The sequence below is a fragment of the Callospermophilus lateralis genome, chromosome 20 (genome assembly GCF_048772815.1).
Source record: "Callospermophilus lateralis isolate mCalLat2 chromosome 20, mCalLat2.hap1, whole genome shotgun sequence".
Taxonomy (NCBI): domain Eukaryota; kingdom Metazoa; phylum Chordata; class Mammalia; order Rodentia; family Sciuridae; genus Callospermophilus; species Callospermophilus lateralis.
This window is the reverse complement of record NC_135324.1, coordinates 14,805,456-14,949,634: the sequence shown is the minus strand read 5'-3', so window position 1 is coordinate 14,949,634 and position 144,179 is coordinate 14,805,456. Positions and strand designations below refer to the sequence as shown.

The 144,179-nt window shown below is 41.8% G+C and overlaps 1 non-coding gene across 1 annotated transcript; it reads right to left on the bottom strand.

The window, feature by feature from the left end:
* Positions 1–137,329: 137,329 nt before the first annotated feature.
* On the bottom strand, positions 137,330–137,402 carry Trnat-ugu (transfer RNA threonine (anticodon UGU)). Its single transcript has one exon. It is a non-coding gene; the product is annotated as a tRNA-Thr (tRNA).
* Between the last annotated feature and the right edge of the window lie 6,777 nt (positions 137,403–144,179).

Below are 144,179 nucleotides of genomic sequence, written 5' to 3'. Positions count from 1 at the left end.
CCCAGGTACACACACACACACACACACACACACACACACAAAGACATACACTGTTTCTACCATAAAGATCCCCATGAAAAAGCAAGTAGCACCATTGACCCAGAGAGAAACAGGGACTCCCAAAGCTTTGAGGGGTTTGAGGTGGAAGCTACGCCCCCTTGACTTCATGTATGGAACTCTCAGGTGCTGGGAGGAGTGTAGATTTGCTTGGTCACAGACTTCATTATACCCAGGCGTGAAACTCCACATTCCACTGCTTAAATGCTGTTCTTTCTTCCCATCTAAAGACAACCCCATCATTGCACAGCTTGGGTTTAAGTCTTCATTTGCTAGAAAATGCATTGGGTTTGCATGATCTTTGTTCAGGAAAATAACTGATGGAGCTGCAAAGAAAAAGAACCCCCTTATCCTGAGCCATCATTGAACCCTTCAGGGTAGGGAATAGTGAGAATTTTGATGTTAAATTTTGTCTTTTCTATTAAATGATCCCGATATCTAAACTTATCTGATCCATTTAAAGATTCGATCTTTTAAGTGCAGCATGTTCGATGCAAATGTACAGAATCTAGTCCTATCACCTGGGTTCAAATATTGGTTCAAGCTATGTCAGCATGGGCCAATTGAGCAGCTTTTTAAAAGCCTGAATTTTCTTTTGTGGGAGATAAAGTAGATCATTAAACCCAACTCATAAGATTGCCTTAAACATAAAATGAGATAATGCCTACAGGTAGTTGGGCTCAATTTCTATTACATAAAATCATTCTAAATACATGTTTGGTTGCTGCTGTTGCTGTTTTTATTAGTAGCATTAATAATAAATTGAATGAAAATCAGAAAAGCTAATTATGCATGCAGAGATGTAAGCACTCTTCTTTGTAAATCACCCAACAATAAGACAAAGTCAGAAATAAGAATCTATGAGTTGGCTGGGCGTGGTGGCATATGCCTGTCTTCCCAGTGGCTCAGGAGGCTGAGCCAGGAGAATTGCAAGTTCAAAGCCAGCCTCAACAAAAGCGAGGCATTAAGCAACTCAGTGAGACCCTGTCTCTAAATAAAATCCAAAATAGGGCTGAGGATGTTGCTCAGTGGTCAGTGCCCCTGAGTTCAAACCCCAGTTACCTGTCCCCCACCACCAAAAAAGAATCTATAAGTTAATGGGGAGAATTCTTAGTATGGCTAGGAAGAAGAAAGGGATTGTAGCAATAATCATGAAAGTGTATGGCAAGGGAAAGACCTTAAGATACAAGTCATGTGCAAAATTGTTACAGTTTAAAATATACATCATTAAAGAAGATGGTTTGGATTTGATGTGAAATAGAACAAGGTCACGCAAGTCTGTATAAATGTGGGAAACATGATTTTCTACATTTTTAGAATTTCCACTCATTGAATAGCGCCTACAGCCTGGGCAATGCCCTTCTCATGGCTTCACCAAGTAGGCTGGTAATGTGACTCAAACATAATGCAAATGGCTTGGTATCTTTGCCTTCACCCATTCAAACCGCTTCACTCCCTTGAGACTCTGAACCATTCATGAAATATAATAAAGGGTTCTAACATGTAGTTAGGAAAGAGATGAAAAATGCTACGCCTTTTCTGTAAATGCTTTGAAATGAAAAAAAAAATTAAATGATAGGTGGGAGATGGTCCCTGAAATAACTTCAATTTGCAGACTTTGGACTTATTTCAGAATTTTCCTGTTACCCCAGAGCTATTGCTAATAAATAAAAATGACAATATTGTCAATTTCATTTTGTCTGTTGGCACCGTGCATATGGGAGTATCTAGGTGCATAATTTGGTTGCTGTGCTCATTAAACTTTATTAGCATCCATTGGAGAATTCTTGGCTCTGGATTTTGTGCAAAATACAGACCCAGTGTTTGCAGTTCCGTTCCTTAGGTAGCCATGAGTAGGACTTGAAACTGTATTATAAACTGCCAAAATATTGCACTGCCCTTGTATATATGCTAAAAAAAGTACTACATTATTTAAGATTTTTTTTTAAAAAAAAAGAAAAATCGAGTTACTACCTTATTGAAATGAGCAACCATTGAAGTCCTGCTGTTCCCTCAGCAAAATGCTGTGCTTCCTTGCATAATAAATAGCAAACCCTCATAATTTATCATCTGGTTGCTCCTTGTCCTGATAATTTCTCATGTGGAAGTAAATGAATCATACTTTTAAAGAACATGGGGTGGACCAAAAAGAACACTTAAGTTCAGAGTTTTTTCAGATCTTAATTTGACTGCTCCTCAGCTACATGAGCTTGCATAAGATGCACCTTTGGAGTCTATCAAATAGAGTTAAAGCTATCTTCCCTGCCTGCCTTCCTCTGAGAGTCAGGCTGAGAATCTAATGGGACAGCATACGTGGGTCACTTGGTGAAATGGGACGCATGAAAAGAAAGGTAAAATACAGCTGAGAGGGGTGAAGGGCACATGTGCTGTGTGTCACCACAGTTTAGACATGTCTGAGGGTGACCACTGGCTGGTGTGCCTACTCTCCCAGGAAGTAGTTTGCACAAGACATCCGTGTCTGCTTACATAGAAGCCATAATGAGAAAAATCTGGGTCAGGCACGACTCTCTTAAGCAAGAAAAGCAAAGCACCACAAACTGTTGGTCATTGGAGAAAATGAATGGTCATGCAACCACTGGCCATCCCTCTTGTTGGGTTTCTCTTCCAGCCCCTCCTCTCTGACCTCTAGGAGTTCCACCCTAACCCTTCTGGAAGTTCCAGTAGGGAATCCCTTTCCTTGCCTGCCCACCTCCTAGAGTCCACCTCCAACCCCTCAGCTCTTTCCAAAAGCCGTCCCAGCCTCCATTCTGTGCCTCCTGTCCTTTGTGCCTCTGATGCTCCTGCCTCCTCCTTGCAGGAACTCTGTGCTCACCCACATGGATGATCCGGGAAGGTCTCCTTTCAAACCTCTTCCTTTGCTCTCATGGGCAAAGTCCCCACCATCACATTCACACGCACTTCAGATGTCCTTTGCATAGGCATCATGGGGCCTTCCAGAGTGCCCCACAGGGACCTGTGGCCCTCCCAGGACATCATGGCTCATAGGAACATTGAGAACTATTTTTGGTTTTGGATGGCACAAGAAAATCCATTAACTTTTTTTTTCCTACAATGCTTTCATAATTGGAATCCAAAAGCTTCTGCACTCTTAAGTTAGGATAAGAGAAGGAATGAAATCCGTCAAAGGGGAGGAGAAATGTTGCTAAAAGTTTAAAAAATGCTGCTCGGTGGGAATAAGTGCATGAGCCGAAGAGACAGCACCCCTGTTCGTATGGAGGTTAAATTCTTAGGGAAGAGAGATACAGAATGAACACAATGAAGTGGCTACTTTCAAGCATGGGACCAACAGATCTTGCTGGTCCTTATACGAGGGGAGGTGGGGGTGGAAGTGGGGAGATTCCTTTTACTTGAGCATCTGCTGTGTGATGCAAGGTGCTAGGCTCTGCAGAGGTGCTGAGGACAAGGCAGAGACCAGATACCCCCATAGTGACCGGAGCTCCGTGAAAAGGGAGACCCAGAAGGGCATGAGCAGACACAGAGGTATTCCAGGGCTGGGGTCTTCTGGGAAATTGAAGGACGACATCAGAAAGATCTCAGACACGTCACTCAGAGTAACAGGCAAGAGTTTATCAGAAGTGGTGCAAAATGGGAAAAGGGGACACTCCCAAGGCAGAGAGTGGGTCCTCTCAGAGAGGAGCGGAACTGTGTGCCTCTCCTGCCGTCCAGCTTTATTGCGTGTCCTAGGGAAGTGTACAGAGTCTAGCCCAGGTGCACCTCTTGACTTTTAAGTGACAGCAGGATGACATTAGGCTTTCAAGTCCCCACAGCCATAACCACTCTAGGCTACTCTGGACTATGCTAAACGGTTGTGATTAGAACTGGTTCTAAGAGATTTTATAGTTAAGGAGAATTGTCCTTATCTCCCCAATACTGGGATCTGGTCTGTGGAAGGGTCACAAAAGTGTCTGGGTAACTGTGTCCTTGTCATTGGCATTTGGGGGGCCTATATTTCTCCAGCACATGACAGGTAGTTTTCTGAGGAATGTGACACAGTGTGTCACCATAAGCCAGGCAGGACTGCAGGTCAATTTGCTTTTTTAAAAAAGCGAGAGCATGCAGGGGTGAGCACAATTGTGCTGGCCAGTTTATAGAATTATTCCCTTAACCTCATGTACCCACTATTCATATCTGTCTGTCCCCTATCAGACCCAGGGTCCGGCTGAGAGTAAGAAAGAACAAACCAAATGCACTCCTTCTCAGAGACATGCAAATCCAAACTATAAGAAAGCCTTTCTTCTACAAAATTGGGGAGGAAATTTTAAGAAGCTAATGGTAAAACTCATTGGCATGCTGAGGTTGACTGAAAGGCTATCTCAGTCGTTAACTGCATTAAAGAGAGACATCAAAACTTATGTCAGTGAAGTTTGCAAGAAAGCAGGTATTTCCTACCATTGTTGGAGAAATGGAATGGAAATTGGTATTCGCTTTTCAGGGGAAAAAAGAAAAGTGTTTCTATATCTCTTAAAATTAAAACCATTCCATTAGGCAGCTCAGTTATTGAATACACGTTTAAATATAAAAAAGCAAGTTACAGAGGTGTTCAATGAGGTAGACTGAGGAGGTCCACTAGAGTATTGTCTATGATAACAGCAAAAACCAGACCCAATTTAAATGCCTCTTAACACAACGTTCATTCAATGGTCTATCTGAAGCCATAGAGTAGGCAATCCTAATTTAAAAATAAAACCCATGCATTTATGTATACCAATATATGTGGACATTAAAACATATTCATACTTGAAAATACATTCAGTATATAGAAAGTATATTTATAAAATAAAACTATACACATCTTTACATAGGTGTTTATAATAAGCAGGAGCCAAGACGTATTAGGATTTCCAAAGCCATAGAGGGCATTTACTTTGCCTGTCTTCCTTAATTATTATAAAATGATACTGTATTAGTACAACATTTGCAAAATTAAAAATTAAGACAAATTAAAAGGTCTGTTCAGTAACAATGATATTCAGTAAGGATATTCAGGCTGTAGGACTGCATGCTTCCACAAAAGCCTAAGCCCCCAATTCTCTTGATCATTTGATGTTTTCTTAATGGATGTAAAATTCAGATATATGTCAGACAAAAGGGAGGAGAACATCTTTGAAATGCAAAGCAACTTAACTGTAATACTTAAGGGTTTTATTCAGCGCAAGGTCAATATGAATCAACGCTAGGATGAGATTTTCTGCAAAGCTCTCTTCATCATTAACTGCATTAAAAGAGACATAGAATCACCAACTAGTTGGGGGAAAAAGGGCCACTTTCTTCTTGGGCTGCTCATACTATACCTGGAGTATCATACCAGGTGCATATAGCACAGTTGAAGCTTCTGAAAAGAAAATGTAGCCATTCCGTGGCTTGAAATGATGCCCAACAGGGAATAGCAAACTAAGCAGAAGTTATTTAACCAGGAGAACAGAGTACTTAAAGGACACATGGTGCATGACATTGAGCATTTTAAGATGAGTATTTAGCAGACGAAAAGGGCTTATTTGTTTGCATATAAAATACAGAAAACAGAAACCCCATTATTGCACATCACACTGACACACACGGATAGTTCTCATCTTTGAGAGGAATTCTTGTCCTGTTGGACAGCTGGAAAGAGACCAAAATTTTGTGTTTCCCTTTTCCCTGGTATCATCCCTGAGAAGGGTCTGCCAACCAGGAACTGCTCCTCTTTGCCCCAGTCAGCTGTGGCTATTTGAAGGGGGCCTCGTCAAAAGAACATTCGTGAAAGAATAGGGGGCCACTTGCATGTAAGACACATTACACACACACACACAAAAAAAAAGTCACCTGCAAATATGTTTCCATATGCTTTTCTCCCTCTGGTTAGAAAGAATGAAGAGGTGTAGCACAACTTTGGAAACCCAAGTTAACTATGACAGTGGCTCCATCAGCCTGGGTCCCTAGCTGACCCGGTGCAGGAGAACACCCTCCCAACTTGCTAACCACCACTGTGTAGTAAGAATTCAACTTCAACTAACTTTGAGCCATTCAGCTGTGAAGTGTGTTGCTAAAGCAGCTAACGCCTCTTAGTTCACGCCACAGACTGTGAAAGTCAAAGTCAGCTGGTCATGGAGAGTCCAAAAGCAACTACGCCACACGGTGCTTCAACCAAGTTGGAAAGCCAGGTCAACTCATTCGAAACCAAGTCTTTTCTCTCGCATCTCCCTGGAATCGATGTCCTATGAAAGGGACAGAGATTGCCACTCAACACAGAAGAACTCTCTAACAGGCCCCTTTTGCATTTCTTCGTGAGGCAGTGTGTACTGTGTTTCAGGAGATGTTCACGAGGGAACATCAGAGAAAGAAAACAGTGGGGGAGTGTCAGGTAAATGATTTAATGTTTCTTACAACCTCAGGTGCCATGACTCAGTGCACACTGGAAGCGCTCGATGCTATTTATTATACAAACATTGTGCACACAGCAGCCATTTGAGAACCCTGCTGTCTCCTTAGCAAGCTATAATGGGGATGCTAAGCAATTGAGCCAGAAACAAAAAATGAATAAGAACTTTGACTTGAGAAAGTTCCGACGTATTTTTCACTTGGAAAAGCTCATAGGATTGAGACTTGTTTATGCACATATGAATGATTCTTTGAGGAAATAAAATTTATGGAGAATCTTTCAACTATGAAAGAGCTTCTACAAACATAGGACCCCATGCTTCTGACTTTATCATAGATCCCACCAGGATGAGGACCATGTCCAGGGGGCCATGAGCAATGGGGGAACGTGTCAGATCTCTTTGGTGGACAATAAACAGCTTGATATGGGAATGAAAGCTGCTGGGGGTCAGATGGTGATTTTGAGTTTGAGTCTGTGGTTACAATTATATCAGGAACCTCAACATAAGATAGACTGGGTTGCTTTAAGCTAGGAAAATCACAAATCCACGACACCCACAGCTCCCTTCTCCCAGCAAGTCTCCCCTGATTGATACCCTGTTCACTACTTCATTTTCTAGAAGGCAAAAATTTAAAAAATAAAAGTAGAAACAAGGGTGATTTTGAGTTATGCATAAAACAGCCCTGGTTCAAGTCCAGACAGCTACCATATATTTTTTGTGTGTGTGTCCTTAACAGTTATCAAGCTGTTATTGAACATGTACCCAAAAAGAGACGTGAGACAGCTTTAAGTTAGCTACAGCAATGTCCTTATCTGGAGTTTCTTTGACCTTGGTTTGGGTTATACAGATCTGTTGTGGTCCCAAGGTATTAAGTGGAAAACCCCAGAAGAAAATAATTCATATTTTTTAAGTTGTGTGCTATTATAAGTAGTATGATGAAATCTCACACCATCATCCCTCTTCATCCTGCCGGGGTGAGAATCTTTTCTGGGCCAGCAGAGCTATGCTGGGTACAGGGCCTGCTCCTCGGCCACTTAGTAATGGTCAAGTTATCTCAGTCATCTGATGGATGGTGCACACATTGTGGTACTTGTGTTTTGTAATACTTCATAGTGCCCCCAAAATGCAAACGCATGTCCCCAGCAGTTGTGATATTACAGCAGAAGTCGGGAAGTGCTTTCTTGGATGAAAAGGGGAAAATACAATATGGTATTTGGAGACAGTTCATGTGCATATAACTTTCCTTAGATTACACTGCAATAATTTTTCTTTTTTATTATTGTTATCAGTTGCTTACTATGACTAATTTGTAAATTAAACTTTATCATAGGCCTTCATGCTTAGAAAAAAAGAACATTAGTATATATAGAATTCTGTGCTGGCCAATGACAGGCATTCACTCGGGGGGTCTCAAAACATATCTCCCAGAGAAAATGGGGGAATAGCTGTAGTTTGGCACTATCTTATGAGGTTCGTGGGTGATATTATTCATTTGATGAACACTTTTTTTTAAGAGAATTTTAAGACCTTTTTTTGGTTTATTTATTTTTATGTGGTGCTGAGGATCGAACCCAGTGCCTCACACTCTGCTGCTGAGCCACAACCCCAGCTCCTTGATGAACATTTTTAAATCTCATAGTATGTGTCAAACACTGATCTGACTGTCAAGGAAGCAGTAATAGAGGGAATAATAGCAAGAAACCCAAACAAATCAACAAACAATCCAACAAAAAATTATCACCATCCTCTTAAAGGGCACATTCTAGTAGTGAGAAAGACAATTAACTAAAAATAAAATGTGCACTGTATTGGATTGGTTAATAAAAAATAATAACTTCTTAAGTCAAAAAAGGCTGGAAGAAATTTTAGACAAGCTAATCAGGAAATGCCTTACTGAGAACGGAGTTTGGGACAGATTTCTGGAGGAATGGAGGGAGCCAGCCAGACAGATGTCTGGGAAACCTCATTCCAGGAAGAGGGATAACTAGGGCCAAGGGCTGAGCTGTGTCGGCATCAAAGGCTGACCTTCTGGGGCAAGGGCTGCAGGGGAAGAGAAGGTGCCATCAGAAAGACAGTGGGGGACAGAACCCATCCTGCAGTCCAGGCTGAGAACTTAGGAGGAGCACAGGCAGAAGGTTGGCCGGATCTGGCTAACCTTTTTTTTTTTTTTTTTTTTTTTTTTGTAGCAGGGATTAAACTCAGGGGCACTAGACCACTGAGCCACCTCCCCAGCCCTATTTTGTATTTTATTTAGAGACAGGGTCTCACTGAGTTGCTTAGTGTCTCACTTCTGCTGAGGCTGGCTTTAGTGATCCTTCTGCCTCAGCCTCCTGAGCCGCTGGGATTACAGGAGTATGCCACTGCACCAACTCTGACTTACTTTTTAAGGAGATTATTCCAGATTCTATGGCAAATAGGTCTGCAGAGCAGAAGCAGAGAGATCAATGAGATGAGAGTAGACCCCCCCCCCATCCCATTCATGCCTTCACAGTCTGTGGTATGAGTTATCCACTGTGGTCTGCAGATAGCAGGTGGAAAATTCCATAAATAAACAATTCCTAAGTTTTAAGTAGCCTTTATTACAATGTATTATCATAATTGCTCAATTTCATTGCTAGTTATTATTGTGGATCTCTTGTTGTACCTGATTTATAAATTAAACTTTATCAATGCTATGCGCAAATAGGAAAACACAGTGTCTCTAGAGGCCAGAACTGTCCACGGTTTGGGGCATCCTCTGAATGGATCCCTAAGGATAAGTGGGGACTGTGACATTGCAATAATCCAGGCATGCTAACCGGGTCCAGGACTGTGGCCTTAGTAGAGAGGAACACTGGATGCATTTTGAATATATTTTGAAGTTAGAATTGAAGGGATTTGATGACTGTCTGTGTAAACTGAAGGAATAAATATTAACCCAGAGAGAAATCCTGTAGAATAAGAAGGTTGATCAGGGGAGAGGAAGAGTTAGAAGAAGAAATAATGATCTAAGTTTTAGCTACATTCAAGCTTGAGTTGCATCTTAGGCATTTAGGTAGGAATATCAAATAGACAGTTGAACTTTGAATGTGGGTTTCAGGGAAGAGTCTGTAATGGAAAGTGGAATTTTGGAGACATCAGCGTGGAGAGAGGTACTTACAGTGATAGCCCTTAGAGTCCTCTAACAGTGACTGTAAATAGAAAGCAGGAGAGGACTTAGGACTGGAAATCCAGACATTCCAGCCTAAGAGGCTGAGGATAAGTTATTAGAAGAGTAGGAGAAAAATTAGCTATCTTGGAAACAAAATCCAGTTTTCCAGGAGAAGGAGATCAACGGTACTGAGTGCTGCAGTTCAATAATACGTGGAATGCGAAGCGACCTTCCGTAGAATTAGGGATGTCAAGGTCATCCTTAACATCAAAGAGGCCAATTTTGGTGAAGACAACAGTAAAAAGCTCACTGGAATCGCATCAAGGAGGCACAACAGCTGGAAATGTGAAGGTCGACAGTCCTATCAAAGAAAGGGGAGGTTAGGTAATAAGGATGGGAAGATGAACACAATTACTTTAGGGTAGATATTTTTGAAACACTGAGAGGAGTATTGCTGGGGCAATGTGATATAGTAAGAGAGAAGGAAGAAAGGGATCTAGTGAGTAAGGAGAAGTTTTCACCTTGGCGAGAAACTTGAATCGCCCATCCTTGCTAATAGGTAAGAAGGTGAGGTCATGGTCCAAGAGCAGGAAGGTCGCAAATAAGGTAGATGCTATTTATAGAATTTGTCTTGCGATTGCTTCTATTTCCTAGGAAAAGTAGGGATCAAGGTCAACATTTGTGAATAAAGATGGGGGAAAAACATAACAGAGGCTGAGGTAGGAAGGAGGGTTTGTAGTAGGCACTCGGACTGTAACACTGAACTCCACGTACTGGTAATGTCCAAAAAAAGTGAGCAAATAGGAGGAGGAAAAATAGAGCATGATGCAGGATAACCTGAAGGTGGACGGGAATCAGAGGAAGCAGGTGGTGTAATCCGTTGTTGGGTGGAACAGTGAGACTGTGGAGGCCGCAGGAAGGAATGGTCTGTGGGTGGCAGCAAGAGGTGGGACAGTTACCCTGTCACCGGGTGCCATGATGCACGAGTGATGAGTGACGGAAGAGAAAAGAACCAGCTCTTAGATGGCCTCAGGGAGAAGAAAGTTATTATCAGAGCAGGAAGAAAAGGAGGCTGAGTGTGGATTGGCTGCTGGTTGACTTCCTTCTCCAATGGAAGGACTTTAGCGATGGGGACGGAGAGACAGGGCTCATAAATAGCAACCACAGAAGGATCTGGAGCAGAGGGCGGGCAGCGATGCAGAAGTCCTCACCATCTTGTGGTGGCCAACCTACGTCAGGCAGAGGGTGTTTGGAGGTTGTTGGTATTGAGCGGGAAGAGCAGAGGAGGTGACTCCTGCCACGGGAAGCTGGATTCTGGGGTTCCCCTTGTGTGGTGCCATCGGAGGCAAGATATCCTGCTGAAGCAGCGTCTTGCTCTTGATGGGGGACAGATGAGGCTGGACACCCAGGAAATAGCAGGAAGCAGGTGTATGGGCTGCAGCTGGTTCAAAGGGGGACTTTCGCCCAAATCAATTCATCCCTCTGAACCCCGAGTCCAAAAATCCTTATACTTTATACCCAGTGTGTAGAGGCAGCAGGGCTCAGAGGCTCACAATTTGTAGAAGTCTACATAAAAATAGTTTTGTTTTTGTTTTTGTTTTTTAACTATAGGGGTTAACTAGGCCTGAATACAAAAATAAACCAAGCACACTCTGTTTAGAAAATTAGTGCTTGGGAAAGAGAGGGTTCCCCACTCTGCCACCCCTCAGCTGGTTTCCAAGGAACCTAATTAGCACCATTCACTCTTACCTTTTGGATCCTGAAGGACTTTCCCTAGGATCTAACCACTTTCCTTGGAAGTGTAAAGGCCCCTGTAAGGCTCCAAGCCCCAAGGCTAGAGGCCACTCTGCTTCTGTAAACACACATCCCGCCTGAAAACTCTCCCACACCATCGTATATCATTTTAGACTAGATAATTTATGAACCAGATAGCCCCATAAATGTGGTGAAAGACTAGTGAAGGGGGGTGCTCAGCATCTGGAGTGCCCATCTCCTCTGGGCCCAGGGCCAAATCAGTTATTGCAAGATAGAGCCACAGGAAATAGGAAGCTACATTTAACTCTTTTTGCAAAAATTCTTGCTGGTAGTCTAAGGAACAGTTATGGTGAGGGTCCCTGGAGAAGCTTAATTAAGATTTTCGGTGGAGGAGGAGGTGCCACTACACTCTGAGGTGGCAGGGACCCCCCTGGCCCCTGCTAGAGGGAGCCTCCCGGGGTTGGATTTCCCTTCAAGCATGGATACTCTGGACCTATGCATAGGGCATCCTGCACAGGGCTGCTTGTAGCAATGACCTCTTTGACTCACTTATAACAAACGGGTAGTCCAGCATCCGAGAAATTCAGAGCTTCATGAAGAAAGAAATAACCCCCCAAAAAACTCACTGCAAGAAAGAAAACGTTGTTGTAGCCGACAGGCCCCTGACAAAAGGAAGCAGCACTGAGTTTAATAGCTTGCTGAGCCCTGCCAGCCACGTTGCTTTAGCCATTTGATTAACCTTTGTTTTTGACACCTGCCTCTTTACTACCGGTTGTGATTGATTGACACCTGTCATTCTGATGTTAAAAAAATAAAGGACCTTCGCATGGTGATTAGAATTAAACTTCATGCAGGTTTTTCTGTTTGCTTCTTAGTAAATCCGGAGAGAGAGAGAGAGAGAGAGAGAGAGAGAGAGAGAGAGAGAGAGAGAGAGAGAGAGAGACCTCCTGGAGAAACTGCAGAGACCCAAGGGTGATGGAGATAAGAAACTGGTAATAAGCTCTGCTCCTTGATGCAGGTGCCCAAATGGAACATGACGTCTTTCTCCTTGATCCCTCTTTCTGGGCCTGAAACACTATCAGTAGGGCATTAAATATGATCCTGTCGGCCAAAGAGTGGCCCAAGATCCTTCTCCCTCCTTCAGTTGATGCTCATTGAACGATCATGGAATCCAAACCCAAAAAACCTCCTCAACAATTCCATCATCCACGTGTCCATCTCCGTGGGACCTTCCAGGGTTTCCCAAGGAGCAAAACTTCATGTTTTTAAAGTTCAACTTACATTTGATGTTGGGAAATTGTGATAAACACAATGATTTTTTTTTTTTTTTTGGCTTTTACCGTTACATAAATTTGAAGGACCAAAGACAACAGTGTATATTTCACAGAGTTTGATACGGTGTTGGGTCCTAACCAGAGGGAATCAACCAACGTGTCTTTAAAAAGAGACTCTTGGGGCTCCTCGAGCAGCACATACAAGCATTTGTTCACTTTCTTGTCACGTTTCTGTTTGGCCCTTGCCATGTGCAGGTCTCATGTCAAGGAACTAAATAACTTCTTAAAATAATGGGCTGCAGGAAGTAAACCTATTCCATTTGGAAAAGTCAATATCAAGGAGATGTAACTCATGCACCAAGTATTGGCCAGGTTTCTTTCAGGACATCATGATCATGTTAAAAATATGGGGCTAACAATTGTGCATTTAACTAATTACGCTGAAGAAAATGAGATGAAGGCAGCATCTTTTGTTCATCGAAAATGTATCCGACTCTTGTACTAGAATTCTTACTTAACTACTATCAGAAATCCTGGCCAAACTAATTTAAGCAAAAATAATAAAAGTTAAAGCATATATTGTCTGATATAACTGCAAAATTTGAGGAGGACAGCTTCAGGCACAACTTGATCCAGAAAATTAACACTCTTGCTCTCTTTTTAACTTCTCGGCCTGTCTCTGATGTTGTCTTATAGTCCCAAACTATAAGGTTTCTCTTAAAAAATGTTGGAAGAAAGCTTATGGGATCTCCTGGCTCAGATTAAAACAATTTACCAACATAACACTAAGGAAAAACTAGAGTTCTCTCTGCTGCCTGCCCTCAACATCTCCTTATCAATCCTAAGGAACATTCTGATTCTCTTTGTTGTCTACCTTCTTTAGACCAATCTCTTTTTGGAAGAGATGAGATATTAGCTAAGCCAAAGCTGCATAGTAGAAAGTATGGGGTACTGTGACTTATTTCTCTCTAGCACCAAGGGGATAAGGAGTATCCTTAAAAAAATAATGCTAGGAAAAAAAAATAAGAGCCCAGCACACCCACTCTGCACACCAGGACAAGTAACATTGAGGCAATCAGTTTTCAACAGATACATTATTTCTGGCACAGCTATACAAAAACACCCTCTGAGGAAATTATAATTATGTTGCCAGAAATATGTCACAGGATGGAAAATATTCCCAATGAATGTCTATGCTTAAAAAGTTGTATACTAAACACTTGATACAATGAGATTCTATTGGACCCCATTTTGATATTACAAGATAAAAACTCTATATGGTCTGCACGCAGAGGAACCCTGGTGTAAGTAGATACACCAACCCATGAAGTGTGACCGCCTTTGAGAGTTCAAATCATCAGGCGGTTCTGTTCTTAGTTTTGCATAATTACTTTAGGTACTTTTCAAAATGAAAGGTGTCACTTGTGAGATGGAAGGAAAAACAGCTCTCTTGTTAACATATAAACCTAGGAGTTCAGGGTAAAAGAATCGCCTGTTAAAATGTGAACCTCGGAGTTGAGGTCTGCTTCTAAAGGGTAATGTTGCCATGGTAGCTCCCCACAGTGGTTTCTCATGGATGCATCAGAATCCCAGAATTTTCTGTCCTTAGATCTGAGCCCTGAGGAGGTTTATATTCACTGTGATTCCCCACATGGTTCAGAAATTGCAAGGTGAGATACCGGGAGAATTAGAATCCTGCTAAAAGAGGCTTCACTGGGCCAAGGAGGAACTTTTTTGCAACGTGGACTCTCTCATTTTGAGCTGCAAAACATTTTTTCAAAGAATTCTTCGACCACGGAAATAAAGATGTTCTTTTTGTCATTTTGGAATCCCCAATTCAGCAAAATGTAGTGCATACAATAATAAACAGATGGAGAAAACAAGACAAGAAAATATTCGGGGTAGGTACGGCAGTGATTAAAGTTTAATATTTTGTCTGCGGGGGTCAAAATTATCTTTTCGGGGAAAGCGACTGTCAGCACAGCTGGGAGACGGCTGTTGATTCTTTTCTGTCGTGTTGTATAAACATTCAAACTTTCTCATTGCAGTATGGCGCTTTGAAATCTACATACCAGTGGAGGTTTGAAAGGATGTACATACATTAGTACTGTAGTGATCTGATTTTTTTTTTGTAAAGGGAGAGATTATTAATATTGATGGAATCATCCTACCTGCCCTTGCAAATCTCCCCATAGATGATTCTAACACTGAAATATTTACTGAGTTTCTATGATGTCACTGAGTTAGACACTATAGAATACCAATACATGATCAGGAGGGGGTTTTTGATGATAAGAAGTTTTCCTAGTCAAAGGTAAATATAGTTTCACTTAGAATAGGAAAGATTTAATAAGAACTTATTCCTTTTCTTTTTTTTTTTTTTTTTTTTTTTGTACTGGAGATTGAACCACTGAACCATACCCCCAGCCCTTTTTGTCTTTTATTTTCAAACAGGGCTTCACTAAATTACTTAGGGTCTCACTAAAGTGCTGAGGCTGGCTTCCAACTTGTAGTCCTCCTGCCTCAGCTTCCTGAGATGCTGGATTACACTGTGCACCACTCCACCCAGCTAAAGAAGACACTCCTTATCTCTGGGATCCCTTTTCAAATAACTTTGTTGTCTACAAAGTTTGTTTCAGCCTTTGGATTTGGAGAGAAATCTAGGCCTAGGGTCAGCTCGCTGGCCTGGCCTGTTTTATGTGACCATTCATTTCTCCGCAAGAAGGTGAACCACCGAGTACTTCGTTTCAGATTTCTAAGTAACCAGGAAGTAGTATTTAAGAATTTAAGAGGTATGGAGGGAAGATCTAACAAAGCAGATCAAGCTTCAACAGCTCCTGGTAGACTGAGAAGACGCTCTCAAGCAACGACGAAGAGATAAAGAAGGTTCCAGAAATGACGTGAAAGGATCAGCATGATAAAAATTGGAATGATGCGGAGATGCAAGGCTTAAAATGACTGGCATCCCAGTTCGTCTCAAGCTTTGAGCAGAAAAAAAAAATGAAATCACAGGATACTGGAGAGAGAAAGAGAGAGACAAGTGTAGATTCCATCAATAATTAATGCAATTAGTGACAGATGTTACAGACCCAAAAGTGGGCTGTGCAAAGAGAGGGTAATGAAAAGTAGAGTTTGAATAGAGCAAACTGGAAAAGACACCGTGTGGTTGTGACATTGTGTGTATTTTAAAGGTTATTTAACTGCTGGCTAATCACAGAGGAAGAAGGTTTTGTGTAACAGTGAGGCAGAGATAGCAACTGGGAGAGCCAGTGGTTTAGGTGATAAGTCATGGTAGCTTGGTGCAGGATATTAACAGTGCAGCACTGGAGATGCTCAATAATTGTTTTTCTATTTTTTAAAAAAAAATTGCTACTATGGATTGAACCCAGCAGTCTATACAATTGGACTATATCCCCCGACACTTTTTTTTTAAAGACAGTCTCACAAAATTGCTGAGGCTGGCTTCAAACGTGCAATCCTCCTGCCTCAGCCTCCTGAATCACCGGAATGACAGGCATGTGCCACCACGCCAAGCTCAATAATAAATATTTTAAAGATAGACATGAGAGAACTTGGTGATAAATTGTATGTGAGGTACAAGGGAAAGAAATTCAGTGATCACTCCTAATATTTGTGCTATGGACGTATTAACACATACAGTCTTCTTGGCAACCTTATGAAACCCTACTGTCATCATCACCACCCGCATGGTGCCAACGAGGAACGCGAGTCACAGGGAGATCAGCGACTACTGAGACCACTCTGTTAGCACTCGGCAAAGGCAGGACTCAGACTTGGGCACCTGCCTCTAGAGTCACCTTAACCACTACACTATTCCAAGATGGCACAGATACCAAGAGGCAACAGGGATTGGACAGGTGTGGAGATCCAGAGGGAACTCAGGAGAGGAACATCTTGATAATATAAACTTAGGAATCATTCACTGGATGATATTTAAAGCCACGGGCAGGATGCAATCTCCTAGGGCTGGGATTGAAGACACTTATTCTGAAAAGTGTCAGATATTTTAGGTCTTGCAGACCATATTGTCTCCATGGTTTGAAAGCAGCATGGACAACCCTGGCAATGTCCTTTGGAAGGAACGTGGGGGAAAAAAGTAAATGAGTAGGTTTGGCTGTATCCTAATACAATTCTCTCTACAAAAATAGGCAGTGGGGGAGGATTTGGCCTCTGGTCCTGGTTTGCAGGCACAGTCTTGGGGAGCTAAATGACTAGAGATGCAAGAGGTAATCAAACTCTTACCATTACTGAAGGTGGAGGTGCCCATGGAAAAATAGCAAAGGAGACTGAGGAAGGGAGGGGACCAGAAAGGTGGCCAAGGGGAGAATGAATGTCCATCAAAAGAGCCCTAGGGAGGGTGGTCAGGAGGTAAATTCACACATGAGAGAGGTGAAAGGAATTTGGTCATTCATTTGCTTAAAAATCCTGACTCTAATAGATTAAAAACCAACCTGAGGTTCCAGAGGGTGAAATGATTTATTTAAAATCTTTTTGAGGAATATAATACGTTGGTAGGGCAGTTGCATTATTATGTAAGCTGGCTGTTCTAAAGCGTACACAAATATCATGTAATTTAGCTTCAGGTAAAGCAAGATTTGGCCAACCACAGAATCCCACGGACTGAGCTCTTGAACGTGCAGTGTGGTTCAACAAATATTGGCTGGACACCATCTGTGTTTCTGCAGGTGTATCTGACTTGCAGCTGCAGAGTTAAAAGAGATGGTGCCTACCCTCAAGGCAAGGTAGGTCAAAAGGGAAACTGGAAAAAGAAATAGATATTTTCAAAAACTTAAGTTGAGGATTTGGGGCAGAAGCTAGTCAGGTGCTATGTACTAGGTTGTGCCACCTCCAAAGTTCCTGTAGTTGGATTCAAGGCCATTAAGGGGGTAATTAGGTTGATGGCCCAATGTGATGGTACTTGGACCTAGGGCCATCTTTAGAGGACCATTAGGGTTATAAGAGTTCATGGGAATGGGACCCTCATGATGAGACTGGTAGCTTTGTAAGGGAGAGAAAGAGAGAGAGCCGCGCACTCTGTTTTCCATGTGTGGACACAGTGAGAATATCACCATCCGCGATCTGGAAAGTAGCTATCACTAGCAACAAAATCAGCCATGACCTTGATCTTGGATCTCTAGCTTCCACAATCTGTGAGAAACAAATATGAGCTGTTCAAACCACATTCTTCATGTAATCTTCTTGCAGAACAAGATGACTAAGACTCAGATGCCCTGAGAACACAGAGGAGGGACACCTTCTCTGGGCTTCAGGGAGAATTTCCTGGATGAAGAGTTCCCCCAAATGCCTCCTTCAACCTGAGTTAGGACCTCCCCACCCACACCTATCGATGGTTCTGGTCTCGCTAGCCTTTCCTTCACCACCACACATCCTCCTTTAATTAAGTTTAATTGGCTCCTTCATGTTTTCCATCCCTCCACAACGTCCTCCCACAAGTGTCTTGACGCCAGGGCACCATATTGTTTGTGGTCACTTTTCCAGGAACCTCACACACCATGAGTCAGAGTGGACAGGTGAATTACAGTTTTAGTGAATGTATGAAGGCAGGAGAGATTGACTCCATTCCCCCAGCGCTTCAGTGAAGGATGGACAGGGATACCCAGGCAAAGAAGAAGAATCTTGTCATAAACAAGATCTGAATGTCACCAGTATTCAAATGTCAAATTTGTCTGAATGAATATCGCACCCTGACAAATGGAATGGCCTCTGGTAGGAACTATACAAGCAGTTCCTCAGACCCACAGGGTTCCAGGTAAGCCAGGGGCACAAGGACAGTTGGCCATCCAGGGCTGTCTCCACGAGGGAGCTACTGTCCATCCTGCAGCAAGCCTCGGTCATCAGTGGTCTGTTCCATAACAGCTTCCAGAGGCTTCTCTTTCGTCTTTTAATGTTTCCTCCTTGCTCCAGGTCCTCTGGGATGAGCCTGAGCTACACGGGTGACTTGCATGCCCCACATTGTAACCCTCTGATATTCCCAGACAAACTCTTTGCTTTGGAGAGTTGATTTCTCCAGTCCTCATTTTAGTTTGACAAGAGGAAGCCGTTTAAGGAAAGGTGCTCACCTAGAGAGCAACATAGAGCATGTGGGCAAGAACAGGGAGACAGGAAGGTCTGAAGCAGACAGGTGTGGGGGGGGGGTCTGAGACACAGGTACAGTGTTTGCAGTGTACTAGGAAGCACCCCAAGTTATTTATCATATTAACTCCTTCCGTGCTCATCACGGCCTTTTGAGATAAGCAGTATCCTGTGATTCCGTTTTTCAGAACAGGAAACGGAGGCACAGAATTGGGGAGAAGCCTCTTCAAGGTTGTATAACTAGTGAGGCCTGAAGCCAGAATGGGATCCTGGACAATCAGTCTCCAGAGTGGCCTTTGTCGAGAGAGGTGGCGACCACCTTACTCAGGCCCTGCAAGCGTAGCCTAGGAAGCCTGAGTCTTAGTAAGCAGACGACTGGAAGCTATCGATGGGGACAGCAATCTGTGTAGCTTTCCCTTAAAGCAAGATTTGTGGGGAAGGCTCCTGGAGCTGTGACACTTCAGTAGAGACATCTTGAGAAACCAGGGATGACGAAGGAGGAGACAGATACCAGAAATACTTGTGGGGTAGGACTGTCAGGGTGGGTTACCAGCAGAAAGTGAAATAGAGAGACCTAAAATGAGTTGGCCTGCACGGTGGTGCATGCCTGTAATCCCTGCGGCTTGGGAGGCTGAGGCAGGAGAATCGTGAGTTCAAAGCCAGCCTCAGCAAAAGAGAGGCATTGAGCAACTCAGTGAGACGACCCCCCCCCCCAAATAAAGTTGGAAAGGTGGTTTAGGCGATTAACTGAGACAGAATCTAAGCAGGGAATGTGCAAGGAGACAGTGATCCTGCTAGATTTACCTATGCTAATTCCAAGGTGCCTTGGGACAATCACAGGCAGGTATTCCAAAGGCAGTTAAGCATTGAAGTCTGAAACCTAGGGAGGAGGTGTCTGCTGGACTTAAGAAGTCCGGAGTCCTCAGTGTGCAGGCGGTGGTTAAAGCAGGAGAACAATGACTCTGCTATTGTCAAATTTATGTGCATGAATATACCTGTCAGCGGGCTTGCAACTCTGGAAGCCCAATTATTGAAAGCCTGCCACGGGGACTTTCTCAGCTGAATCTGCAAAATATATTACAAAATGGCAGAGGAACTCTATTGGTCTCAGGCTCTTGATGTGTCCCCAAAGATTTTAACAAGAAATAGTAGCACAGTCTCCTACACAAATACCCAAAGAAAAGCAAAAAATAAAATGCCATCAATAAAAATCAAATATCTCCCTTGCCAAACGTAAAGGATATCGGAGTAGAAGTTGAATTCTGACGCTTTTCTTGCACTCTTTTGGCAAAATTCTTCCTTCCAACATATGAAATGAGGTGGCCTCCATTTGCCCTAACTCTGTATTTTTTTTAGTTGTGACTCATAAAACTTCCTACATGGTACTGAGGAATTTCTGACAAGGGCAGACTTAATTAATGTTTCCAGCTGTGTGGAATGTTCTGAGCCCCAGGCTGTGAAGAGAGGTGTACTAAATAGGAGGTATCTATCCATTCAGGTCTAACAGCTCTTGATCTCAGCTCCAAGATCTGTGGAATTGGGGTAAAAGCAGCAATGCTTGAACCCTTCATTGCCCTTCTTGCGTCTATTTTCAAAATTGAGGGTTGCAGCCAAATCTTGTGTATTAGTCTGTGAGCAAGACGTGTGCGTATTCCCGAGACCCAGGGAATCAGACAGTGGCGGAGCTTTCTTCATACAGTGCTGATCCCACAGCAGCTTTCACCCATGAGCAAGGTAACTGAGGCAGCAGGAGGGGCTCGATCACAGCACAGATTTCCCGTGTGAGGTCTAATACACTTTTAGAATCCCACACAGGGTTTCTAGATGAGCTCCCTGGAGTTAAAGCAAAACAGGGGTTGGAAACCTAGAGATGGGTTTAAAGTCGGATGGAATGCTGATTTGCATGTAATTTGGATCAAGCACTTGGTCCGTCCAGGATAGCTGTACAATCTTCAGTAAACCATGAATAAAGCAATAAACTAGCCTTGCTATTAACAGTGAGTCACTAGTACTTACTAGTACTGAATTACCAGCACTGAATCACTTACCTATTGCCACAGAGCAGAGCATCCCCAAATCTGGGGGCTGAAAAACAGTGCTTATGTATTATTGCAATCCATCCATTTGCAGGGCAGCTAGGGGCTCTGGGTTTCGCTGCCCTGACTCTGTGTGACACTTGTGTTTCATGCTTCTCTAAGCCACTTCCTGGAACCCGCCAGCTTGCCTGAGAAATGCCCTTCTCGTGGTGCTGGTAGCTGAAGGAGAAGAGCAAGAGAAACATTAAACACTTAGGTATATAGTCCCTCTGGCCCCATTCCATCAGTCAAAGTAAATGACATGGCCCAGATCGTAGTCACTTCAAAGTCACACGGCAAAGAAGAGATATACCAGCCGGCATCCCAGGAGGGATGGAGACTTGGGACCATTGAACTCATCGAGCATAGTTAGGACAACAGTTAAAACACAAAAGTGCTTTGCTAAGTTGCAAAGACAGTGTTCTTTCATTAATCAAATTTCAAAGAACCATAATTAATCAAATTAATGTACTTACCTAATTAGCGGCAATTTAAAGGCCAATTTTTTAAAGATTTATACTACTTAATTATCTGCTGTTTCAGAAACTCAAGACATATTTGTTCATCATTATCAAAGCACCTTGCATTTTTATAAAACAATAACAAAAATACTTGGTATTATAATAATACATATACTATACATATACACAAAACTTTCATGTGGTTTTGTTATTTTTATTTTGGGGTACTGGGGATTGAACTCAGGGGCACTTGACCACTGAGCCACATCCTCAGCCCTATTTTGTATTTTATTTAGAGCCTCGCTTTTGCTGAGGCTGGCTTTGAACCTGAGATCCTCCTACCTCAGCCTCCCAACCCGCTGGGATTACAGGTATGCACCACCACGCCCGACTTCCATGTGTTATTCTTGCAGACCAATGTAAGGCTGTTAAAGGATATACAAAGACAGTCTTGATGTGTCCTGGGTCTGCTAAAAAAATAAATAAATAAAATAATTGCCTGGCTGACCTCTGGTGCTAAAGAAATATCATCTTTGCTCTTCAATCCATGTTCTAAAGGGAGAGGCCTCTATCCTCCACTCCAGTCATAGGTGGAATAGGAGCACTGGAGTGCTCCGGAATCCATGCATTATTCTTGAGTCAGGTGCTTGTACCCAGATCAGCATTGGGTAAGCACCACTGAGAAGCCAGGGTTCAGTTCAGTCACTTTTCTCTGTAAGCAGAGATTTTAGGATAAAGTGTTGAGAAAGGACAAAGTGTCCGAGGCAGAAGCAGGTGGCATATTTCTAAAGGTAGCTGGAGAGAATTTCCACGGCGTGCGTATTCCCACCCCGTCCACAGCTTGCTCATCCAGCTTCATAAGTTTATTATATGTGCATCTTTTCTTTACATTACAGAAACAGCGACCCAATTAGAAAAACCCCTTTCTTTCTCTTTCATTTTTCTTATCCTGGGGATGTGGATAGCTTAGCCCCCTCACACAATCCAGTTGTCTTTGGAAAGTGGCCTTGGAAACCAGCCAGGTTACATTGTTATCCTTCTGTCAATTACAAATGTGCCAGACACCCAAAGCTCTGGGGAGGACGAGCGATTATTACAAGGGACACCCAAGAGAAAGTGCCCAGTGTCATCTTTGACTTGCCAGGCGACCTTTAGAAAATCAGATGTGTAAGAGAGGGAGGATGAATTGTTCTCAGGGCCAATCATGCAAATGAGTTGAAACCACCAAAGATAGAAAGCAATCAGGGCAAGGAGAATTCCAAAGAATCCTTCCCCCACTCCCCTTGCCCATGAAAGAAAGAGAACCTGTTCCAAATAATAGCTGAAGACCGTCCCCAGATATTAGTCAAAATTTACCACCCTGATTCTATTCATGTGTCTTAATCCCAAATGCCTTCTCCCTGCCAAAAACCCATGTCTCCGATACCCGTCCTTTCATTTTTTGGTGAAGCACTAATGGTTTTATAAAATAACTTCTAAAAATCCCTAGTCCCAATGCCAGCAAACCTTTGTTTCCCCTTGGAGGTTGGGCTGTGGAGGGTCAGAGATAGAATAGAAACAGAAATGCAGACAAGTCTATTTTCATCTTGTGTCTACAGCAACTCCTTTTGGGGTCCTCCTCTTCAGAGGGAACTGTGTTTTCCAAAGCAGGGATGAAAGGAGGGAATTCCTCATGGCTGGAGGATTTGCCTGCTCAGAATCTGTGTCAATAAGAGATGCTCTGAACTGCCCATGGAGCTGGGTAAGAAGAAAGCCAACCCAGACTCACCACCAACTAGGTGGTAAAGACCCACCACTTTCTTGGGTATCTTATATACGTGTCCTTTACTGGGCACCAGAATGACTTTGTAATTCAGCTTACGTAAGAAGTAGAGGTCACCGGCTATCATCTCCCCCATGAGCAGAGCCAGTCTGCGTTGTGAGTGGGTATGCATCTCACCCTCAGCACCTCATCAGCTAAGAGGTCCTTTTGAACTTGGACATCCAGGGTCTTTATTAGAGTTAGGTTACATAGGCGGCAGTGATTGGATCATTGCCCACACTCGATCTATCTCCAACTCCCTCTGTCCTCCCTGGAAGTCAACTCTCTAATCTCATGCTTGACCTCCCCGCTAACCAGGTCCCAGCCTGTCATCTCATGGGTATGAACTCATGAAAATTCCAAGGACATAAAAGTTCCAAGGAAAAAAAAAAAAATTGAAATTCCAAGGACGTAAGAGTGCCCCCTCAGAAGCATAAAAGCCAAATTCTTCTCATGCAGCCTTGACTGAAATAGAAATTTACATGTATAAGTAAATACAAACCCATTCCGTGTGCATGTTTTTGTGTAGCTCCTTGAAATATCTACACTTGCAACTTGGCTCTAGTGATAAACCATCAGGAAGATTGAAATAGAAGGCACTGGAGGGACCCAAGGAGACGCAAACCCAATCAACAAACATAAAAGTCCTGCAGTTTTTTTATCGGCAGAAACAAACATGGGGCGGTGTATCAATAGTGCCATCTCACTCCAAGCTCAGTAACTTGCCAAAAGCATGAAATAAGTCCCCAACACAGGTTATGCACATGGCTAAGGTTTATCACAGCAAATGCACACAGAAAAAGCCAGCCAGGAAGAGGTGCACCAAGTAGACCCCATGTCAATCAGGCATCGGCTTTGGGGTCCTTCTCTATCTGGGATCACACAGGACACAACTTGTCCTCTGACAGGAAGCTACAGCAAGATTCTCTGGAATGTCTTTGCCCAGCGAGTCCCAGTTGAGCCTCGGGGTCTGAGGCAGTCATCGATTCTAGTCACATCAACTCCCTGCTATGCCTCTGGCCACAGCAATGGAAACTCAGTGCTCTGGTAATGAAGTCAGGCCCACCGCATCAATCTTGTTGTGTGTGCAAGGCTATCTTGACAAGCTAGTATGGCATGGCCTGTTGCTCCAGGTGTGTACAATGAAATCATCAATCATTAACGTAAGGAATCTTCCGAGGAGGTACGTATTCCCCTTGGGTTGGTGGGCCCAGGTGGATCATGATTTCAGGTTTCCGTTGAGACGGGTAAAGAACCAGCTATATAGAACCTTCTGTGTCAATAGAAGGAGGTTAGCATGACTGAGACCTATGAGCCGCCAAATGGTGCGCACAACACAAAAATCTTAAAATCGTGAGCAAGTGGGGTGGGAATTCTAGCTGGATCTGAGCAATGCTAGGGCAGCTCAGGCTGGAGAGAGTCCTACCTTGTTAATCAAAGGGACTGGAATAAATGCACCTCTAAGGAACATATGGATGGCTGCGGGATTCTGACGTCTGGTTCCATCCAATGCAATGAATCCTGTCCTAGTTTTCATGACCACGATGCAAACTGAATGAGGGCAGCCCACTTCAGTCCCCCCACTGCCAGGCTACGGCTCATGCCAAGTGTTCAGGAAGTCCAATGATGAAATCATAAGTTAAGAATCCAAAAACCCTGATGCAATTTTAAAAAGAAATTTTTAAAATTTGTTTTAATTAGTTATACATGACAGTAGAATCCATTTATGCACTTTGATATATCATACATAGATGGGATGTGATTTCTCATTTTTCTGAGGGTACATGTTGCAGAATCATGTTGGTCATGCAGTCACATAGATACATACAGTAATCATGTCTATTTCCTTCTTCTATCTTTCCTATCCCCACATCCCCTTCCCCTTCCCTCCCATCACTCCCCTCTACCTAATCTAAGGTAACACTATTCTTCCCTAGTGCCCCCACTTATTGTGAATCAGCATCCGCATATTAGAGAAAATATTCAGCCTTTGGTTTTTTGAGATTGGCTTATTTCACTTGGCATGATATTCTCCAGCTCCAACCATTTACTTGCAAATGCCATAATGTCCCTGAGTAATATTCCACTGAGTATATATGCCACATTTTCTTTATGCATTCATCTATTGAGGGACACCTAGGTTGATTCTGTAGTGGAGCTATTGTGAATTGAACTGCTATAAACATTGATGTGGCTGTGTCCCTGTAGTATGATGATCTTAAGTCCTTTGGGTATAAAACAAGGAGTGGGGTAGCTGGGTCAAATGGTGGTTCCATTCCCCATTTTCTAAGGAATCTCCATACTGCTTTCCATAGTGGTTGCATCAATTTGCAGTCCCACCACAATGTCTGAGTGTGCCTTTTCCCCACATCCTCGCCAACATTCATTGTTGCCTGTATTCTTGATGATTGCCATTCTGACAAGAGTGGGATGAAATCTTAGAGTAGTTTTGATTTGTATTGCTCTAATTGCTAGAGATGTTGAACACTTTTTCATATATTTGTTGATCAGTTGTATTTCTTCTTCTTTGAAGTGTCTGTTCAGTTCCTTGACCCATTTATTGAGGAGGTTATTAAAAGTCTGTTATGAGACTGAGGTTGTGGCTCAGTGGTAGAGCACTTGCCTAGCACGGGTGAGGCACCAGGTTCGATCCTCAACACTACATAAAAATAAATAAACAAAATAAAGAGATTGTGTCTATCTACAACTAAATTTTTTTTAAAAAAAATTAGTTGTAAAATATCTATCTCTGATCTACTTAGAACACTGCTGATCACATGCATCCTCCGTACCCCAGCCACTGAGGGACTCCAGGTATCATAATGAGGTATTTGACACACCTTGACGTGTGGCCATGGACCACTTACATCAGGATTATCTGGTTATCTTAGCAAGAGTGCACCTTCCTGATTTCCACTCCCAAATGGAGCTGGGGGTTGAAAAAGGGCATGTTAACATGTCCTTTGGTGATTCTTGTGTCCATTAAAACAGAATCTCCGACATAAGTCCTTAGTGCTAATCGCCCATAGGCTCAATAAATGAAGTACTCACAATGGGTCAGGTCTAAATATGTACCCGTGGCTGGTGGAACAACAGAATGATCATGGACTGGGTCCCTTTTGTAGGTATTATCTCCATGTTGAAGGCCATAGGGTGGAGGGCTATCCTGCCTCTGATTCTCAGCGACAGGAAAAGTTTAATTTTTAAGCGTGCTTAAACCTTATTTCATCTTCTGTATAGGGAGAATAGAGATGTCTAACTGGCAGCATATTTTAAAAGATTAATGAGGTAATGCATGCAAAACACTTAGCACAGTGAAATGGTAATTTTAAAATGACAAGGTTTTATTAGTGAGATTTCAGGCAGGCAGAAAACAGAGACTATAGGCAGTGAGCTCAGGCCAGAGGATTTACCTGAGGCGTTCATTCTTGGAACACAGTCATGGTCCAGACTTCTGTCTGTCTTTTTTTTTTTACTATTATATTTTTTGTGTTTCTTCCCTATAAATACTAGCCTTATATGAGTCAAAATCCATACCTTTTCCTTCCCATTTCTCAGCCCCTATCACCCTGAGCTTGAGAATTTTTTTTTTTTTTTTTTTTTTTGGCAATGGTTTTCACTGCTAAGGTTTCAATGTGGTTTGTTTCCCAAAGTTTCATGTTTTGGAAGCTTGGTTTCCAGGGTTTGGGTTCTGTGGTGGTGGAGCCTTGAAGAGTAGGGCCCTTGGGCAGATAAGTAAGTCATCTATAGATTAATGCTCCTCTCATGACGTGGATTGAGTCTCTGAGTCTTAGGAGAGTGAGTTGTTACAAAATAAGGCCACACCAAGCGCTTGTCCCCATTTTATGCAAGTGGCCGGTTCTCCTACTTCTCCACTGTGTCCTAATACCTCTAAAAATCCCTCACGAGGATGCCAATGACATGCTATTTGGACCCTGTAGACACCAGAATCATGAGCCAAATAAACCTCTCTTCTTTATGCATTACCCCACCTCAGATATTTGGTTATAGCAACACAGAACAGACGAATACACTCATTATGCCCTTTGAGACAGGCACTTTGTCCCTTGGTATTTGTATCTCCAGCAATCATTACTGTCTGTGACAACAGTTGTTATATGATAAATATTTTTAAATGAACTAGTGAAGAAAGAAGAATGAATGATGCTTTAAGAAATATTTGTTCCTCAATGTTTGGGGCTGGGGATGTGGCTCAAGCGGCAGCGCGCTCGCCTGGCATGTGTGTGGCCCAGGTTCGATCCTCAGCACCACATACAAACAAAGATGTTGTGTCTGCCGAAAACTAAAAAATTATATATAAAGAATTCTTTCTCCTTAAAAAAAAATAAAGAAATATTTGGTCTGGGCCATCTATGGACAAGACAGGAGACACGACTCAGTTTGAATTTGTATAATGCTACCTTGTGAGTCAATTTAGGTGACGCATCTTTATTTTTTTATTGTTATTATTATTATCATTTTTTTGGTACCAGGAATTGAACTCAGGGGTGCTTAACCCCTGAACCACATCCCCAGCCCTTTTGTGTATTTTATTTAGAGACAGGGTCTCACTGAGTTGCGAGGGCCTCTCTAAGTTGCGGAGGCTGGCTTTGAACTCTCGATCCTCCTGCCTCAGCCTCCCGAGTCCCTGGCATTACAGGCATGCATCTTTAAAGTGATGCTTTCTTCTTCTCATGGCACCTTTACTTATCCCATCATTTCTGTTTGACCACTTGATTCACACGGACTCATCTGGAAGACCGTGTTCTTGAAGAAACAATCTGAGAGAAGGTCTCCTTCTTCAACATCTGAGGTTCTATCCTCTGAGGATTAATACCCTGAATTAGGAATGCGGATCTTGACCCAGGATGACAACATCAGTCAGTTCTTTCTACTCTAGAAATGAGAGCATTTTAATTCAGAAATCTGCCAGGCAGTTTCCCATGTGCTGATGAACACTGTGACAGTGAAATAAGTTGGCAGAGACTGATGCTCTCCTGCATCTATTATTCTAGAAAGGGAAGGAAGGACCTTGTATTCTTATTCCCTGTACATCCTTCTCCCCCTCTATTTTTTTAAGTACTTAAATGCACCGAAATGTGGAATAGCTTTGTGTCTTCTCGTCCTTCTCAAAATTTGGAACTCAGCAAAAGAGACAAGGTGAAGCAATAATCATGAAAAAGAACACATAAAATAGTGAGTAGCCTTTGTTTAAATTCCCACAAAAGCCTCAGGTTTTATTGCAATATAAAAGCCACTGATGTAATGCTTGCTGGATGTGCTTAGCGGGGGCACCCCATGAAGATTCTTTGAGCAGGAAAAACAGCTGGTTTGCCAAATCTGCACATTTGGCTGTACAACTGGCTCTATTGGTAGCTTCAGGCTAGCAATATTTCTTCTTCTTTTTTTTTTTTTTTTCCTGACAATTTACATGCTGCTCCAGCCCAAGGTGTCTGAAACAAAGTCTTTGCATAAACACCAGTTAGAAAAGAACTTGGCTCCCAACCCTGGTCAGAAGACGGCTTTGAAAAGGAAATTCACACTGCCTCTATGGTAATGTGATAAGGCTACACCCTTTCAGCAGAAATTTGCTCTGCGAGGCTTATTATTTTAGATGGATTTATGCAAAAATGGAATGTCAGTAATCCCTATTGTCTGCCTTAATACCATTATTCCCATTACAGTATCATGCTTACCTGAACTGCTTTAGGAGGCTAGAACCCTCCAGATGCATGAAGACAGAGATAACTGTGCAGGAAGAGGGTTGCATACAAATTGTGCTATGTTGGCACAGATTCTCTCCTGGGCTCCTCACAGACAAAGCAGTTTAATTCCGTGTGTGTGTGTGTGTGTGTGTGTGTGTGTGTGTTTTCTTAAAACAATGCCCCCCCCAAATAGATCATTTTCTTGGATCTCCAAATTCCTAACTACTTAAAAGCCAGATTTGATCAAACTAATTAAAATTTCTTTGTGGACAATCACTTTGGGAGCCCAGTCAACTTCTGGAGAATACATAAATAGAATTTTAACTTTATCTGATTTACTCTAAAACAGAATCAAGTGAGCGCATTTGAAATCAAGTATAACAACGATCTATGCTATCTTCGGGCTTGTATTTATTTTCTAAACAATTGATTTTCCATATTATCCTTAGGTCCCAGGGCACAGCGTGTAAAGACATCACAGTGAGATATAAAGTGAGCTAGAAAAATTAATTGAATTATATAAAAATTCTCTAGGGTGGTAAAAATCTATGATATGCAACATTTGAAAGTTGAAAAAAAATCTATAACATCCATTCAAATTCAGTCATGGTAAAAGAAAACATCATTACAACTATCTTCCCAACGGGAAAATAATAGATTGTATTATGAGAATCTTTGGTACAAAGGACCTTATTATTTTTAAAAATTTGGAATAGGAATTGGAGGTATATACTTAGAGCATGTACTTAGTATGCACAAGGGTTCAATTTCCTGGGTTCAATTTCCAGCAACAGAAAACCAAAACAAAACAAAATTTGGAAAAATCACAGAATTACCTAAAAATTGCAAGTGTAATAACAGAGAACTTTCTCCCAAATCATTTGACAGGAAATTGACAACCCTCTGCATATCACTAACCACTAGCTTTTAAACAAAGACCCCTACATTACCATGTGCGATTATCAAAGTCAGCAAATGAGAATTGATAAACTACTGCCATCTGAAGCTCAGAACTCATTGAAAATTCACCAGTTGCATCAAGAATGTCCTTTCTAGCCAAAGGACACAATTCAGAATCACAAGCAACACTTAGCCGTGATGTCTCTTTAATATCTTTTGAGTGTGGAGCACTTCCTTGAATTCATGACCTTGACACTTTTGAAAATTACAGGCAACTTATTTTTAAGACCACCACTCGGTCTGAGTTTGTGCCAGGGCACCTGGTGATTCAATTTAGTTGCTACATCTTTCAAGCAGTGCTCTTTGCATGGAATCTTTACTTTTCCCGTGATTACTCTTTGCCTCCTTTTGACCCCTTGGTCGACACGGTGCCTGTCAATTTTCTCCACTGTAAACTTTTCCCTTTCATAATTACTAGTTATTTTATTGAGGAGTACTTAGAAACTATAGAAAACCACTCTTTGTAAAACTCTCAATGTTTGTGTTCCTGTTTTTATCAACCCGAGGTTCTCTATTTCGTCGCATTGTTTACAATTGGTTGCTTTGTTTATTTTGCCTCTGACTTGCCTCTTGACACTTCCTTCTGTCTTTACCCTCTTGAAATGTTCCCCCCATATTTTGCATTTCTTCTTGTTGTCTGGGATGGCAAGATGCTTCAGGATCACCTCGACATTTCCCTACCTCTACGAGGTTAGACCATTTCTCCATGGAGTCTGTGGATGATATTTACAAGCCAAGATCTGGGTGCTAAGTGTGCACATTGAACACTCAACACCCAAACCACAGCCAGAGACAGCTTAAACCACCACTCACGGGCCCTCTAAAAGAAAAAAACAAAAACTAGGCAATAAACACACACACACACACACACACTAAATGCGTACATTAGCATCATTATGTGTTTCCATCTCCATCTTACATAATTGAAGACCCTGAATTCTCAGCAATGTCTATAATTTCAACCCAACATCCTGGAGTTCAGTCTAACTTTCTCCTTTCCCATATTTGTCTCTGTTAGTTTTAATTGATTTACTGAGGTTATCAACACCCCCCCCTCGCATATCTAATTAATACCCTATGGTGCTGCCACCCTGTCGTTCACACTAATGCCCTCCTCCCCATTTGAACTGAGACCCCCTCACAATTGGCGTCACTGCATGTGATCAACCTCGATACCCCAGTTGGGCCCTGGCAGCCTCTCACCAGGCCACCCTTCTGGATGGATGCTCTTCCCCCTCATCAGAGTCCAGCACACCCCTGGAGTAGCCTCACACATGGACATTTTACTCCACCTGGGTGCCCTCCTGTGGGTCAAAGAGGACCCAGTGAGTTTTGACATCCATTTTTACTTTTCAATTCCACCTGAAGATTTACAATTGAACTGTTCTAAAAGAGAAAAACTTGGGGAAGGGGGCAATGAAAGGGGAAAAGAAAATGGAGGGACAAAGAGAATGGATGAGGAAAAGCTAATAAAGTCCCCAACTTATAACTGCTGTTACATATTGATGTATTCGTCAGCTTTGTATCACTAGAAGATAATACTGGAGGCAGCTAACCTTATAAAGAAAAAAGGTTTATTTAGCTCATAGTGTTGGAATCTGAATGTACGCTAGCACAGGCTGGGCAGCCATTCCCGGGGTTGCTCCATCTCCTGGTGCAAATAGCAAAGGCCACTGCACCTACTTGGAGTGGACAAGAGATTTACACTTCTAACCAGGAGCAGAAAACACTGGGAAGGACTAACTTTTCAGCAATCCTCGCGTGACCAGGAGCCCCGCTCAGGGCTGAATTCCAGGGGCACCTCCCCAGTCACCTAAGGTCTGCCACTGGGCCCTGCTTACCAAAGGCCCAGTTCCCCACAGTGCCAGCCTAAGGGCACAGCCTTTAACACATCCTGGACTCTGTTGAACACCCAACACCCAAACCACAGCAAGTGACAGTGTACCCCAGGATACCATGAAGCATCCACAGGACACATTTGTCACATGCATCTTGGAAGCTCTCAGTGTTCCTAACAATATTGGAAATGTGTTCCTCTAGAACCCCTAACATCAGGGAGTGCTCAGCTAACTTGGAGGGCTGTTAATTTGCCAGCCCCGTGTCAAGGATTCTTTCAGACGGCAGCAGATTTCAAGGCTCATTTTAACACTGAACCCAGGAAAAATACCTTGAAGGGCACTAGAAGCTAATATTCAGGGACATTCTAATTTCCATTTTTTTGTGTGTGTTGATGCCTCTCGCAAATTCGAGGAGGGAAAGTCTCCCTGTTTGCAACACGGGTCAGTAGTCCTATGTAAAAAAAGTAATAATTAAAAGCCGACAGATATTTCCAGAATTTATAGCAATGTGATTTATTTTTAATAGATACTGGCCTGTTATGAAGCAATTAATCATGTCAAACATAGCTGTAACGTTACAGAATGGGTCATTTAATATATTATCTTACGGCACTTTACTTGTTAGAGTTTTTGAAGCTATTAAAAAAACCTTCTCAGCCAGCACTTTTTTTTTTCTTTGAAAAGATACTTGTTTATTTATTTATTTGTTTTTGCATTTCCAGTGAAGCGAATCTATTTCAGTACTTAATGACCACTTGAGTTGAGCAGGTATGGATGATTCATGATTATATCTCTTCTGTTTACCTAGGGGTTATTTTCTTTTCTCCATGATACCTAGACAAAACAAAAACAAAAAAAAAAAAAAAAAAGAAGAAGAAGAAGAAGAAGATAAGAGCGTGATGTAGAGATGCCATCTTCTATTGAATGTTTTCAAATTGTTGATTTAAACATTACAATGACATAGAGATGACTCAAGAACAAAGCTGGATTCTATTGTGATTAGTACAAACCACCTAGAAGAGCGTCCATCGGTTCTAACTGTGTTCCTCACAAGGGCAGGGTCTTGACTGACGGTTTTGGTTTTGGGGGTTTGGAGACCCTTAATGTGTTCCTACAGAACAAACGCCCACACCCCCAGGCCTTGGTACTGATGTCCCTTCCCGTTCACACCCACCCCACAAAAGACCTGCTCTTCCATGAGCAAGGTGAAATACTGACAGGTCTAGCCTATCAAAAATGTGAATGTGTTTACCAGCGCACGACGGGACGTGGTGTGTCCCCAAAAGCTCAGGTGAGACGATGCAAGAAGGTTCAGAGGAGAAATGATTGGGTCCTGAGAGTCTTAATGCAATCAGTGAGTTAACCCCCGATGGGATTAACTGGGTGGTGGCTGGAGGCAGGTGGGGTGTGGCTGGAGGAGGTGGGTCCTGGGGTCCTGCCTTTGGGGTATATATTTGCATCTGGAGAGGGGAGTCTCACTCTGCTTCCTGATCATCATATGAGATGCTTCCCTCCGCCACACTCTTTTGCCATGATGCTCTGCCTCACCTGGAGCCCCCAGGAATAGAGCCGGCTGTTTATGGACTGAGACCTCTGAAAACGTGAGCCCCTAAATAAACTTCCTTCTGTAAAATGGTTTTTGTCAGGTCTTTAAGTCACAGCAGCAGAAAAGCTGAAAAAAAAAACACTGTCACTGAGGTATTTGGTCAAATGAGACCCCCTGCTGCGGCACCCTGCTCTTCCTTTCGAATCACCTTGGTGACATTTTATTTATAAGCCATATGCAGTATAGCCCCCAGTAGGCCAGGTGTCACTGATGAAGGACAAACAGCATTTAGCAAGCCTCCGTGTCTCTCCACGGCCAAGCACACCATACCTGTACCTAGGTTGCTATGGATCCCATCTGGTTGGAGTGTGCCCCCTACGGGTTCACATGTTGAGACACTAAGAGGGGAGAAAATTAACCCAACTATTGTGTGTAGGGTAGAGTCTACAGGAGGTGATGAGGGTTAGGTAAGCCCAACTGATTGAATACCGTTTCTCTGGAAGAGAGACAGAACTGAGACACACACACAAACATACCTGCACACTCCCTGTTTCTCGCCCTGTGATGCCCCAAGCCACCTCAGAACTTGGCCATCAGAAGGCCATCACCCTGATATGTCTTCTTGAACCTCCAGAACTGTGAGCTAAGAAACTTCTTTTCTTTACCAAGTTATTCAGCTTCAGGTGATTCATTATAGTAACACAAAATAGACGAATCCACATGTTTCCTGGACATTCCCTAGTATTGTTTGTCTCTGAAGGTTGTCATTTTTTAAGAAACAGTTACTTTTTGTAACCTTTATTTTGTTTATTTAGGTGTTTTTGTTGTTGTTGTTTTATGTGGTGCTGGTGAGCAAACCCAATGCCTCACACGTGCTAAGCAAGTGCTCTGCCACTGAGCAAAGAGACTCTTTCTGTCCATGTGGGAAGGGACACTACTAGTGGGCATTTCAGACCAAGGAGACCAGCCATGGAAATAAGATGCTTCTGGAAGATTTCACGTTACTCCCAGCAGAAAAGACCATGCAAGAACAGAATACCTTTTCACATATAGATGACTGCTTTTTCCCTCCAAGGGAACATTCAGCTGTCGGATGAGGCCATAGAGCTTGATCCGCTGGATTCAAGTCCTGGCTCCCAGCTTCTACTTGCTGAGTGCCTTTGAACAAGTTCCTCACCCGTCTGTGCCTTGACTGCTTCCAAAGAATGGAGAGTCATCAAGTAAGAAATGTAAGGACGTAATCAAACACTATTACTTTTAGCGGTGGAACCATGTGTTTGCCTAACAGATAAAGGGGGCAAAGGGACTTGGAGCAAGATGCCTAGGAACCAAATCCAGCCATTCACTGTGGTTAATGAGGCATCGGTAGAGTTGCTTATCTCCTCAGTGTGTGTGTGTGTGTTAATGAGCTTTTTGTCACTGTGACCAAAATACCCAACAAGCACATCTTGGGAGAGTTTACTCTGGGCTAATAGTTGCAGAGATTTAGTTCGAGATGGGCCAAGTCTGTTGCCCTGGGCCAGAGAAGAGGCACACATCATGGCGGAATGGTGTGGTAGTGGAGCATTGCTCCCTTCTCAGCTGTCCAGGAAACACAGAGAGGAAGGGGAAGGGATTGCAGGGCAGATGGACCATCCCAGGTCATACCACCTGTCTTAGTCACCACCCAGTCTGTCCATCCAAACTAGGATGGACCAATTAGGCTTCAGCTTACATAATCTAACTATTTCACCTCTGAACATTCCTATATTAACACAGGAGCTTTGGGGGAACATCTCCTATCCATACTGGTAACATCCCGTTAATGTTTTTTTTTTTTTTAATCTGCAAAATTAAGATTATAATCATACCTACTTCATAGGGTTACTAGAAGATTAAAGAAATGCACAGAAGAACATGTTAATATCATCATCCCATAGTAAGAATGCAATGAACATTAACTGCAACAGTAGAAACGCCTACATTTAATAGAACTATTGTATTTCATTGATACACCCATGTCTGTGTATGATGGAGAAGCCCAGCAAATATTTCTGCCTATTATATCCTATGATGTCTTATAGCCCCCACTTTTAATTTTCCTTCCTTTCAAAAGCCAAGATTTATCAAGTTTGATAACTGTTTTTAATGTTGAAGGCATTATAGCAAGACAACGCTGACGGGGAGAAATGCAGGTGGATTCATTTCAAAGGCATCAATATCAGAATTGGTCCTGAAAACGCCGGTAGTGAAAGTCCCCTTGTACACATGTCGTGTTCGCAGGTGGTAAACGGGGCTGTAATGAGAAGAGACCCCATGCAAATCACTGTGGAGGGTCTGCCAGAATGAGTTTGTGGGACCAGAGTAATAACTGAAGCAGGAAGTCCTCGGGCCTTGTTTAAAAGCAACATCCCTCTTCATTGACAGGCCGAAGGGTATTTCCATTTTCATAACATAATTTATAAACAAAAAACAGGGATTTCAATGAAACATGTGCCATTGACAGGAACGAGTTTTATTTTTATTTTGTTTAGTACAGAAAAAGAAAGGAGGAGACCTGTGATTTGCATATAGTGATTTACATAAAGTCTACATATTCTATTTCCCCTTTGGACTTGGAAAAATCAAGATAACCTCCCATCCCTCCTGCCAGTCTACTTAGGACTCTTCTAAGAATTGCTCATTGTTAACAACAGGCCAGTTATCATTGATCATTTCATTTCTTTATCTCCAGAGTGATGTAGACAGTTATTATTCCCATCTTTTAAAGATGAGGAAATGAAGGAACTCGAATATTGGATACCTTGCCCAAGGGACCCTATGATACAAAATCAGTCAGCCTACCTCTATGTTTTTGTTGTTGTTGTTGTTGTTTTTTGGCAGGCAGGGGACCAGGGATTGAACTCAGGGGTGGTTTACTGCTGAGCTAAGTGCCCAACACTTTTTTATATTTTTATTTAGAGACAGGATCTCACTAAGTTGCTTAGGACATTGCTAAGTTGCTGAGGCTGGTTTTGAACTTGGAATCCTCCTGCCTCAGCCCCCAAAGCCATGGGGAGTACAGGTGTGGGCCACTGCACTTGGCTAGAGGATTATTATTATTATTATTATTAATTTTGGGTACCGGGGATTGAACCCAGAGGCGTTCAACCACTGAGCCCCATCCCCAGCCCTATTTTGCATTGTATTTAGAGACAGGGTCTCACTGAGTTGCTTAGCACCTCATTGTCGCTGAGGCTGGCTTTGAACTTGTGATCCTCCTGCCTCAATCTCCCAAACTGCTGGGATTACAGGCATGGGCCACCATGCCTCACTAAAGGATTCTTAATACTTACTGCACCACTTTTGAGTATTAAAGCTAAGGCTCTCTGAAAACAAAAGATTTTTCTATCATCCTTATAGAACTTCTTTTTCTCTTATTCCTTCTAACTGGACTGAACAAGCACACTATACTATCAAGTGTGTGTGTGTGTGTGTGTGTGTGTGTGTGTGGTGTACAATTTATATTTTGTGGCAATGATGTTGCCTATTTGCAGTTCAATGATATGTGAAATCAGCTGACTGTCTTGGTCTAGTGACTTGGACAGAGGCGCTCACATTCTATAAAAAAAATAGTGGTCCATATCTAATGGGTATTCAAGGTGGCAGGCACCGGCAAGAGAGGGTAAGAGGTGGGCACACTATAAATGGGATCACTTCACCCTTAGCAAAAGTCTCTATTGTCTCGAATCATGGGTGAGAAGAATAAGGGTGTTCTTTTTTTTTTTTTTTTTTTTTGCATTACCAAAGATGGTCTCTATCTTTCTTAATATATTATGCAAAGTGTACACAAACCTGTCCCTGTCTGAAAAATAAAAAAGAATGTCAAGGCAGCGGTGGAGAAGGGAGTAGCCTCCTTTGGATGCTATGGGTATCTGATCCAAGTCCAGTGGTGCTCAATGTTTGTCTGTGCCCTTGTGGCTATTAGCACGGCATTCACAAATAAGGAAACAAACCTGAGATTTGTAAGGGAACCGACCAAAGATGGCAAAGACCTACCCAAAGCCTCCTCCGTTTCAACCAAGTGGTTAAATCTGACATTCTCCCACCATCAATGGAAAAATTTTCATCCATAAATTCCCACCTACAAAGAAAGGGAGAAAAGGGAAGGAAACAGCCTTTTTAGTGAATGCAATTTATTAGCATTGCCCAAGCCTGTGCAAGAATGTAAACGAGGACTTTTTTGTGAAATGTCTTCTAATACATTCAAATGAGTTCCTCCAAATCCTCATGTTCTTTCTGAGCTGATTTAGTTGCACACTGCTGCTGGGAAAACACCAGGGAGGGTGTGTGAACCGCTTACATCTGTAATCCAAATGATAGCAATTTAATGTGAAATGTTTGGCAAATATTGGCGGGCTGATTATTTACCAAACGCTATTTCTGCTTGTTTGGATCAAAAGGGGATAATTTATTAATTACGTTGGAAAACAAAGGCTTCATTACCCTGCTATTATTAAAATTTGAGAAACCACCTGTTTTCTTGCATTTTAATTGAATCCAAGGTTCTCATTAAGAATAAATAATAAAAAAAAAAAACAACTTCTCAATCAAACTTCAACAAGTGGGAATCAGCTAGTTCCGAGTGGGCTGTATAAATTATTAAATAGTGGAAAATATGAAGATATGATTCATGATGGCTATTTATAGACACGTTTGCAAGAATTTCTTAGTTTTAAAAAAAGATCTTGTTTAATTTCCAAAGGCCACAGTTTGCCTTTCTCTCTCTCTCTCTCTCTCTCTCTCTCTCTCTCTCTCTTTTTCTCTCTTAGTTGTAGATGGATACAATATCCCTGTTTTATTCATTCATTTTTGTATGTGGTGCTGAGAATTGAACCCAGCACCTCATGCATGTGAGGCAAGCGCTCAACCACTGAGCTACAACCCTAGCCCCTTGCCTCTCTTTTTCATCAAATTGAATAAATGGTGTTACGAAAATAGCTAATACTGATTAGGCTTCTTGGACATATTCTTTCAAAATCTGATAGGACCTAATTGATTTAATCCTCTAAACAAGTCCATCTGAAGAGACACATTACCCTCATTATTAAAGATGTTGAAACTGAGGTACAGAGTAATTGAGCAACCTGACCAAGGTCACACCCAAGTTATTATCAGAAGCGGGGTTAGGACCCTACCCGTCTGGCTCCGAGTTTTCATTCTTAAATTCCAGAAAAATCTTTATGCTCCCAATAAATATTTAATGAGCTCAATTATTATTTTCGGAATATGGAATGTGGAAGGACAATTGTCAAACTCATTACTTTGGATTCCATTTACACCTCTTCTATCAATGTAATAATTTGTGTTTTTCAGCTTCATATATTTTTATTAGGTTATTGCCTGTAGCATGGTTTCTCTATGGTGAAACAAAGAAAGCTGTTGAATTTTACAGGAATGCATAAAAACAGTTGAGGTCGGATACTTGGCTGACCTTACTCCTTTTTTTTTTCCCTAAATGGTCATTATTGCTTTTATTTTATTTTATTTTTCAATATGGCCACTTCTTTAATATTCACTTGCATATTGTAAATTTTAGGAAAAGCTGGATCTCAGAGAAAAGTCCCTACTTCAGATGGAGTTTAGTAGCCACCTGCTGACAAGGGGTCAGCAGATGGGGTTCCCGCATGTTACTCTGTTGCTAGAATCAAGGGCTCCTAGAAAGCATCCTATTGCTCCCTGGATCTGACCAATGAACTAGGATGCCCAGTCACATGTAAATATCAGCCAACCAGGAGGGGATGTTGCTGTGTCTCTCATTTGTATAAGTGGAACCGAGTGAGATTCCAGGCAGGAAATTCCCGTATTCCATTTAGCCCCTCTGTTGGCTTCCTAGGGACACACTTGGTTTTTGTGCCCAAGGCTGTGTGACAGAACAGTTTGCAAACTCATCTTTCTGGAAGTCTTTTCTACTGACTTTCACTGACAATATGAGGTGATAGCCTCACGAAGCCCTATCTGCAGTATCCCAGACAAATCGTGTTCTACTGGGATGGCAACTTGTCAAGGAGCCATGGGCACACTGGATCTCTAATATCTTTGACAGAACTATTTAACCAACGTGAAAAACTCTCTCCCCGACATGCCCAGTCCTTCTCTGAACAGCTCTGATTATTTTAAGCTAACTCTCAAAGGAAGACAAATGCTCCTTCCTCTGGTTTCTATGTGTGGTGAGAGTAGCCTCAGGGATCCAGGTACCTGTTCGGTTGTGTGACACCCCTGCTTAAGTGTGGGTGGAGCCCAGGACCTCAGGTTGAAAGTATCCAGCAAAGGGACGATGGGATGTCCCTGCTTGGTTATCTTTTACAAGATGGGTACCTGGGTCTCGCTGAAGCCAGAATCAGACAGGTAGTCCATATAGATAGGTGAATTGAGTCAGATTGGATCGAGGAGGCCGATTTGAGTTTGGGAAGTTGGAGACTGTCCCCCTGGGGGATTGAAATGCCTCCAAAGCCCTTCCTTCACCCTCATCAGGATAGCCTGTCCCTGCTCCAACATGTTGCTAAGGTAACGGGTCCCAGGCATTGTCCCTCCCTACAGAGAGTTATAGAAGTTGTTAATTAATGTGTCCTGGGCTGCTCCATCTGGCCCTTCCCCCATCCATCTGCTTCTCACCTCTTGGCCACCCCACCTGAGCCTCTCCTGGGCCTAGTGACAGACACAGGAAGGAGAGAGATAAGGGGAAGAGGGCAGGAGAACAAAGGAAGCCCAGGGCATAGAAAAAGGCAGAATGCCTCACTTCAGGGGATACCAGGTCACCAGCTGTGGTCCCCTTCTCCCTCCCAGGAGAAGTCTGTGTTGCCCCTTTTTAAATAAACCCTGCTTTATATGCTTGCCTCGGCGTGCTTCTCTAAGTCATACTTCAACATTTGAGGGAGCAGGACTCGTCACCAATGACCAGTGGTATCATTGGTAGAAGACTCTCTTGCTGGCTTTGAAGAAGTAAGCCACCATGTTCTGAGCCGCTCTTTGGAGAGGACTGAGAAGACAGCATGGTGGCCCAATTCAACACCCCACAAAACACGGAGGTCCTCGGTCCAAAAGCCTGCAAGGAACTGGATGCCCTCACCAATTCTTACCTACAATATTTCCAATACTTCAGTCACTTTTACCATTTCACACACAATGTGTATTTGAGTTATTTTTAATTCCCTTTGGCCCTCCTTGACTACTGTTTTCAGACTTTGATTTCTTTATTTCCCCTTTACAACGTGGTCCTTTGACTAACATGTACCATCGAAACACTGCCCGCCAGACTAACAGAAATAAAAGAACTAGCGAAAATCACAGTGAAACCAACACCTCCACCCAACAGCATAAACGAGCAAGGAAAGTGACTATGGGTATAATATGATCAGTAAATTTCATGTGCTAAAAGGTGATATCCAGATTGCTTGACTCTAAAAAAGTAAATAAATAACTGATTTTTAAACCCACGAACCATTAACCAGAAAATGATCTTGTATCAGGTCAAAAATGAAATATGGCTTCAAAAAATAAGTCCTATAAATAATTGAATCAAGAGCACTATGTTTGCCAAATCCTAGAGAGGAACACCAAGGTGGCCCTTGAAGATTTATCATGTATGGACAATGGGAAATATTTAAGATAAATGAAGAAAGGACACAATTTGAGAAGTTAGGAAAATAACAAAGGAAAATCCAGTGGGGGAGGGGTAACATGGAAAGATTAACAACATAAATTAATTGCACTAAACAAAATACCCTAAAAAACACATAAGGCACCAGCTGCCCATTGACATGGACCGAGCATCTTCTATGAGGTTCTGAATTTGCTGTGTCATTCATCATATTTATGTGAGATTCCAAGGTATATGGTCATCCTATATTTTGTTCCCAGATTCAAAGCCAGGGACTCCACAGCTGGTTATTTCTTGTCATTTACTAATATCAATATAGAAAGACAGCTTAGACAACAAGTGTGCTAAGTGTTAATGAATTTTAAACCCCAGAGATTTCAGTTGTCAAAGACTTTTTTCTTCATTACCATCCTTGAAAATTAGCATTTGGAAAAGAGTGTTGAAAACCAATTATTTTTACATACAATAATTATAAATTGGGGAGTGGATTTTTTTAAAAAAAGTCGTGTTCCAAAACACACTGGTGATATTAAACATTTTCGTGTGTATATTCTCTTCCCCAGAAGGACTTCTTTTAAGTCTTTTTTTTTTTTTTTAATCCAGGGACATTTCGCCTCAATATGAAAGTAATATTATACCTCATCTGGAATACTTGCAGACCATTGTCTTCATTTATCAGAAGGCACACGTTGAAGTCATTTGGACTATTTCGGTTTTCCTTGTGAAGCAGAAGTATTCATCATGCTAGTTAAGGTTTATATTACCCTGTAGCAAAGCAATTTGTCACATGCCTACATCAGCTATTTCTTTGGTTATTAACATTTTCTTGCCGTGGTACATGCAGGAGCATACCAAGTTGCTATCTAATGAATCTACTTTATTATCTGATGTGCAGAACAAGGAAACTATATATGAAGACATAGGATTTGAAAACAGTGATAGAGGATATAGAACTAGATTAATTAAAAGGGTATCTGGAAATACCTTACGAGAATTTAACACGTTTCACGTGTAACACAAACCACCACGTATGAATCTTTTTGTCCCTTTTAGAAATAGTTTTCATTTCCTCAGTTGGGTCCACTGCAAAAGGACGCTTGATTGAAGCTGTGAAAACCTAAGTTGGGTCTTGAAGAGTGACCATAATTAAGGGACCGTGTCCGGCAGTCAGGCACTGATGCCATTCTCTTCCAAGTATCCAGTTGTGTCTGTGAATATTTATTAAGCATTTATTACACTGTCCTTCTGTATGTCTGACACTAGGGTGGTTTCTTTCTACATTTTCAAAATTTACATGTTGCTTCTGGCTTCAAGAAGTCTGCAATCTTAACGGAGAGCATAGATTTGTTCAGAGAAAGAATGTTATTAAACATTTCAGTGTAATCTAATAAAATGTCAAAAGAAGTGTCAGGGAGTGCAACACACCCTTTTCACACAGGGACTTAAGCAAGCAACCTAAACAATGAACCAGTCCATTGGGGGCATGTTGTGGTTTGGATCTGGAATGCCTCTCAACGGCTCATGTGTTAGGAACTGTAGCAAGGTGCAGAGGTGAAATGATTGGATCATGAGGGCTCTGACCTAACCAGTGGATTAATCCACTTGATGGATTAATAAGTGAATGGACTACTGGGTGGTAACTGTAGGCAGGTGGGGCATGAATGAAGGAAGGGGGTCCTTGGGGGTTGCCTTGGACTATATCTACCCCTGGCCCCCTGTTCCTCTCTTTCTCTGCTTTCTGGTTGCCATAAGCTGAGACCTTCCACCATGATGTTTCTGCTCTGGAACCAGTTTACCAGAATCCTCTGAAATCATGAGCTAAAATAAATCTTTCCTCCTCTAAGTCGTTCTTGTGAGGTATTTTGGCCTGCAAAGAAAATCTGACTGACACAGGCAGCATGGGAACCTGGGGAGGAGGACCTTTTGTAAATTGAAGGAAGAAATTTAGTTCTATTCAAAGGGAGTAAAGCCATTCTGGTGTTCTACGTCACTCTGTTTATTACTTTTTGATAAAGGGGACCAATGTTGCCATATGTTCAAATTTTCTAAAACAGCTGATTATCTTGAAAGTTCTCAATTTATATATTCAAACAAAAATTTTTGAAGGAGATATTCTGGGTATTCTTAGTGACTACAGACTAACAAAGTGTTGACCGTTTCAGATTTATATGATAACCATTTATATGATAACTCATGCTCTTTCAGGTCGGTCTGAAGGACCCAACCTTTGTCATATGAGATACTACTTCCTTTAAGAGGTTCAGGATCTACAAAGAGCTGACAGTGTGTGTGTGTGTGTGTGTGTGTGCAAAGCTAGCTCATGGTTCAATTGAGCTTTATCAGTCTTTTCTCTGTGGTGTCATTAGAACTAGGTGAGTGTCCAAATGATTGTACGTTTCCATAACAACAAAAACACCTTACAATCCTTGAAGAGCCATTCTCTGTTGAGGGCCACAGCCAAGTCAGGATGATGCATGGCATTTTTGCCAGAAGTAGTGGTTGAGAGGTGATGCCAGCGAGCCATTAAGATGATGACTTTTGAGTTCTCGTGGAGTTCCCGTTGAGTTCTGGTTGAGCTCTCGCTGGGATTCCTGAAGAGTTCGCATTGGTTGGGGAAGTGCGGGAGGAGGCATTTCCGGTTGGTGGTTCCTGGAGGAGCCGTGGGGAGCATGTGTGGAGTGTGCTGGTGGAGTTCAGAAATAAAGTTTGTTCCTTTTGAGTGGCTCATGATTTGTGCCCAGCCAGTCTCCCCCCCTTCTGTTTAATTAAACAACAAGCAATGTGGCTTAGGGACTGTGCCTGTTAGGCTGTCCAATACTATATATGGTCCTTACCCGTCATCTGATGAGCTGACCTCAAGGCGTCAGCCTCCTGTCTTAGGTTGGTACCACTGCAATTGGATCTTACCCGTCACTGACTACCAGTCCAGCATACAGCCATACTTGTGGATAGGCCTATGCCCCAGTGGGGGGGTGAGATTCTTTGCCTCACCTCTGTTGGCCCCCAAATTTGTCCTTTGCACCAGTGGAGGGGTGAGGTTCTTTGCCTCACCTCTGTTGGCCCCCAAATTTTAGACCATCACTAGCAGAAGGGAGGAGGATACAGAAATGCCACGACACCAAGCCAATTGACGGCTCCTTTGGAAAAATTGTACCACCGATGACACCATCTGCAAAGATACCCCAGCACTACCACAATTCACTGCACCAACATATAGTTCACAATGCATACAAGTGATACATAGTCCAGGCAAGTTCTGCAAGCAGTTCAAAGCAGAGGAATCTATCAATATGTCTATTTCCTCCCAAAGTAAATCGACTCCTTGATTGAGCATTACTTGTTGAGTTATTATTCATTGATGCATCAGTTTATACAGTTTACTGTGATAGCTATTGAAGAAGCTGTAGTTTGGTTTTATCTTTGTCTATGCTCTTCGAATTTTGCTACATACTAGATTCACCTGGGCAGTTTTAAATAATACCAGTGACTATTACATAGCCTTTACCAATGATATCAGAAACTTTGGTGGTATGGGCTCCAACTGTCATTATTGAAAGCTTTCTAAAAGATTCCTATGGAGAGCCAAGTGTAGGAATAGGTGATTAAGGCCTATTTGAGTCATACTTTGCAGCACATTAAAATCCGTCTGGAAGCTTTAGCAAATCAAGATACTCAGGCCATACATGGAAAGTTATCTATTACATCAATAACAAACATTACATAACTTGTTTTAAAATAACAATTACCACATTTGTCATTTAAGTTGGGCTCAGCTAGATGGTTCTTCTTACTAAGTCTCATTCAGGATTACTCATATAATCATCCAATGACTTAAAATAAACACACATGTCTAGTGATAGGCAGATTATTAGATAAGAGCATCTCATTTTTTTTGCACATAGCCTTTCCAATTGCCAAAATTGGATTTATTATCCAACAAACATGATTTCTGCTTTCCAAATGTAGGCAAAATGATCGAGCTGTAATGTCCAAGTCTTTTCAAGTCTCTGTTTACACCATGTTTATATAGAGCCTATTGGACAAAATAATTCACACAATGATGCTCAGATTTTAAACATAAAGAAATAAATTCCATATCCTGAGGGGTAAAGTGGCAAATAGTGCTGCAAAAAAAACAAAAAAAAAAGATTATGCAATCACCTTTGACGCTTTCTATTCCAATCAAATCGAAAATTTTGGAAGTAGGATATGGGCAGACAATTTTTCAGGACAACACAACATTTCACCAAGTTGAGAACTAGTGATTTTGATAAGGGCTTCTCAAACATTCAGGTATATCAGAACCACACAGAAATTTTATTAAAGTACAGATTTGTGAGCCCTATCACCAGAGATACTGAGCTACTGACTCAATACCTCAGTACGTATAGAGTGGGAGTTGGATACTTTGCTATTCTAACAAACTCCCAGGTGGTGTTGCTACTGTGGGCCCTCCATCTGCATTGTGGATGGCATTAATTTAAACTATGTTGCAAAAATCAAACACACACACACACACACACACACACACACACCCCTACATATACATACATTGGATTTTTTTCATATTTTATACATACACACACAAATACATATGTATGTGTGAATAATGTAGACACATGCCTATATATGTAGATCTAAAACAGTAAGATGGTTTTTACTCATTCATTGGATTCAGATTCCCAACTTGTCGATTTTGCTACAGTGACAAGGGTTCAACTTCCCACACCATTCAGAGGGACCAATCTCACACTACATTCAGGGTCAGGGGAAGGAGTTCCAGGCTCAGGAGATCAACACTGGACATCATGGGGTACTTGATGCCATTTCTATTTTAACCTTTTAACTTGTTTCAGGTAACTCATTGCCTCAGCCCTTCCCCTCTACCTCAGGACTGGAGGATCCTGCTTTGAGTCTCTTATTCTTGGTACCTACCTGACCCTCATCTCTGTTCCCAGACTGAGAGCTGACATCTTGCCTTGTTCCTCACCTTCCTTAGGCCTTCCCAATCCCTCTTGGAAGGCTTCTTGCTTTCTGCCACTAGATTTTATACACACAAGCCACCAACATGGTGTATGATTTGCCTCCCGGGTTTCTTCCTTGAGGCTGTTGATGGTATCTTTCCCTGGACTGGTTATTTTCCATTAGCTATCCCAAGAGTCTGACTCCCTAGTCTCTGAGCTTCCTCTGCCCAAGGAGGGGGATCGCTTCTGCTCTGCATCACGGGCTCCTACTGTATACTAGTAGCTCCCAAGGTGGAGCCCCTGGGCCAGCTCCATCACCATCATCTAGGAACTTCTCTCCTAGTACGGGGAATTTTGGAGCCCCACCCTGAGTCTAACAAACCAGAAACTGCCGACGTACTGTTCCATAATCTGTTTCCTCCACCTTTCAGATGACTCCAATGTACATAAAGTTTGAGAAACCCTGTGCATTAGTCAGGTTTGCGTTGCTGTGTTCAAAGTTCCCTTAGAGGAGGGAAATTCAATTTGTGCCCATGATTTCAGAGTTTTAGTCCATGGTTGGCTGACTATTGCTCCAAGTGAGGCAGAACATCATGGCGGAAGGAAGCTGCTCAGAACATAAAAATGGCCACAGGAAGCAGAGAGAGGGAGAGAGGAAGGGGCCACAGGGAAGATGAACCATTACAGGGAGAGTTCCCAGTGACCCACCTGCTCCAGCCACACCTCACCTGCCTACAATGGCCACCCCACCTGTCCATTCAAAGTAGGAAGGACTGATTAGGTGACAACTAAGGTCGGTTTGTTCCCCCTACTCTGGGCCACATTATCTGGCAGTTTTCAGTTTTCTACACTTCCAGTTCTTGGCAGGTAACCGTGGCCCTACCTGGGTTTCATTTCACCCTGGAGGCAGGATAAGATTACATCCTCTTCCCACTTCATGCCTAAGAGCAGAAGTGGCTTCCTGCTGCCCCTGGGCTCCAAGCCTCAGTCTCTGCTGCTGTTTCTTTAATCCTGTCCACACCCAAGTAACTATTCTTTTCTTTCACATCCCATCTACTCCATCTTTAATTGGCTGGTGTTTCCTGATGGCACCTTCAGACACTGCTCAGTTTCCCTTCACAGATTTCCTTATCTTGAGCCTTCCCGCCCATGACCTGGCCCAGGTCATGTGGCTAATGGAGTTGGAGCAACGGTGGGTGATGGACTTAGAGACTTGGGTTCTTACAAAGGCAAACTTGAGAGCACAAGGTCATCCCAGGCTGTGAAACCAGGAAGAGCCTTTCCTAGAGATTTTTGAACCTCACGCACAGGCAGCTTCTGACTTAGTACATATACACACAATCATATATGGGCATTTGCATGTGCATGATGTGTATGATTTGCATGCAAAAAAAAAAAGAGGGAGAGAGAGAGAGAGAGAGATGAGGGACAAGGAATGGATAAATAGGAGCATCAAGATTTTCCAGAAAAATGAGAAATGAAACCCGACAAATCTGGCAGCTGCTTTGGATCTCAGAATACATTTGTCTGAAAAAGTAGTAGAATGTGATTTGAAGAGCTCTTCTGTTTGGGAAGGAAAAACAGCAATATTTATGAACCAGTTCATAAACCCAAGTGGGTACTAGTTCACACATGATCTGGTTCTGATTTTCGAGTCTTTGCTGGTTAGCTGTTGTTTGTTTTGTTTTTAATCCTTTATGTATGGAAATTCACAGGGCTGGTCATAGGCAGCTATAAACACAGAACTGGTCATTTCCCAGGAAGGCCTCCTGATATGGTTTGGAGGTGAGGTGTCCCCAAAAAGCTCATGTGTAAGATAATGCAAAAAGGTTTGGAGGAGAAATGATTGGGTTGTGAGAACCCTAACCTAATCAGTGAGTTAATTCCTGGTGGGGTTAACAGAGTGGTAACTGGAAGCAGATGAGGTATGGCTGGAGGAGTTGGTTCATTGGGGGGGCCGTGGCTATGGGGTATACATTTGTATCTGGAGAGTGGAGTCTTTCTCTGCTTCCTGATCATTATGTGAGCTGCTTCCCTCTGCCACATTCTTCCGCCATATTGTTCTGCCTCACTTTGAGCCCAGAGAAATGGAGCCTGGGGTCCATGGACTGAGACCTTTGAGACCATGAGCTCCCAAATAAACCCTTCCTCCTCTACAGTTGTCCTGGTTGGGTCTTTCAGTCATATCACTGAAAAAGCTGATTAAAACACATCAAGTGGCAAAAAATGAACTTGATACCACATGTGTAGAATAGTCTCACCCATACCCAGTGTGACCATGAGCTTGGCTCCCACTTAGGGTCTAGGAGCGGCAGAGCTATAGGTATGCAAAGATGGTCTTATGAGGGTTCTGTCATCAAAGCAGAGTTTTTCTCCTCCCACAAGCTCCACCAGTCCTTACAGTGAAAAAGGCCTTCCTGCATCTTGAACAAGATGTTACAATTCTGACTCCCCTTGGAAAGGTGGATAACCTCAGAAAAGGTGAGGGAGTCCTAGCAGCAAATGACCAGCAGGGGATGGAGAGCAAAGGAGATCACTCTCACAGGTGTAAAGGAGTTCCAAAATGAAACAAGATCACCATAGCAACAAGCAAGCCTGGCCTTGGAGATGCTTCGGAGCATAGACAGCCGGATGAGAAGCCCAGGTGTCCACCTGTGTCTCACACTTTCTAATTGTGGGACCTGGGGAAATTACTGAATCTCAGTTTCCCTATCTAGACTATTCATTAATCTGGGTTGTGTATGTGGAGATCATTAAGTAATTTCCAGCATACTCTATAAGAAGCTCCAGTGGTAAGAGCATTCTAATCTCTGGCTCTAGAAAGCACTACATGATTATTTGGTATGAGAAGCTCAGTGACTTGGTAAACTTCACGGCAATTTCTAGATGACTCCCAGTTACAAGGTTCCTAGGTTCCTTAATTCTAGTACCTGCCCACTTACTCTCTCCTGATGCTTACATTTACTTAGATTTTCTTTCCACCTGGACCGATTTGCACTGAGTAGAAGGAAAATGACTATTAGACACCAATAATATTTCTGAGGACAAAACATAATAAATAAAGAAAACTAGATGCATTACAAAGCCAGATCACTTTGTAGGCATCAGAGCTGAGGCAACCTAGTCACCAAGCTCACCAATGATGTCTACATCTATTCTTCTTGTTGGGGGTTCCTATATACCTAGCAAGAGTGGTCCTTCTGCTTTGCCACTCCCTGAACTTTCTGTAGCTCTATCCGCTCCATGACCGTTTTTACCAGAAAATGTCTTCTGGACTCAGCCATTGTGATCCTCATCTGTAATATATAATCTCCAAAATTTCTTCCAATTAAAGTTTCTCTAATTTTAGTAACACTTTATATAGCAAAATGCTGTCATGGCACCGCGAGTCCCATATGTGCATGGTAATAGCGTTTTAGTCTTCAGCTCTGAAATTAACAGTCTTGCTCTCTAGATAAATTCCACTGAGGCCCCAGCTTTGATTAAGTCTGGTTATTAAAAGCAACCACCCTGCCCCTCTTCCTGACTACGTTGAAAACCTTCATATAATTTATTCTGCTTTTGTCTTCCCCACTGAGGGCTAAGCTTAGTGAGGGTATCGAGTTTGCGTATTTAACTAAAAAAACTTTTGAGAGGTGCTGGGTATCGAACCCAGGGTCTTGCGCATGCTAGGTGAGCACTCTACCACTGAGCCACACCCCCAGTCCACAGGTCTCTGCTTTATTGGGAATAGGTCTCACTCCCCGCCGCCCCCATCCAAAGCATCCTAGGATGCCCACACAATGTCAGTATTTTCAGGTTCCTTCCAATTATTTTTTCTTTCGATTTCATTACAACTTTGTGTTCCTAACTCCTATCTCTAGATCCATTATGTGAGATAGCCCAGATTGTGGTTAATTTTACAATGAAATACGGTCTGAACTCAGGGAACTCTGGTGGAATGTTACCTGAGAAAGCTCCAGTGGTTTTGGCTATTAAAATGATCATCTTAGTTAAACATCTTACTTTCCGTGTGGCAGTGTTGCTCTGCAGGATCCAAACAGGAGGGAGATAAATTCTAATAAAACACGTTCACGGGACTCCTGAGTGTTGCTCCCTTGTCTCACTTAAATTTACCCTACCTGTTAATTCCTACCAGCTTCTTTTATCATTTTAAAGGTATCTATGGACTCTTATCATTAACTATCTACCTTGTTATGTACTGCCCTCCAAAATTCTTCAAGTTTTGTGCCCTGGGTTGAAGCAGAACATTCTCACAAGGTAGTAATTTTTATAAAGATGTAATTATTTTTAGTACTTTATCCTCCAAAGAGCTATCGCGAAAATTAAACATCACAAGATGATTATTATTGTCATTCATGGTGAGTGAGCCATGATGTGTTTGTACAATTATTGTCTTTCACTTATTGAAAATAAAAATATTAAAGATAGTAACTATAGCAACTCACATTTACGAAGATAAATATTAATGTGTAAATCTCACAATAATCTGGTGGCACATATAGTATACTTCATATGCTATATGTAATTTATGAAAATGAGAATATGAGCTGTCTTCAAGTAGAATTAACCCAATATGAAAATTTGTTGGCAAAAGAATAAATAGGAATTAAAAATCAGTTCTTTCTACTTCCAGGGTCCATGTATTTTTTAATAAGAGTGCAAAAAATCATTTAAAGTTAAGAGCAACCACAAATCCTGTGCCTGAGCCCTTTGTAAAAGTTCACAAATTACAGAATGTAATTTGTAATGACTAATGTTAAGTAATGACTAATGCAATTTAGTCATTACTAAAGAAATGAAATTTCTCTGGTTGTACATGATGTAGAGTCACACCACATGTGCAGTCATACCTGTACCTAGGGTGTTAATGTAATTCTCAGGGTTTTGTGCTGTCTTTATGTAATGCAAAATTTTATATATATAATAGGTAAGAGAGCTAGCAAGGAAAATAAAGGTACACTGGCTATCCTGTGGATTAGTTAAACATTTTGCTAAGTACAAAAAGAAAACTAGAACTAAACTAGGAAATGATGGGTACCCAGATATTTAATAGATAGTTAACATGAGAAATCACAACGGTTAACAATCTTTTCTACTTTAAGTAGCAGAAAAAACAACCACAAGTAGTTTAAAGTCCTTGTTGTCGTTAGAGTTCCCAGGGAACATTTTATCTGACTGATTCCTGGGTCCCAGCACTCTCTGTTGCTGAGGAAATGCGTGTTTTCAATGTCCGTATTTGGGCATTTTTAAAAGTCACATCAGCTGGTTGGTATACTCCTTACACATTGCTGCATATCCAGGTGCTCTAAAACTTAGCAACTTAAAATAAGCAATATGCATCGTCTCCTGTGCTTCCAGGTCAGAAGTCTGGGGGGCAGCCTAGCTGTCGACCTACCTCAGGTCCAGGGGCTCCCATAAGGTTTTTACTGAGGTGTCACCTCACAGGGGAACCTAGTGAGGACGGCTGTCTAGGTGCACTCCTGGTTCTTGTTCCAACCTGATCTTGCAATGACACCCCATGGTTTTTGACCTGTCCTGTTCAACAGAGGTAAGTCCCCTGGTCTAACTCACCCTGCAAAGGAAGGGACCACAGAGGATCTCAAATACAAGCAAGTGGGGCTCAGCAAAGGACGTGTCCGAGGGTGCTCACCATAGCCAGGACAGAGAGAGGGCTTCAGTGAAGGCAGTTTGGTTTTTATCCTGTAACCCAAAGCCAAAGAGCAGTTCAGTAATGATGCCTTTTCAGGAGAGGCAGCCTAGGAGCTAAAGGCTGGTCACGGTCACCTCTTGCCCTCTGATGCGAAGAAAGGGGAAGAGGGAGGAAGGAAGAGGCCAGTGTCGGGAATGCCCCCCACCTCTCTCTCTCTATTTTTTTTTTTTTTTTTTTTTTTAAGGAGAGCAAATGTTTTCTCATAGGTCTGCCTGAAAGACTTGTGTGTGTGTCCCAGGGCTGTGGCTTGGGGTTCCCATGACAGGAGGTGAATGCAGATGCTTTGTGTTTCCCTCCAACCATGGTGCAGAAGCAAGGTGGAGAGTGGCCTTTGAGTACCCATTACTAACCAGTGCGCCTGTGTGTCCATCTCTTTGGACCTTCCTCTTTAAATCTGTAAATCAAAGGATGAATCAGTGCTACTGTAATAAATTTAATTCAAAGCTAGTTTCCAGATTGTGTTTCATTTCAAACTTCTCACCTCATATTCAGGAAAGAGTAGCAAACACCTCTGAGTGGCTTGGAAGAATTGTAGTGAAATCCATGAAGTTAGATTTACAGAAAATCACTTAAATCTTCATCGTATTTGATTTATTTCCTTTGGATCCACAATCCTAACAGGATTCATGATTAATTTGCTTCATACCTTTAAAAAAATTTTTTATGTGTTTGTCTTCTTTTTTCTTCTCCTTCTCCTCCTTCTTTGTACTGGGGATTGAACTTCGGGGCACTCGACCACTGAGCCACCTCCCCAGCCCTCTTTTGTATTTTGTTTAGAGACAGGGTCTCACTGAGATGCTCAGTGTCTCACTGTTGCTGAGGCTGGCTTTGAACTCCGTATCCTCCTGTCTCAGCCTCTCAGGCTGCAGGGATTACAGTTGAGGACCACTGTGCCTGGTTAGATATGTCCCGCTTTTAAATCGTGATGAACATATGCATTTGTTCCTTTAATTATTTCCATGGGGAGAGGTAACATCCCGCATGCTACATTAATTACCTCCTCAATGAAGATCCTACCTGCTGACCTTGAGTTTGCACCTCTGGATTAAAATATTTTTCCTCTTTGATGACTAAATGTTCATCAGTTAGTTGTTTCCACCACTGCTGCCCCCCAGGAGCAACAACGTGATGACCAAGATAATGTTTCATATAATTTCATATATTTTACATATGAGTTTACATGCAATTTTTGCCTGGAGTTGGAGATATTTTATATATATATTTATAAGACTTAATGAAACTGGTCTCAAAATATAAATAATAAATAAATAAGTGGAATAGGGATATATCTCAGTATTTAAGCATTTTGGGGTTCAATCATTGGTCCAAAAAGAAAAAATAGCTGGTTCTATGATTTTGGTAAGGACTGAATATCCTCCAAGATTTCCTTCATGGATTGAAATTTAACCCTCATTGTAAAGTATTAAGAGAACAGAAACTGAATCCAGACATGGTAAGGCCTTCAGGAACTCAGTGGGATCACATGAGTTCATTAAGTGGACCCTTCATGATTGAATTCTCGTGGCTTTATAAGGAGAGAGACCAGAAACACACACATGCTCGCTTGAAGCCTCTTGCCATCTCTTGCTGTGTGAGGCTCTGTGTCACCTTGGGACTCTGCCAGCAAAGGGTCCATCACCAGAGGAGCCCCTAGACCTTGCACCTCCAGCACCATGAGCAAAAAAAAAAAAAAAAAAAAAAAACCTTTTTTTAAAATAATAAAGTAAGTTGCCTCAGGTATTTTATTATGATAATGAAAAAGAGACTCATACAGTAGAAGGAGACAGATAAAGCGTCCATAATGTGTTGCTTTGACGGGGGTGAAAACAAACAGAAATGGATGCACAGAGAACCTGAGAAATGAGGGCATGTGTAGGTTGAAGTGTGCTAGTCATGTTAGTCCTCTGTGACCAGGGGGCATGTGAGACAAATGGCAAGTTCAAATCCCACATGAAACAGAGCAGTACCTAGGGTGGTTGGAGAAAAGAGAATGAGGGCTATAGGGAAGAGAAGAGGCTATGATCTAATCTCTGGGTAGGAGGAGAGGGCGTGGAGATGTCTTAGTTTATGATAACCTTAACTTTCAATCCAAGTTAGGTGGAAGCCTTTGGAGGAGGAGAAGCGTAATATGGTCTGTTTACTGAATGGAGACGAGAAAGGACAGGTGACCACCAGCATGGTGGTAGACTTAATGGTTGGCAGCTTTGAACCAGGGTCCTTGTTGCCGAGGTGAAGAGATTGGGAACCAGGATTCCCATCTCAGGAGGCTCCTAAAGGAAGTTAAGAGCAGGATCCTTGCAGAGCAATGAGCCTAAGTGCATCGTCTTGGGATCCTTCTGACTGCAGTACCCCTGACGGGATGGTAGCACTTGCTGTTTGGAAGGCAGACCATGAAGAGAACTGGGGATCTTTCTGATTTTCTCCTTCTATCAGTTCTGTTCTTTGAAGCCAGGATATCTTTTCCTAATGCCCATCTTAACTTGTCTCCTCATTTAAAATAATTCAATATCATCTCATTTCATATAGAATAAAACCAATGTTACGATTTGGAGGTGAAGTGTCCCCCAAAAGCTCACATGTGAGCCAACACAAGAAGCTTCAGAGGAGAAATGTTTGATTGTGAGAGTCTTAATTCAATCAGAGAATGAATCCCCTGATGGGATTAATTGAACAGTAACTGAAGTGGTAGGGTTTGGCTGGAGGAGGTGGGAACTGAAGCGTGGCTTTAGGGTATGTATTTGTATCTGGAGAGTGGAGTCTCTCTCTGCTTCCTGATCACCATGTGAGCTGCTTCCCTCCACCACACTCTTCCGCCATGATGTTCTGGCTCACCCTGAGGAACAGAGCCATCCTACTCTGGACTAAGACCTCTGACACTGTGAGTCCCCAAATAAGCTTCTCCTCCCTTCAAATTGTTCTGCTTAGTCACAGCAGCCAAAAAGCTAACTAAACAAAATCAAATTCCATATCACAGCCCACAGGACACTCTGGTCTGGATTCCCCCTAGGAGTCCAGGTCTTTAGAGCCCACACTCAGCAAAGCTGTCCATTTAGCTGGACATTTTATGCACAAAGCTGCCTTCCCACCGGAGGATCCCCACTTTTTCTGCCTTCTGCATGGGCTTCTTTTCAATCCCTATTAATCCAATTAATTTCATCTCACTCTTACCTTTGCCCAGTGCAGTCAGCGTTACTCTTTCTGGGGCCCTTTCTCCAACACGATTTCTGACTAAGGTGTGTTTATTCCCCTACGCCAGGTTCTGGGGCCACCTGCCTTCTTCTCCCATTGCATGTCATTTTTTTATATACATCTGTGTAATAACTCGATGAATGTCACCTCCTCCTCTCAGCCACGCCTGGCCTGTAAGCTCCACGTCTGCTTTCCTTCATCACTTATTCCAAGCATTGAGACTCACGTCTAGCACATATACGTTGGCTGAATGGACGGATGGATGGATGCATTCACGCATCATCATCCGGTTGGCATGGAACTGAAGCCTGATGCATCTTGTGATTTCTCACCACCACTCGGTGCAATTTGTATTCTTGGAAGCTTGACTAGAAAACAACTGCAAGTGTTGATTGTCCCCAATGTGTGGCTCTAGAGCTGGGCCACAAAGCAGCCATTTTGTCCTGTCTGGGGATAAATAGGCGGAGGTTTGCGTAACGGCAATTAGAGCCGAATTCAACTGGTGAATTGCATTGACCACTTGAGTAAACTGATGGATTGTAATTATGTCAATTCCTCATTTGGAAGCCTGAACACAAATGCTTTTGTCTGCCTGTATTTGGTCCCTGGCATACACAGTCTGTGAACTCAGAACAAAAAGATTTTTTTTTTTTTATCCTCAACCAGTATCTCCTGTCTTTGATTTTCCTCAAACTTTTCCACATGTCCCTGTGAAGAATGCAAAAAATGTTTATACCCAATACTGATTTGAGGGCACACTTGTAACTGGTTGCCTTTAAAAAGATTTTTATTCCATAGCTTTCAGGGAAAGCAGGGTCTTACAATATTTTCCTAATGTCAGATTATATTTTTCCTTTTTCTTCCAAAAAGAAATGGATGGCCTTATACATGTTTTGACTAATATGATTCTACATACACTAAGATCAATGTTTTATCTAAAAGGGCTCGAGCAAGATTTCACCATCAATCTTTCAACTTAAAAAAAAAAAAAAAACTGTCCATGTTAGATCCACCCAATTCAAGAAGCATATCTTATTTTCAGACATGACCCATAAATTCTACCTCTTAATTTTTCCAAAGGCAAGCGGGTAGGTTTCGCTATCATGCAATTTAAATAGATATCTTTATGGGACTGAGGGTCGTTATTGAAACCCAGCTACTAAACTGCAAAGGCAGTTGATACAGATAAACCTGAGAATGCTAAATAAAAGAACAAAGAGAGAAGAAAATAATGTGCATCTGCTGAAAGGGAAAGGTACTGCAGAATACTGATTAGGAGAGCAGCCTGGGAGTCACAGAAAACCTACACCAGGCAGCTTAAGGTGCAACTGGAGAGAAAGGGCACACAGAATCCTGAGTCCTATGGCTGTAGAAAGACAGTATAAATCAGACTTGGCATGGTTACTCTATGCTTGAGTGTTAACACCACCTAAAGAATCATTCTCTACTTTGCTCCTGGTCAAGAGGGGTGCAGATGAATTCATTCCCTTCTAAAAGTGTGTAGTGAAGAGGCAGCTACAAGAATTAAGTGGTTGAAGGTTGGCAGATTGAAAAAGAGGAAGATTCACAGCCCTGGTGGGATCTCTGGAGTTAAGATGGGTGTTGCTGACCTTCCTTTTCACTGGGGCCATTGAGAGTTAAATAAACAAGAGATAGCCTCGAGTTTATATAAAAGGGAACCTCAGGCCACTGGGACCAGACTCTTCGGAGACTTTCCCATTCCTGGAAACCCTCAGATGCCTCCCTGTCCATCACCCCATCTGTCCCAGAGGACGCTTTACGATCTCTCTTCACAAGAATTTCATTTTTTTTTTTCTTATTTTATCTGCTCTTTCCATTACTGTTTTTCTATTAGAACTAAATAGGCCAGTAAACGTGAAATTTGTGGTCTGTGCTCTTCTGTATGTACTCTTATTCAAGCAATTACCCATTATTACACTTTTCTTAAACACCTTCCAGCCCAGTTCACTCTGGCTATTCTTCCACTGGACCGTATTATAGAATCGTGGGTGTCACAGATGAACAAAAGCATCTGCTGAGACTCTGTTCTAGTCAGCTTTTTTGCTGCTGAAATGAAGAGGAAGTTTATTGGGGGACTCACAGTGTCAGAGGTCTCAGTCCACAGACAGCTGGCTCCATGCCTCAGGGCTGGAGGTGAGGCAGAACATCATGGTGGAAGAGTGTGGCAGCGGGAAGCAACTCACATGGCGATCAGGAAGCAGAGACTCCACTCTCCAAAGCCATGCCCCAGTTCCCACCTCCTCCAGCCACACCCCACCACTTCAGTTCCCACTCATTTAATCCCATCAGGTGATTAATCCATTGATTGGGTTAAGACTCTCCCAATGCAATCACTTCTCCTCTGAACCTTCTTGCACTGGCTCACATCCAAACCAGAACAGTCCCCATTTACAGATGTGGAGACTCAGTCTCAAGGAAAGACCTGGAGCCCATGATTACGCAGTGTTTCTGCAAGGACCCATTTCCCGTTTCCCTATTGTCCATGCTTGAATTCCAAATTCAGGATCATCGTGCACAGAGGATAAAGACACTGGGTCCTCCCAATTCTGTCTTGGAGGTGTTTTTCCTGTTAATCACAGCCCCTTGCCATCCTGCTACCATGCATGCCCCCCCTTGCTTGGGTACCACGGCATCCTCTACTCATATCACATCTCTTTTCTAGCTTCCCATTCATCCTACTCATCACGGAAGGCAAACTACTGGGGCCATGTTACTTCTGCTCTTGCTCAAATCCTTCATGGGTTCCCACATCTAAATTCATCCCACTCTAAAGTCCTTTGCCCCACTCTGAATGCCCATCGCCATGGACTGCCATGCTTCCTGCCGTGCTTCTCCTCCACCACGTCCGCCAACTGCAGAGGGACCCGTCTTCTCCGTGTTTAACTGATAAGCTGCAGGTGAGTTTTCTGTATAGCATTTGCTCAGATGTTCCCTTCAAGTATCTTTCTTCCTAAATTCTATTCATCTTTCAATCCAGGGTAGTTTGGAATTGAGAAACTGAGGAAAAACGCGAGGAAACACCATGATATGGTCTGCATTCATCCATATAGGCCTACTGTATATAAATGGGTTATATATATATATTTTTTTTTTCTGGACATACATTCTCTAATCAGTTCTATTCCAAAACAAATCTCCTTCATCAATGAAAACGTCATATGAATAGAGGTTCAAAACAAAATTCTAATATTAAAGGCAATTTTTTTTTTATCTAGGAATTTTTCCTACTTGCCAGGTCCCTTCTTTGGAAATAAAAATAAATTGGATTTATTTCATTTGATTTATTTTGGGGTGAATCAGGGTTGGCTGTCACTGATGCCTTGATATCCTCTCTGTGCTCGCAAATTGATTTTTTAATGAGTTGGTAAGGAAACGTCTCGGACTCTTTCTGGTAACGTTACCCCTTTTCACATTTGCAAATCCAAATAGACAGTGCTGTTATGCTCAGGATAACAGGGTATAAAGCAAAAGCTTCAGTCATTGGGCTGGTTTTCCTGTCTATACAGAGGCAGATCCTTAACAGGTCTCCATAAATCTCCTCCTCAGATAACTTTTAGCACAAAAGCTTTTCCTGGAATCTTCAAAATGTGTTTGCATAGGCAAAATGGGTATGCAAAATACTGCCACCCTGGATACATGGTGGATGATGCATTTGAGATCTGCATACCTGTAATGGTCATTTGAATTGTCAACTTGATTGGATTAAGAGATGCTGATGATGAAGAGGCTTCTGGTTCTGTCAGTGAGGGAGTGTCCAGGAATGACTGACATGTGGGATAGCCAACCAAAGCGCACACGTCCATTAGGATGGTGGCTCAGATGGAATAAAAGTTGGAAGACCAGGGAAGCAGCATCAGATGCAAGCTCCATTCTTCTTGAAGGATTTCTTGATTGCTGCTGCTGACATCACCTGGGTATATCAGACTCTGACAGTGATTCTCCAGGAGCTTCCAGAAGCCTTTGGGCTCAGACTTGGGAAGCACCATTGACCCCTCTTGTTCTGGGGCTTCAGCCTCTTGGACCATGCAGCTGCTGGTTCCTCCAGCTCTGCAGCCTGCAGATGGCCACTGTGGACTCTCCAGCTTCTGGTCTCATCAGCCAATCAAATAAACCTCTTTTTATCATCATGCTTTCTGTTGATTCTGTTCCCCTAGAGAACCCTGACTAATACAGTACCCAACATTGATAATCAAATTTAAAATAATTTTAGAACTTTAAATTCTTCATTGACTCTATGGCAAGACAGAGATCATTTGACTCCACCTGAAAGCAAATGCTCAAGGTTGGAATTTTCAAACTCATAAAATTCACAAGTGTTTTAAGAAATCCTCTGGAATAGTGCATTAATACAGCAATTCACTCTGCCTTATTAAATTTGACTCAGAACTTATTCTTGAAGTTCCCTGCATTTGATACTTTCCCTCTAAGTTCTTACCTGCCGAGGAGTAGACGACCTTGAGTTATTCCCAGCTCCCTCCTTGAAAAGCAAAGGCACTAACTGACATCAAACGAACACTGAGGTGATCAACTGTAAGACACTTTTTGAAAATTCAAAGGGTGGTTCTTAATGTTGTTATCTGACATTAAAGGAGGGCTTGTCACCATTTGAAAGTAGACCCTTTGGTCTTTAAACAGCAGCCACAAAATGAGATACAATGTATCATTCCTACCACATTAGCAAAATTATTCTGATGCACTACAGTGCTTCCTGGGGTTGTATTTCATACCGGCTGCAGCAATACCACCTGGATCGTATTAATGTGTTCATTAATTTGATTGATAACGATTACTGTTCTTTTCGGCTTATAGTTTTCAGGTAAAATACTAAAGAAATTTCCCTTCCTCACAGATGTAACTTCAAATGTGCACATTTTAAGACAATGGAATTGCAAATCCCAAATGTGCAGGACATAATGAAATGGTTGTTTAAATATGTAAGATATAACATATCTCAATAATTTAGGGTGCATTTTTTTCCCTTGAACTAAATCAAACAAATCCTATCCTAATCCTGTTTTGATCAACAAGAAGAGGCTTTATAGAGCACTAGGGAATCTGAATCCCTGGGTGGAATCTAGGCCCAGTAATTTTGTAGCTGTTTCTATGAATGAACTTTTTTTCTGTTAGCCTTAGTTCCCTCTTCTGGGAAGTGTGAGAAATCTAAGCATTTCTCATATTGGTTCACAGTGTACAGTACATAATAGACTCTCAAGAAAGTTTAGCTACTGCTAGGCCAAGTGGTACACACCTGTAATCCCAGTGGCTCAGGAGGCTGAGGCAGGAGAATGGCAAGTTCAAAGCCAGCCTCAGCAATAGTGAGGTGCTAAGCAACTCAGTGAGACCCTGTCTCTAAATAAAATAAAAAATAGGGCTGGGGATGTTGTTCAGTGGTTGAGTGCCCCTGGGTCCCATCCCTGGTGGCAAAAAAAAAAAAAAAAAAAGTTCAGCTACTATAATTTTTATTTTTTCTTTTATATACAATTTCATCCTCTGCCTATCTTCATCTGTGCTTTGTTTTTGTGTATTTTCTTAGAGTTCTTCATTTAATATTTATTGCTGTCTGGATACCTATTTGATTCCTTTAATGTAAAGATTAAATTACTGCTTTGAGTTAGCAGTAGATGATTCACCATATTACTAATATTTAATGATTACTATTTAATAATTATTAATCCTTAAATAATTATTAATTCCTTAAAATGTCTAAGTTAAGGTACTCAATGAGTGCTCATTGAATTCGGATGTAGACATCGAATTTTATGTGGACCATGATGTGATTCCAATGTTGGTGCACAAGAGACTGGTAGTTATAGGACATTTTTCTCTCTTCTTCAGGGGAAATTGCACTCTTTCCATGGCCCAAAGGGTGGAACTGGGATGTGGCTGGGCTAACTGTTCCCTAAAATCTGCCTTAGATAGAGATGCTTTCAGGAATAAGCATTGGAACAAAAATCAGATCAGTTAGGAATCTCCCACATTTCTTAATAGATCTAACCTCATCTATAAAATATAATGAATACTATGTCCACTTTATTATAAAGTTATAAAAATTAGTAAATGAGGATGAAAGAATTTATAAATATCCTGGTGCGGTTTAAATATGTTTGGGTGTCTTTCATAGTGGAAAATCAGCTGTTAGAATTGTCATTATTTACTGGAATCATCCTTCTCCTAGGGCTGGTAGGAGGGGATAGATAGTATGGGGCTGGGGCTACAGAGGTCCTCAGCCCATTGCTGAGGAAATGTATGAGCAAAAATCAGAAGTCAAACAAAAAGTTCTTACAGATGTAGGGAAAAAAAAATGGCAATTCAAGGATACTGCCTTAAAGCCAGAATATTCCACTGGAATTCCCATAAACATAAACTACCATTTTCCTTTTTATAAAATTAATGTGTATTTTAATTAGCTTTTGTGTCACGGTGACCAAAACATTTGACGAGAACAACTTAGAGGAGGGAAAGTTTATTGGGGGGCTCACAGTTTCAGAGGTCTCAGTCCATAGATGGCTGACTCCATTGCTCTGGGCCTAAGGTAAGGCAGAACAGCATGGCGTAAGGGCCCAGCAGAGGAAAGCTGCCCAGTTCATGGTGGGGTCATGATGCAGAGAGAGGGAGATGGAGGGAGAAAGAACCACAGGGAAGATGAACCCTTCCAGGGTACGTCCCCAATGACCAACATCCTCCAGCCATGCCTCTCCTGACTACCACCCAGTCAGTGCGGGATGGGCTGATTCAGTTATGGCTCTCGCCGTCTGATCACTTTACTTCCAAATATTCATGCATTCAGAGAAGCTTTTCCAAACTATCCAAACTATAACATTCCACCTTGGCCCCCCAAAAGCTCCTATTCATCTCATAATGCAAAATGCACTGAGTTCCTCTCCAGGAATCCCATCCTATTAACAGTTTTAGCCTTGCTCAAATTCAAATTTTCCTCTGAGACTCCAGATTAACTGTTGGCTGGGAGCCCCTATAAAAATCAAAAGCAATTTACATATGTTCAATGTAGGGTGGCACAGAATAAACACTCCCACTCCAAAAGGGAGGCTAAGAGCATTCGATAGAAGAATTGGAGCCAGTGCAAGGCTGCAGCTCAGTAAGGAACGGGTCTGGTAACTCCTCCTATAACTCTGCATATAGCAACTTGGACCCTTGTCTGTGAGATTATTTGCAAAAGCCCTGGGCAGCCCTGCTCCTTTGGCCTTGGCAATACACATGGACTATCTTCTATCCTGGCTCTCTCCCAGCAGCTTTGCTCTCCAGACAGTCCATATTATTGGTACCTCTTAATTCCTGGCATCTCCATTCCAGTCTTGGCTTCACCTTTATAATTTCTTGCAGTACCCTATCAGCAGCAGCCTGTGTGGATGTCAATCCTGCTACACTTTGCCTGGTCTCCCAAGTCTTCCTTAGAAATATTGGTGGAAGTCTTCATGACCCCCTAACTCCATCATCCTGCATTCCTGCAGAACCAGCACCTTGTGAATGACACCAAGGACTGTCACCAGCTCATATAGTACTTGGGTCCCCTGAAATCAGCAACCTCTGAGTGCTTGTGCACCTAGCTCGACTTCTTAGTCACCCCTATGGGAATATGTGACACTATGATCTCTTTTTGAAGGAATATTCTCTTATGTACTGTGGAAACTGTAGTGACTCTGGTCTTGCTAATTCCTGAGATGTCATAAGTCTTCTTTCCTACTGTCTCTGTGCAGAGTGTTTAGCATCTCTTTAGCAGTTATAATCTCCTTTCTTTCTTTCTTTCTTTCTTTCTTTCTTTCTTTCTTTCTTTGTACTGGGGATTGAACTCAGGGGCACTACACCACTGAGCCACCTCCCCACCCCTATTTTGTATTTTATTTAGAGACAGAGTCTCACTGAGTTGCTCAGGGTTTCACCATTGCTAAGGCTGGCTTTGAACTTGCAATCTTATGCCTCAGGCCCCCTAGCCTCAGGTGTGCACCACCGTGCCGGGCTAGCAGCTGTAATCTTTTCAACAAGGATATTTTCCACCTTTGCCTGCACCTTTTCTAGCCAAACTTCACATTTTTAAAACCTTTTTTGTTCTACTTTCTGCTCCTAATTCTCACAGTACACCAAGGTAAAAGCTGTCATCAATATTCATGAAACCGAATGCTGTGTTGCCTTCAAATTTCCTCCAATAAATTAATTACTCCATCATCTTTAAATTCAGCCCCACAAAGACTCAAGACATGGGCAAAATGTAGTCAAGTTCTATGCCAGAATGCAACCTGAGTGGCCGCTAGTCCAATTCCAGATACAGTCGTCATTTCCCTCTGAAACCTCGGGAGCACAGTCTACAGTCTTACCAGCATACTGGTCTTTTGAGTTGACACCACAATTGCCCATTAAGATCTGATTATGACATTCTAAAACTTTTCCAAATTGTGTCTCTAAAATTTTTAACAGTCTTTTGGCAAACCATTTTTTCCCTTCTTATTGGCAGATTATAATCATACATAGCAGATACATAACAGTGGGATATGTTATAGTATATTCCTACATGCCCACAATAAAACAGTATAATTTGATGAATTTTATTCTCCAGTACCTCCCGTTTCCCTCTGCTCCCTCGCCCTTGGCCCCTTCCTCTATTCTACCAGTCTCCCTTCAATTTTTTTAAATTTGTTCTAAATAGTTACACATAAGAGTAGAATGCATTTTGACACATTGTATACAAATGGACAACAGCTGGTGCAGAGTCATACCTGTAGGGTAATCATACATGTATATAGGGTAATGATGTCTGTCTCATTCTATGGTCCTTCCCACCTGCACAGCCCCACCCCTCCCCTCACTACCCTCTGCACAATCCAAAGTTCCTTCATTCTTCCCTACCACCCCCTTTCCCCCAACTATGGATCAGCCTCTGATCATCATTTGGCCTTTGTCTTTGGGGGATTGGCTTATTTCACTTGGCATGATGTTCTCTAGTTTGCAAACCATTGCCAGAGGCTTGGAAACCACAAGGTGAGCGACCACTCCACTTTTTGACACCAGTTTATTTGTCTTTTAGTTAGCTTTAGTGTTACTATGACCAGAATACCCAACAAGAAAAGTCTTCAAGGAAGAAAAGTTCCTTTGGGACTCCCAGTTTCAGAGGTCTCAGTCCATAGATGGTCAAGTCCATTGCTCTGGACCCAAGGGGAGGCAAGGCAGCACATCATCGGGGAACGGCCCGGCTGAAGAAAGCTGCTCAATTCATGGGGGGATTCAGGAAGCATAGAGGAGGAGAGAGAGAAAGGGGGCACACTAAGAAAAACCCTTCCAGGACGTGTCCCAGTGACATACCTTCTCCAGCTGTACCGACAGTTATCACCAAGTGAATCTAGGTTGAATGGACTAGGCTTCAGCTCCCAAGATCCTATCATTTTTACCTCTGAATATTCTCACAGCAAGAGGAACTTTGGGGGTACACATCATATCCAAATCATCACAGTGATGGATAGAGCTTACGGCTCAGAGGTAGAGTACATGCTTAGCATCCACGAAGCCCTGGATTTGCTCCCTAGTGCATGCGTAGACACACACACACACACACACACACACACTCACAAAATGTAAAGAAAAGAAAAAGAAGAAAGAAAATAAGAGCAACAACAAAATTGCTGAATTTGATTTTTTTTTGTCATTTATAATCAAAAGAAAATTGTCAAATGATCTTCCCACTGTACCATGTAGCCATAAAATGAGCAATTCTCCAGCAAAAGTCATGGGCTAAAAAGACAAACTTGATATTCAATATGGGATCTCTTTCATCTGTATCTCTGTCTCCTCTCACTCACGCACAAACATACACCATGTATAGAATCTCTTTTTTTGTGTGACCAGTCCAGATAATTTATTAATTAAATACTTGGCTCCGTCTGCAAAACCATAATGGATTAAGGATGGAAATGCGGCCGAGAAAGAAGAAAATCTGGAAGCATTACTATTGTTCCACCTAATTAGGAGACCGGGAATGACCAATGAAGGGTGTGCAGTGATTGCCACTCTAATGAGTTGGTATTCTAGATGTTTACACTTGATGCAAACAAAGGAAAAGGGAGCTTCTCAGAACACACACACACACACACACACACACACACACACACACGAGCAAGAAAGATAAACAATGGCACCCCCCATGTGTCTGGCCCATGAATGAGGATATAAGTGGTCTTTGGGCATGAAACTGTGATTTGTGTATTCTGCATATTGCATAGCTTGGATCATTAAACAACTGAAAATAAACCTTTGTTTTTCCTTTGGTTCCTTGAGAATTTCAGAATAAATTAAGCTCAAGTAAGCTGTTGAGAAGCTGCCTAAGTAAACAGCGCTCTTAAGAATTTCAACGTGGATTTTTCGGTATTTTATTTTGAATTTATGTTGAATTTATATCCATTCATGGTTAAAAAAAAATGATTTGTCACTAGTTTCCACATTAACAATGCACATTGTTTTGATTAGCCTCCGAGTACCTTTTGATTCTTTTGTTCCCACTTCATTTAACCAGATAAATAAATGAGAGATCTTTAGGTAATAATAGTTCTACTCTGTACCTTCTCTCAATAATGATATTTTATTCGACATTCATATTCATATAATGCTACAATTTCTTCAGTAGCTCTCCTTATAGTATTTTAATATTTAACAGTATTTGTTTTTTTATTTTGGTATTGAATATTAAACCAGAGTTGCTATATCACTGAGCTGCATTCCCAGCCCTTTTTTTATATTTTACTTTGAGACCGGGTCTCAAAATAATTCAGGGTCTCAAAAAAAAAAAAAAAAAAAAAAATCCTCCTGCCTCATCCTCCTAAGCCTCTAGAAATAGAGGTGCGTTCCACTGCTGTGGCATAACACTTGGACTTAGTATCTAACAGTCTATACATAATATAATTCACAATAATATTCTGTAATAGCAACACTATAGAAAGCTACTATTTAGCAAACAGCTACTAATAGCTGCTAGCTAAATTTTCCCCCTCAATACAAAGGATTTGAAAGTCAATGTTACCAAATGAAGTATCACGAAGTCAATAAATCAATAGCCATTTCCCCTAGTGATTCTCATTGTGTTATTTAAATACAATATTTTTTCTATGAAAATATCTACAAAATTTTGCATCTGGTTAAATAACTTGAGGAATCTGAAATACCATGTTCGGTTAATATTTTCATGCAGATATCAGCCTAAAGAATGTTTCATATTATTTGTGCAGAGCTGGTGTGAATCTCGCTTGTGGCTAGATTATTACAACATGTAGGAGCTTTTATTTGCCACTGTGTTCCCCACGGATTCTCCTCTGTCTCTGTTCTATGCGCTTCTTATTCGTTTCTGCTTTTTTTTTTTTTTTTTTTCCTGAGGTTGGTTCTCTCTTTTGTGCGCTCCCTGTATTGCTTTCTCTTAAGATGGTTGGTGACATTTGAAGGAAGAGATTTAACTATTAACACGGTCTCGAGTCTGCGTGGATGCCTTTCCCCTGAGGATCTGGCCCTCCTTTGAAATGGTCTTTAGATCTGTCAGGGCCTCTGCAGATTCACATGACTGCAGGCCCCACAGACAAAACGAAGCCAAGAAATTTGATCAGGTTATCCTAGGGCAAAAGAAAAGGTTGGTTTGGGGGGGGGGGATACTTAATTTCCATGATCCTACAGGGATTTAACAGCCTGATCCTCCCGAGGAAATCAGAATCTGGTTTTCCATTTATCCATCCGGCTTTTCCAAATGACCAGCTCTAGGTGGCTTGAAAGATAAGAAACTAGAAAGGATTCTGAATGTTGAATTCAATTCCTGATATGGGGTTATCTTAAAACAGGGGTCAGAAAAGCAAGCTCCTCTTCTCCCCCACCCCCCACCAAAACCCCCTATTCATCCCAAGAGCTTCAGTAGCCTCAGTCCAGGAAAACCTTCAAAGAAACCTAAATAAATGCTTCAGAGCAAAAGACCATGTTAGGCAAAGGTTAAAAATCAGATGCTAAGTTAATCGAAGAAAGGCTTTGAGCATATCTTATCCTTTCTGGTTTCACAGAGGGGAATGATGGGTAACAGGCGGTTTCATTAAGCAATAAGGAGAAAATAAATCTGGCACCCATTCCTGGTATTCTTAAACATTAGGGTGGATAGGCATCCGCTCTGGAGTACAGTTGCAACCTACACAACCTGTTTGCAAACAGTTGATACCCACTACATTTTTTTCTGCTTTTTAAAAAATACTATATTTCTGAAGAGCGACAAATTCAAGACCCGTGTAATTTCAGAAAGGAATTAGATGTATGAGAGGAGGTCCACTTTCCACGATCCTTATGACCTTGCAAGACAAATTTGTGCTGCATGTGGAAAGAGAGAAGCCAACACCTCTTTCTTTGTTTGCACAGAACCAATTTAAATTTGTCACTTATTCCCAGGAGCTTGGCTTTTGAGGCTCAGCTCCGGGTTTCCCAGACACATAGGCAAACGTGGGGGTCTCCTACCAAGTGTGAGTGGAGAGGAGGGTGCTAATTAGGAACCATCATTCAATGTCATTTCTACATTAGATTAAGGAAAATCCATTAGAACACTCCATCTTAGTTTTTCTCAGGAGGTCACGATCCAAGCTACTAACCTCATCAGAACAAACAGCCACAATCACTCTTTATCCAATGCGCCCCAGCTCGAGCTAAATTTAGATCTCATTTGCCTTTCGCCAACACGCCTTCTACATGCATTGTAAGCATCTCTCCATTTGGAAGAATCTAGGGCCACCACCCCCATACATCTTTGTCCATATGCATTTCGTCAGTTGAAGACAGTTCCTTGGAAATGTAAAGATGCTCATTCGGGGCACAGAGACTCATTTTCCTGCCACAGAATACACCTGGGGAAATGAAGTTTCGTGGATTGAGCCATCAGTTTTCACCACCATGCTCTCACACCAAGCGAAATGTGAGATTCAAGCTACTGTATGCATGAAAACACAGTTCTGTGGTTTCAACTAAATCAATTTGGACAATCACTCTGATTTTTCCTTAGTGTTGTTACTGCGTCCATCATAAAATTTGTCTTTCTTCAGAGCCAACCTCTTGTACACATGGGAGCTGACTCATGGAATTTCCTTCTCAACTTTGAAAATGTATACCTAATTAATGATTCGGATTTAATAGTGATATTGATTTGGAAACTGCGCGCTCTCCACACAATTGGAGTTCACAGTACAATCAATTAACAGAGTAACTCAGAAAGGAAAATTGCCGAGATATTTCATCCTAAAATTGATTGGTTCTGAATTATTTGGATAGTATCTCAGTTATTCACTTCACTGGGTATACCCATGGCATTAAAATGAATGGTTATGATTTTTTTTTTAGGGGAGACAACCATCCATCGATATTTCAGGTACTTCTAAAGATGACATTTAGTTTCTAGTTTGTTCATACCTCTCGCTCTCTCTATATATATTTTTGTAAATATTTTCTTGATTTTATACATATATATGTATAAAATAAATATACATTTTTATATTATATAAATTTATGTGTATATATTATATATATATCAGAGAGAGAGAGGGGAAGGGTCCAAGTACAAAATATACTTTTCAAAGGCATGACTCCAGGGACTCACCTCTTAAAACTAGGTTTCAACTAAAGGTTCCACCACCTCCCTGAGGAAACACAGGCTGGAGATAAAAATTTGAGCAAAGGGACTTGGGGGTTGCATTTTAAATTCCAACAATAACATCCTTCTTCCTCATCTCCTTTACAAGGATGTTAGATCTCATAACTGCGTTGAATTCTCCCTCCAGCATCTCCCCACTTGACCTCCCATCCACCCGTCCATCTGTCATGGACGAAGAGGTCTCTCCCAAGAGGGGTCTGAGAGAGCAGGGAACTGACCTTAGGGCCAGCGGTGTCCTTGTCTTACATGATGAACAGGAATCTCAGAGAGAGATTCTCAGAGACACGGGTTTGTTTAGGAGAGTACACATTCAAGGGATAATGTGGCCAATCTCAAGAGAGAGAGAGATAGATTCTCTTTCAGTAAAGCAAGGGATACAAGCTCCTAGGAGAATGAGGACCATCTTCAGAGAGAGAGATCTGGTTTGGGGGTTCATGGCTCTTCTTTTAAAGAAAGCTTAGTGAGGGACAGATATCACAAGGCATGAAGGAGTTATGTCTGTCGGGCAGTTTTAAGACAGTTTCTGGAGACCTGGTCCATTTCCAGGTCCTTAAGCCTACAGGGTCTTCATTCTTAGTGGATCACACTGAGAAGTTCCCTAAGTCATACATTGCTCAAAATATGGCATCTGTCTTTATTTAATCTATTTGTTGCTGAGTTAATTAATAGTGCACAGGTTGATTTTTATATTTCCCAGGTATTTGGAGTGACAGGTCTGGAAGAGAGACTGGCGGAGGGAGTGACTGGCCTGTTAAAGTGTGGAACCTCTGCATCAAAATCTGATTTCCACCAAGCATGGTGGCACACACCTGTCATCCCAGCAGGTTAGGAACCTGAGGCAGGAGGATCGCAAGTTCAAAGCCAGCCTCAGCAAAAGTGAAGCGTTAAGCAGCTCAGTGAGACCTTGTCCTTGAATAAAATACAAAATAGGGCTGGGGAGGTGGCTTAGTGGTTGAGGGCCCCTGAGTTCAATCCCTGGTACCACCCCTTCCCCCAAAATCTTATTTCCTTGTCCTTCCTACCTTTCTTTTCCTATCCTACCACACATCCATTCATTCAACAATTCAGCAATTGTTAATCTACCAATACGGGACAAGTCAAGTCTTTGGAGGTCTTAACTATGAAGGAAACATGAAATCTGAATCCACCCCAGCTTATGAAAACATCTATTCTCTTGGGGAAGCCTGGACATTGACCATGTGCCAGAACCCTGGAGTCCAAATATCTAATACCAAAACCTTGGATCCCTCCACCTCTGTAACCTTAGGTGATTTATTGACCTCTCCCTGGCTCATTTTCTCATGGTTCTGTGCGGGGGTTACCAGCACCCCAGTTTCAGCAGATCCCTGCTTGGAGGGTGTGAGCCACCTATGAAAATAAAAAGTCTGAAATAATCAGTAAGGAATAAAAGTCAAATCCCCAAATTAGATTTAAAAGGCGGGCATCTGATGGCTCTTCCAGCCCTCATAGGAACTGGAACTGAACAACTGAGCAAGGCCCCAAGTCTTTATTTGAGGGGAAGTACATCAAAGGTTTCAGTGTGGCAGGGATCTTGAAGGAAACAGGTTGCTTGGGGCTTGGCAGGTTACGCCCACCTCGGAACATCTGTGTTTGATCCTAAGGCTGGGAGCTAAGACAGGGTGCCAGCAAGATCCAGGCTTTCTACAACTGGGAAATTTTACCCAGGAGTTCCCAGAAAAGCAGCTTCCCGGCCTTCATGGCTGAAACCAACCCATAATTTATACACGGCTCTCAACAGTTCTGAGAAATGCACAGCAATGATGCAAATACTATGGATGTTTTTAGAGTATACATGAGGTGTCTAAGCTCTAGCACTGAGCCAGATGTATAAGGAACCGTCAATACAATTTAGATGTATGGTCCCCATTACCATTATCACTGAAAAAAAACCTAAGAAGAACAGTATTACTGCACTGTTAGGCCAACTAACAACCCAGTGCTCTGGAGTTACGATGGTTCAGAGAAACAGGTGAGCTGTGGCCCACAGGGCCAGTTTACTGGACGATCACACACACCAGGACAGGTTTTCCCCTTGGAGAGTGTTACTGAGAAAGAGAGAATATGGTAGTCGATGATCTGATAATAAACCAAGATGTGTGAACTTCTTCCTGTTCACCATGCAAAAGCATTTTAGGTTTTTTGGTAGGAAAGAAATACGATAGAATCAGTTTTTAAATTATTTTAAAATCTTCTAAGAATCCTCTTATTAGCTGACCTCCGTTAAGGCCAATTACAAATTTTCCCTTTTATATATCTCATTGTTCCCTGAGGAATAAAAAGGACTTGTGTCTTTTTTGCAGGAAGGGTTCCTATCCTGGTATAGAGGAGCTATTCAGCAACTCACCATCGATTGAAATAGAACTTCTTTGATGGGAGCCGATAGATAGTTTAGGATTTTCATGGGATCCCATTATGTCAGGGAGGTGACTTCATTTTATTCCAGGGTTAGGTTGTTTCTCAGTAAATAGAAGCTGATTTATGGTCAGAAAAATGTGTGTGGTGCTTTCTTACAAGAGGAAAAAGAAAAAGACTTCAGATGGCAGCCAAGTCATTCTACTGCAATAAAAGTAAATTAAATTACAAAATCAGCTGATTATCATTCTGAGAAGCACCCTTCAATTTTGAGAACTTAATTATTCTACTGACTTCTGCCTCCGTATGAACGTCCTCACTCTTATTCTTCATTGCGAGAATAAGTCCCTAATTTAAGTGGAAGTCTCTTATTTGGCACGACTTGATGTGTCCGTTGATTTGATCACAGTCTGTGATTATAAAGGCCAAACAGCTACTTAAAACAGCTCACCTCTCAGAAGACAATAAATGTTGTGCAGAATTTGGCCGGCTGCTATGTCAAGCTCATGTTTACTGAGGGCCTTAATGAAATGGTAATGCAGAAGAATCAGGTCTGCTCCCCGGAGGCTGTGTCCAAGACATGGAATGAGCAACAGGGAAAGCATTTCACCTGGTGAGAGCTGTGTGGATCTGCTATAGGGAAGATCAACTGTCCTTGGAGCCTTGAAGTTGGCCCTGCAGGCAGCCAGTGCTCTGCAGCTCGTGCTGCAAGTTGCTCTGAGCATCCTCCCAAGTCCTCTTGTCCAGAGCCTCATGAGATGAAAGCCATCCCTACAATGGTCCACACTGAAAACCTCCACGGGACACCACTTGGGTGAGGATTAGGTAGTGACTCTGTCCAGTTTGGGATACAGAAAGGAGCTATTGTTTCCTTAATGTATTCAAGAGGGTCATGGCCATTTTCATCTCAACTCCTTGAATCACAGAGGAGATTTCGAGACCTATTAATGGCCCCTGTGTCCCAAATATTTAGAAAGGAAATTATTCTCATTCAAGCAGAGATGCCGTGTTGACTATGTGCGTATTATGGAGGTGGGTGTGTGCTGCTCGTATTGGACAATGACCCAGTGGGTATTCCACGCTGTTCCTTTCTCCTGTTATAATTTATAAGAACAATGATTTCACTTAGCAAAATATTCTCCAACTGGGGATGGGGGGTAGGGGCTTGGGAGGAGTGGAGGAACTCTAGATAGGGCAAAGGGGAGGGAGGGGAAAGGAAGGGGCAGAGGGGTAGGAAAGACGGTGGAATGAGATGGACGTCGTTACCCTTAGGTGCAAGAATGAAGACACGAATGGTGTGACTTCTACTTTGTGAACAACCAGAGATATGAAAAATTGTGCTCTAAATGTGTACTATGAATAGAAATGCATTCTGCCGTCATGTCTAATAAACTAGAAAAAATAAATCAACTTTTAAAAAAAGAACAATGATTTCATTAATATGGTTTCATCTGATTCTTCACTTGCAGGCCGCCCCCCCCAAAAAAAAAAAACCTTGTAAAGTATAAAGTTCATAAAATGCATCTGAGTCTCTATCCATCATGGGACTGGGTGTATTTCCCCATTCCCTTTTAAATTCTTGATGACTTCATGTAAGTTTGCCACTTGGACCCCAAAACACCAAATATTTTATTGATAGGGCTAATTACTTCTTAAGGAATGTGAGACGAAGGTATAAAAACGTGTTTTCTACATGAAGCATCTTTTAGTGTATGTGGAGCTGTCTACGATTTTTCTTTCCCCCTTTTTCTTCCTGGTACTTCTACTTGATTTACGAAGGCAACACTGGCTCACCTTGGAGGCTTCTTTTTTCCCTGACTTTAGCAGGCACTGCCATTGCCCTGTTAGACTGCACTTCATATACCATTGTACGAAAGCTCAATCTCTTGGGAATCAAGGGCAAAACCAAAGTCAGCCACCTTCAGTGAATACACAAGATTGCATCCTCCGACAGAACTCAGCTCATAACCCGGTGAAGCTCTGCAGGTCGGGAATTCCGTTTAACTCTGAATTCCCAAGGAGGCTGATTCTTTTGCCCAACTCTGTGAACAAAACCAGAGTCATGATTTCAGGGAACCTATTGTATTTTCCCTCTTTGAGATCCTTCCGAAAGGGGCTGTGTTTCACCTTCCATCTTGGAACGTGTGACCGTGAGAAACCCCTATAATTTAGGAGTTTATTAGGGTAGGTATAAAACGGAACAAAACAGTGGGCCTCCACAGCATTTTACGGGAAACCTCTCCTGACCCTTCTGTAAACACTCCCTTTGGCGAAGTCCCCCATTTTATGGGGGTTTGCTGTGGAGTTATGGCTGGAACAGATTCTCCTCCAGGGTTTGAAGGTTGGCATAGGGATGCCTTTCTTTTGGAGGTCTTGTAATGGATGTGTGCAATCCGTCAAGTGTGAAACATATTCCATGCTTTGATTCCCAAGCTTTGAGAGAAAGTTCATTGCCAACCATCACCTTCAAAACCTGACACCAGAATTTTGATATTCAAATCAGTGGAGACAGGATTAGTTAGCAGAGCTTTGCAATTTTACCCGGAGTAAAGACACTTATTACCAAAATACACATTATTTCAAAAGAAGTTTTTTTTGTTTTGTTTTTCCCTCAAATGTGTTATTTATGCTTTGTTACATGTTTTTAAGCAGTTTAGTTTTTTTACTATATCTGAGTTTTGAACTGGATCGCTAGATACTATCCCAGTATAAAAACATACAGCATTTTATGTAAGTATCATTTAAAGAAAAATTGTATTTTCTATACATTTTATTTATAGGTCCATATTTTTCAAGAAATATGAAATAAAGGTAGAAATTTGCGCACTACATGAGGCATTTTGGTATGAATTAAACTATTTTTTTCTTTTCTCTATTGTTTCTGTCACATTAGATTTGAGATGTTTTTATGTGTATTGAAAAGCACAGTATTCTCTAAACATATACTTTATAAAGAAAAAGCTTATGCTGAACCCAGTGGCCCATGCCTGTAATCCCAGCAACTCAGGAGGATAATGCACGAGGATTGCAAGTTCAAGGCCAGCTTGGACAACTTAGTGAGACCCTGTCTCAAAATAAAAAATTTAAAGGCCTGGGGCTGGGGTTGTGGCTTAGTGGTAGTGCACTTGCCTAGCATGTGTGAGGCACTGGGTTCAATTCTCAGCACCACATATAAATAAATAAATAAATAAATAAATAAATAAATAATTCATCAACAACTAATAAAAAATATTTTTTAAAAAAGTAAAAGGCTTGAAATGTAGCTCAATAGTAGAACACACCTACTAAAACCCCTTAATAATGGAAAGAAAGAAATTATGGAATAAAACAAACTTTTTAAAAATTTCTGTCCTACCTGTAACCAGGGACTATTAACAGTTAACCTGTCATTTTGAAATCTCATAAAAATGCATTACAATTATACCTTCATAATTAATTGGTTATTTCATCTCATGAAAAATTAAAAATGATTTTTTTTCTGCCTATGATATCTAACTCTTGCATAGATGGTACCATACAGGATGAAATGGCATGAAAAAAATTTTTTTTTCTTTTTTCTTTTGGTTTAAGAAGATTGTGTCTGATCTTCAAATAATCATCTTCTTTGGGATGTTAATGTTCATTATTCTGTCTAATTTTGAGAATAAAAAAGCTGCTACCCCAAGATGTGTCTTTCATTCAATAAAGCCAATAAAACATGTTTGAAGTACAAGAATTTTGCTGATTTCATTGTATATAAGATAATTACCAATGAATCTGTTCTAGTGATTTCTGCTACAGTTCTCAGTGCATAGTGGAAAAAAAAAATATCACAATATGCTGGGGAGAGACTTGTTCTATCCTGCTCTTGAGCAATTCCTACAAATTTAGATCAATTTTAAGTTCTTTTATTTTGAAGTGGACCAGCTATATTTAATCCACTTTGTTTTCAAATGCAAATGGTGAAGTGCTTTGCATTCTAATCAGTAAAGAGCCCCCAACTAAATCATCATTTAATGACCTCTTTCTTCCTAGAGAGCAGAGGCAGAATTTAGACCTGAAAAGGGGATTTTCATTTTTATCTAATTGGGCTGATCTTTCTCTAAGTCTCTGTAGGCTTGCTCAACCCTGCTCATCATGAAACACCAGCTGAAATCCATGTTGTGAAAAATGATACATTTTTATTTAGGAAATACAGATTATTGAAACATATCTTCACGTAGGAAATGATTTATGTATGTAATAATGTGCATCTTCTCTGAGGGTAGCAAATTGTCTCACTTTTACTGGGAGCAAGAGCAAGGCCTTTGGCTGTCCACAGCCATATATCATTTAAGTAAATTGAAAGGAAAAAAAAAATACTCTTTTCTATTTACCCACATCTTTGCCAGTTCCAGTTCTCTTTATTTACCTATAAAGATCTGAGTTTCCACTCGGTATGACTTACAGTGACTTTTACCATGTCTTAGAGTTCAGTTCGGAAGGAGGATAATCCTCTAATTTTCTTTTATCTGCAGAATCGTCTTAACTTTTGCCTACATATTTGAATATTTTCATGGCACAAAGAAATTTTGAGTTGAAAGGTTGTTTTGGTCTCTTCTTTCAGTACTTAAAATTTGCTGTAAGCACAAGGTAATATGCTATTTTCCTCTCTGGATGCTTTCAACATTTCCTTTTTGGTTATTTTGATTATTATGCACTTAGGTGCTGGCTTTCTTTAAACTCATCTTTCTGAAGCTTTGCTGAGATCTTTGAATCTACAAATTTCTGACTTGTATTGAATTTTTTTCATTTTCTGCTATTATTACATATTTATATTTATATTATTATATTTATACATTATAAGATATTGTATATTTATATATAAATAAATATTTATATATAAATGTATATTAAATACTGCATATTCATAAATATAAAAATATATGATTTATCTATATTTATAAAATAATAATTATATTGAAAATATATTTTAAAATACAAATATTTGTAACATAAATATTTATAAAACAATATAAATTTCATCTAATGTGATCATAATAAATGATATAAACACATAATATAAATATATTTTCTCAAATAGATTTTTATGACCCATCTCTCCTATTTTTTTTTTTTTTTTTTTTGTACCAGGGATTGAAACCAATGGTGCTTAACCACTGAGACATATCCCCAGCCCTTTTTATGTTTTATTTACAGACAGGATCTCTCTAAGTTGCTTAGGTCCTCACTAAGTTACTGAGGCTGGCCTTGAACTTACAATCCTCCTGCCCTAGCCTCCCAAGTTTTATATTTTAAGAATCAAATTATAAACATGTTAAGTATTGGGAGGATCTGTTCTTTTTTTCCCAGTATTTTCCCTCTCAGTTTTTAAGGTTAGGGAAGTTCTATGGATCTATCTTCAAATTCAACTCTTCTCTGTTGCCTCCAACTCCCTGTTAAGCTCACTGAAATTTTTAATTTCCGATATGGTATTTTCAAACCTAGAATATATTTGGCTTCCTGTTTTGAGATTGTGTTTTGCTCTTTAAGTTTCCCTGTTTTGAATTTAGCTAAAGAATTGATTATTTCCCTGAGCATAATTGTATTTGTGCTTTCAGATCCTTGTTTGCTCAGTCCAATGTCTAGGTCATCTCGGGGTCATCTTCACTGTGTTCTTATTGAGGATGGAACATGTTGTCCTATATATTTAGATATGTACATAGCATTGTTTATTCAGTATCATTTTTCTTTTTTATCCCTCCTTCCTCCCCTTAAATCCCCTTCCTCTGTTCCATTGACCTCTATTCTCTTTTCGTGGGACTACACCCTGCCTTTCCTCCCTCATTTTGGGTCTAGCTTCTGCATGTGAGAGAAAACATCCGACCCTTGACTTTCGGAGTCTGTCTCATTTCACTTAGCATGATGTGCTCCTCTCCCGTCCAATTACCAGCAAATGCATAATTTCATTCTTCTAATTCAGCTGCTCAACAGATGCATGAAAAAATGCTCATCACCCCTAAGCAATCAAAACCACATTGAGATTTCATCTCCCTCAATCAGAATGGCAGTTATCAGGAATATAAATAATAAGGCTGGCAAGAATGTGGGGGAAAAGATCCATTCATATATTCGAGGGATTGTAGACAAGTTCAACCGATTTGGAAAGCATCAAGGCTTTCCTCAAAGGATTAGGAATGGAACCATCATATGACCCTGCTGACCCACTCCTCAGTATTGATCCCAAAGAAGTAAAATCAGCCTACTATCGTGATGCATTGTCCTGTCTTATCATAAGATGAATAATTTTGGATTGTTTTTTTTTTGAGCTGATTTCTATTTCTTTGCAGGCAATAAATACTGCAGGCATCAAACTACAGTATCCTGTGCGAAAGGTTGTTGAAATTTGAAATCTCAAATATTTGTGTGTGTGTGTGTGTGTGTGTGTGTGTGTGTGTGGTGCTAGGGATGAACCCAGGGCCTTGCGCATGCAAGGCAAGCACTCTATCAACTGAGTTATATCCCCAGCCCCTGGTTGTTAAAATCTCAGTTCAACTTTTTTAACCTCAGCAGGGCCATACAGAGATGGCTTGTCTTTCTTATGTCATTCTGGTTGCTATAATAGAATACCATAGGTTGGTGGTGTATGAACAACAAAAGTTTGGAGTTCTGGAGGCCAGGAAGGCCAACCTCTAGGTGCTGGCTGGCTGATGTGATGGGATCTGCTTCCTGGTTCATAGGCATGGTCTCTGCACCAGCTCCTCCCATGGTGGAAGGGCTAGAGGTTCTCTCCCGGGGCTCCTTACCAGCACACTAAATCCATTGGTGAACACTCCATCCTCATGATCCCATCACCTCCAACAGGCTCTCTGTCCAAACGCCATCTCATTGTGGATTCTTTTCAAAGTAAGGATCTGGGGGGTGGGGGTGGCCCAACTGTTCACTCCTTAGCACCTAGTAATGCTCATTCCAGAGGATGGCCAGGCGCCGGTCAGCACTTACAGGTAGAATTTGGAGATGCCTCTCTCTGGCTGTCTGCTTGGTGGTTTCCCCATTTTTTCTGTTGTTCAGGTTTTCTAAGCTGTGTCTTCTGTTCCTTGAAGCTAGTAACCACGTGTTTTCTTTCCTTATTTTATTCACCTACAATAGGTAGACTGTGTCCTGACCTCCACCTAGATCTGCAGATCAGGAAAGTCAGCTGGGACTGTCTCTTTCCCAGAGTTGCCTCCCTAGTTCAGCATCTTCCTGAGGTGGGTCTCATTCCAGAGCCCTCAGTATTTATTATATTTTGTCTATAGTAGTTTTGTCTGCAGAACATCTGGTCCTGAAAAAATCTATCACTTAAAGTCTGTAACTTTGCGTTGCAAATAATTTTTCATATGATACATCTTTATTGTTGTTGATTTTTAATATTTATTTTTTAGTTGTAGGTGGACACAATCCCTTTATTTTCTTTTTATGTGGTGCTGAGGATTGAACCCACTGCCTCGTGCGTGCTAGGTGAGCGCATCACTACTGAGCCACAACCTGAACCCTCATATTATACATCTTTGAAAACATCATTTTATTAACTGTTTCATCATAGGATTATAGAATCATTTATTAGGTTGAACAATGTTCTGTAACCATTTGAATGTCAATTTTATAAGTCAATTTTATAACCATTTTTATAAGAAATGGTGAAATGGTGGCTGTTTCATATGACTCAGGCTAGTAAATACATTTATACGTATTTATCATTTATTTTATCCTTGAATATGTATAGGCATATAGAAATATTCTCTATTTTTGGTTATTTTCATTGCATGGAGTCTCACATTGAAATGCCTGGTTCCAAATTTATGTACCTCTTGAAACCTCTGGAATAAAATAGCTGACAGTATCATTTAATTTAAATGATATAAAGTGTAATTTTTTCTAGAATTTTTGCATGCATTGATGGTATCCAAAATGGCACCCATATAGAAACTGGTAATCCAGTTATATTTTGACTTTGCTATATTTTCACTGGCAAAAAAAAAAAAAGTTACTAAGTTATTTAATTTGATATGTATTGGTTCATTATTATTTACATTGAATATATTCTGTAATGTTTGCTATCTTCTCCATCTCTTCTTTGGATAAGTGTATTAGAGCATTTTAGATGTCTAGGGATACTTGAGATTTTCATCATGAAATTTCCACCTTTATTCACATTTGAGACATTCAAATCCGCTACTCTTAGGAAACTTTTAAGAAGCTTCTATATGCAAGAAAGGAATTTTTTTTCAAACTTATTTCACATTTGTATTGTTATGAATGGGCTGAGAAGACATCCAGACTCATAAATCTTTCCTGCTTAGAGTAAACGCTATACATAGGAAATACAAGTGATCAGTACAGCTCCTGCCTGGCCATGTGCCCTAAGTTTTAGAAAGGCTGGAAAAAATAAAAATTACATGGATGAGAAACAGGAAGGACAGGGCAGAAGATAAAGAAACTAATCCCTGTAAGATAAGACAAATCTTTTATGTCAATACAAACAGGAGATTTGGAACCATCCCTGTGAGCTCATTGTACTGTGGCCATAGCATTTTGAATGTCTTAGTGGTTCTGTTTACTACATTCTGAAAAACAATATGAAAAGTAAATTTCCAAGTCTTACTTAACCCTGAAAATAAAATGAGTCCAGTGTGTTCTCTGTCGATAACTGACCTACCTCTGGACTCACACAGCATATTACATAAGAGTATTTTGTGATTGCAGAACATGTCTGCTAATTAATATGTTTATTTTGCAGCAAAGAAAGTTAATTGAAAGAATGAACTGTGGCCTCTAAACATTCCATAGACTAACTGATCCTCATCACTTTTTAAAACCACTAAAAATATGCCTACAAAGAATGTACCGTTATATCATCATTCAAAAAACAACAACAACAAAAGTCAGTTCCTACGCCTGTCTATATTTATGCTAAACTTTTTAGAGCAATTTTCATGAGATACGGCATTCATACATCTTTGTGGGGTACATTATGATAACTGCATATATCTAGACAATGTGTGATGATCAAACGAGGGCGATAGGCACTTCTTTCTCTTCAAACGTTAATCGTCTTCATACGCTGCAAACTTTACACTTTCCTAGTTATTTTGAAATCTGGATGACTTTAACCGATAGTTGCCTAGGGTGCTATAGAAAACCTAGAATTAATTCCTCCTCTGTGTTTCAGTGTTCCTTGTTGAACTTTGGACCTCCCCTCTGCCTCCTGTTCTTCCTGGTCTCGAGTGACCCCAGTTGGATTTCTTTCCACTATGAAATCAAAGTTTTTAGTTCCCACAAATGAGTGAGAAGATGTAGCATTTGTCTTTTTGTGTCTGTCTAGTTTGTCTTAGTTCTATCCATGTTGCTGCAAATGACAGGATTCCATTCTTTTTTAAGGCTGAATAATATTCTATTGTGCATATATACCACATTTTTTAGTCTTTTTTTTTTATTTTTTAAGAATGTTTCTAATTAGTTATACCTGATGGCAGAATGCATTTCGTTTCATTGTACACAAATGGAGCACAACTTTCCATTTCTCTGGTTGTACATGATGCAGTCGCACCATTTGTGCAATCGTACATGTACCTAGGGTAATGATGTCCATCTCATTCCACCATTTTTCCCACCCCCATGCCCCCTTCCCCCCACCCCTTTGCCCAATCCAAAGTTCCTTCATTCTTCTCATCCCTCCAACCCCCATTATGGATCAGCATCCACTTATCAGAGAGAACATTAGGCTTTTGGTTTTTTGGAATTGGTTTACTTTGCTTACTTAGCATGATGTTCTCCAACTCCATCCATTTATCTGCAAATATCATGATTTTATTCTCTTATAATGCTGAGTAATATTCCATTGTGTGTGTATGTGTATGTATGTGTATATATATACACATACATATGTGTGTGTGTATATATATATACACATACATATGTGTGTGTATATGTATGTGTGTATATATACACACACACACACACACACACACACACACACACACACACACATACATACACACCACTGTTTCTCTATCCATTCATCTATTGAGGGGTTATTCATCTAGTTTACTTCCACAGCTTAGTTATTGTGAATTGAGCTGCTATAAACATTGATGTGGCTGTGTCCCTGTAGTATGCTGACTTTAAGTCTTTTAGGCATAGAACCTCTCAAGGGCATGTGGGTTGGTTCCATACTTTAGCTATTATGAATAGGGCTTCAAAAAACATGAGAGTGCAAGTACAATTTTGGTGTAATGATTCCTCATTTTCTCTGGATATAGATCCAGTAATAGAATTAAAAGATCATATGATAGCTCTCTTTTTAATTTTGGAAGGAACTTCGTACTTTTTCCCATAATGGTTATATTAATTTACATTCCCATCAACAGTGTATGAAATTTCCCCTTTCTTCACATCCTCAACAGCTTTTGTTATTTTTTTTCCCCCTTGGATGACAGCCACTCTAACTGGAATGAGATGATACCTCATTGTTGTTTTGATTTGCATTTTCCTGATGACTAATGAGATTGTGCGTATTTTCATATTCTTTTTGTATGTCTTCTTTTGAAAAGGGTCTATTCGGTTCTTTGGAAAAAATTAATTGGATTATTTGCATTGGGGGGGGTTTCCGTTTTGTTTCTTATGTATCCTGCATATCAATTTCTTATCAGACCAATAGTTTCAAGATATCTCATCCTGTTTTCTAGTTGTCTCTTAATTCGGTTGATTATTTCCTTTGCTGTGCAGAGACGACTCAGTTCAACATAATCTCACTTGTCTACTTTTATTTTTGTTGCCTGTGCCTTTGGGGTCCTATATAAACAATCATAACCCACACCTATGTGTTGAAGTATTTCCCTGAAGTTTTCTTGTAGTCTAGAAAACAAGTTTTCATGATTAGGTTTTATAGTTAGGTCTTCGTTTCATTTTGAGTTAATTTTGTGAGTAGCGAGAGGGTGAGTTTCATTCTTCTCCATGTGAAAATATAATCTTGCCAGCACCATACATTGGAGAGACTTGTGCCAAAGGTGGTAGCCCCAGCAGCCACAGTCCCTGAGCCACAGAATGTGATGGAGACCTTCCCCAGGTCTGTCAGAAGGGGCCTATGACACCACAGCCACAGTTGGGGGGCCACAGGGCGGAATGGGACCTCTGGCTCAGGTCCTGGGTATGAACAATAGATGATGCTAGATCTGTGGTCCCACTAACCGTGAACTCAGGGATGCGGAACACAACGGGGAACTTCCCTTGGTCCTGTGCAGTGATTGCCATAGGTGACACAGTTCGTAGCACTCTCGGCTGCTTTGACGGAGCTTGGAACACAGGTGATACCTTCTCCAGGTCCCAAGGGACAAGAAGAAGTGATACCAGTGCAGGGGGTATTAGCAGCTGTCACCCCAAGTCTGTGGGCTGTGGCAGGTACCTTCCCTAGCACAATGCAGGGAATGCTTGGGCTTAGGGAATGCTTGGGCTTGCGGAACTCGTATTCATGCTCCCTGAGGTTTAGAACATGGAGGAAACCTTCTCTAGGTCCTGTGGTTCAAGCTCAGGAAGATCTTGGGGTCCTGTCTTTGGTGTCTGTGGCCCAAGAGCTGCAGGGTATGAATGGGAATGTCTGTAGACCACACGGGGCAAGCTCTGGTGTGTAGGAGGCTTGCGGCACTGGTAGCAGCTCTGGTATAGATTGGGGTGATCCCCAGAAGCTCACGTGTAAGACAACACAAGAAAGTTGAGAGGAGAGATGCTTGGGTTACGAGAGCCTTAACCTAGTCAGTGCATTCATCCAGTGGAGTGGATTAACTGCAGGGAAGTAGGCTGGGGCTGGAGGTAAGCCACCGGAGCTGTGCCTTTGGGATATATATTTTGTCCTTGTGGAGAAGAGCACTCTTGCTCTCCCTCTCTCTTTGCTTCCTGGTGCCAGGTCCCGAGCTGCTTTCCTTCTGGGTCTGCCTGCAATGCACTTGGCTGTCTATGGACTGAGCCCTCTAAAACCATAAACCCCCAAGTAACCTTTTCCTCCCCTAATTGATCTTTTCAAGCCTTTGGGTCACAGCAATGAAAAAGCTAACTAAAACAGGACTCATGGTCCTGGAGCTGCATGACAGGATTGGGACAGTCTCCTGGTTCCCAGGGACAAACCTGCATCAGCAGCCACTGCCCCAAGGCTACAGGCTGGGGAGGAGACCCTTCCTGTTTCCTGTGCGGGCGGTGCCAGCAATCGGGGCTTCTGGTAGCTGGGTTCCTGCAGCTGTTGGCTATGGTTCCTGATGGATGGGTACAGGTGAAGCCATAGCTGGTGCCCCAAGGCTGTGGGCTGGAGAGAAGAACTTCCCTACTTCCTTTGGGGGCAGAGCCTGGACGGACGTTGGTGGGGTTCTGGTGTGTGGTTGTGGCAACCTCTGGTCCTGAAGCTGCAGAATGCTGAGGGGGTGCGGTCTTCCACCCAGAAGAATATTCTAGCCCAAGTCTTCTAACAGAATCAGGGACATGCTTTGGGCCCCTAAGGTAAGATGATGCTTGGCAGCAGCTGTGGTTCCGGAGAAGCTAGAGGAAGCCTTAAGTGAGTTCCTTCTTGGGAGCAGAGCAGTCCCTCGTAAGACTAGCCAGCTCCCCAGACTGAACTTAAGTCCTCTGAGGACCACGGGCTTCTGAACTTAGGGCCGTCTGACTGCTATGGCTTCGATCCAAGGATCTCCTAGGTCTCGCCTCTCAAAGGTTCAACCAACTCCCAATAGCACCACCTAGGACCAAAGCTTTGACCTGGGCCTCTGGGGGACATCTAACATCCAAACTATAGCAGACTCTCATTGGTTCTAGCTGGGCCCAAAGCCTTTCATTGATGTGGTTACCAAAGATAAAGAGACGGAAGATGCAGGTTAGTTATTTCTGGGTCATATACAAGAAACAGGGGTAGATAGTGAACTTTGGGATCAACCTCAGATCAGCCACAGAAATACAGGAGATTCCCCAGTGATGGTTGAGCTGAATGAAGGTCAATGAATACGAGGCAGGCTAGACCAACAGACGCTCACCGCAGCCCCCATTCCTGTTTCCCTTGGCACTTCTGAGACTGTACTGGTGACAGAGATTCCAGCTGGATTAGTTAGGGGCAAGTTTCAACCGTTGTAATAAAGAGACTCTGAAAGACAGCGTCTCAAAGAAAAGACAAGTTCAGTGTTTCCTGTTAGTAAGCAGGCTCTGACCCAGGCTATCAAGATTTCTTTCCCCATCCTCAACATGATCCAGAGTCCACAGCCGGCTAACTGGCAGGAAAACAAGTGAATCTCAAGTAGTTTTAAGAGCATGACCGGGAAGTTGCACGTGGCATTTCTCCTCACATCTGTTTGGTGAGAACTTGTCCATGGGGCCAAACTTTGCCACAAGGGAGATCGCAAAACAGTGTTCAGGTGGGTGTCTAGGAGAGCAAGAAGGGAAAAGAGGGAAGACAGAGGGGAGAGTGGGCGGAGGACCAAGCAGGGTCTGCCAAATCGTATATTAATCAGCCCCAATTGCTGACTTATTTTTCTCCAGCATGTTTCCTTTATTTGTTGACTGGGAAACATTTCTAAACTCAATTGGACAAAACAGACAAAACAGGGAGAAAAGAAGAAACTCAGGTTTTTGTCCTGGCTCTTGGTCTCTGTAAAGATGAGCCTTTATATTTCTAGCATCACTCCAGGGTGATCTCACTAGTCAATAGTTTGTCTTGGTCTCTGCAGCAGAATTGGAATGCATATCCATTTCTTCAAAGATGGCAGCTGCTCATCATACTCTTAAGTGGTACAAGATTAGGAATTGGGGGATTATCAACATATTCTAGGCCACGAACCAGTTGTAGAGTCTTGAGCACATTTCAGAAAGCTATGGGAGAGAATGTGTTATCTTGATTTCATGTTATGCTGGAAATAGAGGTTCACAGGAAACTGCTATCCTTTAAAAATATCGGGGCTCACCAGACACAGTGGCAAACGCGCTTGTCATTACAGTGGCTCCGGAGGCTGAGGCAGGAGGATGGCGAGTTCAGAGCCAGCCTCAGCAAAAGGAAGGTGCTAAGCTACTCAGTGAGACCTGTCTCTAAATAAAATACAAAACAGGGCTGGGGAGATGGCTCAGTGGTCGAGTGCCCCTGAGTTCAATCCCCGGTAATCCCCTCCCACCCCCAAAATACCAGGATTCTCCTAGAACATATAGAAAGTTGTCCTGCTTCATAGGCCAGCTCATAGGCCTCTGAGATAAGAATTTACTGCAAGGATCTGCAGCAGATGACCAAGAGGAAAGCCATGGCAGCCACCTGGGATTGGAGGTTGACAAATATTTCTGATTTGCATAAGTAACCATTATCTTGGATACGTGGGATAATCTAATTAATACCTATAAAATGAAGAAGCCCTGCTAAAAGCCAGCGAAAGTATCTGTTCTCACGACCTCCTAGGGCCAAATCAGAAGTATGAATGATTCCCTGATATGAGACAGAATATTTTACCTTTTTATTTGTTCCAGAATTAATGCTCTTTGATTCTCCATACAGGTCCTTTTGTTCTTGTAAGAAAGGACAAGCAAAATGACTCTTGACTGGCAGTGAGACTCTGCAGAGGGAATGAAGGCGGTTGCTTTTGCACTTCCAAGGTTGTGTTTGAAGGACGCCTTCCTCGCTGGTATATCCTGCTTTCCTTGATGATAGCAGTTGGCCAGAAAGCCCCTGTCGATCTGCGACGACAATTCGCTGCTGCTAGACTGAAATGGCATTTCCAAAACTACAGCTCTTCTGTTAAACGATTTTTCTAGGCACGCTGCCCTATCACTAGCAACGCTGCTTTGCCAGGAAGCGACACTCCTCCAATGGCCCCGGCTCTGGGAATGGTACCAAATGATGGTTCAGGCAGAGGGTGGGCAGTAAATCAGCAGGAAAAAGCTTTGAAAAATACCCCCGCTCTTCCTGCCTTTTATGTCTTCCTACTTGACTGGCCTATCTCACTCACCTTCTGCTTCCATTCATGAGACAACCCCTTCCTCCCCCTGTTCCATGTGTGGTTCCCAAGGAGGAGTATTTTCACTTGACAGGGTCTTCCTCAATTGCACGGGAGAGAATTCACACCTCTCCAAGCTCATATGATGCATTTCCATGTGACACCCCAGAATTGGAGTCTTGCTCCAGTGCCTAATGCAGCTGGGTGACGCCTGGTAGATTAGGATCGGGTGTGAGTGGGAGCTGGGTCTGAATGAAGTGTCAGACAGCGTAAGGGAGCCAGGAGAGGTCCCCAGCAGCAGCAGAAGGTGTCTTTTGCATACATCTGCTCTGGCTGAGAGCTGTCTGCTGCTTCTGACTTTCCTGGAAGCTGCACATTGGAACTATAAGGATGCCAGGGCCAGGAAAACCTCATGCGATTGCCTGTGTTTGATAATATATTAAAAATATGAGCCCATCCTTGGAGATAATAGCTAGGAGGTGTCTCTTGGATGTCGAAATTAAAGCCAGAGGCCTCCATAGTGCACACCTCTGAACAAACATGGTTTTTTCTTTATTCATCATCTCGGTGCCTGCCTTCTTCCCTCCTCCCTCTATTCCTTCCTTCCTGCCTTCTTTTCTTCCTTACCTTTCTCTCTCTTCCTCTTTGTTAAAATTTCATTGCCTACGGTACAGTGTGTTGCATATGTGCTGACTTAATTACCGTTCTTAGTGAGCCAGAGGCGGGTATCATTTCCACAATTATATGCAGAAGGACACATATTAAGAAAAACCTGTATTTAACAACCAATACTTCATCTCCCTCTTTGGGGTATTGGGCCTTGGTATTAGCTAACATATTTTTGGATATTTGATTTAAAAAGAAGAAATGGGTCTTGTCTACTGAGTTTTCTTCCATACCCTAACACCCAAAGCATTCAGTGATTAATAAATGTAAGTTCTCTGTCTCTCTCTTCAGACACACAAGTGCATGCGCACGTGAGCACGCACACGCACACATACACACACACACACTTCCAATGATCCTCATGTCAGGCAAACAAATCACAGAGAAGGAAAGAGCTATTATGTCGAAGAGTACATAGTTGCTCTGGCCAAAATTGGGAGTTTTGGGTCTTGCCCAGTTGGATGGTTCCCCAGAAGGTGGTAAAGTCCTGAGACCCACTGAGCTGTGTCTCTCTCTAGTGGCTTCTTGACCTGGAAATGGTTTGCTACAGGCACAATATTTTCCTTGTTGGAATTTTATTCAATATTCTTTGTGTCTTCTTTAGAAAACATGCCACATGAATAATGATGGCCCCCGGGGGAAGGAAATCACTCCAGCAGCACAATTTAAAGTTAGGACGAATCCTGTCCTCACTTGTGTTTGTGGTTTGCCAAGGCAGCGGGGAGGAACCTTGCCCACACAAGAACTGTCAGAATACAGGCCCCAAGGTTACCAATAACTAAAATGCAAACGTGCGTGTATTCGTTTTCAGAATATTCCATTGAATTGCTTGGGATGCAGAATCCTGAGTTCCCCTTCTTCTTGCTCCTCCCTGGACCTCTCTCTGTAGCTGCATCCAAGTGCGAGGGGAGTTCTCAACTCTAAATGTCTTCATTGTTCGAAGCCCTCCCGGAGAACAAAATGGGACTGTTAGGTCAATCTCACAGCCTCGGTGGAGTAAAAATTAGAAGTCAATAAGTCTGTTACCATCAAAGAGAACTTAAATGCAACAGGATTCCCCGCCTCCCCTCCATGGTTTTGTGTGCATACTTTGGAAAATATCATGGTGGGGGAAGAAAATGAAAGAATTGTGTGAATCAGATACAATGCCCAAGTCTGTAACTTAGTCCTATGTTGGGGCTTTTCTAAAATAAACATTTCTATTTGTCGATGGAGTTGATAAAGCATCAGAAATGGCTTTTTTGCTTTGAGAATGAGCACACAGGGCTTTCTTCTATAACCGTGAATAATAGACAGCATGCAGGAAAAAAATCTTATAGAACAACATGGTGAGCATAGAATTGAAGTATTCTGGCAGTGGAAGGTCTCTTGATTTCTGTATGTACTGATCTGATCGCCCCTGATAGTGCCGTCTTCTGTAAATTCAGTAGCCCCACCACGCCTCTGAAGGCGAAGGAAAGCCAAAAGGGGATTTTTAAACAGACACATGGCACCACACCCCTCCAACCAGCAGCATCGAAAACCAGACTGGCAACCCGTGTGCGGAATATGAACTGAGGGAAACCCTCGGGAGGGAGAGAGGGGAGGGGTTTCTTTTAAATTTCTCTCTTGCAGATCAAAGGGGGGGGGCAGCGATCCTACCTCCTCTGACCAAGAGAGGTTGCAAATGACAAGTTTTGGCTTAGGCTCTTTGCTTGGCGTGAGAGAGAAAAAGTCTTAAGCTTGCAACTCTCCCTGTCCCAAGGGAGTGTGCAAAGGCAGGGGAAAAATCAGCGGCGTGGGTGAGGGGTGGCAGAGCAGAACCGAGGAAAAAAGAGGAGGGAGAGGCGTGAGCCAGTCTCTGGCAGGAGGGCGTGGACCCCGGTGCAAGCCCGAACAGGTCCAGTCTTCTCGAAACCAGCGCTGACAGCTGGAGGGAAGAGGCGGGATCTCTGCGTGCAGACTCCGGTGTGGATCCGCGGAGGGCGGCCGGCTAGAAACTCCCCTGGATCCTCCCCGAGACGCCGGACTCCGCTCCTCCCTCTCCCCACTCCTGGGCAGCTCCGGGAGAAGTTTCCCGGAGGGAAGGTACCGGACCCATCGGGTGTCCGAGGAGACTCAGGTGTGTCCTTTTGCATGGCTCTTGCTAGCCCTGGGGGCTCTCCCACTCCTCAGGAGCCCACTCCGGGCGAGATGGAGGGAGGGTTAAGTAAGGGTTGGTGCCTGGGCGGAGAGGGTCAACCCTTTATGGAAAAGAAATGGTGAGCAATAGAGGGCTGCGTCCTTGCCCCAAACAGAAGCGATCGCAGGTCCCTCTGCCCTAATCTGGGTGGAGACACCTCCCCTGTCAGCCCCGGAGGTGGCTGAGGCTGGATTTGGACCGCTCGGAGTCACTGGGCTGCAGTAAGCAAGATTCCTGGAATCCTCCAGCTCCCCCTTACCACCTCTGGTCACGGATAGGTTGACACTCAGTCTCCCTCCACCCCCAGTGTCCATCCCACCCTCCGGAGAGGATCCCAAACCCTCCCGTAGATTCCGCCCTCTCTAGGAGGGGGATCAGTCTTGGCCTCTGTCCCGGCCATCTCTCGGCCCTGACGCTCAGATCTCCACCTGCCCCCGACTCCTTCTTTTGCTCCTATTCTCAGGAGAGGATTCTAGATACGTATGGGGGTCCGTAAATGCCCGCAGCCTGGAATGGGGATCTAGGGATCTGGGTTAGGAGGGTGGGTTGAGAAAACCGGGAGGCGCCGGCGCTACACCTCCCCAGACCAATGTGGGGGCGAGAGGGCAGGCCAGGGGGTCTGGTTGCCATGGCTCCCTGGTAGCCGAGCCTGGGGAGCTAGAGATGCCAGTCACGGATGGTCCCTTTTTCCTCTTTGTGCCTCGCTCTCCCTCTCCCTCTTTCTCTCTGAGTGTGCGTGGGGAGGGAGCAGGCAGAAAGTGATTAATTTGGAGAGCAGGGATTGGAGCCTAGAGGCAGGAAACGCCGGCCTCTCCATTCCCACTCTGGCTCTCAGTGATCTGCACTTGCCCAGCCAGGAGCAGGGCTGAGGAATTCCTGCAAAAACCCGGGGGCAGAGAAGCAGCGACTTGGCGGGCTCAGGTACCCAAATCCCCTGGGCGCAGGGTGGGTGGTCTGGCTGTGGGCGGAGGAGGCGGGCAGGTGTGCAGCGGCAGGTGCGTGCTGCGCTGCTGGGCGCCTCTGCGGGGAGCCAGCCGCTGGCTCAGCCCCTGGAGAAGGACGCTGGGGATTCAGCTGTGCGGGCGGGAGGGATCCCCAGCCCCCAGAACCTGCAGGTAGCAGCTCCAACAGGCGTGTGCCCGGTGGCGCGCTCCCGGCTGAACGCGCGGGGCGGGGGTTGCGCGTGCGTGCGGGGCTGGGCAACCTGTAAAGCACCTGGGCTCGCCTAAGGTCCAGTCCGCTGGGCGGACCACGTGGGTTCTCATCCATCTCCCTTCCTCCGCGTGTCTGGGAAGAGCTATTTAACTCTCCTGTGCCTCAGTTTCCCCTTCTGAACAATAGGGATGGCATTGTACGTTCCACATTGGGCTGTTCCAAGACTGGGTAAGAGATCACCCCAGAGGACAGTGCAAACCCGATTGTGATGCACATCACAGACACTCAAAAGTTAGCTGTGGTTCTGAACATTTACTGGTGCTACCCATCAAGTTAATTACACCTGGCTGGTATATTCTCATTTCTCTGCACCTTCCTTGTAGGCAAAACGCTGAGTTTTCTGGTTTTCAGGAATAATCTCAATTGATATTAATATTTACAGGCCATCCTAACTCTTATACACCCTTTGGTTTGGTTTTTCAGTTTATTGATTTGACAGAAATTAGAAAGCCATTTGAGGAAACTTTTGGTGACATGAAAATGAATTTATTCTGCATTTTTGGGTGTGTGTGTGTGTAAGATTCTGTGTTTCCTCTTGGACCTGCTGATGTTGTGGTTGGATTTGTGTTAATTTCAGTCTCTTGGTGATGGACTGCCCTGTGACTTTTATAAATTTAACTGGGTTCTAGAATCTAGTGCATATATCCTCGCTTTCCATGTTGTGGCCTCAAGGACTCTAGTAGATATTCCTGCAGTAATTGGCAGGGTGTGGAGGATGACCATTTTGTGCAGGCTCCTGAATATTGTCATCGAATAAATGGAGACAAATAGCTATTACCAGGCAGGTGTGAATATTGACTATGGCAGTTCATTAAAGTCTCTTTCAGGATAGGTTTGTAACGACTTCAATGCAGAAGCACAGGACCATGATGATTAATATGTATTTCCCAGGTTGCTCTCTGTTGCATCTAGATGCAGGGACCCTTCCTTTAAATAAAAGCCATCCATGTTCATTGCTACCTCATGCTCACAGAGATGTACCATCTTACCTGGTGACAAACTGTTTGCACATCTGCTGGGAACTGATACTACAAATGATATACTTACTACATTTAAGTTAAAAAAAAAAGTGAACTGGTTTTAAATGAATTTTAAAAAAGAGAACATTTGCTTACTAAAATATAGGCTGGTGGTGTTAGACTTGAAGCCATTAAGCCAGATAGTTAATTAACCATCACCAAGTGAGAGACCTCACTTAGAAAAAATATTTACTGGATAGAAAAAATTTTACAGTTACTTCTGAAATCTTTGAAGATAGGACATTATTTGACCTAAAATTGCTTTGTTGAAATAATTTAGCCTGGATCTCTTTTATGCAGAATTAAATAAGGGAAATTTTCAAGACTGATGTACAATTCTAGTAGGGGTTTGTGTGTGTGTGTGTGTGTGTGTGTGTGTGTGTGTGTGTGTGTTTTGAAGGGCCGGGGAGGTTTCTGGAGATTTAACCCAGAGACACTTTACCAATGACCTACATCCCCAGCCCTTTAAAAAAAAAAAAAAAAAAAAAATCTATTTATTTATTTATTTATTGAGACAGGGTCTCACTGAGTTGCTTAGGGCTCTGCTAAGTTGCTAAGGCTGACCTAGAACTTTCGATCCTCCTGCCTCAGCCTTCCAAGCTGAGGGTATTACAGGCATGTGCCACCACACCCAGCCAATTCTAGTAGTTTTTAACTAGGAGAATTAAGTAATAAAGAAAAGTAATGCCATCAGATTTGAAGGGAGGATTGTCAGGAGGTATGGTGAGTTCCTATTCAGATAGTAGAGGATTGCTTCAAGTTTGACTTCGGCTACACGCCCATCTTCACAGTGAATCTGTCATCTTTAAAAGGTACCTTGAGGAATTAGTGTGACAGCTTGTCTGAGATTCATGTGATCATTTACATATTGCTTCCCAGGAGCTTTGGCATTAAATGTTCCGTTTATTGGAAATTATTTTGCCCTTTGATTTATGACAGCCAACAGTGCAATAAAGTCTAGTATATTTTAGAAACAAAAATTTAGCTTTTCACCATTTTGTATTTTTCTTAAAATACCCAAGCAGTGGTGCACTTGGAAATCTTAAGTGAGGCCAAAGACAAAGGGCAGCATGGGACAAACAGGATGGAGAGGAAGGTGTGGAGCTGTGAATTTGGGGAGCGAATTAGCATACAGAGGTATAATAAAGAGGATCAACTTCTCTCTACATCAAGGCTGTTCTCAGTGATGAACTGTATTATCTGATTCAATCAGTGTTCATTGTTTTCTTTTTTTCAGAGCAAGTCTGAGAATACTATATTTTCAATTATGAACATTTTGATTACAGCTTCATTCTAACTAATTCACTCTGAACAGAACGCAATTATTATGGTGATTTACATACAATATGCTAAGTTAACACAGCTAATGAGTGAAAGCATGATATTCTTTCTATTCATTCCTGGAAAAATATTGTGCTAAGCATTCTTTGAAAGAAAAGATTACATTATTTAGCAGCGTTTTATGTCTACCTACAAGTAGGTTTGGCATTGGGCCATTTTTCTCTATTATTAAAGTGAAATCTCTCACATTTTGGTGATCACGTGTCTCTCTCCCCTCCCCCTTGGGAGGGATGGGAAACAATTCTCAATTTAATTAGATATGGTGCTTTCTCCTTTCTGTTTGTCTTTATTGGAGGAAGGATTCTGTTATTTCCTAATTTTGGAGGGTGGTTAACACCTTAAACATTACTAATTACTGCAGTTTATTTTATGTGTGTTGCAATAGTGCAGTTAGTTAATTATAGCCTTCTCATTAGCACCATGTAGAGAATAATGAATTAACACATTCCTTTGATCCAAGGGACATCTAAGTTTATCTTCTGAGAATAAAAGTGTTATTGTGTTACCGAAAGTCACTATAATTTTCCCAAGAAACAACTTGGTTGGAATTCTCCAGCACTGGTTTGGGAAGCCTGATGAATGAGGGAGATTGATCACAAACAAGAGAGTAGAGCACTGGTTGCCAGGCAACCCAACATTATTCTGCAATTTCTTCTGGTGTATTTATCCAGTAAACTAGAAAATTCTGTTTTGTTAACGAATGTTTTTAGTCAGTGCACAAATAGACCATAACTAATTGAGATTTTATGTATTGTGGATTAAAAAATGAGCCTTCTTACCTTCCCATTGTGTTTAGATAATAAAAATACAAAGAGGCATATTCTGTATTCATCTTGAAAAATTTTCTGTAAACAGTGTCAATTTTGTTTTCATGTAATCCATTCCTGCCCCTGAGAATACAACTTGGGTATCTCTTTGAGAGTCTATTAGGAGCGTTTGCCTGTGTTTATAAAAATAATTTCAGTAAGAATCAAAACTAGAGTCCGAGGGGAGATGGGCTCACACTCATAGTTTGCCACACTTTGGTAAATTCGGGGTGCATGTGAATATTCAGTTCAAATGATGTTGCCAGATAATGACAGCAATAATAAACACTGAGTTTGGTAAATGTATATATGTATGCTCTGTGCTTTGAGCAGAGTGTCTTCTCCTGGTGGTCTTACCACATTATCCCTAGTGATGTTTGGGTGCATGTTATTTGCTCTGTCGTTGCAGAAGTAGACATTCCCCAGAGCTCTGCCTTAACTCCAGGGACAGCAGTCAGACCACTTTCCTGTACAGTCTATGAATTTTAGTGTGCAACACAATTTTGTTCTCAGATCATAAACTCTCGGAGGGCACACATTGTTCTATTTTATGGGTCTCATAAACCCTTACAGTGTCTGGCACAGTGGGAAGCCACTGGTATGGTGGTTAAATGCACTGACAGTATAGTTAGGCTTCCAAGACTCAGTGCCCATGTTTGTGGACTTGTAGATATGTGGCCATGACTGTCATGTTGACCTCACACTGATTTCTTTCATGGAAACAGGAATAGCATCCATACGTAGCTCATGTGTTGTTCTCATGAGCATTGTATGGGGCAATCTGTGCAGACAGCTTAGTAACACGTACTAAGTGCTCAATAAATTCTGGATTTTTATTATAGTAGCAATCACCTTTTCCTACCCTCCCAGTGCATGAAGTGTGCTTGTGTATCACTGTGTGTGCATAAATAAATATGAGTTGTGATCAACCCTACCTCCAAATGGAATACTGTTGCTTCCTGCTAATGTGCATAGATGAATACTGATTGTTTCACATGTCAGAAAGATTGTGTGAGCAGGAATTCTGGAGCTTGTCTGAAACTTAATTCACCTAGAGAGCTTTAGCAACCCAGACCAGTTCATTTAGAGGCATCTGGACTTTTAAAGCTTTTATTGCGACTTTTACCATCCAGCCAAGAGGGACAAGACCTGCCTCCTATTTGGGTGGCTCTTCCATGAGATCCTGTGGGCCTAAGGCATTAACTCATGGTTACCTGGAAAATGGCTGAAAAAGAAACCTATAGGAAATCCTCTGAGGCTCTCAACTTTTTTTTTTTTTTTTTTTTTTGGCTTAAGTAGTACTTTATTCTCTGATGATCTCAAAAGTTCTTTCATTTCCTGTGTGTAGTTTCATTTTTCCAACCAGACATCTCTGTGAAGATGGTAGGAAAAAAAAGACATTAAACTGATTCTGCAGATGTGTAATGTGTAAGCCATGTTGAAATTGAATAATTTCCCTAGATTCATATTAGAACAGGCCCAGCTACCCACATTCCTATAACGTTGGACTCGTGAATGTTTCTGTTTTATCCTGAGATTTCCAATAAGGGATGAAGAGTTGGGTTGTTTTGAACTTCATTGGGTAAGCAAAAGGTGCATAGGTGAGAATTTCAATGTCTTTGTCTTTGTTATATTGGTGTAGGGTAAAGAAACACATTTTTTTCTTTCTTTTTCTTTATCCTGAAGGAGAGGAACTATGATCCAAACCAATGTCCCTTGGACTGAGCTCAAATTGATTATATACTTGGTCGATGCAAAGAATGTTTGAGAAAAAAATTTTGGCCAAGGTGTAAAAACAGGAGATCCTGATAAGTCACATTTCCGGCTTATCTTGAAGTGCGTATAGTTTTTCAACCTGAGCCCCCAAACGTCTGCAGCTCCATCTGAGAGTGTCCAGGTGGAGTGAGCCATTGGTCAGAAGTGAGTGGCATGTCCCTTTGGTGGCCTCGAAGAACTCACAGTGTGCATCCTCTCTGGGTCAAACCTTGCCTTGGGGTACCTTCTCTTTCATCCTTACTGGTGCACGGGTCATCGAGCAACAGGTCAGATTTAGGGAGTTTTAAGAGGGGAAGCCAGTTCTTTTTGAGCAAGGCAAACCAACATGGATTGCGAAGACAGCCCTGGAGCCTCCTCCCTGCCCTTCATCCTAAGGGACAGTGGGTAGGGGAGGTGAGAGCTGCTGCTCTGGCAAAGGGCTGCCAGGCAGGTCCCCTGGCTTTTGAAAGAGGAGCAGTGCTCCCGCCTGATCACCAGACAAAGCCACCTTCCTGCCCCAGGACGGCTGCTTCTCCTTCAGGATGGCTTAGACTGCCTGTCAGTGGGCGAGAGAATGTGGCTTCAGCGGTCTGCAAGGTCAGTTCTCCCTGAGCCCAGCAGCGTGGAATCTGGAAGTTTCAGGAAGCAGACCCTGCCCACCACAAAGGCTTCAAATATGGCACTGAAATAATTAAGGGTAAAGCTGGAGTTACCCAAAACCATGCAGAAGAGAAGAGTCACTATGTTTTCATTCAGGGTCTTCTTGACCCCCCTTTCCTTTGTCCTTCCTTCCTTCTTCCCTTTGATTGTCCCCCCGAGTGGGTATGCTCATGAACAGAGGTGGGATTTAGCTGTAGCAGATTGCCCATCCCTTTGCTGTAGCTCTGCGTTCCAAGATGAGAGGCAATTCACCAGAGAAGCCTGGAAAAAAGGCAGCTTCTATGGTAACAGGTTTGCATTTGGAGCAGACATTCCTCCCTCACAAAAACCTTTCTCTGTAAGGGGCCAGAGATTCTCATGCAAGGGATTGCAGGTGTCTTGCCTGGGAAGGGAACACTCAGATGACAGCCTGGCAGGGGAATGTCACAGTAACCTGTGTATTTGGATCTCTGGAGGGGGTGGGGGAGGATTCCTCTTCTTTTGACATATTTCTGCAAGTGAAAAGGATGAGGAAATAGATCAGGGAAGCCCTTTTAGAATACTGAAGTGAGGAGTGTGTGTTTCCGAAGGGGAGGGGGTATATTCCCCCACATCGCAGGACAGGAGTGGCAGTTTCCCATGATCTGATGCTATTAGGGTTGATTGTGAATACAGTTTGCCATTGTGTGGAAGACCTTTGCTGTAGAATGTAAAGAGATAAGGAATCATCTCACTGTAGGATGTCTTACATATTGATGCATTCGAGAGAAATAAATAATTTCGTGTGCAAAAAAAAAAAAAAAACGTTTGGGAGAAGATAAATATTTTTGAAGACTCAACACTGGAGGATGCATTTCTATTACCCATGGAGACTTCTTTTATTTTTAGTTGATTAAAAAAAAATAAATGACAGCGGAATGCATTACAATTCTTATTACACATTCGCAGCACAGTTTTTCATATCTCTGGTTGTATATAAAGTATGTTCACGCCGGTTCGTGTCTTCATACATGTACTTTGGATGATGATGTCCATCACATTCCACCATATTTCTGATGAAACCCAGAGTATCGCTTCGCATGATTCAAGCGCTTGATGCTTTCCAGAGAACTGCCTCACATCATCCCAATTGACTTTTACAGCAATATGGTGAGCGAAAGGCTTGCTAGCCCATTTTATTGATGGAGAAACTGACCCAAGGTCAGACCCCTGGCCACACAGTAGTGAGGAACAGAATTACTGTTCAGGTATCTGACAGTGAATCTTTTTTTTTTTTTTTTTTTTTGCTGTTTTTCAAAGAAAATCCAGTGTTACTCTGTATCAAACCAAGGGCTGTAACGAGTCTAGGGAATATTGAGAATGTCAGCAGTCATTTTTCTGCTTTTTAACAAAGCATCTTTATTGCTATGACACTCTTTATTTATTTGTTTGTTTATTTTGGTGCATATGGGTTCTATGAGACATTGAAAAGGACCAGTCCTTCAGGTTTTCATTAAATAACTACATTGGGTTAGTGATGGGACTAACACTGTGAAGGTGGAGGTTTTCAAAAGCCACCGTTTCTCATTTTTCAAGTGTGACCAGCTGCTTTGCAATCTCCATATCAGCGACTGGGAGACGGTACCCTCATCATGATGTCCATTGTAAGCTGGGAGGTGCCGACGTGCAAGGGCCCTTGTCCAGGCTTACACAGCTTGGCTTGTGAGTGACAGAGGCAGGGCTCAGACTCAGAAGCAGGCGAGTCCCAGTCCTGGCTGTCACTGCCACTCTGAGCCAGCTTTGAGTCGGTCATACTCTTTCAACATCTTTCTCCTCTCTCTCCTCTCTCTTGGGTGTTCATTTCCTTCTTTTTTTCTAATTTTTTATTCTTTTTAGTTATACATGACAGTAGAATGTATTTTGACATAGCAAGCATACATGAAGTGTAGCTTCCCATTGTCAGTCTTTCTTTTGGTACCAGGGGATTGAACTCAGGGGCACCCGACAACTGAGCCACATTCCCAGCCCTGTTTTGTCTTTTATTTAGAGACAGAGTCTCACCAAGTTGCTTAGTGCCTTGCTAAGTTGCTGAAGCTGGCTTTGAACTCACGATCCTCCTGCCTCAGCCTCCTGAGCTGCTGGGATCCCAGGCATGCGCCACGGTGCCTGGATAACTTCCCATTCTTGATCTGGAGTTCCACTGGTTGTGTGTTCATATATGAACATAGGAAAGGGATGTCTGATCCATTCTACTTACTTTCCTCTTCCCTTCCTCCCTTCCTTCCCTTCATTCCCCTTTGTCTAATCCAATGAGCATCCATTCTTATCCCCCTGCCTTGCCTCTGCCTTATTGTGTGTAAGCTTCTGCTTGGTTCCCCAACTACCATTTGGCATTTGTTATTTTGGGATTGGCTTATTTCACTTAACATGATAGTCTCCAGTTCCATCCATTTACCAGCAAATGCCATAATTTCTTTCTCTTTATGCCATTGTGTCTATATACTACATTTTCTTTATCCATTTATCTGTCCAGGGCCACATAGGCTAGTTCCACAGTTTATCTATTGTGAATTGAGCTGCTACAAACTTTGATGTGGCTATGTCACTGTAGTATGCTGGTTTTTTTTTTTTTGTTGTTGTTGTTGTTTTTAATAAGTTTTGGGTATAAACTGAGGAGTGGGATAACTGGGTCAAAGGGTAGTTCTATTCCAAGTTTTCTGAGGAATCTCCATACTGCTTTCCAGAGTGCTTGCATCAATTTGCAGTCCCACCAGCAATATATGAGTGTACCCCCACCCCCCATCCTCACCAACATTTATTGTTACTTGTATTCTTGATAATTGCGATTCTGACTGGAGTGACATGAAATACCAGTGTAGTTTTAATTTGCATTTCTCTAATTGCTAGAGATGTTGAACATTTCTTCATATATTTGTTGACCAATCATATTTCTTCTTCGGTGAAGTGTTTGTTTAGTTCCTTTGTTGGGCATTCACTTTTGAAATGTATAATGCGTATCAATGTCCCCATGAATGGCAGGGTTCCCCAACTACCATCTTCTCCATGGGCTAGCTCTCTTGCCTGTAGTCCGTGCACACTTAGCTGTTCTGTGTGCACTTATCCTAGGTAAACACAAGGAAACTAGATATCAGGAAGTCCTTTGAAGGCATTGCATGATACTTTAATTCTGTCCTAGGAATTGTGACATTTGAAATGAGGTTTTAATGTGCTTGAAGCGATGGATTAATAGCAAGTGTCTCTCATGTGGGAGACACATTGGCAGAGGGGGACATTTGTGTCCTCCCCGAAATCTTGTCATCTGAGCATCTGTTGCTCTGAATGTTCTCATACCAGGCCCTGGGCACCAGTATATGTAAAAATCAACCTTTTTCTTCCCCAGAGCTTTTTGCTTGACATCATTACCATTTCTTTTTTCTTGGCAGAAATGTTTCTGATGTCTATAATATCAATATGCATAGAGTCCCCTCACATCTGCAATTTATATGTAACCAATTGAATTACATGGTTGGCATTTCTACAAAAAGGGAGTATCTGCTACTCTGGGTGAACACAGAAATAGTTGGCGATGGCAGATGCCATATCCCAGCGCTTCTATTCTTGAAAATGACAGGACCATGATGATGACCCTTTCTTTATCATGAGACTTAAGAGGAAGCACAATTCTTTTCCAGGTATGGTCAATATATTTGGGAGTTTTGAATGGATTTTGATTTTTTAGTCTGGAAACAAATATTAATGTATTGTTAAATATGCATGATATAAAAAGCATTCCCAACCTCTGAGTGACTCCAAAAGGCTCTTTTTTTGTATCATACACAGCGACATGTTTGCTTCCTTCTTGGACGAGATAGGAGATGCCATTTTCTTGGATTATATTTGGGGGAGTTTGGGGATAGGGCTTTTGTTTGATCCCTATCTGATTTTCTGGAGTAGAGAGCGCTTGACTTCACAAATACACATATATATTTTTTTGTGTTGTGAAGGACTTTCTAAACTTGTTCTGTGCTTCTGGAGACAGTAGAGAATTCATTCATTAGATGAAAATGTAAAAGACGTAAAGAATATTGAACGCATTGCTCAGTGGTATGAATTTGAAGCATTGACCACAAGTATAGTCAACCAGACGAATGAAAATAATAATTTTAGCATGTCTAGCCTGCAGCTGCAAGGATAATGGACTATTTGGAGTTATTTGTTATTGTTCACTGATAAAAGACATACTATTTTCAGTAAAGATCTGAGCTAATGGATAAAAATAGAAAATCCAAATAAAATCATTTAAATTTGACCTTGATTCCATTTCACTCTGTGACACCCCCCCTGGAAATTCTCAGGGGAGCTGGATTTCAGAGGGTCTCCACAGTCTTGTCTTTTCTATGCATACCAGTTTCTGCATGTAATTGATTTGGTCTGAATAGATTTTGAGCCCAATTGATTTGCTTGGAGTGATATGAAGGGACCAGCCCTGAACAATTTAGGTGTAACTTGTGTGTGCTTCTGGGAACACAAATTCAAATAAATTGGGTTTGACCTTAACCACTGTCCCCTCAAAAAGAGGGCTGGCTCTCGTCAGAGTGAGAGCCCATTTATTTTTGTACTAAAATTGATATGAGTTATTTAAATTGGAAATTGACCCCTGCACACAAAACCTTCTGAAAAAAAACCTCCCTCCTATTTTCCTGTTTCTCTGGCTGTAAACCAAGGATGGGAACATTGGTGGTACCGGCCTTCTGGTGGCAGCGGCAGGATTAATGAGCTAATATTTGTAAAGTGCTCTGAAGATAAAGGTGCCAGCTATTATTATTACTAATAAACCATTTTTCTCCGGTGTAATTTTGGACAGCAGCCATTAAAAACCCATTACTGTATTTAACAGTAAAACAATCTGCTACAGCCTAGTATTTACTGCCTCAATTAAGCATGCACTTCACTTCCATGGTCCCTCCAAAAATCAGAGCTGGTGAGGACAGGCAGAAAGGTGGGTGACATCCCTTCCAAGTGCGTTTAGAGTGTGAGCTGGGTCTCTTGATTGTCTCTGAAGGGAGCTGGGTGCTATCTGCAAGGGGAGACTAGTTTGGCTGTACTTCCGACTCTGAGGTTTCTGAATGGAATGGTCTACTAGCTTTATTCAACCGGGTTTCATTACAGTGTATAATCTTTGAAGGTGGCACTGCATTATCTTTTTGGTTGTTTGATGGTGGCAGCAGGAATAAAATGGATTCATTTGGGTGGTTTATATAGATTTGTTCTGGGGTAAGGAATGGATGTACGCCATTCACTACTCACTTGAAAAACCAGAGGAGAAAACTGAAATAATCATATATCTAACTCCAGTCTACCAAAATATTAAAGAAATTAAAATTGGAGGCTTGAATTACATAGACCTAATTGTTATTAGCAAATTATAGTAATTAACATATAGTGTCAATCCCTTCGATGATAATTTATTTCGATCCAGGTAGACGCCCTCAAATACAGGATGGTACCGGGGTTGTGTGAATATTTCACACGTTGCCAAAATAATGTTCCTGTTCCTCAGAAGCTATTTTGCTGCAGCATATAAATATAGAAAAGATGAGATAAATCAGTGACAACAGTAATGACCGGTCCCCAGGTTAAATCCTCAGCCAGCATCTAGAATTCAAAGCAAAGAGGCCTCGTTGCCACCTGGATCTCTACACAAATTCACTGAAGCACAAGCATTTCATTTATGGAAACATCTTGCTCGGTCAGTCCCTGCTTAATCTTCACTTAGAAACATGCTCACAAACACAGTTGTCTTTTATTTTCGTGGAAGACAGAGCTGGAGGTGAGAGCAGAGGAGAGGACTTTTACAGATTCCTTCACAGGCCAAAGAAGTCACCGCCAATGTGTTCTCATCAGAGAAGAGAGATTAAAAAGACAAGGAAAAGTCAACTTGGAAATTGGAAAGACTTTATGAGTGGCCCTGAATCATGTACAAATGATAAAGTTGTTTGAAATAAAAGAAATTTTGGTATACCACCAGGTATATCCCAGGGGTAGAGATCATTTATCTAAAAATTGTGTGGAAAACCCACTTGCCTAGGGATCGAGCTGTTGAACTAGGTTAGATGCAAATCACCAACAAAGCACTGAACCTTTCTAAGATTTTAGAATCAGCACATTAATAACGAGCCAAGGCAGGTGTTGTTCTGAAGGTGAGCTCAGGCCATCTTCAACATTTGTTTCATTGAATTTTGTTTGGGGAATTCACCAGGTGACTTTTATTTAAACCATTTATGGGTCCAGTAGATATGCATTTTGCATGTGTGAACCCTGGGGTTATCGGTAGGGAATTAAACCAGCTTCTTGTCACTGCGAAGAAAAAATAACTGAAAACTTACGTGTAGCTAAGAGGGGAAATGATAAGAAATGATTCTGAAATGTGACCTTGTGACAGTTTATATAAAATGCAAAGGGATATGGTTCCATTTATCTACGGATACATCACAAACTAACCCACGGGCTCAACAGTGGCTCCAAACAACACTGCTCTGTGGAATCTGATGACTTTGTGGGTCAGGAGTTCAGACAGGGCTCAACTGGGTGACTTCTTCTGTCCAACCTGACAAGAGTCACTGGTCTTCGGGGTGAGACTGCTGAACTCTTTGCTTGATGACTCTCGAACCCAAGAACCAAACCTGGAAGTTTGAGTGTCCTCTTAAAGCCTAGTCCTGGGGAAGCTCACATGCAAGGGGGGCACTCAGCTGTCACCCTGCTGGAGGACCCGTGTAGACGGGGTAGAAAGATATGGAAAGAGAGAGGGGTAAATGGATGGAAGTATCAACTCCCTGCTACGGTTTGAATAAGTGTCCCTCAGAGGCCGTGTGTCCAGGGGGTGGCACTATTGGGAGGTATAAAGAGGACCCTTAGAAAGAGGGACCTTGGGGGAGGACATTAAGTCTTTGAGGTTGTGCCTTTGAAGGAGGATACTAGAACCCCTGCCCCCTCCTCTTTCTCTCTTTTTTTTCCTTCCTGGCCAGGAGAAGTTTTGCTTTTACCATGACATGCTGCCTCCAAAGAGGCCTGAAGCCATGACAGAGCGAGTCATGGACTGGAGCCACTGAAGCCATGAGCCAAAATAAACTTCATCTTTTATAAGTTGATCATCTCAGGTGTTTTGTTATAGCAACAAAATACTAACTCATACACCCTCTGTGAGCAACTATTTACTGAATGATTGAGTACAAAGAAAAACAAAAAGACACTGCTAGAAAAGCCCTCTTTTGCTGCCTTTAATCCCCCACTTTCTAAATATCTTATGCTTATTTGATCTTGAAAAGGAAGAGTGACAGGAAAGTGAACTTTGAATTGGGCAGCCTTAGATGCTCTTGTTTTATTTTTATTTTATTTTTTCAGTTTTTGATGTGTGTGTGTGTGTGTGGCGGGGGGCTAAGAATTGAACCCATGAAAGCATGCCCTTTACCACTGAGCTACACCACCAGCCCCCAGGAGGTGCCCATGATTTTGTCTGGAGGTGAGGGGAGAGGAGAGAGGCCTCGCCTTGGCTGGGAATGCTCTAGAGCATGGCTCTTAGTTGGAGGGGCAGTTCTGGTGCTATTTGCTCTGATCCCTTTGGGTATATCCATAGCTTGGAAGAGGCTTGGGCTCCTGAGAGCTAGCAAGACCTCTGCAGGGTCAGAGGGGCCACCCGTGCTAAAGCCCACACGTGGGGACCAAGGGACTAACTGCTTAGATGGCTTGGGAAGCAGGCTTGAGGAGAGGAGGTCACAGTGTCTGCATTCCCTGCTCTTCATCCACCATGGCCACAAATGAAAAAGGAAGCAGTTTTTGCCCTGAGTGAGGACATGGCCCTGGGCTGCAGTGCCCTCCAGCTGAGCTCTGGAAGCATCCTGTAGTGGGGAGGGGCTAATGGGTGGTGAGTGCCACGTTATCCTTCCATCTCCCTGTTGTGTTGGAGAGTGTAGAAAAGAAGCCTGTCCGGACTACAGGCTTATAGGCAATTGTTTTTCCGTATTAAAAATCCTACTTCAGGAGTCGAATGCAATATATGTAACCCCAAAACACCAGGCGACAGTGAATTCTATAGATTGCTTTGGAATGAAAGCGACCACCTGTGAACATCCTTGAATGAGATAACTGTAACGGCTGGCTGTTTAAGCAAGGTAGCCTCAGTCCTGCTTAGGAGGTTCCATGTTGCTCATACAACTCATAGGTATAAGAGCACAGCTGGAACCCAGGTTATCTGATTTTTAATTTTTTTTTGTCAGAGTTTTTTAATTTTATTATTTTTGTCTTTATTTGTTTTTTATTTACATATGACGGCAGAATGAACTACAATTCTTATTACATATATAGAGCACAATTTTTTATATCTGTGGTTGTATACACAGTATATTCACACCAATTCGTTTCCTCACACCTGTACTTTGGATAATAATGATCATCACATTCCACCATCGTTTATAACCCCAAGCCCCCCCTTCCCCTCCAACCCCTCTGTCTTATCTAGAGTTCCTCTATTCCTCCCATGCTCCCTTTCCCTACCCCACTATGAGTCAGCCTCCTTATATCAGAAAAAACATTCAGCATTTTCTTTTTTTTTTTTGGGGGGGGGGGTGAATTGGCTAACTTCACTTAGCACTATCTTCTCTAACTCCATCCATTTACCTGCAATGCCATGATTTTATTCTCTTTTATTGCTGAGTAATATTCCATTGTGTAGATATGCCACTTTTTTTTTTAATCCATTCATCCACTGAAGGGCATCTAGGTTGGCTCCACAGTTTAGCTACTGTGAATTGTGCTATGTCACAAGTTATTTCAGTGATAAGTCTTCCAGCTCCTGATAGAAGGTTGTCTTATTCAGAAAATGCAACTTTTCTGAACAGGTTTCGTTTTTAGATGATATAGCCTCAAGTCCAATAAATGTTAAATTCTGCTTTCTTCAATTTCAGAAAAAAAAAAAAAAGAAATGCAAGAAATGGCAGAGGTGGGTGGCAAGAATGACCTGTGAAGGGCTTGGGGTAGGAAGTAGGGTGGAAATAAAGCCAGAGACTTTCCACTGAACAGAATGGGCGGGGCTTGTAATGGTTAATTTAAATTGTCAGCTTGATTGGATTAAGAGATGCCCAGGATGAAGAGGCTTCTGGGTGGGTCAGTGAGGGTGTGTCTAGGAATGATTGGCATGTGGGGTAGCCAACTGGAATGAAGACCCTCCCTAAGCATGGGCAGTACCATCCAATAGATGGGAGATTTGGGTGGAACAAAAATTGAAAGAAGGAAGCAGTTGCAGGCTCCATTCTTCTTGAAGGGGTTCTTGATGGCTGCTGCAATCCCCTGAGGATAGGACTCTGGCTTCCTCACTCTTCCAAAGTGGACTCTGCCAGTGATTCTCCAGAAGCCTTTGCTCTTGGACTAGGGTAGCAACACTGACCCCTCTTGTTCTGGGGCTTCAGCCTCTTGGACTGTGCAGCTGCGGGTTCCTCCAGCTCTGCAGCCTGCAGACGGCCACTGGGGACCCTCCAGCTTCTGGTCGCCTAAGCCAACCTAATAAGTCCCCTTTTTATAATGGTACCTCCTGTTGATTCTGTCCCTCTGGAGGACCCTGGCTAACACAGGGCTCCTGGAATAGAAGCGACCTCGATTTTTCCATAGTTTTCCTTTGATAAAAAGGAGAATGTATTTTTACTCTAGCAGACATTGCCTTTTGTGTGGTCTGGCTTTTAGCAATTTGCTGATGTCTGTCCTCTCTGTCCTTTCGTGACTTGTGAATTTTAAAGCGCCACAAAACCTACTTCGTCTTTCTCCTGGAACACACCGAGATTCATTTCTTCACCCGCCATTCTGGAAAATTCCTTCTTCAGTCTTCAAATCACGGCACCACGGCAACCCTCACCGGATTTCTGCTTTTTATAGCCTGTCTTCTCCACCAAGGCCTGAATGTCACTGTTACAATCCCCTTTCTCGCTTGTCACTTTGGCCGGGATGTCACTGATTTCCTCAGAGCCTCTGCCTAGCTCTCTGTGGCTCTGCGGGCCAAATCCCTGTCACGCTTGGCTTCCACATTCAGCGGGACTCGCACTTCATTATTCTCTCCTCTCTGCCCCTGGACCCTTAGAGACTCTCTGTTACCCAGCCCCCTGCTTCTGTCCTCTCATGCGGATTTCCTTTCTCCCCCAATTGCAAGAATCTGTGGTCCTCTAGGCCCGCATTCTCCTGCACTCTGCGTCTTTGCCACCGGTGCCAACTCTTGGTGCCACCTGCAGTCATTCGCTTGGATTTTTAACTGGCTTGTTAAGCAGAAAACTCATTGACTTAAAATGCAAGCTTCATTTTATTACTGTAAATGGAGCAGCGGTGTCAGAGGTAAACGATGGAAAGGTATTGTAAACATTCAGATGGTAAAAGGGAACCCAGGGTCATTAACTTCTAGCTAGGAACACTTGCCTGCTGTAGATGTGAGCCCTGAGTCCTACTCTGTCTTTACAAAGTGGGGACGTGAGTAGAATTAAAGTGCTGGTATTGATATATCGGCATCTGCCTGAGAATTTCAGTATTCTCTCAGCAGAGGATGGAGAGAGATTTCACAGGAAATGCCAGTCCCCTGGCTCACCTGTGTCCTGCCCAGAGCCCATCCTGAGGTCATTTCAGGGCAGCTGGTCCTGCTCACAGAGATGTGACCTGGAAGGAGGGCAAATCACTTCCAAGAAAAATTGATCAAGCCGGATACAGTGACACATGCATGTAATCCCAGCGGCTCAGGAGGCTGAGGCAGGAGGATTTCAAGTTCAAAGCCAGCCTTAGTATATTATTGAGGCCCCAAGCAACTCAGTGAGACCCAGCCTCTAAATAGAATATAAGAAAATATAGGCTGGGGATGTGGCTCGGTGATTAAGCACCCCTGGGTTCAATCCCTGGTACCAAAAAAGAAAGAAAGAAAGAAAGAAAGAAAGAAAGAAAGAAAGAAAGAAAGAAGGAAGGAAGGAAGGAAGGAAGGAAGGAAGGAAGGAAGGAAGGAAAGAAAAAGAAAAATTCACCACTCCCTTCTGCTCCCCATTTTCCTGCCTTTACCCCTCTATATTGAATCATTAAATGAAAACCTGTGATGTTCCTGCTGTATGAAAATCACTGGGCTGAGTAGATGAACTTCAAGGGGAGTTGAACTCAGTTGGCCTGAAGATACTAAAAGTCAGTGCTTAATGTGTTCAGAAAAATATCACCAGTATGAACATTTATGCATTTTCTGGGTTCAGCACCCCAAATGTTATGCATCTCCAGCGTAATGAAAGAGCTGGGAAATGAACTCCGGTATAACCCAAAACAGGGGGTGACAAATGCCATAGGGAGGTCTAGCTGAAATGTTATGGTGGTCAGACCAGAGAAGGGTTCTGTCCATCAAAGAGGAGTCCACCGGTAAAAGTGATGAGGGGCAAAGGAATGTTTGAAAGGCAAACGGGGAATTCCATGGTGATGACCCTCTCTCAGAAGAAATGTCCAAGCCCTATTTAGTGAACACTTAATTTTCAGCAGTATTTATCACAGTGTGATCTGGTGCTATTTGAGAAGACCGGATGTGCTGAAATGTGGTTTAAAGATCATTCAATCAAGAGCCTCTTCTCTGTCTCTCTCTCTCTCTCTCTTTTTTTGTGCCAGGGATTGAACTCAGGGGCACTCAACCACTGAGCCACCTCCCCAGCCCTGTTTTGTATTTTATTTTTAGAGACAGAGTCTCACTGAGTTGCTTGGTGCCTTGCTTTTGCTGAGGCTGGCTTTGAACTTGTGATCGTCCTGCCTCAGACTTCTGAGTCACTGGGATTACAGGTGTGCACCACCAAGCCTGGTTAAAGCCCTCTCTCTAATTTAGAGTCAGGGTGGAGAAAGCAGGATGTAGGTGGGAGAAGGTGGGAGATGGTCCCTTCAGGGCATCTGTCTGAGGGTTCTCTTCATACTTGCTTGGTTGGTGGAGGAGAGGTTGGGGTGTCATCTCTACACATCTTAGAGATGTTTGGCTCCCATGATGACTTAGATGCTTCCCAATTCTAAGATGACCAAAGAATCAGCTGCTCACGGCAGAAAATGCAGCACCTGCTTTATTTTTTTAGCTGGGTTAAATTCACCTTTGCATTAGGAGGTCCAGCTAACTCTATGTTATCTAGTTTCCTCTGGGGCCTGGTTCTCAGAGCTGGAAAAGGCAATTTCTGTGGTTATTCTTCATATGTATTTCACATGTGCAGTGCAAAATAATAATAATACCAAGGACCTCAGTTATTAGGGTCTCGGTATGAAATGTCAAGGTTCACTAACTCTCCTTTATATCTGTACCCTCTTTCTACCTTTTCCAAGTGAAATTATTTTGCACCATTTTCTGAGAGGCTTGAATGGTATGTGCTACGTTATTATTTCCTTATTGATATTGGAATTGTTTTCTAATGATTAATAATTGGGAAATGATTAGTCATGAGCTAGAGTCTTTTTAGACATTGCATTTTAATACAACTTAAAACTATATGCCATTGGCTTCTTTTAAACACTTACAAACATGACTATCAACATTGATTAGGATTGGGTTTCTTAACTTCGGGCAGCTCCTTAAATGACATATCCCTTTGTAAGAATGCTGTGGCTTTCTCATTTATACCTAGAAATACAGAAAATGTAACTTATTCAAAGTTTACTAGAAGTACTTGTGTTATTGGAGTTTTAAAAGCAGTAGCCACAGGGATGTGAAATATTCTAACTACACCTATTGGAATGACTCCTTGCAAAGATTAATTATGTGTCGCTAATAAGAAAACAGTAACAAGAGAAATTTAGAAACTAAAAAATTGAGAATTTAAACACATAGTGCAGGAATGTTCATGCACACACATATAGCTGCCATATATATATAAATATAAATATAAATATATATATATATATATATATATATATATATATATATATATATATATTTTGAAAATTCACATTAGAGCACTTGTGTTGAATTATGTCTCTTAGGCCATGCTATATCATAAAGCCTTCATCAACAAAGTGAAAATCTCTTAAAATCGTCATGGATTTGCTCTATGTTTATTAGTATCCCAAATGACATCTCTTTCTTGACCACATGCTACGTGATTAATTATAAAGTGATTCTGTGCATTAAGGCATCTCTCTCAAAAGCTTTTCAGCTTTTGAACAAAGGAATGTTGCTGTCTCTTAAAGGATTCAAGGATGACATTGACTTCTGAGTTTGCCATTTTCTGATTTTTGAATTTTTCAATGTTTTCACTGGTCTTTTATTTACTGGTTGCATGAATCCGTCAGTTTTATCTAATTTGTCAACTGTCTGCCTAAACCTTCAATAATTGATACAATGAGTATTCAGAAGTGAGGCTATACACCCATGGAGATATTTTAAATGTAAGAATGCAGGATCTGAGGCCTCATTGCCAAAATATGGCCAAAAAAGGTAAACAAAAAATGATATGTTTCAAGTACCACTGTAATTCAGAGAGATGAAACTAATCAGTACTGAAATTCTGATGTCCTGATGGTATGAATTTAAATTCTTATATTATGAGGAAAATAGTCTGAGTGATATTTAAACTTTTGGCCCATTAAGAGTGAATCATCTTGGCTGGACGCTGTGATGCATGCCTGTAATTCCAGGGGCTCAGGAGGCTGAGGCAAGAGGATCCTAAGTTCAAAGCCAGCCTCAGCAAAAGCCAGGTCCTAAGCCACTCAGTGAGACCCTGTCTCTAAATAAAATACAAAAAAGGGCTGAGGATGTTGCTCAGTGGCCAAGCAAGTGCCCCTGATCAATCCCTGGTACAAAAAACAAACAAACAAACAAACAAACAAACAAACAAGAGTGAATCATCTTTGAAGATGTTTGACATGATAAATATAAATACTACTTTTTTTTTTTCCTTTTTGCTATACTGTGGTTCCACAATTGACCTTCCTGCATGACCATGGAAAGAAATCTCCTCAATTTCATGTATCTTCTTTGATGTGGTCCAAAAAAGAATGGAAATGAATGTTCTCTTTCATAAAGCTTATGTGAGTTAATTCTTAGTCGTGGAACCAGGATGTCTCAATGCGTGAATGAGAAGCCTGTGAACCCTGGGAGGGTCGACTTCAAACCAAGTCTGTCTGTAACATTCACAAACTCCTCTGTCCTTAGATATGCCTGTAGTGAGGTGTGGCCTTGGCAGGGGGTTTGGACCTGGTCTTTCTTCTGTCACTGCCAACTGCCAATGGGTACTGACCAAGCACTAGATGTCACTTGGCTGCCGATAAACTTCTGGCAAACCCAAGACCATTTTAATGCTTAGACTTATTTCTTCATAGGTGTTAGATATCATGGACCCAGATGAATCCTGACTTTCTTTTTTGCGGGGGGTGGGGGGGAGAGAATGGGTAACCATGATCATTTGCACCCCAAGAACTAGCATTTTCCTAATTTGACAGTGGTTTCTGGGTGCCACACCCAGTCTTTCTTAAGCCATGTTGATTTATAGAAATACCTTAGTAGAGGCTCAAAAGCTGACATGAGCCTGGTGCGGTGGCTCACGCCTGTAATCCCTGCAGCTTGAGAGGCTGAGGCAGGAGGACGGGGAGTTCAAAGCCAACCTCAGCAAAATCGAGACGCTAAGCAAGTCAGTGAGACCCTGACTCTAAATAAAATACAAAATAGGGCTGGGGATGTGGCTGAGTGGTGGAGTGCCCCTGAGTTCAATCCCCAGTATCCCCGCAAAAAAAAAACAAAAAAAAAACCTAATATGAACTTCAACAGAGCAGAAAGACTCCAAATCAGTTTCTTCTTCTTTGTCAATATTTTCAGTAGGAAGGCGTAAGATATTAAATCACCTGCAATTAGTTGTGTGCCATTTCAGCAACCTTTTGCGCTCCATCTGCTACAAGCTGCTTGTGCTGATGAGCCATTTCAGAGTCTGCAGACGAAGGAAATTTTAGTAGTCTGATTTTTTTTTTCTCTTCTCCCTCAGTCCTGTGCGCACTGGGGAAGGTGTTACCTTTTGTGCAACTCCTGAATAATTTGGTTTGAACAGATGCCTGCTGAGAAAGTATAATGTCAGGGAAAAAAAAAAGTGTACCTATGTTTCTGTCACTATACTCCCAGGTAAAAAAAAAAAACAGGGGTGAAGAATTAATGTCTCTACGGCAAGCATCTGCGTGCCTGGGAGTCCAACACACATTCCTTCATCCATCCATCCAGTATTCAGGGAGCTGTGACCACACATCCCAGGCATGGAGTGAAGCTTTGTCGTGGAGACAGATTCCTTTCGCCCTCCCAGACTTGCCATCACCAAGAACGTGAGCCAATAAATAAGTAAACCCTTGAAGTCATTACAGGAAGGAGACAAAGGGTGGTGGTGACACAGAGAGGCAGGAGGAGACACTGGAGAAAGGATTCTCTGAGAAGGTGCCTTTCAAGTGGGGCCAGAACAGGAAAGAGAGAATCTGGAAAGGAGCCAGGGGAGAGGGGAGCAGGCCGAGGGGAGGCAGGCCGGAGGAAAGAGGCCGTGAGCGGGAGGGATTTGGCCTGGGCTGAGAGGGGACAGAAGGCTGGAACCTGCCCTGCAGTGAGCGTGGGAGAGGGTTACTGGCACCAGGAAAGAGCCCAGAAGGCCCTGTGGGTTCTTCAATATAGGAATTTCAAAGGGATCTAAGCAAGTAAGCAAGTCAATGTGATTTCTGCTCATTAACACGAACACACACACACACACACACACACACACACACACACAAAGAGGTCACATCACAGGGCTCTTTTGTGAAGAGTTGATGGCTACAGGACAGAAAAAGAGCCCTTGGTATTCCACAGGGGAGACGGACGAGAAGGGCTTAGATTCGAACTAGAGTGTGATAAAGAGATTTTGCAAGCAATACAGTGATTATTTCACTCAATCATGCTTCTGTGACAATCATATAGGTGCACTTACTTGGGGGTTGTTGGAAGTTCTAACCTGCAGCCCCCGTGCACAGGTAGCCCCCATAGGAAGAGGGCAGAAGAAAGAGCTCTGTAATCACAAGGTTTAAGACACCTGTATCCAGGCTGGCTAGTAGTGAGGTGCACGGAGACCTCCCAAGAGTCTTGGGGACTGGGCTGGTGACTTTGATGAACCCCTGCTGGTTGCTCTCTTGCAGAAGGAATCCCTGTGTCCTCCCTGCACTGAGAGAACGTGCTCCTTCATTCTTCCAGCAGATGTATGTTTGATGCAGAAAATGAGAGACATTTCCACTCGATTATTGATCGTAAGCATGACAAGTACGGATGGCAATGGCATAATTGTATAAAACGGATTTTAGATGACCTTTCTCCTTGCTATCAATGCATGTATCATGTATAACTTTCCCCAGTTCAGTAGGGAAGGTATTATCCACCTCCCCCCTCTCCAAGGAAGGAAACATTCCATCGTTCAGAGAGTCACTGTACAGAAAAGAAATGAGGTTGACTTTAGCCAAACGCTTGCCCTAAGTTTGGCATAGATGGTAGTGATATCAAACGCTATAAATTGCATTCTGGGAAAATTAAGATGGAAGCTTTGAAGGTTCACTTTCAACTCGATGTGAAATGTTGCTACTGGTTGTGCAGAAAAGGACCCCAAAGAACAAAATGATTATTTGAATAACTTTTCAAGTTGATAAGAAAAATGAAAATAATATGGAAAAATGGGCAACGGGGTAGATCACATTTGAGAGAAAACACATTCTAGTGGCCAACAATAGATGTTAGGATATTTAACTTCATGAGTTATTAGGGAATTCCAAATAAAATCACAGGAACACAAATTGTGGTTTATCCAGGCCCTAGAATGCTCCTAAGAAGTCAAAAGGAATGGATTACTAATAGGTGCAACAATATAAATCACAAACCAAAGCATCATGCGCAGTGAAAGCAATTTATATACTGTGTGATTTCATTTATGTGATATTCTGAGAAAGGTAAAATTGAAGGAACAGAAAGAAAATCATTGGTTTCAAGGATCGGTGGGTGAGATGAGACATAAGCATTCAGTGGTCCCTTTCAAAATCGAGTGTGAGGCATAGAAGTTATGTCCCCATAGTCTGATTTCAAAAAGCATAATAAGACCCCGGCATGATGGCACTCGCCTGTCATCCCAGCAGCTTGGGAGGCTGAGGCAGGAGGATCATGAGTTCAAAGCCAGTCTCAGCAAAGGTGAGGTGCTGAGCAACTCAGTGAGACCCTGTCTCTAAATAAAATACAAAATAGGGCTGGGGATGTGGCTCAGTGGTCAAGTGCCCCTGAGTTCAATTCCTAGTACCAAAAAAAAAGAGAGAAAAAAACATAATAAGAAACCGTTTATCATTTATTCGACTGCCACAAAGAAGCATGTAGTACAGTGTTGTGAAGGTGTCAGAAGCGGGATCAAGCATTCTCTGCTGGTGTGAGTGACAGATGCCACTTACCCTCTGGGAAGAGGAGTTTCAGAGCAGCCACTAAAGTGGTAGATGTTTGTACCCTTTGATTCTCCAGCCATTGTTTGATGACACTCGAGCGCCGCTCAAATATGTGCTTAAGGAGAGAGACACAAATTGGTCTTTTCTCATGCAACTGTTTCCAAATGCAAAATAAAAAAAATAAAAAAAAAAAACAATCTGAATGTTGTAAAAAAAGGGATGGATGGTTTGAAATCTATAAAATGCATATCAGCCTGTAACTTAAAATATATGTGAATATATGAAATACACAGGTTGCCTTCTGCAGAACCATGGAATGAATTACATCTAAATATCGGTTCCAGAAATAGCGGTTTATGTGGGAAAAGCAGGTCTCAGATCGATACCTTGTGTGTGATGTCTACTATGTGACTAAAAAAAGCTCATATGGCTTTATGTTGCCTTTGTTAAAGAATAATAATATGTGTCAGGTACAAACAAAGTGAATTACATTGGTCCTCTTAGGAAGTAGAGGGAAAGCAGAATTTATAGAGGAATTTTAAGGGGCTTCAACTTAATTCCTTGTGTTTTATTAAGTTAGAAGGTGATCTCAGAGACAAATATGGAAAAATGTTAATATTTAGTAATTCTCGATGGCACTTGCATTGGTATTTTTATTTTATCCTGGCTGCATTTATGTTTCTTTTATTCTTACTTTTTTTCCTTTTTGTATTCCAGTTTGCACCCAGGGGCATTTAACCATTGAACCACACCCCCAGCCATTTTTATTTTTTATTTTGAGACAGGGTCTTGCTAAGTTGCTGAGGCTGGCCTCAAACTTATGATCCTCCCGCCTGCCTCCTGAGCCACTGGGATTACAGGCATGTGTCACAGTACCCGGCTACATTCACTTTTCTGTATGAAAGAATAGCACCTGAAAATCATTGCAAATTCGTGATTATGCTAATTAGGTTCTTTTAAGCTCCTACTAGTGGAAGTGGTATCACAGATGATTGATCAATGCATTTTGTTTCAGCTCCTGATCACCAGGTGGGATGAGTATTTCTGGGTAACCCACCCTACATGTCCGTCAAGACTCACTTGCTGAGATATAACAGAACTTCAAAGTTCCATGTTTAATATCACGGTTGTTGTCAAAGCGTAGACCAAAAGTCAAATCAATTTAAATTTTTCCCCATAGGAGTAGAGGGATTCCTCAAGAATACCCCTCTTGCCCTTCACATTTACACAAAGATTTACACGTTCGTAGCACCTGGTCCCTCAGGTCAGCCTGCTAGTGTTCCTGGCAGTTCACAGCACTCTTAACCCTGGGAATATAGATGAGCCCAACATGGCAGAGAAATTTAAACCATTTATTTAATATTAAGCTAATAAGAATATTGATGCTATACCTAACCTGTACAAGATATTAATCCATGGTTCCTTAATACTTATTGACCTAATTTATGAAAACATTTTATACACTTAGTCAGAATACGACTGCATGCACAACATAAATCTCATCTTAAGACTCAGGTTTCCATAAGAAGCAGCATAAATTTAACTTATAAATACAGTATTACTTCATCTTCCCGCAAAGCAATTACAAGAAAAGCAGCATATATTTTTGTGAACTCGAAAGGAATACAAGCCACTTGTGCCAACTGTGCCTGTCATCCCAGCAACGTAGGGGGTGGGGGGAGCTGAGGCAGGAGGATTGCAAGTTGGAGGCCAGGCCTCAATAATTTAGAGAGGCCCCCAGCCTCTTAGTGAGACCCTGTCTCGATATTAAATAAATAAAAAGGGATGGGTGTGTGGTTTCATGGTAAAGCACTCCTGGGTACATTTCCCAGTATCCACCCCCCTCCCGCCGCCGCAAAAAAGTACAGAAAGTAGCTCTTAAAATTAAATTGTAAGTTTTTTGTCTCCACAGTCCTGTTATACAATCTCTGTGTGTTTGCTATTGCCACAGTCAACAGTTTTCACAAAATTAATGGCTTAAGAGCAAATGCATTCTCTTATAGTTCTGGAGGGCGGAAATCCCAAAGTCAGGTGTCAGCAGGGCTGAGTTCCTGTAGCCACCGCCAGGAGAATCTGCCTCTTCCTTCCAGGGGCCTCCTGCCATCCTTGACTTTTTCCTTTTTATTCTTTTTCAAGAGCATCCATGAAGCATCTCCCTGTTCCTTGTTCTGTCTCTGCTCTGTGCCTGTAGCACCTTCTGGGATGCTTACTCCTGCCTTCCTCCTGCAAGGACCCTAGATCACCTGGTCCTGCCCATAGGAGCCAGGGTCCTATCCCACCTAACATCTTCAATTGCTTCCTCTCATCTGCAAAGTCCCACCTGACATTAGGGTAAACTGTTCCCATGTTCCAAGGCTCAGACATGGACATTGTAAAGGTCGCCATGTCAGTCCACCGCCTTGCTCACCAAGCTTAGCTTTAAATTTTAAATACCCTTGCTATGAAGCAACATTTTGGTGAAGGTTTTTATGGCTCTTCACTTTTGCAGTCAGCGACACTCTGAAGTGTTCTAGGAGTGCAGATCTGCATTACGGAGTTAATATTGGAAGGTAAATGTGCTCTAAGTGTTGACACAGAGGGGCTAAAATAACTTTGTGTGGGTGCTGTTCCCTCTCTTGAGATTACTATTCACAATGTACTCAGTTTTGCACAGTAACTATTATTATTGTTAAAGCCATAAAGATTAGGACCTACATCAGGTGGTGCTTGCAATTATTAAATGAGTTATTATTTTAAAAGCAGTTAGAACAGGGAAGAACAAAAAGCCCTGGGTAAAGTATGTTCTTTGTACACTTGTTGGTAATGTCAGATCCACGTGAGTTACCCAAATGCATATGGCTACATCAAGTTGCAGGATTGGGTGGGAGAGAAGAAATGAGAAACAGCATTTAAAAGAACCCAAAGGACTGTGTAAGATGTGGGTGTACGGTGTGATGTTTATAAATCTTTCCTTCCTGGAACATAAAATTGTGGCCAGTTTTCCATTAAGTTCAGAAACCATGGGAGCAACGTGGATGATCCCTACCCTGGAGTGCACAGTCTATTGAGGTTGATCCATGCTATAAAGATGAATAATAAACATTGTGTTGGAAGTTGTACGAATTGTCCTTCTACTGCCCAGAACTTGCAATGATGATGCCTCTCTGTAAAACCGAGACAAAGATAGGTAAGGAAAAGGGATTCGAGTTTAGTGGCTTTTTTTTTTTTTTTTTAAGTAGAAATATAAGCTGGGCATGGTGGCACATACCTGTAGTCCCAGCAACTCAGGAGGCTCAGGTAAGAGGATCGCGAGTGTGAGGCTAGAGGATCGCAAGTTCAAGGGCAGCCTCAGTAAATTAGTGAGACCCTGAACAACTTAGTGAAAATAAAAAAATCAGAAGGGCTGGGGATGTGACTCTGGGTTCAATTCCCTGTATCCAAAAAAAAACCCCTTTTATATATGTATATGCATACATACATTTATCTGTGTGTGTGTGTGTGCATACACATACATTTTTATGTGTGTATATATATAAACTATATGTGTGTGTGTGTATATATATAGTTTTAAAGTGGAAATATTTCCATGATTTAACTTAGAGAACACTTTTTTACCCCATACAACTTACAGTTTTTATACTTCCTATCATTTTCCAAAATGTGCCCTCTCTTTCCACTGCTTAGCAGATGACTCAGTAAAGAGAGTTTTTTTCTGAGTAGACTTCACATAGGAGAGCTTTGAAAACAGAGTAAGACGGGTGCCTCTGTCTTTGTCAAAATATTTTCATGTTGAAAACAGGGAACATTTTTGGCAAAACCTGAAGTGCATGGCAGGTTAATTTGTGCGTATTATTTCCAGTAAATAATTTCACCAGGAGTCTTCGCAGGTAAAATTAATGTTTATGTCATGTTAGAAAGTAGCAGGTGTAGCTGTCGTCACCAGGATTTGAAAGGTGCATGGATGCGACCCTCTCTATCTCCACCCCTTGCCCATCTTACTTTACAATACATTGCCAGCTTTGGACGTCCACCTACTGAAACAAAGCCAAGAGGAGCATTGTAAGCTATATGAGAAGAAATCTAGGAGACAGGTGATAAATTGTTCCCTTGAAGATGGACCTCAAGTTGGAGTCCAGAAGAGCGCTACACCTCCGGGCACGCTTTAATAATGTTCTGAAATGCCAGTGCCAGTCTCCAGCCTGGAATGGCAGGGCATTGTGCTCGGAGCTGAAGGGGGAAGTAAACATGCAAATAGATAAACATATGAGCAAAAGTCTCTGTCTTTTCTTGAACATCCTCCTTTACTGCTGCATGAAAATGGGGACTAAAATGTTCATCTTGTTTTTTAAGGATGGTAGGTGATATGTGTGTGGGAGGTGCTTACGAAAGACACAGAGTAGAAATCAAAGGTGACACATGGGACATAGAGTGAATTCTGGAGCCATGACACAAAGGGACAGTGGCTGCTTGGTTAATGCAGACGCATCATGGAGGCAAATCTGTCTTCATGGCTAAGTAGCTTCCTGGCTACTGTCTGGCACCTTGTTTCTCTTGGTGTGTCTACGTTTTTTTTTTTTTTCTTCTCTTGGATTTTCCTCTGGTCACCTCTCCCTGTGTTTTAGCATTTTTCTGATCCTTGAGCTCCCTGCTCTAGTTCTTCTGTGTCTCATTAGTGATTTTATTATCGCATCTCCACTCTGCTGTGTGCATTTCTAGTGGAGCCAAAGGGAACAGACCAGCCACTGCCTCCTCAGAGGAGAATGTAAGAAGCCTGAGCACATGCCTGTCTGCCTCTCTTGTGCTTTAGTGTGTTAATGCCCACATTGATCTGTCCTTCTACTGGTCATCTGGCTATCCATCTACCTACCCATCTATCCACCCATCTATCCACCTATCCATTCAACTGTCCACCCACCTGTTCGTTCATTCACCCACCCATCCACCCATCTAACTACCCACCCATCCACCCATCCATCCACTCATCCATTCATCCACTTACCCACCTGCCCATTCTTCTACCCATCCACCCATCTACTTATCTACCCACCCATCCATCCATCCACTTACCCATCTATCTATTCATCTACCCATTCATTCATCTAAGAATCTAAACATTTATCCAAGCTGTCATCTACCCACCCATCCATCCATTCATCCACCCATTCACCCACCCATCATACATCTATCCATGCACCCATCCATCCATCCACCCACCCACCCATCCATTCATCCACTTACCCACCTACCCATCCTTCTACCCATTCACCCATCCATCTACCTATCCACCCATCCATTCATCCACTTACCCACTTACCCATTCTTCTACCCACCCACCCATCCATTTACCTACCCACCCATCCATCCATCCACTTATCCATGTATGCATTTATTCACCCATTCATTCATCCAAGAATCTAAACATTTATCCAAGCTGTCACCTACCCACCCATCCATCCATTATCCAACTATCCATCCACCTATCCCTCCCTCCATCCATCCATCCATCTACCCACTCATTTACCCATCCAACTATCCATCCATCCACCCACCTACCCATCCATTCATTCATCTACCCACCCACCCATTCATCCAACTACCTACCCATTGATCCACTCACCCATCCACTCATCCATTCATCGACTTACCCACCTACCCATCCTCCTACCACGCACTCATCCACTCATGGAACTATTTATTCATCCACTTACCCATCCAACTACCCATCTATCCATCCATCCAGTCACCTATCCACCCATCCATTCATTCACTTACCCACTCACCCATCTACTTACCTACCCACCCTCCCACCCACCCATCCACTTACCCACCTACCCATCCATTCATCCACTTCTTTATCCACCCACCCACCCATTGTGGCATATAGCCTTGCTAGAGAAGCAAACAAGGCCTAAATGGATTTGATATGACCAAAGTCAGGATTAACAAATCAGGACTCAGAGGAAGTTAAGATTGATGCAATGATGTTATTAGAAGGTATAGTTTTTAACAACAATACACTTCTTTTTTAGGCAGTTTTAGCTCAATTTACTGTGTATTGAAATCACAGGGGAATGTTTGAAGACCCTCTTGGCATGCTTTCAGATAGGATTACATTCCATCTCAGATTTGAAAAAAAAAATTGCTTAAAGGCATAACCCAACTACCAGGAAAAATATCTAAACTGTTGTTTTGCTTGATTTTTGTATTTAGATGTCACGCTTTTAATGGGATACTTGCTCATGGATGTAGGTATGTTTACACGTATCAGTTGTCTCCAAATGTATACGTATGTGAAAGGGGGTATGTTTAAAAAATGATATAAACCTAAGTGGTGACTTAATTTCTGTTTTCCCCCCACTGTGTAGTAAGAGATGATAACTAATAAAAACTGAATGCACGTGGGCTACGTACCTTCATGTGGTATAGAATGTGTTAACGCAGCAATTTTATGATGGCTCATTAGCCTCTGTGAGAGCCAGTGATAGAGGACAGCAATAGACTGCTATCAACTCTGTGAGGAAAGGGAAAGGGAGCATCTCATGTAGATTTCTCAATGCTCCGCTATCTTGAAATCAACTCAGTTGCAGATTACAGACTCAGGATAAATGATCTTCTAGTTCCCGATGATTGATTTAATGGTGAACTTGACCATATGTGTATCCGATGTGGAAAGCAATGTCTGTTCAATGGACGGAATAAAAATGCTCTTTTAAGGGAAGGAAGAGAAAAGGTGATTTAAATCTTCAGATTCTCCAGGGACCTCATTAAAGTTCTCTTCCTTTAATACATTGTGCAGCCTAATAGTTATCAGCAACCCTGCAGTGTGCATTGCTGGTAGGTTAGTTTACACAGGATTAATTGTGTAATTTTGCAAGCCACCAGCACAGTGAACATTGATTTTTGCATTAGCCTCATGCGTTGTTTCCAGGGGGATTCTGTTTTCTATTTTAAGGTGGCGTTACATTTCACTTCTTATTAATTATAATTTCTGCCAACATGTTTTATGCCTGATACAATTTATTAAAAGTCTTTCATAATCTTTTTTTTTTTTTTTCCTAATGGTTATGTCCTTCCGAAACTTCATTAATTTTGAGCACTGATGTGTAAAAAATGGCAGGAGAAAATGCTGTTCACAAAAGGGTCTCTGGCCAGCCGGTTACCCCTGCTTTCATTGATAAGTTGCTACAAATCTTTTGCTAAAATATGGAAGCAAATTTATCTGCACTCACTCCAGGTGCGCTAAGAGAAAAATCAATGCAAGAGAGAATCTGAGAATATTGCATTTCTCAGACCAAAACGTGACTGTCTGAAGGAACCCTGAGTATTCAGAATCAAGTTCAATTTTCATAATATGGAGAACCTAATAGTGTCCTGCATTTCACTGGACTCTGACATATATAGATATATATTATATGTATATTTTTCAAAAAAATATATATTATTTTATGCAATTAATATGTAATGTCATATATGTATCTATTATATATTATTATATATTATATAATATACAGTTATATATTATGTATATTATATACATTAAATACAGTCATATAGTATGTATATTACATATATATTTTTAAAAAAATTTCACCCTTATAAAAACAAGCAAAATAATTGTGAATTTGGAAAGATGAAAAGGAGGGTCTTTTTGTTGGGATTTTTCAGATAATAAATTTAAATCTCACCTACTACATTTTCTCCCCTCTTTGTGGGGTTAAGAGATGTCCCTTGAAATTTTAGTGGAATCCTTCCTCATAGCTGGATTCAGAACCAAGATGATCATGAAAAACAGAAAATAATGTTAATTGCATGCAATTTAGAGCTTAATCTTTTTCACATTGTTTTTATTAGTGCATTTAATAAACCTGAGGGTGAGGTTCCTTGTGACATATTCATACATGCACATAACAGGATTACATCAATTCCCCAGTACCTCCTTTTCCCCTCCCTTTCTTCCTCCCCCTGACCCCCTTCCTCGACTTTACTGGTCTTCCTTCTCTATATTTTTTAATTAGACATAAAAGTGGGATTCACTGTGGTATATTCCTACGTACACACAGCAGAATTGAATCAGTTTCACTCTGCAGTCCCTCCCCTGTTCCTGCTCTCCCGCCTCCTCTCTCCCTCTGGATCCCCTTCCTCTCCTGATGCTCCACTTCTGTTAGACTCCCCCGCCCTCCCTGCCGCCCTGTATTATTTCACTTATCTCTCTAGCTTCTGCATGTGAGAGACAACATCTGACCCTCGACTTTCTGAGTCTGGCTTATTTTCCTTAGCCGTGTATCAGCAAATGCCACGGCTTCATTTTTCCTCATGAGTGTGCACAACTCCATTGTGTATGTACACCACATTTTCTTCATCTGTTGATGGACACTTAGGTTGGTAACATTTTTGCTTTGAACTTGAACATCAATCACTCCCTTGTGCCCAAACCCCGTTCCTTCCCCCATCACAGACTCATAAGATAAAGTTTCCCTCCTTCTCTCACACCAAGACACCAAGGTCTCTTGGAGGGGAGGGCCACGGCTCCTGGTTTGTGTTGCTTCTGTTTTATTTGAATGGATTCTCTCTCCTTCTGTTCCGCTACTGGCCTCCAGGTGAGTGAGTGGCTGCAGTTCTACCTGTAGGCCTGCTGGGGAGCTGCTCAGAGTGGGTACTTTCCACGTGTGCAGAGTGACCAGCTGTCCCTCATTGGAGGAAGCCGCTTTATCACTGTTGGCCCAGCTTCACAAAGGCCTTGTTTCTGAGGGATCAAAGGGCCTCTTGTATAATAAATCTGAGCATTCAGTCCATAATGAAGAGAATAGAGCGTGTCTTTTAAGCTCCTGTATGATGCCCGGATTATGTGGAGAGTTTAAGGAAGTGATGATCCTCTCCGACTTTTGTGCCATTCACATTAAACAGAAAGATGAAAGCCAAGGTTTAGAGCTGACAAAAATCTCAAGGAGGAATATTCCGGGTCCACAGCTTGTTCACTTGCTCATAGCACACCACCAAAAGATGATTTGAGGGGGAAAAAAAAAATGTCTTCCTTTCGTAGCGGAAGACTTGAGTGTGTTGTGTGTCTTTTTGTACTGTCGCCTTCACAAAGTGGATCCTGCACTTGACCATCGAACCTCTTAATCATGACATTAGGGAGGTTACACAACCCCCTGAATTTCATTTTTTCTCGTTTTTAAATGAACCTAGAAAAAAATTAACGTGCAAAGTTCTTTCAAGGGTTGAACAACCTTTGTTGGATTGCTATAGAGTGCAAGATGCTGTATTGTTCTGGGTAAATTGCAGCAAAGCTGAATTAAACAATTATAACAGATTTTATTTCTGTGAATTAAGGCTCAGTGTTCTGTTTCCACCATCGAACATTGTCCTGAGTAGCTCCAATGGGCCAGATCAGAGGCACTTGCTCAGATTGTTAAGTGTTTGTTCCATTGAGTGCATGAAGGGTTGTGTGTGTGTGTGTTTGGAGAGCTATTAGACTTCTCCAGATTTTCAAATATCTTTGTGATTTTTATTGGGTTAAGAACCCTTTAGCCAGTCTGTCATTTTAGTGTAGGACAACTGAAGGGTGGATTTTGTATTTGTTTCCTGTCTTATATTTAGGAAACATTTTCTCCATCTGGAGTTTCATGCAATAGCATATTCATCCTCTATTGAATTCCCCGAGTGAGAGAGATAATGTAGACTAGCTCTGAATAACTTTGCCCAACATGTATTGATTTTTAAGATTACCTTGGGATGTCCCATAATGAAGGCATATTTTTCCTCCTTTTTCTCCTCCTTTTTTTTACATGAACCCCCCACCCTCACTACTGCCAGGCTCCGGTTCCTCTTATTTTGCTTTGGCTTGGTAGAAAATGAGAGATGGGCAGTTTTGCAGAGAAGTGATGTGGGTGTAACCAGTGGGCGAAATAAGTTTCAAAATCTGCAAACTAGGGATTGGATCAATATGGTTTATATTAAAGGCTGATTTTAATATCTAAAGAAGTTTATATGAGTTTAAATTATCAACTGGGAATATATATTTAGACTTCATTTCTTATTTTCTCTCAGTCTGTATGTATCTCTTCCTAAACTGGTTGGAGCTCTCCTTTAAATGTAAGCATTTCAACATCAATTTCTTTTTTAATGAAGATCTTTTGAAGCATCGCTAATAATTACCTACTCTCCTCGTGTTAAAATCTCTAAATTCCTTTATATTTCTCATTGATGTGCAGGAGTAATAGTAATAGCAACAATGGCTGTTGCAGGAGAAGGTTCTGCTTTGGAATTTTCTTCTCCATACACTTAACCTGAGATGTCTGGGTGTCTCCTGGCCCCTGAGCCCACTGTGAGGAGGCACAGGGGAATCAGGCTCACCACACACTGGCAGGATATTGCAAATTAGTAATTAGGGTTTGAGTGACACGACTGTGATTGTACATCATTCTGTTGTACGCTGTCCCCTGGGGAATTTTGTGCTCAATTATTTTTATTTGGTCTCCATTAAAGTTATTTTGAGAGCTGTCATGGAATTTGTACATATTTTATATTATAATTATTGTGAATTGAGCATTTATTATAATACGTTAAAAGTTAAAGCACTATGGTAACATTTGGATTCTGTCAATAATTGTAGCCTGTAATCCCCAGCAAGTTGGGAGGATGAGGTAGGAGGATTGCAAGGTCAAGGCCAGTCTGGGCAATTTAGTGAGGCCCTGAGCAACTTACACACTGTATCAAAATAAAAAATAAAAAGGGCTGAAAATATGGCTCCATGGTTAAGTGCCCCTGGGTTCAATCCCAAGTAGCATAGTAATAATAATAATAATCCTATTGACGACATAGTTATTATTAAAGCCTAATTAATTCTTTGAATATCTTATCTCTGAGCAGTTTAGATTATTGTTATTATTATTATTTAGTATTATTATTGTTTCTGTGCTGGGGATTAAACTCAGGGCCACACACATGCTAGGCAAGTGCTCTGCCACTATGTTACATTCTCAGTCCTTTTAGATATTTTAAGGAAATTATTAAACTGGGAGCGGTGGCGCACACCTGTAATACCAGCGGCTGGGGAGACTGAGACAGGAGGATCCGGAGTTCAAAGTTAGCCTCAGCAAAAGCAAGGCGCTCAGCAACTCAGTGAGACCCTGTCTCTAAATAAAATACAAAATAGGGCTGGGGATGTGGCTCAGTGGTCGAGTGCCCCTGAGTTCAATCCCTGGTACCAAAAAAAAAAAAAAAAATAGAAATTATTAGAGAAACTTATTGATGTTCCACTGATTGATTAGCTTTATGTTTTCTCAGTTTTGCAAATTAGACATTGGCATTTAGATGTTTCTTATAGATCACATTTCCTGTTTGCTAGGGGGTGTGCATTAAATCATTAACACCCTGTTAGAGATTTACATGGTTGGCTGTCCATAAATTCTCATTACCATTCTGGGAGGGAAATGGAGCAGGAATGGTTGGCTCCAGTAGAAGAAGAAGAAGAAGAAGGAGAAGGAGAAGGAGAAGAAACAGAAGATTAGGGAGGTGGAAAACTCTAGACTTCATGGTTATGCAATGCCAGGATTGCTGCTGATCACATCATAGGACTTTACACTCCAGTCCAGGATTCTCCCAGGTACTTGCCCCCAATCCTCTCTTTCCTGGAAAAAACCAAATAGCAATTCAGATTCTTCTCCTAAGCAAGGGACTGAATTCACTCAGGTCACTCCAGACAAAGATAATTTGTTCTCTTTTTTCTTTCCTAATAAATCATGTGGTCCAGTATCCTCGAAAACACAAATGAACCGGAGAACATAAAGTTGTCAAACTAGAGTTATCTTCCTGGCAGGGAAATCTAATCTTGACTTTTCCTCCTTAAAGGCTTGGGTGATGTGATAGAGGTTAATTGTCTGAGCTTGGCTCTGCACACTGTCATTATGTCCACCTTCTCAGCCTCATCTCCGTTTATTACCCTTTCCCTGCCTCCAAACACCTCATTTCCAGCCTCCCAAGCTGCATCTATCTACTTGACTGTACTCTGCTCTTTCAAGTCTGAATTTCTTCTGCTGTCCCATCCTCAACCCCTGTTCTTACACTGGAAGGCCCTTCCTCTCTTTTTAGTTTGATAAACTGGGCCATTGTATTACCTAATCTAATAACTATGTGGCTTTGGAGACAAAAGTGCTTTTATATCTTATCATGTTTATTGTGATGCAAAAAAGTAAATCAGGATCATTAAATGTATTCCATTAATTCATCTTCTGTCTCTCTTTACTTCTTTCCTCCCATAAGTCGTTAGTATATTCCCTCCACTCTGATCCTTTCTATAGATATGGGTACATAGAATTCACATTTTGCAAAATCAAGCTCATACTCCACCTACAATTCTGTAGTACTTCATTTCACCTGTACGTAGTATCATTATCTTCTAAGTAGCTCTCAGCATTCAATATTCTTTGAAAACAGCATTTTAAAGCCATAAGCCTTTCTAGTACATTTCTAGATTTAAAATACTTCTCTTTTGAGCATTTAGATTGCTATCAAAATTTTGCTGTCATAATTTATACTCAGTAAACACATTGTTGCACATTGATGTTTGAGCATATCTTGATATGCTTTAGTCAAGCTCCATTTCTAGATGTGTGCAAATTGACTCAAGCCTATGAATGTGAAAATGTATATTAGACAGTTTATGAAGGCAAATGTTCAGAGTGTGTATAGCAGCATATGTATATATGCATTCATGTGTATATGTGGGTGTGTGTCTGATTGTGCTTAGCTGCTGCACATGTTGATTATTGATATATCACTTGGGCAGGGAAATATACTCATTTAAGAGTTACTATACTAAGGTAGGGGCTGGGACTGTAGCTCAGTGGTAGAGCACTTGCCTTGCACCTGTGAGGCACTGGGTTCCATCCCCAGCACCCCATAAAAATAAATAAATAAAGATATTGTACCAATTACAACTAAAAAAGCTTAAAAAATGCTAAGCTAATACTAAGTTAATAGTAATCATCTTTGACAGATGATTTCATGTCTTTATATGTATGTGTGTAGAGGTAGTGCTGAAAAGCATGGACAGAATTGTGAAGTATAGTTATGTTCAAGGAATGTTGGAGAATTCAGCTCTTGATTTGTTTTGAGGAGCTAGGCAGGCAATGCCAAGATTCTGAGGCCCAGACTGAAAGAAGTCACAAAGATCTTGGAGGGTGTTCCCGTTGAAAACCTTTTAAATTTGTTTAATTAGTCATACATGACCGTAGAATAATGCATTTATGCACTTTGATGTATCATATGATATATATTTGATATTTGATGTATCATATATCAGGTGAAAAAAGGTTCAACATCTCTAGCAATTAAAGAAGTGCAAATCAAAACCTCTAAGATTTCATCTCACTCCAGTCAGAATGGCAGTCATCAAGACTATAGACAACGATAAATGTTGGTGAGGATGTGGGGGAAAAGGTACATTGCTGGTGGGACTGCAAATTGGTGCAACCACTTTGGAAAGCAGTATCCAGATTCCTCCAGAAAACTCCGACTGGAACCACCATTTGACCCAGCTATCCTACTCCTTGGTATATAACCAAAGGACTTAGAAACAGCATACTGTTGAAATCCTCTTGAGCAAACACTGGGATCAAAGCAGCAGGTGAAATGACTCAAGTAGGAAATAGAGAATAATATCCGGGGATCAGATTTATTTAAACAAGTTCCTATTTTGAGGACATAGCCACCACCCCCCGCACCCCATTCATGGGCATTTTTGACCATAGCGCCGGACACAGAGCAGTCAAAAAATACATACTCCAATGAATAAACAAAGACCCCCTTGTATGATGCTTTTGCTAATAATAGCAAGGATAATTTCTTTTCATGTCTAAATATGCCTGAAAGTCTTCTAGGCAGTTTCTTTCTTTTAATATATTTCAGTGTGACTTTTAACGAGTTGTAATTCTGTTCTTTCATCGTGATTGAAAATGTTTGTCACTGAGCTTGCAGCCATGAAGAACAAGAGTCTGCCTTAAAAGCACACCTATGCTTTGATAATGGCTGTGGCGATGTTTAAGGCTATCAGAATTATAAAGCTCCATTGTGGAGATATGATTAGGGAACCATCTTGATGTACTTGTTTTTGCATCTTTAAATGAGGACATAAAAAAAAAATACATGTATGTCTACCTCAGGGGGCTGTAAGGATGAAATGAGTTTAGTATCCTGGAAAGCTCTTGTCCTGTACCTGACAAGTAGCCCCACATGCATGTGTCCTCTTCCTCTTACTAACAGAGGCTGCTGTTGCTCTGAACTTGCCCATGGTCAAGAGGTGTGATCAGGCTTGGTCACAGGAGCCTTGCCTCCCTGTGGCTGCTGTCACATACATTCTGGATTGTTTATTTAAAAGGTTTTCTCTATGGATTATCTCCAGACTGGGCCCCGGACATTGTTCATGGACATTCTGCAGAGGCAGTCTCCAGTTGCATCAGAAAATAATATAAAATCAGGGCTCGATTCTGTTTGAAATCCACAAAAGGTTATCTGTTTGATTTATTCTTAATTTAAAACACTGACATGTTGCTTCCAAAAATCACTTCAAACATGATTTCCTCTGAAGCTCACGTTGCTTCAATAGGAAAGAAAAAAAAAAAACAAAAAACAAGAGAATGCTCCTGCCCTGCTACTCTAAGGTGATGTAGGGGAATTTTAAATCGACTCTCTTCCCTCCAATGGTTGATGAGTTTATAAATAAGCAGATGATTGACAGATTGACAGGAAGAAACCTAAATTTATTAGTGAGCTTGAACATGAGAGCCGCACACATAGAGAGTGAAATTCAAATGTAATTGAAGCTTATAGGGACTCAACAAAGAGGCAAGGGATTAAGGTCTAGCGGGGAAGGGAGGTGCCAACAGGCTATGGAGGGTTGGTGGGGAGGGGCTGCTTACTGAGCAGGAATTGTTACCAGGTGCAATCCTCCAAGTAACAGCCACCTGTGGTCATCCCCATCTGGACCAGGTGTCAGAAACTCAATCTCTTCTCCCTGTGAAAAGATCTTTTCTAGACAAGAGGAGGGTGGACACAAAAGCCTGTTCCCATCTGCTGGCCCTGCGCTTCACAAATGTGGTTTTCCTTTATAGATGTAAATTTTCTTTAGAAAAGGGCAGCCTTTCAGAACCAGCCCTATGGATCTGCCGAGGTCTGAAGTTTCTCTGAGTAACAAACTTGAGGTATACCAAAGAAATATATTTGGGATGGGATATTTTACTCTTTACAAAGAAGGAATCAGCACCCCAGGAGTGGTGGGGCTTTGAAGTCTCATGGTTTGGAAAAGCACCAGACCTTTCCCTGTCACCTGGGCTGGGGACCCAGGCTTACGGGTTTGACTGTACATCTTGGCTGAAACTTGTAGCATGGAGGGTCTTCCTGGTTCTTCAGTTTTCCTGGTTGGAAGATGCCCCATGCTTTCGGGAAGGATCTGAATTTTCCATTGCCCCCTGGACTTCCACCCCTGGGAATTCTGTTAAGGTGAACTCCTTACCGATAGGAGCTTTGTCATGTCCACATTGCATTATGATAAAAAAGTGAAGAGTAAAATTGTCCTCCCAAGGGGGACTGTAATGGTTAATTTGAATTGTCAACTTGATTGGATTAAGAGATGCTCAAAATTAAGAGACTGCTGGGTGGGTCAGTGAGGATGTATCCAGGAATGATGGGCATGTGGGGTAGCCAACGGAAGTGGAGACCCTCCACTACAGCACTGTCCAATAGGATGATGGCCTGGACGGAATAAAAGTTGGAAGAACAAGGCAGCAGCAGCAGATGCAGGCTCCATTCTTCTTGAAGGGGTTCTTTTTTTTTTTATTTTTTTAATTGGTTGTTCAAAACATTACAAAGCTCTTGACATATCATCTTTCATACATTTGATTCAAGTGGGTTATGAACTCCCATTTTTACCCCAAATACAGATTGCAGAATCTCATCGGTTACACATCCACGTTTTTACATAATGCCATATTAGTGACTGTTGTATTCTGCTACCTTTCCTATCCTCTACTATCCCCCCTCCCGTCCCCTTATTGAACGGGTTCTTGATTGCTGCTGGGATCCTCTGAGGATATCAGACTCTCGGTTCTTCACTCCTCCAAAGCAGGTTCTGCTAGTGATTCTCCAAGGAGTTTCCAGAAGCCTTCGATGTTGGACTAGGGTTGCATTGTTGACCCCTCTTGTTCTGCACAGTGAACCGGTTCCTCCAGCTCTCCAGCCTGCAGATGGCCATTGTGGACTCTTCAGCTTCTGGTCACATGAGCCAACCTAATTAATACACCTTCTTTTTATCATTATACTACCTGTTGATTCTGTTCCTCTAGAGGACCTGAATAATACAGGGACACAGCTCATTCCTTCATTCCAGTGAATATTTATTGATTACCTATTGTGTAATATTTATTGATGTACCTGTCGGGGGTTTGACTGTACATCGTGTCTGAAACTTATGCTGGAGCTGAGTCAAGAATCCAGAGCAACGGGGTGTTTCTGACGTCATTGGATTTGAGTTGGATTTGGGTGCTTGTAGCCCTGCACCTGGAGGGAAGAGAAGATAGTGCCTTAGTCTTCCAGAATGTTTTCAAATGGTAGAGATGAAATATTCACTCTCTTTCCTGTCAGTAAACTATGAGTGTTCCGGTCAAGAATATGTATCAACTTTTCTGGAAGCTATTTCTAGAACATCTATGACTTATGGTACTGTAACAGTGGTCCACTTCATGCTTTGAGTAGAGATAGCCCTTGTTGTTCTACCACTGAGGCTTATGTGAAAAGGGACATGTTTTTTTCTCTTCTCCCTCTGCCAAATTAATAAGTGAATCTCAGTCCCCCTATAGGGAACATCTGGAATGTGGCCTTTGAAGAGGTATTTTAAAAGACCTCTGTTCTCCCTGATGGGCACAAGGACTGCCTCTGGGACAGGAATCCCCTGAGCTTCTCCTTTGCTAGCAAAATAGTAAAATTTCTTTTTCTCAAAACGGTGTCCTTGTTATTAGGACTGAGCTTTTGGTAACAGTAATAGAATTCTTTTGTGTATGATCTTACACTCCCCCTCCCATTTTTTTTTTCTTTATCTTTTTTTTCCCACTTTTCCCCGAGGTAGCTCCTCTCTCCTAAGTTTTAACAAACTGTACAAAAACAGAGTTATGTTCACATTTTCTGCGTCCTTTTAAGATTTTACCATTTGTGTTGATCTGTTCGATGCATCCATCTTCCCACACTGAAAATTTCTGTTTTTACACCTTCCCTGTGTGAGGATTTTATTGTGCCAACATCTTCAGTAGCTTCGATATCCTCCATATCTCCTTCCCGGCTCTTTTTCTTCTACTCCTAGACTTTCCGTGCAAAGGTGAATTGTAGAGATCACTCAGTGAACATTCTCAGGTTGTGGATGAGGATTTGGAGGCCCCCGAATGAGTTTGGAAACTTTGTAATAGGCAGTAACAGAGGTAGAAATAAAAATAAACGTGTCATGAGACGCTCCAAAGGGCCTTGGAATACCCTGCTGATCTCTCATTACGCTCTTGGCCTCTTCTAGACAGTGGAAAGCATGCCCGAAAAAAATGATAAGGTTTGGAGAAGTAATTCCACTGTAGTCTTTCTTCTTCCCAAAGCAGCCCAGGGCACTTGACCTGAATGATGCAATATGGACGGTTTCGGTAAAGACAGAGGCTTTGGAGTTACTAGAGGGGGTTTCTGTCTTGGATCAGCCACTCAGTCTCACTGCAACTTTGCACATTTTACCTGATCTATTCAAATTTATTTAATCTTCTATAAAACTAGATTCACTAGGACTCAATGTATGGCATACTTGCATTACATGAGATAGTGTACCAACTGTTTAGCATATTACTCCAGACATGGTATGTCTTCAGTTGATATTAGAGAGAAATCACAAAGGATCCTTAACAAGGGCTCAAAACTTGTGTTTTTGTAAAAAAAAAAAAAAAAAAAAAAATGCTCAATTAGTGGTCAAAAATAGGGATTATTTTATTCTCGAATGCTTTTTCAGGAGTCTTCTTAGGAAAAAATTCAACATTCAACATTTGTCATATTTCTCATTATAAGGTCTGGCCTATGAATGATTTCTACAAGCAAACACTACTTAGCACATGTTGTTTGCATCTCTGTGCATCATTTATGTTAGTTTTATCCAACAATTTCTGTTCCTGTGTTCATTTTTGTTATACTCTGAGTTTATATTCCAGGGATTATTACATACATCATGTATTGTTTCCTTTCTTCAAAGACAATCATTCAACAAATCTGTACTGACCATCTTAGCCTACACTTAGAGGGGAAATGCCTCTTTGAATTGCATCAAGAGCTAATTCCTGCCAGGTGAGATTGGCTGATGGCAGAATTTGAAAAAAAAAAAAAAAAAGATGAAGATGTTTTGCATTTTATTTTGGTATTGACCCAAATATTGACAAAAAAGATGAGGTGCTTAACTTTTCATAATGCATTTATTTTTATTTTTTTTTAACATCACTAGAATGTTTCCAGCGTTTACAGATCAAATGTGATTAAGTAAATTTTTAAAAGCGAGAAAAAAAAAATACTCTTGATGACAAATACACTTACCTAAGATGGGCATTTTCATTCAGAGGACACCTATTGAGCAACCAGTATTTGACAGTTTGACATTCACTGTGCTTGGGTACTCAGGAAGTAATAATTAATGAGACTTCCCCCCCACTGTCTTTGAAGAACTCCTAAGTTTGCATAAAACACTGTAAAGAAACCCTTTTCAACCTTGTGAGGATAAAGACTTGCAGCTGCCCAGTTGTGGTGGGCTTAGCAGCGGTCAGGTTCACGGATCATCTCTCAGGGCACCCTGTGACATCCTGGCCTGGCCTGAGTTGGAGTAGGGACCTTCCAGCCAAGAGAAGCTGGAGGTCACTCAGTGTCCCTCCTGGCCTCATTGCCTGCCCCAGGTTGATGGTGAGGTGGCTGCCACTGCCACACCCGGCTGTTACTAAGCACCCTCTAGATCCCAGCCCAGGAAGAAGCATTTTTGACATGTTAAGTCCTGCTCCTTAAACCCTCATTACAAGGAAGAGACCAACACCCCCCCATCTATGTGTGAGATCATTGGCATTCTGAAACATTGCAGGAGTGTCCTGAGGTCGCACAGTAGGTGCACACTTGGCTGTATATTTGGCCTTTCTGATTCTTTTTCTTCTGTGCTAGCATGTCACTTTTGACAGATATTATGATGGTAATGTGCTGCCTCCTGTTCCCTGAGAGTATGACATTCACACCCGTGACTGTCAACTTAGGGAACTAGGAAGTGCCACTCACTATTAATTGTATGCGTAGCTTTTATGCATTCATTTAGTAATTCATCCAAACTATATTTAGCTAGCTAGTCATACTGGCATTATCAAGATATGGAATTCAGGATCCATCCTATGAACTATGAGGGTAAAACTAATAGGAACGTCTGTTTGGTCTTTAATTTTGTCAAAAATAGAATTGTGATGTATATAAGATGATATAAATTCATTTAATAAGGACAATATACCTTAAAATGCTTTAGAAAGGTGTCATGTTGAAAAGTGACCCATTGTCTTTCAGTAATTCTTACACAGTCAGCCTTTCCTGTGGCCACCCAAGAGATCACTTTCTCTGTCTGGGCAGCTGATGATGTCATAGAATTGATGACAGGGCTGTGGTGGGTGAGAGATGCCGTTTTCAAATTCTAGAGAAAATTATATATGTGCAAGATGTTCCTGTTCTGAGGATGTGCGAACCTGAGTTCAGCTGATTCAGAACTACCTTTTCATACCTGCCTAGGGCACATGTTGGTAGAGTAACCCATTGGATCTATTTCTAACTACTACTTGTTCTTGAGAACATTCTACAGCTTCTCGTAATGTACTTTCTGTGTATTTTTCCTGAACCTAGTAGAATTTAATTTAACTAGTTGTACCTGAACTGTACATTCTCATAGTCATGTTTTTTTTCCCCCATAAAAATGGCAAACAACCAAGAAGCATCCTAGTAAGCTTTGTCTTAGTATACCTCTGAATTTTTCAGGTTTGGATTTTCATATTCCTATCAGTCTCCCCTTTACATTTGGAAGGCATATTTCTTTGAATCTCTTAAGCAGAAAAACCTTAGGGACATTGGAAGAAAAAAAAAATACTTTTCTCTAACAACAGAAAATAAGGCATTTGTAGTCTATATGAGTGGTGGTGAGGGATAGGGTCACTATTTCTAGAACAAATACATTCAGAGTATCACATATCCTTCTAATGTAATAAAAGCAGAATAAAAAAGACATTTTCTTAGACAATAGTAGTATACTGTGCTGCATGCTCCCTTAATTGTAATTTTCAGAGGCTATAGTCCTACATATGTATAACATAAATTGCTCAGATATATGGGTATGCTACTATATGCTATAAGAATGCAGGATAGAAGCCGGGTGTGATGGTGTACACCTGTGATCCCAGCAGCTCAGGCGGCTGAGGTAGGAGGATGGTGAGTTAAAAGTCAGCCTCAGCAAAAGTGAGTTGCTAAGCAACTCAGTGAGACCCTGTCTCTAAATAAAATACAAAAGAGGGCTTGGAATGGGGCTCAGTGATTGAGTGCCTCTGAGTTTGATCCCTGGTACCACCTGATCCCCACCCCCCCAAAAAAAAACCCCTCAAAAACAGGTTAGAGGCAGAATTTTAAGAAATAGATAAAATAACAAGCATACCTGTATGTGCATATTTTAAAATGTTACTTGTGCATTCTAAAAGATTATCTGCAGGTCTCTTTTGAAAGCTCATGTACCTGCAAGATGAACAGAGATAATTCTTCATGCATACCAAGTACACATGCGGGTACACACATGTGCACACATTCACACACACACACACACACACACACACACACACACACACAGTCATTAATGCAAGTGTCTTATCAACTGAAGTTGAGATTTAATCGCAGGCTGCTCCCTGATCATACAGATAAGTCTCCATGCCCAACACCACACAGCAGTCTTCAAACTCCTGAGAACATAGGTGGTGGAGCCCGAATATCGATCTCTGTGCTCCTGGGTGTCCTTGACAGGAATAAAAATGTTGGGATCCCTTAGGATGCTTGCTGTGGAAGCTGTGTGACCTGGATGGGTTTTGGAGGGATGTCTCACAGAGATGTAATATTGGAACAGTCAAAGTTGCATCCCAAATGTACAATACAGTGAATTTATGACATTCTTTATCACCGAGGTCCATAAAATCACATGCTACTTTAGGTCATTTAACTTTACTCTCAGCAAATGGAACAGGAGGATCAGGCCATCTCACTTGGAATCCACATCTGCGAACATTGCATTTTCTATATTTCCCGCTGAGAGACGGTTGTAACACATTGGAGACTGGATACAGCAGAGTGGAGGCCAGGTTCCATGGTCCTTGGCTTGAATACACAGTTCTTTCAGCCTGCAGAAGTCAATAAACATGGCTGCGCTCTACAAAGGGCACCGTGGACCCACTGTTTGGGAGCCGCATTCGATGCTGTTTTGTGCATTTTTAGAGGTCCATAAACAATTTTAATTGTTGTAGTCATGCAAGTAATAAAAATGGTGTCAGAAGTAGGACTGATGGAATTGAAATGAGGCTACTGAACCAAAGCAGAAAGGACACAACACCGTCTGTGCAGAATGTCACTGGTCCTTTGGAAAGCATGGGGACTTTTCTAACACTTGCCAGCCTTGCGTTTTTCTTCCCAGTGCTCCTGTGTGAGGTTCTCTCCCAAGGCGCTGCAATCTGTTTATAACTTCTTGGCATCAGTTCCTGGAAGAAGGCCAAAGAAATTGTCAAATATTGCATGGGGTGCAAGTGGCTTGCTTGGATTTTTTGTAGCCTTCCTTCTTTCTCTTAGGGCTGAAGATATTACAGTTTTCTATGTCTCTTAATTAGTAGTTTGTACCCGACTGAGTTAGGAATAATAGATAAAATTTAGCCCTTCTGAGCGGTCTTCATTCAATGATGACAACTGGTTAAAAAAAACACCAAAAGCACAACGTTGACTTATTTGGATTCTGGATAGGTAACAGGAACCCTTAGCTGGTCAAAGCTGTGTTCATGGGACAGCATTAGGAAACCAGCTTATAAACGCCCTTAGTGACTGATGGCTCATCCTCAAATCATCTGGGAATCGACTGTAAGAGGATTGGGTTCAAGGTTTCCTTCATTTCACGTGTTGATTTGTTCTAAGACGGTCAGCTGGACATGAGCACACGTGCCTGGAGAGGGCCTCTTGATTTGAAGGCTGTGCTTCAGTCCATGATTGACAAGGGTCAGACGTTGGAGGGCCTTCTGACAGAACCCTTCCCTTTTTTCATCTGTATTGTTTCCTTTGGACTCATTGGTCACAGTAGCCAACAAAAGAAGGTGGCTATTGTTCAGAATAATTCCTGGAGACCTGCCAAGGAGATCTACAAATGGGGGTCTGGTGCAAAAAAAATTTGAATCTGCAAGAGAAGGCACATCAATAATTCTTTCAATGAAAAGTGCAATTATGTGGCTGTTTCCTGCAGGTCTGCCCTTTGTAGGACTTCTGTTATTCCAAGATAGAAATTTACAGGATTTTTTTTTGTTGTTGTTGTTGTTGTTGTTTGTTTTTTTAAAGCAACAGAACAAGGCTATTGCTTGGGTACTAAAGTAGAAATTGGAGAAAGGCAAGTTAAATGTTTGTGTGTGTGTGTGTGTGTGTGTGTGTGTGTGTGTTTGACAGAGACCAGGTACAAATTGCTTTAAAAGTGGCTCCTTAGATGGAAATTATTTCTAAAATTATAACTTTCAAATCTATCCCTAGGTGCTATAAACTGCTGAACAATGATCCTGTCTTAACAGCAAACAGGTCACAGTGGAACGAAGGGGAACTTAATTTACCGGTAAGAATATTTTTCCTTAATCAGTTGCCTCGTGCATTTTGATCGTATTTAATTAATGCAATACACAGCACAAGAACAGAGCCAGAGGGAGAAACATGGAATAAGAGAGTGTAGAAATTTTGTGTCTACCAGTTTTAGAGAAGATATGGCCCAGGCATATGATGCAGTTAAGTGTGTGTTGTTTATTTTCCGAGTTTCCCTTAACATGCTGACTTGTTTTGGAAAGAGCAAACCCCTGACCTTCACGTTATTTTTCTCACCTCTTGGCATATGTGAAAGTACCCTCTCGAGGGTATTTATCTAAATGTCACATTTAATAGAAAAATGAATTTGACCACTATGTTCTCGAAGCTTGTCTCCCTAGGAGGCTTGAGGTTTTGTTGAGGAATCTTGTATCTTGGGGGGGGGGGGGGTCAAACAGAGCTCACCCCTTCATGATCTGAAGGAATTTCAGCTTCAGGAACTGTCCCTGGAATTTGGATTCATGTGCAGTCCGATCTGGATCCTGTCTTAGAGAGTTTTCTCAAACTTTGTTGCAGTACTGAGTCGAAGTATAACTGATTTCAAAGTGTTTGGCACAAACACACTGTGCTGTGGCTTTGGGGAAGCTGTTTACCTTTTTTACCCTCCATTTCATAATTTGCAAAGTTGGAATAATTCTTATAACTGCCTGCAGGCACAGCTTAAACTCGACTGGTTTGATAACAGTTATTAGCACTGTTTGGTCTCTGGCACTGTGCTCAATTTGGTAAATGTCAATAATTAGCATCATTATTAGTTTTCAAAGACAATGTTTTTTTCAAAGAAAAAAGTTTTTCTTTCCCTTAGTCACATTTTAACAAATGATTTTCTTCTTATGTTCTTAACTGTGCATCTTGTGAACAACAGAATATATACTACTGGAGAATTATTATTTGATGCACGCAGAACTTTTCTATAGGTGGGTGGTAAATGGAACCTTAATAAATATAAGGTAATGTAGCAAGAGGCAGAGCCTCTGGCCTTAGTGAGTCATTGTGAGCATGCCTAGTTCCTGGTAAGCCCAGGGACCTCCTGTGTGAATGGGGCTTATTCCAGGAATCCATCTAACAGAAAACCACTTGGCGCAGACCTGCCCTCTCTGTCCCACTCACTGGGTTGGTATCACCTTATGGAATTTGCTCTGAGCAGGGCTTCTCTGCACAGGCGGTCTAACTCCAGTTAATCTACAGGTCTATTAGAAGATTAAAAACCCTTTGAGAGACACTGTAATGTCCTTAGGGAAAATTCCTGAAATCTGATTAACCAAATTCTTTCAGGAAGGTGCACTGATTCCATTAAAACACTTTTAACGTTTTGCTCTAAGTAGATTTCTTGTTCCTGAGAAACCTGGGTAAAGCTCAGAAAGTAAAGGGTACGAAACAATATTCAGGATATTAAATTTTGGGCACAGACATTATGCTACCATAAAGGGGCCTTAATTATGGCAATGACGTATTAATAATTGCATCTGTGGCTCTCATGGAAATGGATGGAGAGCCACAGAATGCTCTACTGACTCATTACCATGCTGCCTTTCCTTTGTTTTATTGAATTATATTTATTTCTTGTGTTCTTTTTGTTTTTTGATGATTGATCAAATCATTTTTTTAATCAAATCATTATTTAATGCTACATAATACCTTCTCTCACCGTCAATTTTCAGGGTGGTGTTTGAAAAAAATAAGCCATGCATCTTCCAGGAAGGGTTTAGAGAACCATAGTGCTAGAACACACAGGTGCACTCGCTACTTATGCCACAATGCTACATGCTATGCACACATGCTTACTTAATCCTTAATTAATTTATTTATTTTTATTTTTTGATGGTGCTGGGAATTGAACCCAGGGCCTTGTGCACACAAGGCAAGCACTCTACCAACTGAGCTATATCCCCAACCCCATCCTTAATTTTTTAAATAAGCTTTCTTTTTGTAGGCTTTCCCCCTCACTATTCAGTCTCCCATGACATCTGCTTTAAAATGAATTGAAATGATAGCCAGGTGCCTTGGTACACACCTGCAATCCCAGTGGGTCTGGAGTCAGGAGGATCACAAGTTCAAAGCCAGCCTCAGCAATGGTGAGGCACTAAGCAACTCAGCAAGACCCTGTCTCTAAATAAAAAAAAATATGAAATAGGGCTGGGGATGTGGCTCAGTGGTCGAGTGCCCCTGAGTTCAATCCCCGGCACCCAAAAAACAAAAAAGGAATTGAAATGATCCCCTAGACTCCGATGAGACTCTAACACAGGAATACTAATTTTGCTCTTATATTTTCTAACACGCAAATTTATCTGAACTTAGAGCACCATGTATTGAGTTTCTGAGTTAGAATTTTCTGAGGTTGTTTGTGCCTATCGCACAGATTTAAGTTGATCCATGCAGCTTATTCATCGCCATACCTGCGTATAATTTATCCGAAGGGGATATTCTCCGTGCATCTGAACAGGAGGCCTAATGACAGAGGCTGTTTTTGCAGCAGTAGTTCAAGATGAAACATGTAGCAGAAGGTCACCTTGGGGCACGCAGGAGACTGATTGATGGTGCTTATCTCTCCACCCTGCTCCTCCTCCTGATTTATGGACTTTGATGGGTTCTTTATATAAAAGGCCAGGCCACATGTCCTGATAGTCCAGGAGAGAGAGTGATATTTTCATTTAATCTTAATTAAGTGCTTTCACGTGAGCGGGGACGGTGGCTGGTTTCCCTGGACAGTCTGTGGAGTTGCTATGAAATATTGACTGTTTTTCAGGGATGCCCAAGTCCACGGTCGCAGACCATACATGTGTGTGGTCCCAGCAGGGCTTGGCTCCTCTGCTCTGCTCTGCTCTGGGGAGGGCAGGATGGTGCAGCCTCACCTTGCAGAGGTGCACAGGGAGCTGCACACCATACCTGTGCAATTTGGTTGGCTGATCCTTGTTCTGCCTTGCTCTAGCCGTGGTCACAAGCCTTAGCCTCACTAGCAATTATATGTGTGAGCATGTGTGTGTGTGTGTGTGTATGAATTCATCTCATAAACATGTCTTCAAAGGCAGCATTCATGTCAAATTTCTATTTGCATCATTATCACTGTGCACGAAGCTCAGGGTGTAGCAGATGCTTTGTAAACGCAGGTCAGGAAGGAAGAAAGAAACGGAGGAATGGAGGGAGGGAGGGAAAAACCTCCTGATAGATCATTCCCTGGAAACCTGCTGTGCCCAGAAGCCTCTGGATGGCTTCCCTGGACTCTGTCATCTTCTCAACAGTCTTGCTAGGAGTTTCCCATTATGCTGAAATATGGTTTTGGGTTTTGATGAGTTGTCCTGTTCCTTTATCTATGCACCTTCTGGTAGCCCCACCCTGGCCAGGTGGGTCCTGACCTCTCCCTTACCATTTGTGTGAGTCTCCTTCCCTTCCAGACCAGTGGGAAATAAAAGTGTGAGTCACTGTGCAAAACGAAAAACCTCTTTTCAAGAAGTCCTGATCGGAAGCCAAATAAAACTGATCTCCTCGGGAAGACGTTCCCCAGGGTGGAACAATTAAGTGTAGTTTTGCAGTATTTCTTGAGAAGGGGCGTTCAGAGGCCATCAAAGATTCCATCAAATGCTAGAATATCGTGCATAAATTATTAATGTTCCATGTTTCAAAATGATGCTAGTAAACAGTATCTCTTTTTTTTTTCCTTTCCCGTGAATATGAATGCATTAGAGTATCTCCATGCCCTCGCCTTGGAATTAATCATTCCTATCTATATTTAATGTTTACGCCGTTTCAATATTTATGGGCAGTGATGCTCCTTCATTGTTTACCTACTTCAGGGACATGCAGAATTCTTGCAGGGACATGCAGAAGCCACACAGTTCCTGAGCCAACACCGCTTTTCATTCATCCTTCTTTTGGCTTTTCTTTGGATGACCTCCAATTTGCCTACATGATTTTGGTATAGAGGTGCCAAAAAATACATTTTGTTTCATCTGCAGTTTTATTGACTTCGCTTTTCCTCAAATCACATACACAAATAAATGTGATTTCCAAGGCTTGAAAATTCAGCGAGGGCTCCTAAGGGAAGCTGAGATACAACAATATGGCCTTCGAATGCTACGGGTAGATCTTAAGGCACCAGGAGAAAAAAAAAAAAAGGCATCTCAAAAATCAAAACATCCTAGAATGAGCACAGTGTTAAAAAATGGCATTTTTTTCAGCCTAAGCCTATGATTTTATTGCAGGATTTCATCATTACTGTCAGTGGTAGGTTTTTCTCATTGCTTTACTGAAGTATAATTGACAGGACAGAGAGCTGCACATATTGAACATGTACGATTTGCAGAGTTGGGCATGTGGAAGGCCATTCCTCAGTCAAGGCAATAACATGGTCATTATCTCCCAAAATTTCTTCCCGGCCCCTTTGTTTTGACTGATTTTTTAGATTTTGATAGGTTTGGGTTCAGTCTTCATAGACATTTTCTTCTTCTTTTGTTTATTTTGGTTTCTTTGCGAACACAGAAGGCAGAATTCTTTTACAAAAAGAGCAACAGCTGCCATTGCCCCACAGAGAAAAGAATGAATAAAATGACCATTAAATTATTAAAGATAAGCACGTCGGGCGCAGTGGTGCACGCCTATAGTCCTAGTGGCTTGGGAGGCTGAGGCAGGAGGATCGTGAGTTCAAAGCCAGCCTGAGCAAAAGCGAGGCTCTAAGCAACTCAGGGAGACCCTGTCTTTAAATGCAATACAAAATAGGGCTGGGGATGTGGCACAGGGGTCATGTGCCCCTGAGTTCAATTCCTGGCACAAAAAATATAGAAATTATATATACATATATATAAAAAAGATAAAAAGACACAGAATCCCAGAAACACTTGGATGACCTCTTTCATGAGCAAACTATTTCGCTCTTATGTTGAAATTTAAAAGCCCTGCTCATGTAGCAACATGATATACTAGACACATAAAATGTCCACGAAAATACAAAACACAACCAAATGACTGAGAGCAAAATCAAACGAAAGGAGAAAATTGTGTTTCCTCAAAAAAAAATAGCCATTTCCACCCTAAGGCAATCCATGCTGGGGAAAAATACCATGTATAACATTGACAGAAATCATAGGCCTCCCCCCTGCACAGTGGATGGAATTGGGTTGCACAGGTGGGCAGGTACTCCAGGCCTTGGAAGGGCAGCAGATCCAAGAAATTCATCACCGCTCTCAGCCCAGAGCTGGGCAGGAGATGGCAGGGGCAGCCTGCATGCAGCCTCGGGATGGAGTGTGGAATGAGGAGGTAAATCAAAGCCTCGGATCAAAGGCTCATTTAGCCTGTCTTAAGTGATCATACAGAGAAAGGCAGGCCCATGCACAAGGTTCAAAGATGAGTGCTTTCACTTATACCACAGCACCCTGCCTTATAGCATGGAAAAAAAAAAAAATAGGAAGCGTAGAAAAAAGGAAAAAACACATCAAAGCTGTCTGAGAACCCTGTGCAATATAATCTCCCTTTCTTAAGGACAGCATACACTGTTAGAAAAATGAGAATGATTTTTCATAGTGTGTTTGAGTTCTGCCTTTCATATTTTGAGGATCCAGCTCCGCAGGCTTGGGTAGCTGATTTGCAAGAGTCTTCTCTGGAGTCCTATAGAGTCTCTTCTGTCCACTGCAATTACAACCCCCCCCCCTTTTTTTTTGGTACAGGAATTGAACTCAGGGGCACCGGACTACTGAGGCACATCCCCAGCCCTATTTTGTATTCTATTTAGAGACAGGGTCTCCCTGAGTTGCTGAGTGCCTTGCTTTTGCTGAGGCTGGCTTTGAACTCAGGATCCTCCTGCCTCAGCCTCCTGAGTCACTGGGATTATAGGTGTGTGCCACCGTGCCCAGCAGTTGCTTCCTGTTTTTATGTGTGTATTACAGTTCTCTTTGCAACTACAAGCTGCAGGTAAGTAATCCTATATTTGAGAGATTATCATCTGTTAAATTTCAGATGGACCAGGGACCCCGGTTCTATTGCTAACATGCTAATTGTTAACTTCTTTTTCTAACCAGCTGTCTCAATCCTCATACAGCATTTATTGTTTTCAGTATATACTGTGGGTATAACAACTTGCTTAACTGTATGCGAGTGTTCTATAGGAAAAGATTAAAAAAAACTTTCCCTGTATTCTCCTCTTTTTGTGTGTACCTGTGAATTAATCTATCAACAAACAACAACACAAATTATGAGGAAAGGCTTACCAATTCTTTTTGACATGAATAATTTAATTTTTATGTCCATGAAAGTTGTCATAGAAAAAGAAGCAAAACAAACAAAGAAGCAGTTAGACCCAAGAGGTTTATATACCATTTTAACAAAGGACGATTCACTTTGGAGAAGTGGGAAGACAGAGGAGAAGGTTTTGAACTTCTATGGGCAGTGCATGGGAGAAAGTAGACGCGTGTAATGCTCATGGAAGAGGAGGGTCATTTAGGACAGTTTCTTCATGCAGACCCACCAGAGTACCAGCTTTCTGTCTCTGGGGTAATAATTCTCCTCTTGACACAGAAGACAGGAAGAGAACATTATAAGGGGAAATGCATGTCCCATTTTTAGGCAGAAAGAAGGTGATATGGGGGCTTTCTAGGTTTGCTGCTTTTTAACTGCCTTTGGCTCAAAATAGTTCTTAAGCCAGTGTGCCATTTCCAGGTGCTATATCCTGGTTTCCTTCAATTCCTGTATTTTATATTCTCCTGTCTTCATACTATATATATATATATTTTTAGACGGTTTCAATCCCAGGCAAATTGCAAAATGGCAGTGGAAGTAGAATGCATCTCCTTATCAGTTGACTTTCCATTTGTTGGACTGTAGGACATTGGATCATCTTCTAGGAGTGCAACCTTTTTGAGGAACATTCATTCATGGGTTTCCCTGGTTGTGCTGTGACTGTTAAGGCTGGGCTGAGGGTAGAGTAGCAAACAGGAGTAGAAAGGGTTCTTAACCTCATGCAGCTTGCAATCTATCTGAACTGCCATGCAAACAGGAGGAATGCTGTTCTGTTAAGTGCTCCAAGGGAGTCAGATGGGAATTTGACTTGCAGTGAGCAGAGGCTTCGCTGATGAAGTCAGAGATCTCTAACAAGAAAACTAGGTAAGAATATAGGGAACAGAGGATCCAGCTGATTAGCTCTTATCAGTATGCTTTCAGTCTTCTTCTCTCCCTCTCTCTTTTTTTTTAAACTGAGGTTTGAACCTAGGGGTACTTTACCACTGAGCCAATTCCCAGTCCAGTTTTATTTATTTATTTATTTTTTTGCACTGAAGATTGATCCCCAGGGGCGCTTAAGCACTGGGTCACATCCCCAGTCTTTCTTGCTTTGTCTATTTATTTATTTATTTATTTATTTATTTATTTATTTAGCTACAGGGTCCTGCTGAGTTGCTAAGTGCCTAAGTTGCTGAGGCTGGCTTTGAACTTGCAGTCATCCTGCCTCAACCTCCCAAGTCACTGGGTTTACAGGCGTGTGCCTCTCTACCTGGCCTCCCCAGTCCTTTTTGAGAGAGGTTCTTGCCAAGTTACTTAGGGCATTTGCCAGGTTGTTGAGGCTGGCCTCAAACTTGCAGTCCTCTTGCCTCAGCCTCAAGAGTGGTATGTGTAAAGTCAGGGCCTCCACAGTAGAGGGAAGAGAGAGAGCTACAGATAATCTACAGACTGAGAATGGACCTGAGAGGCAGAAAACCCTGAAACTGCCAGGTCTTCTAATTTGGCAGTTTCTGACTTGAGGGTTTTGGACCAATTGGTCAACCTCTCTGGAACCCGAGCTGCTGATCTGTAAAAGGGGGATCCTAATCATGATCTCAGAATGTCTCAATTAATGTTCCTGATTATTAGCCTCTTCCTCTTTAGCATCACACTGATGGGATTTTAGACAAAACATCTCAACTCTAACCTTTAACTTCTTTCTTTTATCAAACTGGTGGCTATGGAAGGAAACAATTTCAAGGCACCTTCCTGTTCCAACTTTCCATTTTTCCCTAAGCATATCCAGAACCCGCAAGTTCAGTCCAGATATTGTAGAGTTGGCACAAGTGATGTTGTTGTTTTTAAATAGACTTCAACAAAGAAGCATAATTCTACCTTTTCGGCAACTTTACTTACATCTCCTTAATCCACATCGTAGCGGTTTCTGTTATCTCAGATTCGATTCTGGAGCACATATTTCTCGCACTAAAAAGGCTTTCAAGTGTTTCCGGGGGACATTTAGTTTCCCATCATGGTTGGTTTCTCCAGTCATTCTCTTTATCGCCGTTTTACAGTCCTCTTTAAAATGAATTCACTTTTTTTTTTTTCCAACGAAAAGTGTCCAGCTGTGTTGAAAATTGGAACACAAGGAACTGTAACATCAAATGGTAAGAAATCAGCCTTCAGGACAAGTTTTCAACCACCTCTGTAAAGACCACCAGCAACACCCCAAGGCATGTTTTATTCCCCCTTATAAAATATAGAATATTTCTAAGACTCTTGCGTCTGAAGTAAAATTATATTATACTTCTAAAATTAGAAAAGGGTCAACTACTTCACCCACCTCTTAGTTCTCACTGATTTAACTATGTAAATGTTTAGTTTGATTAGCGCCCCTTCTCATTACTATTTATTCTTCATTTACATTATGATGGTTTTAACTTTATAAAGTTCGCTTTTGATTATATTTATGCTAAACATGGAATTTT